Raw genomic sequence first — 144,179 nt, 5'->3', positions numbered from 1 at the left:
CACCGCTAGAAGCCCAAATATTTTTTCAGAGCTAGATGCAGAAAATTTTTTTATTCAATTTGCAACCTGATGGAGGTCAGTATAGATGGACTAATAGACCAAGTCCCACACACTGCTAGAAGCCCAAATATCTTTTCAGAGCTAGATGCAGAAAAAAATTATTTTTAATTTGCAACCTGATGGAGGTCAGTATAGATGGACTAATAGACCAAGTCCCACACACCGCTAGAAGCCCAAATATTTTTTCAGAGCTAGATGCAGAAAAAAATTATTTTTAATTTGCAACCTGATGGAGGTCAGTATAGATGGACTAATAGACCAAGTCCCACACACCGCTAGAAGCCCAAATATTTTTTCAGAGCTAGATGCAGAAAAAAATTATATTCAATTTGCAACCTGCTGGAGGTCAGTATAGAAGGACTAATAGAACAAGTCCCACACACTGCTAGAAGCCCAAATATTTTTTCAGAGCTAAATGAAGAAAAAAATTATTTTTAATTTGCAACCTGATGGAGGTCAGTATAGATGGACTAATAGACCAAGTCCCACACACTGCTAGAAGCCCAAATATTTTTTCAGAGCTAGATGCAGAAAAAAATTATTTTTAATTTGCAACCTGATGGAGGTCAGTATAGATGGACTAATAGACCAAGTCCCACACACTGCTAGAAGCCCAAATATTTTTTCAGAGCTAGATGCAGAAAAAAATTATTTTTAATTTGCAACCTGATGGAGGTCAGTATAGATGGACTAATAGACCAAGTCCCACACACCGCTAGAAGCCCAAATATTTTTTCAGAGCTAGATGCAGAAAAAAATTATATTCAATTTGCAACCTGCTGGACGTCAGTATAGAAGGACTAATAGAACAAGTCCCACACACTGCTAGAAGCCCAAATATTTTTTCAGAGCTAAATGAAGAAAAAAATTATTTTTAATTTGCAACCTGATGGAGGTCAGTATAGATGGACTAATAGACCAAGTCCCACACACTGCTAGAAGCCCAAATATTTTTTCAGAGCTAGATGCAGAAAAAAATTATTTTTAATTTGCAACCTGATGGAGGTCAGTATAGATGGACTAATAGACCAAGTCCCACACACCGCTAGAAGCCCAAATATTTTTTCAGAGCTAGATGCAGAAAATTTTTTTATTCAATTTGCAACCTGATGGAGGTCAGTATAGATGGACTAATAGACCAAGTCCCACACACTGCTAGAAGCCCAAATATTTTTTCAGAGCTAGATGCAGAAAAAAATTATTTTTAATTTGCAACCTGATGGAGGTCAGTATAGATGGACTAATAGACCAAGTCCCACACACTGCTAGAAGCCCAAATATTTTTTCAGAGCTAGATGCAGAAAAAAATTATTTTTAATTTGCAACCTGATGGAGGTCAGTATAGATGGACTAATAGAACAAGTCCCACACGCTGCTAGAAGCCCAAATATTTTTTCAGAGATAAATGAAGAAAAAAATTATTTTTAGTTTGCAACCTGATGGAGGTCAGTATAGATGGACTAATAGACCAAGTCCCACACACTGCTAGAAGCCCAAATATTTTTTCAGAGCTAGATGCAGAAAAAAATTATTTTTAATTTGCAACCTGATGGAGGTCAGTATAGATGGACTAATAGACCAAGTCCCACACACCGCTAGAAGCCCAAATATTTTTTCAGAGCTAGATGCAGAAAAAAATTATATTCAATTTGCAACCTGCTGGAGGTCAGTATAGAAGGACTAATAGAACAAGTCCCACACACTGCTAGAAGCCCAAATATTTTTTCAGAGCTAAATGAAGAAAAAAATTATTTTTAATTTGCAACCTGATGGAGGTCAGTATAGATGGACTAATAGACCAAGTCCCACACACTGCTAGAAGCCCAAATATTTTTTCAGAGCTAGATGCAGAAAAAAATTATATTCAGTTTGCAACCTGATGGAGGTCAGTATAGATGGACTAATAGAATGATGCTATGCCCAAAAGATTTTACTTCACTAGGTGCAGTAAAAAAATTGGTATTCTATACACAGGTGGTATATCTTGCAACACAGATAGGCTACTCCACTGACTAACACACTCTGCAATAGGCCAAAAAGGATTAGCTTTGCTAGATTCAGCCAAATGCTGTGAAAAAAACTTGCACAGCACTGGCACAGACCTGCCTGGCAAAAACTGATAGGAACTGATGTAACCTAGTCCTGAAAAGGACTCCAATTACAATTAGTCTTTACTCCCACAATCTATCTATTTAAGAGCACAGACCTGCCTGATAAAAGTCGTAGGAAATGCTGTAACCTAGTCCTTAAAAGGACTGCAATCACAACTATTCCCTACTCCCAAGCTATCTGTATATTTGTGCGAAAATTGGCTTGAAATTAACAAGGTATAGCGCACACAGCAACAGCGGTGCCGTCTAACACGCAGCTGCAGCAGTGAGAAAATGGTGGCGACGGGGAAAATGGCTTGGTCTTATAGGGCAAGGACATGTGACATACACTGCCAATCACACATGCCCTTGCTTGTGTGAAAAAAAGCACTTCGCTCCGTGTGTGCGCTGCTGATAGGCTGACAGATTGCACCTCCCCACTGCAAATGCGGGAAAGAGAAAAAAAAATGGAGATCTTCATTGTTCCTGCAGAGATCCATCCCCTGCCCCTCCCCCCGCCCCGCTGTACACTCAAACTGCGTATTAACATTAATTTTCATCATTACTGAGAAAAAATCCAGTTATGATTTTGGTGCACGAACAGTTATCGAACATAACCTCGAACAGCCGAATTTTTCTCAAATTGTTCGTGTTCGCCGACCGGCTCGAACACCGCCCAAAACAGCTCGAATTTGAGATTGGCGAACAGTTCGAGTAGAACAACGCTCATCTCTAGTCACTAGTGGGGTACCACAGGGGTCTGTACTAGGCCCAATGTTATTTAATATCTTTATTAACGACATAGTCAACGGGATAAATAGTAAAATATCAATATTTGCAGATGACACAAAGTTATGTAAAACAATTAATACAAAAGAGGACAGTGCAGACCTACAGAGGGATTTGGATAAGCTGGGTAGGTGGAGCATTAAATGGCAAATGAGTTTTAACGAGGAGAAATGTAAGGTCATACATATGGGAAGGAAAAATGGAAGTCACCAGTACTCACTGAATGGGAAATCATTGGGGAATTCAGAGATGGAGAAGGACTTGGGCATCTTGATTGATAGCAAACTAAATTGGAGTGCCCAAAGTCAGGCCGCTGCTGTAAGGGCAAACAGGGTAATGGGATGTATCAGAAGAGGTATAGCTGCAAAGGATGAGAACATTGTTCTTCCACTGTACAAAGCACTGGTCAGACCACACTTGGAATACTGTGCTCTGTTATGGGCCCCAATATATAGAAAGGATATAAATGAGCTTGAAAAGGTACAAAGGAGGGCAACAAAATTAATAAAGGGAATGGAGGGACTGCAATACCCAGAGAGGTTGGCAAAACTAGGACTATTCAGCCTGGAAAAGAGAAGGTTGAGGGGGGACATAATAAATGTGTACAAATATGTTAGGGGACAGTATAGAGATCTTGCCCGGGATTTGTTCAAAAGGAGAGATATTACGGTAACAAGAGGGCATTCACTAAGACTGGAAGAGAAAAGGTTTCAGCACCAGCATAGGAAGGGGTTCTTTACGGTAAGAGCAGTGAGAATATGGAATTCACTGAGTGAGGAGACGGTAATGTCGGATTCACTACACCAGTTCAAGCGGGGACTGGATGCATTTCTAGATACCAGGCAGATTTCAGCATATACTTAAAAATAAAATAAAATAGTAGGTTGATACAGGGATTTATTCTGACTGCTGGTTTCAGAGTCGGGAGGGAATTTTTCCTCAGGTGAAGATTGGCCAAATCATTTGGGGTTTTTAACCTCCTCTGGATCAACTTTAGCAATTACAGAACTAACAGGTCGAACTTGATGGACGCAAGTCTTTATTCGGCTTTACAAACTATGTTACTATGTTACTATGTTACCAGCAGATACTGTGTTTCTGTTACGGTTTGAGTGCTGAACACTCAACGGTCCCACAGTTGGCAAGTTGGAACTGTGAGATTCACTACGTGCACCACTGGTGTTTTGTGGAAAAGCACATGTAAGATTCTGCAACAGTCTCTGCTGATACTCCTGCATGCGTGCATCCCTTTCTATGGCAGGAATAATTTCTGCAAATTTACTTTTGTACCGGGGATCTAACAGTGTGGCAACCCAGTAGTCAGGATTATTTCTAATTCTCACAATTTGAGGGTCATGTTGCAGGTAGTGCAGCAAGAAGGCACTCATGTGTCTTGCGCATCCAGGAGCACCAAGTCCCTGTTGTGTTGGTGGCGAGGTAACAATCATGCTTCCTTCCTCTGTCCTCCCCCCCCAACCTCGCACAACAGAAATGTGATCAAGGTCTCCCTCATCTGATGAGTCTTCCATAAGTTCGTCCTCCACTTCTTCCTGGGCTCCTGCACCTTCCTCACTAGTTTGGCTGCTACCATGCGCCCTGGTAAAACCATGTCCTCCACCCTCACATGCCTGCCGCCTTGGTGCTGCCGACCGTCTGGACCTTGCAGATGTTAGCCCTTCCGCATACAACTCCTCCTCCTCTACTTCCTCCACCTCCTCTGGTGCCAACACCTGACTTCGAGTTCTGTTTAACATGTGCTTCAGCATGTAAATCACCGAAATAGTCATGCTGATAATGGCATCGACAGCACTAAACATCTTCGTCGCCATTTCAAAACTGTGCAGAAGGGTGCATAGGTCCCTGATCTGAGACCACTCCTCCACCGTGATTTGCCCCACCTCTGGATCTCGTTGGCCCAGGCTATACGTCAGAACTAGTGTTGAGCGAACATGCTCGACACTGCTCCGTACTCGCCCGAGCATCACGCTACTCGGGATGTTCGGCGAGCACCGAGCATTTCCGGGTTACTCGGGCGGGAGCTCGGGTCTCCGCCCTGCATGTTTGGTGCTCTTTACAGAGCCAATGAACATGCAGGGATTGTCAGCCAGTCACTGTAATGCCGCAGTCATGTTGTTTGTAGGCATTACAGTGATTGGCTGGCCGCACAGCGTCACCTCCCAGATGATCAGCCCGTCATGATTGGTGTGTGTGGGTGTCTGTGCGTGTGTCTGCGCGATGTCTGCGGGTGTGTGCGGTGTCTGTGCGATGTGTGCAGTGTCTGTGCGTGTGTCTGCGCGATGTCTGCGGGTGTGTGCGGTGTCTGTGCGATGTCTGCGATGTCTGCGGGTGTGCGCGGTGTCTGTGCGATGTCTGCGAGTGTGTGCGGTGTCTGTGCGATGTCTGCGGGTGTGTGCGGTGTCTGTGCGATGTCTGCGGGTGTGTGTGTGCAGGCAGACATAGGCCGATGTGACACTACTACTCCCATCGGCCTATGTCTGTCCCCGGTCCACTCGTGCCAGCAGGATCAGCTTGATGGGAGCAGTAGTTCCCATCAGCCTGATCCTGCTATTTAAATTGCCCTACTGTGTCCCCAATAAATTTTAAATACATGTCATTGGTGGCCAGTGGTTGCCTACAATAAATTAGTTTATACATTACCTGTCCCCGCCGATCGCCACCTAAAATAAAGTAAAAAATAAAAAACTACACCTATACTCACCTAGACACCTAATTCCCTGAAGCCATCGATCTCCTGTAATAAAATATAAAATAATAAACCACAACCATATCCTTACCCCTCCGTAGTAGTCCACGAGTGTCCCACGAAGATCTCCAGTTTAGAGCAGCCACATAGAATGTGACCACTCTGAACCGCTGCCGCCGCTAGAATGATGGGGCCGTAAAGCAGCCCCGTCATTGCATAAGCGGGTTCGCCGGAGTTCAGGCAGCGCTCCTCCGGTTAGCTCCTTTACGGCCCTGCTGTATCGTGAGAAATTCCCACGGTACAGCAGTGCCGTAAAGGAGGTCTCCGGAGCTGCGCTGCCTGAATGCACTCCGGTGACCTCAGTCAGTGGCTCCCGCTGCCGGGAGCGGACGTGTTCCCGGCAGCGTGAGCTTACAGCAGCCATGCACAGCTGTCACCATCTCCAGATGTGACAGCTGTGCATGGGAGATCAGCGCAGGAACGTGGACAGGTAACTATTTTTTTTTAGTAAACTAAGAATTAAATAAAATTGTGTGTTTTATTTCAAATAAATTATTTTTTTTCTGGGTGTAGTGTGTTTTTTCTTTTTAACACTTTGTAGGTTAGTAATGGGGGTGTCTTATAGACGCCCATCATTACTAACCTGGGCTTCATGGCAGCTGGCGCTGACATGAACCCCAACCCTATTACCCCCTGTCACCGCACCAGGGCAGCGTGGAAGAGCGAGGCTAAGCGCCAGAATTGGCGCATCCTATGGATGCGCCATTTCTGGGGCGGTTGACGGCTGGTGTTTCTAGCCTGGGAGGGGGCCAAAATTCATGGCACCCTTCCTGGGCTATTAATATCAGCCCCCAGCTGTCTGCCTAGCCTTTGCTAGCTATTAAATAGGGGCTACCCCACATCATTTTTTGGGGGGGGTCCCCCATTTTAATAGCTAGTAAAGGCTAGGTATTCAGCTGGGGGCTGATATTAGTAGTCTGGGAAGCTCTGTGGGTATTACCCACTTCCCAGGCTTCAAACATCTGCCCCAGCCGTCTGCTTAACCTCCGCTAGAGCCTAAAATTATGGGGGATCCCACGCCAATTTTTTTTTAAATAACTCCTTTATTTTAACACTAAATAACATTTGAGGAGTTAATAAAGAAGCAGTCCCTAAATTATTATTTATTTTTTAATTAATTTTTCCCAAAAATTTTGACGTGGGCTTTGCCATATTTTTGTATGCCAGCCAGGTACAGCATCCAGCTTCTATGAACGCGCCATTTTCCGGGGTGGCTGCGGATTGCAATTTGCACCTGGGGGGGGGGCAGAAAGCTTGGGCCTCCCTGCGCTGCAGATTCCATCCCCCAGCTGCCTAGTTGTACCTGGCTGGACACACAAATAGGGAGAAGCCCCACGTATTTTTTTTTTAATTATTTCATTAAATTCATGAAATAATAAAGAAAAAAAGGGCTTACCTATATTGTTGTGTCCGGCCAGGTACAAATAGGCAGCTGGTAGTTGGGCGCAGCCCGTTCCTGCCTGCTGTACCTGGCTGGACACAAATATAGTGCGAAGCCCCACGTCAATTTTTTTTTAATTATTTCAGGAAATTCATGAAATAATTAAAAAAAAATTGATGTGGGGCTTCGCCCTATATTTGTGTCCAGCCAGGTACAGCAGGCAGGAACGGGCTGCGCCCAACCACCAGCTGCCTATTTGTACCTGGCCGGACAAAACAATATAGGGAAGCCCTTTTTTTAAAAAATTATTACATGAAATAATTAAAAAAAAATTGACGTGGAGCTTCGCACTATATTTGTGTCCAGCCAGGTACAGCAGGCAGGAACGGGCTGCCCCCAACCACCAGCTGCCTATTTGTACCTGGTTGGACACAACAATATAGGGAAGCCCTTTTTTTCTTAATTATTTCATGAATTTCCTGAAATAATTTAAAAAAAAAATACGTGGGGCTTCGCCCTATTTTTGTGTCCAGCCAGGTACAACTAGGCAGCTGGGGGCTGGAATCCGCAGCGCAGGGAGGCCCAAGCTTTCTGGGCCCCACCCGCTGCAAATTGCAGTCCGCAGCCACCCCGGAAAATGGCGCGTTCATAGAAGCGCCATCTTCTGGCGCTGTACCCAACTCATCCAGGGCCCTGGTGCGGTGGCTCACTGGGTAATAAAGGGGTTAAGGCCAGCTTGGCATTATCAGCTGGCCCTAAGCCCGAAATTCATGGGGTCACGCCAATATTAGACATGACCACCATGAATTTCTAGTAAAGTATTTAAAAAAAACACAACACCCAGAAAAAAGTCCTTTAATTGAAATAAACACACAATTCTTTATTGTTCTAAATTAAACCATACTTACCATCACGCCCATTCCAGCTGAAGCCAACGATCTCCTGCAATAAAAGAAAAATAATAAAGCAACCTCATCCTTACCTTTCCATGGTTCCCACGACAGCTTCAGCTCTGCTACATCGAGATTACAGGCTGGACCGCAGCAGAACGCTGCCATCCAGCCTGTCATCCCGCAGACACTGAGAAGCGCAGGCATGCTTGCGCTCCTCAGTGTCTCTCTGTGACGGCATCCAGACGAGCCGAGGTCATGTCCAATGAACTCGGCTCACCTCATGCACGTCACTGACAGCGTTGGAAACTTCTCCTGCACTCAGCGCTTCAGCGTGAGAATTTTCCCACGCTGTCAGTGACGTGAATGAGGTGAGGTCATGTCCAATGAACTCAGCTCACCTCATGCACGTCACTGACAGCGTGGGAAAATTCTCACGCTGAAGCGCTGAGTGCAGGAGAATTCTCCCACACTGTCAGTGACGTGCATGAGGTGAGCTGAGTTCATTGGACATGAACTCGGCTCATCTGGATGCCGTCACAGAGAGACACTGAGGAGCGCAAGCATGCCTGCGCTTCTCAGTGTCTGCGGGATGACAGGCTGGATGGCAGCGTTCTGCTGCGGTCCAGCCTGTCATCTCGATGTAGCAGAGCTGAAGCTGTCCTGGGAACCATGGAAAGGTAAGGATGAGGTTGGTTTATTATTTTTCTTTTATTGCAGGAGATCGCTGGCTTCAGCTGGAATGGGCGTGATGGTAAGTAGAGTTTAATTTAGAACAATAAAGAATTGTGTGTTTATTTCAATTAAAGGACTTTATTCTGGGTGTTTGTGTTTTTTTTTTTAACTTTGACTATGGGGTTAGTAATGGGGGTGTCTTATAGACGCCTCTCCATTACTAACCTGGGCTTGATGTCAGCTGGCATTATAAGCTGACATCAACCCCAACCCTATTACCCCACTGCCACCGCTACAGGGCAGTGGGAAGAGCGAGGCTAAGTGCCAGAATTGGCGCATCCTATGGATGCGCCATTTCTGGGGCGGCTGACGGCTGGTGTTTCTAGCCTGGGAGGGGGGCAATATTCATGGCAACCTTCCTGGGCTATTAATATCAGCCCCCAGCTGTCTGCCTAGCCTTTGCTAGCTATTAAATTAGGGGGGACCCCACGTCATTTTTTTGAGGGGGTCCCCCATTTTAATAGCTAGTAAGGGCTAGGTATTCAGCTGGGGGCTGATATTAGTAGCCTGGGAAGCTCCGTGGGTATTACCCCCTTCCCAGGCTTCAAACATCTGCCTCAGCCATCTGCTTAACCTCCGCTAGAGACTAAAATTATGGGGAACCCCACGCCAATTTTTTTTTTTAATAAATCCTTTATTTTAACACTAAATGACAAGTACAGTAATCAACACTGTCACTGTACTTCATATATATGTGACTGACATGTTTCTATCTATCTAATCTATGTGTGATTCTCTATTCCTTCTATTCTAAATTGTCGGGTACAGATGCTGAATTGCCGGCCGGCTTTTTTAAAGAGACGGTGCATGAAAACACTATTATATTTTTAAATAAATCCTTTACACTAAATGACAAGTTCAGTAAGCAACACTGTCACTGTACTTCATATATATGTGACTGACATGTTTCTATCTATCTAATCTATGTGTGAAGCTCTATTGTGTCTGTTATAAATTGTCGGGTACCGCAGCTGAATTGCCGGCCGGCTTTTTTAAAGAGACAGTGCATGAAAACACAATTATTTTTTTAAATAAATCTTTTACACTAAATGACAAGTACAGTAAGCAACACTGTCACTGTACTTCATATATATGTGACTTACATGTTTCTATCTATCTAATCTATGTGTGAAGCTCTATTCTTACTGTTGTAAATTGTCGGGTACCGTTGTATGCCGCTGCTGAATTGCCGGCTTTTCGCGTAATACATTCTACATTATTCTTAGTTGTTTTACTTCATGTAGAATTAACCTACAAGGAAAGAAAGGGTTTATTTTCATTCCGATATTTGTGTCCCATTGACTTGCATTGGTTTCCGGTATCGGAATCGGCGATATCCGATACTTTTTGGGTATCGGTCCGATCCAATCCGATACAATATTTCCTGATATCGGAAGGTATCGCTCAACACTATCCTTAACATATTTCACAGGAAAGCACTTTCACTTTCGTTTTTGAGCGTTATATTTTGAGCCTGTAAAAGTGGCTTAATACCTCTGACCATGTTGTTGACAGCAGTGACCTGGGGGTCAGAAATGCTTCATGGGGCGATCCCCATGCTGTCCCCATGTCATTTGAGCACTGTCACTATCGTTTTGGGCACTTGTTAGGCTTTTAAAAGACTGCCGGGGGAGCCGCTGCAAAAATGCTCGAGTCTCCCATAGATTAAGATTGGGCTCGTTGCTCCGGTCGAGCACCCGAGTATCACGGCGAGCTCGGCCCGAGCTTCGAGCACCCGAGCATTTTAGTGCTCGCTCAACACTAGTCAGAACGTATTGCACCAGGGCTTGTCGGTGCTGCCACAGTCGCTGCAACATGCGCAGAGTTGAATTCCACCGGGTAGGCACATCACATTTTAGCCGGTGAAGTGGCAGGCCCATCGACTTCTGTAGAGATGTAAGTCGCTGAGCTGCGGAATGCGAACGGCGGAAGTGAGCACACAGCGACCGTGCCCTCTGCAGAAGGCCATCTAGTCTGGGATAGTGGGCTAAAAATTGCTGGACAACCAGGTTCAACACGTGAGCCATACAATGCACGTGTGTGACATTGCCCCGGCGAAGGGCCGCACCCAGGTTTGCAGCATTGTCGCACACGGCCTTCCCTGGTTTCAGGTCCAGTGGAGACAACCATTCATGAAACTGGTTCTCCAGAGCTGACCACAACTCCTCAGCTGTGTGACTCACATTTCCCAGACATTTCAAAGTAAAAACCGCCTGATGACGTTGAGCCCTGCTGCCAGCATAAAAAGGAGGTGTGCAGGATCCCTTCTGTGCAGTTAGAAAGCTTGTGGCATGACCAGACAGGCTTTGGGTGCAGGTGGAGGACTGAGAAGAGGTTGAGGAGGCAGAAGCAGTGGAGGAACTTTGAGATAAAGAGGATTGACGCACAACTCGTGGAGACAGCAAGACTTGGACAGCAGCCCCTTGTCCTGCAGTCACCATAGTTACCCAGTGCCCAGTCAGCGACATGTAACGCCCCTGTCCATGCCTACTCGTCCAAGTGTCTGTGGTGAAATGCACCCTGTCACACACAGAGTTTCTCAAAGAAACGGTGATGTTGTGTGCGACATGCTGGTGGAGCGCAGGCACACCTTTCTTTGAGAAGTAGTGCCAACTGGGCATCTGGTACTGGGGCACTGCGACGAACATAAGGTCTCAAAAATCCTCTGGGTCCACCAGGCGGAAAGGAAGCATTTGTGTAGCCAAGAGCTTGCAGTTGGTGAAATTCAACCTCTTAGCTTTCTCATGGCTAGAAGGAAATGGTCTTTTACTTGTCCACATCTGAGGGACCGAGGGCTGGCTGTTGTGCTTAGACGGGGTTGAGAAGGGTGTCCCCGGCAAGCTGCCGGTCTGTGAGGAAGATGCAGGCGGACATGTTAGGTTGCCTTGATCCAAAGGTGGTGCTATCGATGTCGGACAGCGCTGAACACCAGCTGGTGCTACCACATCCAAAGGAAATGATGACCTGCCAATCACGCTGGCTGTTGCGGGTAAAGAGGTGGCAGGTCTGCGTCCCAAAACAGGTGTGACTGCTGTCCCCCTAGTCACAGAGGATGAAGAGGCTGCGGATGCACAAGATGTGGCAGACGGTGGTTGGCCCGGCCGGCTAGGCCACATTGTAGCACAGTGAGCTTCCCACTGCAACTTATGCTTCATGTCCATGTGCCGGTTCATGCATGAAGTACTCAAACTATGTATTTTTTGGCCTCTACTTAGCTTTTTCTGACAAATGTTACAGATAACACGAGTTGGGTCATCTTTATCGATCTGAAAAAATGCCCAGGCTATGCAAGGCTTAGCACCCATGCGACCTGAAGAGCCACCACGACTTGTGGTCAGAGGCAGAGTTGTGTTTGAGGATGCAGTTGTTGACGTGCTTCCAGTACTACGTCTCTGTCCAGGAAGGTGCAACCTGACATCGTCGTCACTAGCATCCTCCTCCACCTCCTCTGCTGACCTCATCGACTGGCTGACTGTGGGTTGACAGTAAGTGGGATCTCCAACCTCATCATCATCACCCTGTGGGTTATCACTCCCGTCGTCCTCAGAGCCAACCTGTTACTGCCCTGACAAAAGACTAAAGTTGTCACTCCAATCAGGTATTTGAGTCTCATCATCGTCTTCCTCATTGTCTCCACCAACAGGAGTTACAGTTTGGGAACGAGGGTCTACATTATGGTCAGAACCTTCAGCGTCTGGTCCTGGATCTGACTCATAAAGATTCTGGGCATCAGTGCAGATCATTTCCTTGTCTGGATTCACAGAAGCTCTGGAGCCGACCTCTGATTCCCAGGCTATAGTATGAGTAAACAGCTCTGCCGACTCAACCATCTGTTCTACCCCATACTCAGACGGGCAGCTGGAGACTTGGGAGCTGTGAGGAAGCTGTTATGCACACGCCCGGACTGACTGGCGTGTGCGGGAGTAGTGGTTCCACTGGACCGTGCCGGAGAGTGAATGCCTGGAGGGGCGTAACTAGGTATTCACCCGATCCGACCATGGTCGCACGACGGCATACAACGCCAGTGCACCAAGGAGGAACCGAGCAGAGGGACCAGGTGCTACTCCAGGACAGACCCCGGACACGGCTGTTGACCCACACAGGGGAATACAGGAACAGGCTGGTTAGGCTGGCGCACAGACTGGTGGGTATAGGCAGGCACGACTGGCATGCAGGCAGGCGGGTATGCAGGCAGGGGGGTACAGACAAGCACAGCTAGAGTGCAGACAGGGAGGCACTAGCAGGTAGGAACACAGGCGGGATAGGACCCAGTACACACTGGGACTCAGGAACAATACAGGCAGAGGGGTACAGGCAAGCACAGCTAGAGTGCAGACAGGGAGGCACTAGCAGGTAGGAACACTGGCGGGATAGGACCCAGTACACACTGGGACTCAGGAACAGAACCACAGATGTGGCGGACAAACACAGCAGAGTGAGGCCGCCCAGAGAGGTGAGCGAAACCAGGGCAGGACAAGACCGCATGGAGCGGTGAGCAAGAGTAGAGCAGGACAAGGCCGCCAGGAGCGGTGAGCAAAGGGTCAGAGCTGAGCGAGACTGCCGGAGCAGTGAGCAAGAGTAAAGCAGGACGAGACCGCCTGGAGCGGTGAGCAAGAGAGGAGCAAGACTGCCGGAGCAGTAAGCAAAAGGATAAGAGCGGAGCGAGACTGCCGGAGCAGTGAGCAAAAGGGTAAGAGCGGATCAAGGCTGCCGGAGCAGCGAGCAAAGGAGTCAGAGCAGGCTAGAACTGCCGGAGCGGTGAGCAAAGGAGTCAGAGAAGGCTAGAACCGCCGGAGCGGTGAGCAGAGGAGTCAGAGCAGGCTAGAACCGCCGGAGCGGTGAGCAAAGGAGTCAGAGCAGGCTAGAACCGCCGGAGCGGTGAGCAAAGGAGCCAGAGCAGGCTAGAACCGCCGGAGCGGTGAGCAAAGGAGCCGGAGCAGGGAGGACAGGGCTCTGTTCACACGGAACAGACAGGAAGAGAAAGACAGAGCCAGATACCCACAGGGTACTTGCAGTGAAGTAGCGAGTGAACCACAAACTCACAAACGGGAGTACAGAGACAACAAGCAGGAGTAGGTACGAGTTCAGACTCTGCAGAAAAAGGAAGGGAACGGACATAGAGGCAAAACAGGTAAAGGATAGGAGAGAGTTCAGACTGGAACTGAGTGTACGGAGGAGACCGACACTGCAGAGGGATACAGGAGCGGGTCTGGGAATACGACCCCCAGAGAGGCGGGACGAACAGGCAAGGAGCGTGTTCAGACAGGACAGACAAGATACAGGAGCGGGTCTAGATAATCGGCCCCTAGAAGGCGGGAGGAACAGGCTAGGAGCGTGTTCAGACAGGACAGACAAGATACAGGAACGGATCTAGGTAATCGACCCCTAGAAGGCGGGAGGAACAGGTTAAGAGCGTGTTCAGACAGGACAGACAAGATACAGGAACGGATCTAGGTAATCGGCCCATAGAAGGCGGGAGGAACAGGCTAGGAGCGTGTTCAGACAGGCCTGGAAATACAGCCTCCAGGATAGGCAGACAAGAGAACACAGACAGGACTCAGTTCAGACACGGGAACTGATACCGCAAGGCAGGAGACATAGACAGGACTCAGTTCAGACACGGGAACTGATACCGCAAGGCAGGAGACATAGACAGGACTCAGTTCAGACACGGGAACTGATACCGCAAAGCAGGAGACAAAGAACGGGACCTGGCACCTTCAGAGTGCAAGCACACACTGAATGAAACACTATGCTCAGGCAGGGATAGATGGGAGCAGCTGAGCTATATACCAGGTGACAGACAGCAATAGGCTGAGGACGCACAAGGGGTGTGACCCACAGCAGGTACAAAAAGCAGGAAGTGATCGGGCGCCGCCCTTAAGCAGCAGAAACAGACACAAACAGACAGCATGGAGGGAAGCCAGAGAGACATTCTGGACTGGAGATCAAGTGCGCGCTCTTGCACAGTGGGAGATGGACCACCATGCAAGGACGCCGTCAGGTATGTTACAGAAGCAAGTGCGATTGGGGTGACACCTCTGAGGACTGGAGTATTTGTGATGTTGAAGTTGAGGTGCAGGAGAGCCCACTTAAAGGAGCACTTGATATCCGTTGAAGCACCTGCTGTTTTTGTGCCTCATCTAGAATTTGTAGCGATTGGCGCGGCCGTAAGAAAGGGATCTTATCACATTGTCAGCTAAAAGAAGTAGACATTTTAGTTTGGCTGGAAGACGGTCTTTCTTCTGCAGATGTTACTGTTGCTTTAACACCTACTCCACGGACACAACCTTTTTTCCCCTTCCCAACACGCCTATTCCCCTTTCCACCAGCAGCAGGCCTTTTTCCACTCATTTTGGTGGTTAACTAATTCACAACTCTGGAGTTGTTTGCACAAAAAAACAATGGATGGGAACCGAGCAGAGCTGAGAGGCCAAACTGTGGTATTAGGCCAAAAGTATTGGCTGCGTTAGATGCAGAAAAAAATTATATTGAATTTGCAACCTGATGGAGGTCAGTATAGATGGACTAATAGACCAAGTCCCACACACTGCTAGAAGCCCAAATATTTTTTCAGAGCTAGATGCAGAAAAAAATTATATTGAATTTGCAACCTGATGGAGGTCAGTATAGATGGACTAATAGACCAAGTCCCACACACTGCTAGAAGCTGAAATATTTTTTCAGAGCAAGATGCAGAAAAAAAATATTTTTAATTTGCACCCTGGTGGAGGTTAGTATAGATGGACTAATAGAATGATGCTATGCCCAAAAGGTTTTACTTCACTAGGTGCAGTAAAAAAAATTGTATTCTATACACAAGTGGTGTAGCTTGCAACACAGATAGGCTACTCCACTGACTAACACACTCTGCAATAGGCCAAAAAGGATTTGCTTTGCTAGATTTGCCCAAATGCTGTGAAAAAAACTGGCACAGCACTGGCACAGATCTGCCTGGCAAAAAGTGATAGGAACTGATGTAACCTAGCCCTGAAAATGACTGCAATTACAATTAGTCTTTAATCCCAACCTATCTATTTAAGAGCACAGACCTGCCTGATAAAAGTTGTATGAAATGATGTAACCTAGTCCTTAAAAGGACTGCAATCACAACTTTCCCTACTCCCAAGCTATCTGTAGATTTGTGCGAAAATTGGCTTGAAATTAACAAAGTATAGCGCACACAGCAACAGCGGTGCCGTCTAACAAGCAGCTGCAGCAGTGAGAAAATGGTGGCGACTGGGAAAATGGCTGGGTCTTATAGGGCAAGGACATGTGACATACACTGCCAATGACACATGCCCTTGCTTGTGTGAAAAAAAGCACTTCGCTCCGTGTGTGCGCTGTTGATAGGCTGACAGATTGCACCTCCCCACTGTAAATGCGGGAAAGAGAAAAAAAAATGGAGATCTTCATTATTCCTGCAGAGATCCATCCCCTACCCTTCCCCCACCCCGCTGTACACTCAAACTGCGTATTAACATTAATTTTCAGCATTACTGAAAAAAAATCCAGTTATGATTTTGGTGCACGAACAGTTATCGAACATAACCTCGAACAGCCGAATTTTTTTCAAATCGTTCGTGTTCGCCGAACGGCTCGAACACCGCCCAAAGCAGCTCGAATTTGAGATTGGCGAACAGTTCGAGTCGAACACCGCTCATCTCTATTCGCGAACAACTTAAATAAATATAGGTTAATAGCTGCCTTCTCTGAATCTACTATATACCATTCATATGGACACCTCTATCTGCAGTTTTTAAAGGATCAGGCCAAATAATTGAATCTGTCTGACCCGTCTCTCCCCCAACATCTCCTCTCAGAGGACCCCGTCTGTTGGGAACACCCCATATACAATAGTTGTTGAATAATCCTGCTATGATTAGGGGATTTGGCAAGCTTTCAACCCCCTACGATATCCACAGTAATTGTGGCTCCATGCCACGAATTTGACGGCTGTATAAGGCATAGAGTAATTGCAGTGGTGCTAATAGGTTAACATCTTAGATGGCACTGTCAACAGTAAGAATGGCATTGAGCAGGTTAGGAATAGGGGAAGTTCTTTTTTTATGGTAAGTATACAGTACACTGCAATACAATAGTATTACAGGCTATTGTATGGGCGATTAAGCATTTGCAGGTTCAAGTCCCCTAGGGGGACTAATAAAAATTATAACATAAATTAAAAAAAAAAATGCTAAAAAAAAGCAACAAATCTAAAAGTTTAAATTATATCCTTTTTCCCATGAAACAAATAGTGAAATTTGCAAAAAAATAACATATTTGATACTAATTCGTCCAAACTGATAAAATATAAAATTATTTAACTCATACCGTAAACACTAAAATGGCAGAGTTGCTGTTTTTTGGTCATGTCACCTTCCAAAAAATATATTGAAAATGTTAAAAAGAGATCAAAAAGTCTTATAGATCACAAATTGGTACAAATAAAAGTTATGCAACAATTTAAGACTTAATACAACTTTTTTCACCCAAAAAAATGAAAGTTATGGCATTTAGAATATGGAGACAAACAGCAACTTTTTTTGCGAGTTTTTTTTTTAATTTAAGTTACTAGAACCTCACTGTCTCATAGAACTAAGCTACTAGGTAACATATACTGTAAATTGAACTTTGTAAAAACAAAGCCCAAAATATAACAGCAGGGTGGCTGTTTTATTTTTCCAATTTCAATCCGCTTGGAATTTGTTCCACATTTTTCAGTATATTTAATGGTAAAGTGTATAGTGTACTTCAAAACTGCAGCTCATCCTTAAAAAAAGAAAAAAAAACATCAGCTATGTTGATGGAAATATAAAAAATATATGGCTCTTGGAAGAAGGGTGGGAAAAAATAAACGGGAAGAGGGAGAGGGAAAAAATATCAGCTCACCCGTTAGTAATCACCCGGACTACCATGCTCTGTGGATTAGTACTCCGTGTGTTGTCCTTGTGACATGGCTGCTTTTATATGTTTCTAATAAAAGCTATATTTTAATGAAGATCCGCTGGATACCTGGTGCTCTCTCTTTTTCCTTGCTCTATATTCCAAGGGAAAAAATAAAAGAACAAAGATGAAAAATTGTCCCATACTAAAAGTATTATTATGTAGGGAGGCTTCATGCAGAGACCAATGTTGTTAAATAAGTCTACTCTTATGTAGTAACATGTAATGTGAATCTTAGATTGAATCCCCCCTTTTAAGAAAATACTACAATCTGATCTACAAGTAAAAGACGTCTTATGGCTGGAGAGGTGAGAACTTCCCTTTCTACACATATCAATAAATGTAGAATGGAGATTTCCCTCTAACACATGTCAGAAGTCCAGTGTAAAGTCATAAAGTGTTTGAGTTTGGATCTTTAAGTGATTTTCAACCTTGGAGCAGTCCAGACCTTTTAGGGAGATTGCAACCCAGTATGAATACTTTTCCTTTAACAAGCTCTGAAATATTAGATTCATTCCTTCACAGAATGTGAATCCGGAGAAGTCATGGAGAATACTGTATTACTCCTCACGCATGTTATATCCCATAGCTGATCAGGTGCGAAACTCTATTCTTCTTATCTTCATCTCAGCGTCTCTTCTTACTGTGTTCAGTGTATATATGTAGTTCATTGAATAGAAAGTTAATCCTAAAAATCCTAATTCTAAGAATTCTTATATTGTGGGAAATACCTGAAATGTTATAGGAAGCCATTGTTTCCGCGTTCAGATGGAGTTTAACAGTACATGTTAAAATGGTATTCCAGCCATAAACATTTGTCATGTATCCACTTATAACTATTAAATCAGTGGGGTCCGACTAACTTAAAGCTTACAGCTCGGAGAAGGAGGGATGGGGATCATTTTTAGTCCCAGTCATCAGATTTATCAATGAGGCATTTTTTATCTACCCAGTAGATAGATGCTTAAATCTTCTGGCTACTATACCCCTTTAATGCTAATTTCACACCACCATATATAAAAAGTAATTTAATTTTCAAACACGATGACTTTGCACCTGTATTGTCATCCATATGGCATTCATTTAGCAATCGAAAAATTTCAGTAAGAAGTAGGCTGTTCACAAGGCTCCCGTCCAACAGATAAGGAAAGCTGTTGTGGCCATTGGACCTGGGTTTTACAAACTTATTCATTCATCCCTAGTTCCAATGTAAACTCCAGCTACCATAACTAACACCACGAGGACTGTTGGCAATCATCATCAGAAGAGGGAAAAAGTTAGAATCAGTTGGTTTCTACTAGACAAAGCAGGGGATGACATGACAAAAATAATTTAGCATCTTGTTTTTACTGTACATAGCAAATAATGAAAAGCATATTAGTACTAGATACATCGTAAGTAGTGTTGAACATTCCGATACTGAAATATCGGGTATCGGCCGATATTCGCGGTATCGGAATTCCGATATTAATTCCGATACTTTTGCAATATCGTATACCGGAATCGGAAGTTCCCATAATGCAATGAGCCAGTTTCATTTTATTCAGCCAATGAGGATCCTAAGAAGTGTGGGCACATCCTGTTAGGCATGTAGGCATGTTAACTAATGGCATGGCTGTGATTGGCTGCTGAAATGATGTCATGACGCACTATAAAAGCCGCCGCCATTTTGAGCTCACTCTGCTGTGAATTCAGTTAGGGATAGGACGCTGTTATTCTGAGGGACAGTTTTAGCTACCTATTTGGTCTATTCTGCTTTACCCAAGCTACTTTATAAATCGCTGTGCCTTGCAGCGCTAGTGCACAGTTCTCTGTGCTGTTCACTGCTTCATCCACGTCTGGTTGTAGTGCGCTCAGTGTGTGTCACTGCCTCATACATTGTCCTTTTTTGCTAATTCATAATTTTTCCTGATATCTCCTATTAGTGTGGTTGTTCCATCTGTATTCAGCTAAATTGGATCCAAACACACTATATAGGAGTAGATAGAGAATTTTTTTTTTGTCTTGCAGCGCTAGTGCACAGTGCTCTGCAGTTCACGCCTGTCTGCAAGGTCTCTGTGTGTGAGTGCAGCTCACGCCGTAGTGTGTGCTTCAGCCACGTCTGGTTGGGGTTCAGTAACGTCAGCTGTTCCCCTGCTGTGCGGATGGCAATTTCTCCTGCTCTGTCCACATTCACACTACTACAGATTTTAAAGTTGCTCCAATTACACCTCTGGCTCCTCTGTTTTCAGTAATATCCCTGAGCTCCAACACCGCCAGTTGGAGCTCAGAAGTGCTGTCTGCACAGTCAACACTGGCTGCCGTGTTATTGGGGATCAGTAACGTCAGCTGTTCCCCTGCTGTGCGGACGGCAATTTCTCCTGCTCTGTCCACATTCACACTACTACAGATTTTAAAGTTGCTCCAATTACACCTCTGGCTCCTCTGTTTTCAGTATTATCCCTGAGCTCCAACACCGCCAGTTGGTGCTCAGAAGTGCTGTCTGCACAGTCAACACTTGCTGCCGTGTTATTGGGGTTCAGTAACGTCAGCTGATCCCCAGCTGTGTGTCCGGCAAATTCTCCTGCTTTGTCCACATCCACTGTACTACTGATTTAAAACTTTCTCCAATTACACCTCTGGCTCCTCTGTTTTCAGTATTTACCCTGGGCTCCAATACTGCTAGTTGCTGCTCAGAAGTGCCGTCTGCACAGTCAACGCTTGCTCCAGTGTTATTGGGGTTCAGTAACGTCAGCTGATCCCCAGCTGTGTGTCCGGCAAATTCTCCTGCTTTGTCCACATCCACTGTACTACTGATTTAAAACTTGCTCCAATTACACCTCTGGCTCCTCTGTTTTCAGTATTTACCCTGGGCTCCAATACCGCTAGTTGCTGCTCAGAAGTGCTGTCTGCACAGTCAATTCTTGCTCCAGTGTTATTGGGGTTCAGTAACGTCAGCTGATCCCCAGCTGTGTGTCCGGCAAATTCTCCTGCTTTGTCCACATCCACTGTACTACTGATTTAAAACTTGCTCCAATTACACCTCTGGCTCCTCTGTTTTTAGTATTATCCCTTGGCTCCAATACCGCTAGTTGCTGCTCAGAAGTGCCGTCTGCACAGTCAACGCTTGCTCCAGTGTTATTGGGGTTCAGTAACGTCAGCTGATCCCCAGCTGTGTGTCCGGCAAATTCTCCTGCTTTGTCCACATCCACTGTACTACTGATTTAAAACTTGCTCCAATTACACCTCTGGCTCCTCTGTTTTTAGTATTATTCCTGGGATCCAATACCGCTAGTTGCTGCTCAGAAGTGCCGTTTGCACAGTCAACGCTTGCTCCAGTGTTATTGGGGTTCAGTAACGTCAGCTGATTCCCAGCTGTGTGTCCGGCAAATTCTCCTGCTTTGTCCACATCCACTGTACTACTGATTTAAAACTTGCTCCAATTACACCTCTGGCTCCTCTGTTTTTAGTATTATCCCTGGGATCCAATACCGCTAGTTGCTGCTCAGAAGTGCCGTCTGCACAGTCAACGCTTGCTCCTGTGTTATTGGGGTTCAGTAACGTCAGCTGATCCCCAGCTGTGTGTCCGGCAAATTCTCCTGCTTTGTCCACATCCATTGTACTACTGATTTAAAACTTGCTCCAATTACACCTCTGGCTCCTCTGTTTTTAGTATTTACCCTGGGCTCCAATACCGCTATTGCTGCTCAGAAGTGCCGTCTGCACAGTCAACGCTTGCTCCAGTGTTATTGGGGTTCAGTAATGTCAGCTGATCCCCAGCTGTGTGTCCGGCAAATTTTCCTGCTTTGTCCACATCCACTGTACTACTGATTTAAAACTTGCTCCAATTACACCTCTGGCTCCTCTGTTTTTAGTATTTACCCTGGGCTCCAATACCGCTAGTTGCTGCTCAGAAGTGCCATCTGCACAGTCAACGCTTGCTCCAGTGTTATTTGGGTTCAGTAACGTCAGCTGTTCCCCTGCTGTGTGTCCGGCAAATTCTCCTGCTCTGTCCACATTCACACTACTACAGATTTTAAAGTAGCTCCAATTACGCCTCTGGCTCCACTCTGTTTTTAGTATTTACCCTGGGTTCCAGCACCGCCAGCTGTTTCCCAGCAGTGTCTTTGGCACGGGTACTCCCTCCTGCCCAGCCTGGTTCCAGCACGTCAGCTGTTTCCGGGTAGTGTCAATGTCACTTTGCCTCCAATGCATTGTCCTGTCGTGTTGCGGTCAGGTTAGCTGACTCTATGGTGTCTGCAGTTTAGGTGACTCCTATGTGGGCTGCGGGATCTGGCAATGAAGGCTGGTTCCATAGTGCCAATAGGACAAGCACCCCCTGTAGGACTGTGGGCTTTGGTAACTGCGGCCGGCTCACGGCCTTGCAACCTTTTTTTACATGGGTACCTTCTGCTACCCATCCGGTTTCCAGTACCGTCAGCTGGTCCTCGGTAGTTCCATTTGCTCTTGTACCTTCTACTACCCATCCGGGTTCCAGTACCTTCAGCTGGTTCTCGGCAGTGCCTTTGGCTTAGGTGCCTCCTTCTCAGTATCCAAGTTCCACCAACGTCTGCTGGTCCTTGGTAGTGCTTTCTGGCACAGGTACCTCCTGCTTAGTAACCGAGTTCCAGTACCGTCAGCTGGTCCTCGGTAGTTCCATTGGCTCTTGTACCTTCTGCTACCCATCCGGGTTCCAGTACCGTCAGCTGGTCATCGGTAGTTCCATTTGCTCTTGTACCTTCTACTACCCATCCGGGTTCCAGTACCGTGAGCTGGTTCTCGGCAGTGCCTTTGGCTTAGGTGCCTCCTTCTCAGTATCCAAGTTCCACCAATGTCTGCTGGTCCTTGGTAGTGCTTTCTGGCACAGGTACCTCCTGCTTAGTAACTGAGTTCCAGTACCGTAAGCTGTTCCTCGGTAGTTCCATTGGCTCTTGTACCTTCTGCTACCCATCCGGGTTCCAGTACCGTCAGCTGGTTCTCGACAGTGCCTTTGGCTTAGGTGCCTCCTCCTCGGTATCCAAGTTCCACAAACATCTGCTGGTCCTTGGTAGTACTTTCTGGCACAGGTACCTCCTGCTTAGTAACCGAGTTCCAGTACCGTCAGCTGGTCCTCCGCAGTTCCATTGGCTCTTGTACCTTCTGCTACCCATCCGGGTTCCAGTACCATCAGCTGGTGCTCGGCAGCTCCTCAGCCTTCTTGTACCTTCTGCTACATTTCCAAGTTCAAGCTTTTTGAAATGGTTCTTGGTAATCACTCAGGATCTCCCTGACGAGGACCCTGAAGACGAGGACCCTGAAGACCAACCTGAAGAAGACGAGGACCCCGAAGATGACGACCCTGAAGACGAGGACCCTGAAGACCACCCCGAAGAAGACGAGGACCCTGAAGACGACAACCCTGAAAACGACGACCCTGAAGACCACCCCGAAGAAGACGAGGACCCCGAAGACGACGACCCTGAACACGAGGACGCTGAAGACCACCCCGAAGAAGACGAGGACCCCGAAGACAACGACCCTGAAGACAAGGACCCTGAAGACCACCCCGAAGAAGATGAGGACCCCGAAGACAACGACCCTGAAGACGACGACCCTGAAGACCACCCCGAAGAAGACCAAGAAGATGACCCTGAAGAAGTTGACGAAGAGGACAAAGAACAAGAAAACAACCACCAAGATACAGAAGAACAAGAGACAGAAAACCAAGAAGCTGAAGTACAAGAAGCTGCAGAACAAAAAGCAGAAGAAAATTAAGCATAAGACTAAAAATCAGAGCAAAAGATATTATCTAAATTATAAGCAGAAGATGACTAAGCAGTGTATGGGGGTGAGTCCGTTCCTCCTCGTGGTGCCCCTGGAAAAGACCTGCTGCTGCAGGCCAAACTGAACGCGGACAAATCCTGTTGTAAATCTTTTGTGACGGGCAGAACAAAAGGTGTAATGTTCAAACTTTTATAGATAACAACTACAGAAATGCCTGTCACAAATAAGAATATGATGAAGTAGAAGAATATGAAGAAGATGAAGAAGTAGAATATGAAGAAGAATAATAGTTGAATATGAAGAATGTAAAAAAAAAGAATAATACGAAGAAGGTGAAGAAGAAGAAGATGAAGAAGGTGAAGAAGAAGTTGATGAAAAAGATGCTGATGCTGAGGATGATGAAGGAGAAGGTGTGGGAGAAGTAAAAAAGAAGGTGAAGAGCATGGAAGTAGTGAAACATAAATATCTGACAAAATATAAAAAGCTTAACATAGTCAATATTTCCGTGACTCCGAACGTCTTCAAAAAAATATTAATTCCTGCTATTCCATTTGATTGGGCTAAACGTCTATGCCTTTATTGTCTCCCCCACCTCCCCCAATACATTCTACATTATTCTTAGTTGTTTTCCTTCATGTAGAATTAACCTACAAGGAAAGAAAGGGTTTATTTTTATTCCGATATTTCTGTCCCATTGACTTGCATTTGTTTCTGGTATCGGAATCGGCGATATCCGATACTTTTTGGGTATCGGTCTGATCCAATCCGATCCGATATTTCCCGATATCGGAAGGTATCGCTCAACACTAATCGTAAGACTCAGCCACCATGGGGGTCCTCCAGTGTTCAGGTCCTGGTGCAATAATGCGCCTCCCGGCTCCAGTAGAAAATAACTCCAATTGAAGTTGGTTCGGAGCCAATTATATTTCCAACTAAGGTCTTTTTGTGAGGGTAATTCACAAATAACTTCAATGAAATTACCAATGTGCATAATATATAAAGCACCCAAGAAAAGATGAACATGTCTGTATAGATGGAAACTAAGCCCTCTGAATTGTTTTCTCCAAAGAATGTCAGTACAACAGTCACTGGATGTCAAGGGTTCCTAAGAAGAAAAATAAATTAATAATTCAGAAACTAATTAATATTAAAAATAGTTAATAACTCAGAAATAAATTAGAAACTCAATTTGGTGTGAAATGTAAATGACATTATATAAAGCAGATATTCTTAGCTTCTTAGTCATCATTTATAATTTATATTAAAGTTTTGTAATATAGGAGGATTCAGGGTCCTAATAGTGTGACTGAGACCAGGCCTATGTGGGAGGGTGGCCCGCTGACGCCAGAGCCTATTTCACCTTGATGTGCTTCAAGGAAGCACATTCAACTGAAATGTATTGCAGCGCAGAGACCCCCCTCTGACCATGCTTGGCAACCTTACTTGCCTTCGGAAGACAGCCTTTCCATGGTAGCTTTCTACTGGGTCCCCTATTGTAAAACCAGTTAGGAGTCATTGGATATTGGAATTTCTCTAGAATCTTCCAGATGGAGTGGCTTGTGCCAAGTCTGTCCAAGGCAGCCTTTTGAGCCAGTGGCCTCACAAGGACATTACATTTGAATCTACTAATCCTGTTTCACAGTTGTCAGAAGTTGAATTATCTAGGGAACAATCTACTTGAATGTTTACCAAAGAGAACTCTGTTGATGAAGTTTCACATCATGATGATTCTTGTTATTTCAGAAGAAAGTTGGGAATTTTAAGGAAAATTTTCGAGCTAGATTTTGAATTTTTTTTTTTGTCAGGCAAAGGTATAAAAAAAAATTCAATTTTTAACACAGTGAGTTTATTGCTGAAAATGGCTAATGTGCTCAAAATTAGAGAACTTTGCCTTTTACAAATTTCGCTTTGCTATTAGCTGTACTTCTGAGAGCGTTTAGGGGCGTTAAAAAAAAGTCCAGTCATGCAAAACAAAATTTTATTATTACCATAAGAAAGCTTGGAGATTGAAGAGTTATTGGATAGCACTGCGTGCAAAAAAGAAAATATCTGTACACAAGCAACGTAACACAGCAGCAATGCAGAAAAGAAATACAATAAGGAATACATGAATTCTAAGAAATCTGTTGGAATTCAGTACTGAGAATTCACAATACATAAATCCACATATACAAAATTAAACAATTGAAGGCTGAAATAATCGAATCTAATAATACAAGAAATGTGTTCATGACGTGGACAAACTTTACATTAAAGAAGCACTCCTCCTCCTCCCATCAAAGTTTTTAACCTCTTAATATATTGCAATCATTATACTATACAGCACTGTGTACTTTCAATTTTGCCTTTCTACCCTGATAATTATTTTCTTTTCCATTAGTTCTATGACATCACATGAATAAAACTGACTAGCTGAATCCTTCTAAGCCCTATGTAGAAACAGGAGGTCAGGTTTCCCTTTATGAGTCATAAGTCACTGCAAAAGTCCCTGGAAGGAGGAGGAGGGAGCAGCTCAGTCAGAAGCTGAAAAGGAAAATGATTCATGCAGGGAACAGAGACTTCCTGTTTCTACATAGAGCAGAGAAAAGAGAAGAATTAGCTGGGTAGAAAGGCAAAAGGAGCAATTGTAAGTACACAGTGCTATATAATATGGTGACTGCAATATATTAAGAGGATAAAAACTTTGATGGGAGTTATTCTTTAAAGAAGTAATTCAATAAGCCCTTATAAAAGTTTCTCTACCCATTGTTTAAATTGAAGCTTTCATCAGAAAATGATCAATTGTTTAGTTCTTTTTTTGTGTTACATGTATTTTTAAAGAAATATTGGCAATGTTTTTTTTTCATATCATGGTCTCTATTAAAAAAGAAAATTTCTAATTTTTACACTGGCCACTGGGGTTTTTATAGACTTAAACTTCCTGTCCTTTCCTGAAGAGTTTTCAGCAGGCTGCTTATCATTAGAGGGAGGATTACAATGGCAGGTAACACCTCTACACTCAGCTGAAAACTCAAGATCCACCATTCATTCTAGGTGATGTCACAGCTGACCTTGCTCCCCCACCCTTTAAAATGACCTTTGCACATGCTCATTAGATGCTTCAATATAAAAGATCAGGTTAGAGCCTGTTCACTGCTGCTAATGTACAAGTGGATTTCTTGAAACAACAAGAAGTTAGAGTCTAAAAAGTCCCAGTGGCCATTGTTAACATTACAAGACTTCTAATAGTTATTTTTAATACAGATTGCAATATGGACAAAAAAAAATTGACAAAAAAAAAATATATAGTGAAATATAAAAAAATGCATTTAATACTAAAACCTATGATGTTTTCTGATGATAACTGTTCTTGAAATTAGCAGTATCAAGTGCATGTGAGATATCTGATATTTGAAGCTGCATGGCCACCATACACAACTTCCATAACTTTTTCTTCTTGCTGGAGCCTCTCCTGCTTTTCTCTTACAAAAAAACCCCATGCTGATGCATTTTTTCAAAAGGCAAATCTTCTTTCTACAACTTTTGGATTTTTACTGAAATTGGATTTAAGATTCTTTAAACAAAGAAATACTAAAATACTGAAGGGTTTAAAGATTTGTACACATTATTTTTATTTTAACAAATGTGTTGGGGATGTGATTGCATGACACCTTTTAATATAGAAGTATTACAGGTTACATTGTTACATAGTCATTACCTTTGGAAAAAAGCAAATTTATATCAAATTCTCCTCCTGCACTTGGTATTACAGCCGTCCTCACAGACTCCAAAGTTCTCCTGTTCTCAAAATGGACGTTGACAGAGGAGCATGTCACCAGAACTGTCCATCAGATTTTTATTAATATTCCTTCACCAAAACTTTTATATGGTGTATAGTAATTGCCTTGTTAGTTGAGGTGCATTAAAAAGTTTACTATGGGAACAGCAACTTTTCGTTACAAAATATCATTGTAAGATGTCTTATGGAAATGCCATATAGTAGCAAATGAAATCCCAAAATCTCAATGGTGTAAAGATACAGGGACTCCATAAGTCTCCATAAAAGCATGGTGCAAACTGTCCTATATAACTATAATATTAATTTAAAGTACATTTGTTTTATGCTTAAACATACAGTTTCAAGTACTTCCATAAGCAAAAGATAATTCTTTGCGATTATGACATTTCACACCTGTCTCTCCCGATACTAAAAGAGTACAAAAATCTCAGCATGGGTTCTTCCCATAAATTAGCATTTATATTAAAAAAATAATCCCTAAATCATCATTATTTTCAATTTGACATGGTTCAAAATAGAATAGTGAGTTGACCGTGCATTCGTATTACATATGTTCTTAAGGGTGTCACGTGGCTCAGCTAGCAGGCTTGTGGCAAGATTTGGTCTGTCACGCTGAACATGTTGTCCTACACGTGGATGGCATGTTATAGAGCAGGAGAATTAGCATTTCATAATCTGGGAATCAATTGAGTGTAACCAGAAAATTATTGGATTGAATCCCCTGTGTGGAACAAGGATTCCAATAGGAGTCTAGTCTAACATACAATTATAATGGAAGCTGTTGAAAATCTACCCATAAAGTAAACATATGAAGAATCTAATAATAACCATAATATTAAACCATTTATCCTTTATTAAAATTATTAGTAGAGGGGTTGCAAAAACACTAAACAGTAGGAAAGTGGTTTTTCATTGGCTAAGGCTTGAGCCGAAAGGCGTTTTTGTTTATACACTTATAAATTCTGTTGTATTTCTTTCGGAATTACATCTTTTTTATCATAAACAGGGAGTAGATCTGAGATGTCAAAGGTATTCTCTTGCCAGGGTTAATCATTCACTATTCTCAGGTTCTGTTTGAAAGGGTACCAGAGGATGAACGCACCAGCATCAAGCACTCTACCTTGTCATATACATGTGTTTATTTGTGTTGTTCCCAATGACAGCTTAACGGGTGAGCATATATGCCTATTCCATACATTAAAATATATAACACTTGGATAGTGCCTTTTGTTTGTTTTTTCTATTTCCTCCTTTCAGTGGTCACTTCAAGAAATATTTAACAAGTTATTACATAAATTGGGATCAATAGACTTAGGTAAAATATGTTTAAATGTGTTAATGAGTTGCTCAATGAGAGAAAAAAGAGGTTGTTTTTTAATGGAACACATTGTTTGGGTCACGGTTGGCACTGGGATACCACAGGGGTCTGTATTGGGCCCTCATCTTTTTAATAACCACAGGGGTCAGTATTGGGTACTCATCTTTTGAATGCATTTAGGTAAGACCTTGTTGTAGAAATACATCATTACACTGCTCAAAAAATAAAGGGAGCACTTAAACAACAGTATATAACTCCAAGTAAATCAAACTTCTGTGAAATCAAACTGTCCACTTAGGAAGCAACACTGATTGACAACCAATTTCACATGCTGTTGTGCAAATGGAATAGACAATAGATGGAAATTATTGGCAATTATCAAGACACCCTCAATAAAGGAGTGGTTCTGCAGGTGGGGACCACAGACCACATCTCAGTACCAATGCTTTCTGGCTGATGTTTTGGTCACTTTTGAATGTTGGTTGTGCTTTCACACTCGTGGTAGCATGAGACGGACTCTACAACCCACAGAATTTGCTCAGGTAGTGCAGCTCATGTAGGTTGGCACATCAATGCGAGGTGTGGCAAGAAGGTTTGCTGTGTCTGTCAGCGTAGTGTCCAGAGGCTGGAGGCGCTACCAGGAGACAGGCCAGTACACCAGGAGACATGGAGGTGGCCGTAGGAGGGCAACAACCCAGCAGCAGGACCGCTACCTCCACCTTTGTACAAGGAGGAACAGGAGGAGCACTGCCAGAGCCCTGCAAAATGACCTCCAGCAGGCCACAAATGTGCATGTGTCTGCACAAACAGTTAAAAACCAACTCCTTGAGGGTGGTATGAGGGCCCGACAGCCACAGATGGGGGTTTTGCTCACAGCCCAACACCGTGCAGGACGCTTGGCATTTGCCACAGAACACCAGGATTGGCAAAGTCGCCACTGGCGCCCTGTGCTCTTCACAGATGAAAGCAGGTTCACACTGAGCACATGTGACAGACGTGACAGAGTCTGGAGACGCAGTGGAGAGCGATCTGATGCCTGCAACATCCTTCAGCATGACCGGTTTGGCAGTGGTTCAGTAATGGTGTGGGGTGGCATTTCTTTGGAGGGCCGCACAGCCCTCCATGTGCTCGCCAGAGGTAGCCTGACTGCCATTAGGTATCGAGATGAGGTCCTCAGATCCCTTGCGAGATCATATGCTGGTGCGGTTGGCCCTGGGTTCCTCCTAATGCAGGACAATGCCAGACCTCATGTGGCTGGAGTGTGTCAGCAGTTCCTGCAAGATGAAGGCATTGAAGCAATGGACTGGTCAGCCCGTTCCCCAGACCTGAATCCGATTGAGCACATCTGGGACATCATGTCTCGCTCCATCCACCAACGTCACGTTGCACCACAGACTGTCCAGGAGTTGGCGGATGCTTTAGTCCAGGTCTGGGAGGAGTTCCCACAGGAGACCATCCACAACCTCATCAGGGGCATGCCCAGGCATTGTAGGGAGGTCATACAGGCATGTGGAGGCCACACACAATACTGAGACTCATTTTGACTTGTTTTAAGGACATTACATCAAAGTTGGATCAGCCTGTAGTGTGTTTTTCCACTTTAATTTTGGGGGTGACTCCAAATCCAGGCCTCCATTGGTTAATAAATTTGATTTCCATTGATGATTTGTGTGATTTTGTTGTCAGCACATTCAACTTTGTACAGAACAAAGTATTCAATGAGAATATTTCATTCATTCCGATCTAGGATGTGTTATTTGAGTGTTCCCTTTATTTTTTTTGAGCAGTGTATATTAGTACTTCTTTATTTGCAGATGATGCTAAGCTGCATATGTTAATCAAAGCAAAGGAGGATATTTTAATATTGCAGGAATTCAGGAAAGCTTGACGATTGGGCTAAAAAATGGCAATTGAAGTTTAATGTAGCTAAATATAATGTTTTGCATTAAGAATGAGGAAACAAAATGTACAATTATGTACTAAATGGTGAAACACCAGGGTAGAACTGTCAGTGAAAAAGAGGGGTGTATTGCAAGCAGATGCTAAGGCAAAAAATCATGGGATACATTAAGAGAGGTAGAAATGCTCTTGACGAGAACATAGTTTTGCCTCTATACAAATTACTAATCAGCCCACATTTAGAATACTGTGAACAATTTTAAGGGTCCAGGGTACAAAAAAGACATACAGCCTCTAAACACTACGGTGGTTACAGATGAAAGCGACCAATATTAAGTATTCAATCGAGTAACAGTAGCAAGACAGACATATATACTAATATTTGTAACATCAATCTGCAATTAATAAGTATAACAATTCCTCTATTGCTACACATGTAAAAAAAACTGAAGTACATTTTTTGATTAAAAAGTGTAAAATCCATCCACCAGCATCAAAGTGACCTCATTGGATTGACCTTAACTCTGTTGACTCACTTCTCTATATTCCTAACCAGGCCTAAAGTGAACAGATGGAGATATAGAATCCAGGTTAGCTGTACTTAAATCCTGTCTGGGAGAGATAGGTGGATCAGGGCACATGGCTCAGGGACCATACAGGAAAATGCTATACAACAGCGCTCTGTAACAATTGATGTAAATATTTAAAAAATCAGGGTGACTTGGTACTTCACCTTTTTTTTACATGTGCAGCAATCATGGAGACAGTGAGAGATAAGTATAATTTTAAAAAGTCTGCATTTATTATGCTGTGAGTAATCAAGAGATTCCAGAACATAAAAGGGCACATTTGATTTCCGTCTAATAAATTTGATGCAAATTGAAATTCCGAGCCAAGTTTAAGCGAATCTGCCAAATATTCATTTTGGAACATTTGCGCATCATTTGTAAAAACATACATAGAATTCAAAGGGTCCATACAATATATTTTAAAACAGAGAAGACCACATTGTAAATGGTGACCTGAAAATAAAAGAAAAAAAATGAACAAAATTACAAAGGAACAAAAAATGGAAGGGGTTAAACAAAAACATTAACTCATGCACTTCCGATTCACTTTGATCAAGTTGTCTTTATTCTTCCCCCTTGTCTATTTTAACTCTCAACATCAGTAGACACAAATGTATGTCATTATTTATTTCGGACTCATTTTCATTAGAGAATTGTAACATTGTATTGACACATTCAAATAATATCTTGATGACTAGTCATGTAAAAACATCGTAGTTACGAAAGACTTTTGACCTGTAAAAATTGTTCAAGTACTTCCTAATGAATGCCCCACATTGTTATTTATTTGTGATTTTGTTTATGAACCTATATCACAAGTAACATCTGATACATCCACATGTACCAGAATTGGATTAAAAAAATAATAATAATTTAATATAATCAAATAAACAATCAAAAATAAAGACATTCAGTCTTAAACATTTTCTTACCTGCAGAAATGCGTGTTGCTAATTTTCATTACTTATCGCTACTTCAATGCCAAAGTTAATAGTTCTTATATGGACTATGAATAGACATATATTTTACAACATTTCTTTAGCTTTGGGTCATTAGATATTAGTGATAACCTTTTGAAATTTGGATTCTCCAATTTCAGGAAATTAATAAAAAATCAACATAAATATAACATTTACCAAAACACATACCAATATTGAATGATTGTCCACATTGGAATAAAAATGTTTCATTACATAAATTAATGAATCCTTCCTTCTATTTTTTTATATATATGTTCTTTATTTAAGAATGTTGTGACGAGAAACAAACATATATAATAACAATTGTATACATATATATAAAAAAAAACAGTTGCATACATGTAATAAAAGGAAAAACAACATTCGTTTTATAAGTGAGTAACATTAACTTGGAGAATTAGGGGAACGAGGTGGGAGTAGGGAGGGTATTAAACAGAGGGAGAAGAAGGGTAAAGGATGGGTAGGAGAGGGAGAGTCCTGCTGAGGATTGGCAGATAATTCACATTTAAGAAATATGCTCACATAACAGGTAAAAAATATATATAGTATAAACATAATTTGTTGCTCAATTCTATGTTTTATAGTATGATCTTATTTTGGTACTTGAGCCATTGATGCCATAGTTCCAGGAGCTTATTATATTTTTTAAGATAAATCAGGCGAGTTTTTTCAAATGAGTATATGGTGTTTGTTTCGTTAACCCATTTAGAGATTGGAAGGGGAGTCAGGGTCCAACCAGTGTCTTGCGATAAGACTCAGAACTGGTAATTCTCAAAGAAACAATTAGATTCCATATACCAGATATCTCGAGCAGGCTAGTAGATAATCCAACACAAAATCTTCTTATAAAAACAAACGAAAATAAAAAAAATAATGTCCAAAATATATAAAACTCTATGTGACTCAGGGGAAATTCTCCAATTTATCAACAAATGGGAGAAAGAACTAAATATAACCCTTAGCCCAGAGGAAGCTACAAAAATACTAAAGGACATACACATCATTTCTCCACCAAGAGCTTAGCTACAAAATCATATCATGATGGTATAAAACACCAGATATTCTTAATAAAATAGACAACTCTCACTCATCCAACTGCTGGAGATGTAACTCGAGACTTGGAATAGCTTCTCATATTTGGTACAATTGTATTAAGATCACACCCTTCTAGGAAAAACTTCATAAACACATTGGGAAAGTACTCAATACCTCATTCCCCCTAACTCCCTCACTTATTCTACTCAACCTCCATTCTCAGCATTAACTTATCAATCACTACATTATTATAACTCACCTTCTAAACGCAGCCAGGTCTTATCTCAAGACACTGGTTGGACCCTTCCTTCTATTTTGGTTCTTGTTTTCTCTGTTTTTTTCTCTACCTCCATTTCCTTTTTTTTCAATCTGTTTTTCTATGTACCTTAGCTGTGTAAATATAGTAGAGAGACTGACGATGACTTTTTAACTCTGTACCTTGGTTTGTTGTGTATTTTTTCTGATCTTGTCCATATGTAACTAGTACACTGTACAGTTTTTGGAAGTAATCCGTAATGTGTCAATTTTATGCATTGACTTTGTGGGTAATAAGTAACAGTATGTATGACATTTCAACTCTTTTTTGGCCTTTTTATAAGATAAACCAGATCCAAGTATTCTAATCCTAATTTATGTAGAAAAGGTGACCATATGCATGAGATAGCCGTTGCCCGAATGCTCATTTGGCTGATAGTTATCTCCCTGAAGCCCCAATGCAAATATATAGTTTAGCTTTTGTCATATTGAAAAAAAAGGAAAATAGTGAAAGAAGAATACATTGTACCATAACTGTAGAAAAAGAGACATAGATCTAACTTCTAAATATTAATGATTTACTGCAGCTAAGCAAAATTTTCAAAACTAAAATTGAGGTTCTCAGTTCTCAGATCTATTGATTACAATGAACTTTTGATTGTGGGTCCTTCAGGAAGCCAAGCCTGGTGCTGGTGGCCTGGGGCTGGGGGCCTGGTGGCTGGCGGTGGGGGCCTGGTGCCTGGTGGGCTGGGTGCCTGATGCTGGTGGTCTGAGCTGGGGGCCTGGTGGCCTGGTGGCTGATGCTGGGGTCCTGGCACTGGTGGGCAGGGGGCCTGGCACTGGTGGGCTGGGGTCCTGGCACTGGTGGGCAGGGGGCATGGCACTGGTAGGCAGGGGCCCTGGAGCTGGTGGTCTGGGGGCCTGGTTGCCTGGTGGCTGGCGCTGGGGGCCTTGTGGCTGGCGCTGGTGGCTTGGGGCCTGGGTGCCTGGAGCTGGTGGCCTGAGGTTAGGTGCCTGGTGGCTGCCTCTGGGGGCTTGGGGCCTGGATGCCTGGTGCTGGTGGCCAGGGGGCCTGGTGACTGGCACTGGTTGGCTAGGGGCCTGGTGGCTGGTGCTGGAGGCCTGGTACCGGGGCCTGGTACCGGGGCCGGTGTCTTGCTGAGTGGCATGGCAGAGCGGCGTGAACAGCTTCCGATGCTTGCGGCCATCTTTCAGAAGCTGTGATCTACAGGAAAATGGCCACTGGCATGGCAGAGCATATGCGCTGGTTCTGGTGGCCATTTTCCTGTAGATCACAGCTTCAGAAAGATGGCTGCACGCACTGGAAACTGCTCATGTTGCTTACAGCATGACACCGGCCCCTCAATCTGGCAAGGCCCCAGCCCCCGGGCAGATACCGGCCCGCCTCACCTCCTCTTTTGCTGCTGCCACCTGCTGCCACGATCCCACTTCACCACCACCGGTAAGATACTTTTAAACCATAAGACGCAGCCCCCATTTTCCTCCCAAATTTGGGGGGAAAAAAGTGCGTCTTATGGTCCGAAAAAAAAAGGTAGGTCAGCAGTGGAAATGCAGAAGAACAGGAACATATACTAAATAAATAGCCACCATGAAAGGTCCTGTTTCAGGTAAACTGCTATTTCTTTAGCCCAATCAGCCACTTCTTTCTATTTATTATGACCAATATGCATAATTTGCTTCCTTGGCTACCAGCTACGATATGATTCCACATGTTTAATCAGTGATCTTCACTTTAGTTTGTGGCTGTATGGGCATTATATGAGTATGTATCTATACCTAACAGGTTACCTTTCTATACCCTATTTTACATGTTGTTTTTATGATTACTATTTATGTAGTGTGTGCCTATTCTTCTGCATTTCCATTGCAGACCTACTTGTCCAAGTATTCCAATCCTAATTTATGTAGAAAAGGTGACCATACGCATGAGATAGCCGTTGCCCGAATGCTCATTTGGCTGATGGCTATCTCCCTAAAGCCCCAATATAAATGTACAGTTTAGCTGGTGTCATATTGAAAAAAAAGGAAAAATAGTGAAAGAAGAATACATTGTAACATAACTGTAGAAAAAAAAGACATAGATCTAACTTCCAAATATTAATGATATACAGCAGCTAAGCAAAATTTTCAAAACTAAAATTGAGGTTCTCAGATCTATTGATTAAAATGAACTTTTGATTGTGTGATAACTAGTGTTGAGCGATACCTTCCGATATCAGGAAATATCGTATCGGATTGGATCGGGCCGATACCCAAAAAGTATCGGATATCGCCGATTCCGATACCGGAAACCAATGCAAGTCAATGGGACACAAATATCGGAATGAAAATAAACCCTTTCTTTCCTTGTAGGTTAATTCTACATGAAGTAAAACAACTAAGAATAATGTAGAATGACATGAAAAGCCGGCAATTCATCAGCGGCATTCACCGGTACCCGACAATTTACAACAGAAAGAATAGAGCTTCACACATAGATTAGATAGATAGAAACATGTCAGTCACATATATATGAAGTACAGTGGCAGTGTTGCTTACTGTACTTGTCATTTAGTGTAAAGGATTTATTAAAAAAAATATTAGTGTTTTCGTGCACCGTCTCTTTAAAAAAGCCGGCCGGCAATTCAGCATCTGTACCCGACAATTTATAACAGACAGAATAGAGCTTCACACATAGATTAGATAGATAGAAACATGTCAGTCACATATATAAGAAGTACAGTGACAGTGTTGCTTACAGAACTTGTCATTTAGTGTAAAGGATTTATTTAAAAAAATAATAGTGTTTTCATGCACCGTCTCTTTAAGAAAGCCGGCCGGCAATTCAGCATCTGTACCCGACAATTTAGAATAGAAGGAATAGAGAATCACACATAGATTAGATAGATAGAAACATGTCAGCCACATATATAAGAAGTACAGTGACAGTGTTGCTTACTGTACTTGTCATTTAGTGTAAAGGATTTATTAAAAAAAATATTAGTGTTTTCGTGCACCGTCTCTTTAAAAAAGCCGGCCGGCAATTCAGCATCTGTACCCGACAATTTATAACAGACAGAATAGAGCTTCACACATAGATTAGATAGATAGAAACATGTCAGTCACATATATAAGAAGTACAGTGACAGTGTTGCTTACAGAACTTGTCATTTAGTGTAAAGGATTTATTTAAAAAAGTAATAGTGTTTTCATGCACCGTCTCTTTAAGAAAGCCGGCCGGCAATTCAGCATCTGTACCCGACAATTTAGAATAGAAGGAATAGAGAATCACACATAGATTAGATAGATAGAAACATGTCAGTCACATATATATGAAGTACAGTGATAGTGTTGATTACTGTACTTGTCATTTAGTGTTAAAATAAAGGATTTATTTAAAAAAAAATTGGCGTGGGGTTCCCCTTAATTTTAGGCTCTAGCGGAGGTTAAGCAGACAGCTGGGGCAAATGTTTGAAGCCTGGGAAGGGGGTAATACCCACGGAGCTTCCCAGGCTACTAATATCAGCCCCCAGCTGAATACCTAGCCTTTACTAGCTATTAAAATGGGGGACCCCCCCAAAAAAATGACGTGGGGTCCCCCCTAATTTAATAGCTAGCACAGGCTAGGCAGACAGCTGGGGGCTGATATTAATAGCCCAGGAAGGGTGCCATGAATATTGGCCCCCTCCCAGGCTAGAAACACCAGCCGTCAGCCGCCCCAGAAATGGCGCATCCATAGGATGCGCCAATTCTGGCACTTAGCCTCGCTCTTCCACGCTGCCCTGGTGCGGTGGCAGGGGGTAATAGGGTTGGGGTTGATGTCAGCTTATAATGCCAGCTGACATCAAGCCCAGGTTAGTAATGGAGAGGCGTCTATAAGACACCCCCATTACTAACCCCATAGTCAAAGTTAAAAGAAAACACAAACACCCAGAATAAAGTCCTTTAATTGAAATAAAGACACAATTCTTTATTGTTCTAAATTAAACCATACTTACCATCACGCCCATTCCAGCTGAAGCCAACGATCTCCTGCAATAAAAGAAAAATAATAAAGCAACCTCATCCTTACCTTTCGATGGTTCCCAGGACAGCTCCAGCTCTGCTACATCGAGATGACAGGCTGGACCGCAGCAGAAAGCTGCCATCCAGCCTGTCATCCCGCAGACACTGAGAAGCGCAGGCATGCTTGCGCTCCTCAGTGTCTCTCTGTGATGTCATCCAGATGAGCCGAGTTCATGTCCAATGAACTCAGCTCACCTCATGCACGTCACTGACAGCGTGGGAAAATTCTCCTGCACTCAGCGCTTCAGCGTGAGAATTCTCCCACGCTGTCAGTGACATACATGAGGTGAGGTCATGTCCAATGAACTCAGCTCACCTCATGCACGTCACTGACAGCGTGGGAAAATTCTCACGCTGAAGTGCTGAGTGCAGGAGAATTTTCCCACGCTGTCAGTGACGTACATGAAGTGAGCGGAGTTCATTGGACATGACCTCGGCTCATCTGGATGCCGTCACAGCCAGACACTGAGGAGTGGAAGTATGCCTGCGCTTCTCAGTGTCTGCGGGATGACAGGATGGATGGCAGCGTTCTGCTGCGGTCCAGCCTGTCATCTCGATGTAGCAGAGCTGAAGCTGTCCTGGGAACCATGGAAAGGTAAGGATGAGGTTGCTTTATTATTTTACTTTTATTGCAGGAGATCGTTGGCTTCAGCTGGAATGGGCGTGGTGGTAAGTATGGTTTAATTTAGAACAATAAAGAATTGTGTGTTTATTTCAATTAAAGGACTTTTTTCTGGGTGTTGTGTTTTTTTAAATACTTTACTAGAAATTCATGGTGGTCATGTCTAATATTGGCGTGACCCCATGAATTTTGGGCTTAGGGCCAGCTGATAATGCCAAGCTGGCCTTAACCCCTTTATTACCCAGTGAGCCACCGCACCAGGGCCCTGGATGAGTTGGGTACAGCGCCAGAAGATGGCGCTTCTATGAACGCGCCATTTTCTGGGGCGGCTGCGGACTGCAATTTGCAGCGGGGGTGGCCCAGAAAGCTTGGGTCTCCCTGCGCTGCGGATTCCAGCCCCCAGCTGCCTAGTTGTATCTGGCTGGGCACAAAAATAGGGCGAAGCCCCACGCATTTTTTTTTAAAATTATTTCATGAAATTCATGGAATAATTAAGAAAAAAAGGGCTTCCCTATATTGTTGTGTCCAACCAGGTACAAATAGGCAGCTGGTGGTTGGGGGCAGCCTGTTCCTGCCTGCTGTACCTGGCTGGACACAAATATAGGGCGAAGCCCCACGTCAATTTTTTTTAAAATAAGTCCTTTATTTTAACACTAAATGACATTTGAGGAGTTAATAAAGATGCAGTCCCTAAATTATTATTTATTTTTTAATTAATTTTTCCCAAAACTTTTGACGTGGGCTTCGCCATATTTTTGTATGCCAGCCAGGTACAGCATCCAGCTTCTATGAACGCGCCATTTTCCGGGGTGGCTGCGCACTGCAATTTTCAGCGGGGGGAGGGGGGGGGCAGAAAGCTTGGGCCTCCCTGCGCTGCAGATTCCATCCCCCAGCTGCCTAGTTGTACCTGGCTGGACACAAAAATAGGGAGAAGCTTCACGTATTTTTTTTTTTTAATTATTTCATGAAATTCATGAAATAATTAAGAAAAAAAGGGCTTCCCTATATTGTTGTGTCCAACCAGGTACAAATAGGCAGCTGGTGGTTGGGGGCAGCCCGTTCCTGCCTGCTGTACCTGGCTGGACACAAATATAGTGCGAAGCCCCATGTCAATTTTTTTTAAATCATTTCAGGAAATTCATGAAATAATTTAAAAAAATTGATGTGGGGCTTCGCCCTATATTTGTGTCCAGTCAGGTACAGCAGGCAGGAACGGGCTGCCCCCAACCACCAGCTGCCTATTTGTACCTAGCCGGACACAACAATATAGGGAAGCCCTTTTTTTCTGAATTATTCCATGAATTTCATGAATTTAAAAAAAAAAAAACGTGGAGCTTCGCCCTATTTTTGTGTCCAGCCAGGTACAACTAGGCAGCTGGGGGCTGGAATCTGCAGCGCAGGGAGGCCCAAGCTTTCTGGGCCCCACCCGCTGCAAATTGCAGTCCGCAGCCGCCCCGGAAAATGGCGCGTTCATAGAAGCGCCATCTTCTGGCGCTGTACCCAACTCATCCAGGGCCCTGATGCGGTGGCTCACTGGGTAATAAAGGGGTTAAGGCCAGCTTGGCATTATCAGCTGGCCCTAAGCCCGAAATTCATGGGGTCACGCCAATATTAGACATGACCACCATGAATTTCTAGTAAAGTATTTAAAAAAAACACAAACACCCAGAAAAAAGTCCTTTAATTGAAATAAACACACAATTCTTTATTGTTCTAAATTAAACCATACTTACCATCACGCCCATTCCAGCTGAAGCCAACGATCTCCTGCAATAAAAGAAAAATAATAAAGCAACCTCATCCTTACCTTTCCATGGCTCCCACGACGGCTCCAGCTCTGCTACATCGAGATGACAGGCTGGACCGCAGCAGAACGCTGCCATCCAGCCTGTCATCCCGCAGACACTGAGAAGCGCAGGCATACTTCCACTCCTCAGTGTCTGGCTGTGACGGCATCCAGATGAGCCGACAATGAACTCGGCTCACCTCATGTACGTCACTGACAGCGTGGGAGAATTCTCCTGCACTCAGCGCTTCAGCGTGAGAATTTTCCCACGCTGTCAGTGACGTGCATGAGGTGAGGTCATGTCCCATGAACTCGGCGCACCTCATGCACGTCACTGACAGCGTGGGAGAATTCTCACGCTGAAGCGCTGAGTGCAGGAGAATTTTCCCACGCTGTCAGTGACGTGCATGAGGTGAGCTGAGTTCATTGGACATGACCTCGGCTCATCTGGATGACGTCACAGAAAGACACTGAGGAGCGCAAGCATGCCTGCGCTTCTCAGTGTCCGCGGGATGACAGGCTGGATGGCAGCGTTCTGCTGCGGTCCAGCCTGTCATCTCGATGTAGCAGAGCTGAAGCTGTCCTGGGAACCATGGAAAGGTAAGGATGAGGTTGCTTTATTATTTTACTTTTATTGCAGGAGATCGTTGGCTTCAGCTGGAATGGGTGTGGCGGTAAGTATGGTTTAATTTAGAACAATAAAGAATTGTGTCTTTATTTCAATTAAAGGACTTTTTTCTGGGTGTTTGTGTTTTTTTTAAATACTTTACTAGAAATTCATGGCGGTCATGTCTAATATTGGCGTGACCCCATGAATTTCGGGCTTAGGGCCAGCTGATAATGCCAAGCTGGCCTTAACCCCTTTATTACCCAGTGAGCCACCGCACCAGGGCCCTGGATGAGTTGGGTACAGCGCCAGAAGATGGCGCTTCTATGAACGCGCCATTTTCCGGGGCGGCTGCGGACTGCAATTTGCAGCGGGTGGGACCCAGAAAGCTTGGGTCTCCCTGCGCTGCAGATTCCAGCCCCCAGCTGCCTAGTTGTACCTGGCTGGACACAAAAATAGGGCGAAGCGCCACACATTTTTTTTTTTAATTATTTCATGAAATTCATGGAATAATTAAGAAAAAAGGGCTTCCCTATATTGTTGTGTCCGGCTAGGTACAAATAGGCAGCTGGTGGTTGGGGGCAGCCCGTTCCTGCCTGCTGTACCTGGCTGGACACAATTATAGGGCGAAGCCCCACATAATTTTTTTTTAATTATTTCATGAATTTCCTGAAATAATTAAAAAAAAATTGACGTGGGGCTTCACACTATATTTGTGTCCAGCCAGGTACAGCAGGCAGGAACGGGTTGCCCCCAACCACCAGCTGCCTATTTGTACCTAGCCGGACACAACAATATAGGGAAGCCCTTTTTTTCTTAATTATTCCATGAATTTCATGAAATAATTAAAAAAAAAAAAACGTGGAGCTTCTCCCTATTTTTGTGTCCAGCCAGGTACAACTAGGCAGCTGGGGGATGGAATCTGCAGCGCAGGGAGGCCCAAGCTTTTTGCCCTCCCCCCCCCCGCTGAAAATTGCAGTCCGCGGCCGCCCCGGAAAATGGCGCGTTCATAGAAGCTGGATGCTGTACCTGGCTGGCATACAAAAATATGGCGAAGCCCACGTCAAAAGTTTTGGGAAAAATTTATTAAAAAATAAATAATAATTTAGGGACTGCATCTTTATTAAGTCCTCAAATGTCATTTAGTGTTAAAATAAAGGATTTATTTAAAAAAAAAATGGCGTGGGATCCCCCATAATTTTAGTCTCTAGCGGAGGTTAAGCAGACGGCTGGGGCAGATGTTTGAAGCCTGGGAAGGGGGTAAAACCCACGGAGCTTCCCAGGCTACTAATATCAGCCCCCAGCTGAATACCTAGCCTTTACTAGCTATTAAAATGGGGGACCCCCCAAAAAAAAATGACGTGGGGTCCCCTCTATTTTAATAGCTAGCAAAGGCTAGGCAGACAGCTGGGGGCTGATATTAATAGCTCAGGAAGGGTGCCATGAATATTGGCCCCCTCCCAGGCTAGAAACACCAGCCGTCAGCCGCCCCAGAAATGGCGCATCCATAGGATGCGCCAATTCTGGCACTTAGCCTCGCTCTTCCACGCTGCCCTGGTGCGGTGGCAGGGGGTAATAGTGGTGGGGTTCATGTCAGCGCCAGCTGCCATGAAGCCCAGGTTAGTAATGATGGCCGTCTATATGACACCCCCATTACTAACCTACAAAGTGTTAAAAAGAAAAAACACACTACACCCAGAAAAAAATAATTTATTTGAAATAAAACACCATTTTATTTAATTCTTAGTTTACTAAAAAAAAAATAGTTACCTGTCCACGTTCCTGCGCTGATCTCCCATGCACAGCTGTCACATCTGGAGATGGTGACAGCTGTGCATGGCTGCTGTAAGCTCACGCTGCCGGGAACACGTCCGCTCCCGGCAGCGGGAGCCACTGACTGAGGTCACCGGAGTGCATTCAGGCAGCGCAGCTCCGGAGACCTCCTTTACGGCAGTGCTGTACCGTGGGAATTTCTCACGATACAGCAGTGCCGTAAAGGAGCTAACCGGAGCAGCGCTGCCTGAACTCCGGTGAACCCTTACGGCCCCGTCATTCTAGCGGCGGCAGCGGTTCAGAGCGGTCACATTCTATGTGGCTGCTCTGAACTGGAGATCTTCGTGGGACACTCGTGGACTACTACGGAGGGGTAAGGATAAGGTTGTGGTTTATTATTTTATATTTTATTACAGGAGATCGATGGCTTCGGGGAATTAGGTGTCTTGGTGAGTATAGGTGTAGTTTTTTATTTTTTACTTTATTTTAGGTGGCGATCGGCGGGGACAGGTAATGTATGAACTAATTTCTTTTAGGTAACCACTGGCCACCAATGACATGTATCTAACATTTATTGGGGACACAGTAGGGCAATTTAAATAGCAGGATCAGGCTGATGGGAACTACTGCTCCCATCGAGCTGATCCTGCTGGCAGGAGTGGACGGGGGACAGACATAGGCCGATGGGAGTAGTAGTGTCACATCGGCCTATGTCTGCCCGCACACACACCCGCACACACACACCCCGCACACACACCCGCACACACACCCCGCACACACACCCCGCACACACACCCCGCACACACACCCCGCACACACACACACCCCGCACACACTAATCATGACGGGTCCGGGAGGTGAGGCTGACCTGTGCGGCCGTGGGAAAGTTGATGTGAGTTCATGCAGTCAAGCATGAACTCACATGAACCCTCTGAGGGCACCGCGGCTACTTCAAATGAACAGCTGATCGGCATCACCTGATACCTCAGCTGTTCATTTGAAATAACCGGCGGGAAAGCGCAGCACAGAACGGGAAAGCCGGCGGTGAAGTCTTTTCACTGCCGGCTTCCCCGCCCGGGTCCTTCGCTCCTTGGTGCTGCGCTCCCCGCCCGGTCCTAATTTACGATCGGGATGGGAGGTGGCGAGGGGAGCGGAGGATCGGGGTGGGAGGCTGCGGGGAAGCAGTATGGGGCTGCGTGATTGTTTAAAAGCCGGCGGCTTTTTACCGCGCGCCGGCTTTTAAACAATCAGGAGAATTCTCCCACGCTGGGATGGCATTCTGATGACAAGCTGGATCGCAGCTGAGCGCTGCCATCCAGCTTGTCATCCTTCAGAGACACTGGAGAGCGCAGGCATTATGGGAACTTCCGATTCCGGTATTCGATATTATAAAAGTATCGGAATTAAGTATCGGAATTCCGATACAGTGAATATCGGCCGATACCCGATATTTCAGTATCGGAATGCTCAACACTAGTGATAACCCCATTAAGCTTCTTTTCACATTTTCAAATTTTACTTTAAAATTAAAAATCACCTACAGTTTGACCTTTATCAAGCTTGTTTTTACAAGCTACACAAGTAACTCTGTAACTACAGTATGTACAGTGTATATGGATTTCAAAGAATGACAACAGAATGAATAAACCATTGAAATAAATACCAAATGATACGTAACTAGTCAGGAATGCTGATTTGTTCTACTACTGCCGTAACATCCAGTGTCAATGAGCAAAGAAAGTGGTGACACAATGTATTCTTCATTCCATAACTATAAAACCAAACAGGGGAATCTGATGTAAGGTCATTTGTAGTGTTGAGCGAGCACTAAAATGATCGGGTGCTCGAAGCTCGGGCCGAGCTCACCGTGATACTCGGGTGCTCGACCCAAGCAACGAGCCCAATGTTAGTCTATGGGAGACCCGAGCATTTTTGCAGCGGCACCCCCGACAGTCTGTAGAAAGCCTAAAAAGTGCCCAAAATGATAGTGACAGTGCGATCACCCCATGAAGCATTTCTGACCCCCAGGTCACTGCTGTCAACAACGTGGTCAGAGGTATTAAGCCACTTTTACGGGCTCACAATAAAAAGTTCAAAAACAAAACTGAAACTGCTTTCCTGTGAAATATGTTAAGGAACATACTTTCCAGGGTAAAGACTTATGTATAAGGTAAAATAAATAACCAAAAACAAAAATACTCCTCCACACCTTGGGCTATGTTCACAAGTAGCATTTTTTATGCGTTTTTGCACTTTTGTATTGCTTTCAACCATGACAAATGCATTCACCGGGAAATGTCATTTTAATATTTTACAACCTTATCTGGCCATGTGCTGTGTGACACATGCATACAGTGCTGAAAAGACATGGGAACAGCATGGGGAAGACCCCTGGAAGCATCTCTGACACCCAGGTCACTGCCTAAAAGTGTGCCCATCATAAGTGATCCTTGCCGCATCAGAAGATGCAGACTTGCAACTATCCCCGTGCAAGTCCTTGTCCCAGGGCACTGTTCAATTGTACCTCCCCCATTCCTTGCAATGCAAGCGCAAGTATGCAGCCTGCCACCCACCCACACCCAGGCTGCAATACCATACTGCTTGCTTGCTTGCACTTGAAATTGGGCCTTTTAGGCATGTGGAGGCGGAATCTGGCAACAAGTCATGGCTGCGTCGGCGGCCTGGTATACATACTCAGTCCCCAGCCGCCCGGCGGGCGGGTGTCCACACTTGGTCCCCAGCCGCCAGGGGGCGGCCGGGTGTCCATACTCGGTCCCCAGGCGCCCCGCGGCCGGGTGCCCACACACGGTCCCCAGCCGCCTGGGGGCGGCCGGGTGTCCATAAACGGTCCCCAGCCGCCCCTATTTGAAGGACAGCCTAACCACAAACACATGGACAAGTGAATGTGGCCAGGGATGGTCCATCTCACTGATGCCTTCACACAGGTTAATATTGTGGAAGCCAGGACACAGTTGGACAATGGGATGCATCACGTCCTCCAGACATAGAGGATTGCGGGTCCTGGGTCAATCTGGCTTCAACACAAAGTTCAGAAGGTAGACAGCAGCAGTGGTCGGCCTCCTACACAATGAGTAAATTATTCATGATCATGAGGCCATCCATCTGCTTAGCTTTCTGTTCCTAGGAATGCAAGCACATGTACGTAGTAGCGGCTAGGCCTGAGGTGGTCAGCGTTTTGGCGCATATCCTACCTCCTCCGAGGATTGCTGGATGTTTTCCTGCTACTATCCCAGTTCTGTGACTCCCGTTAAAACAAAGCATCAGGTGATGAATGATGGATGAGGTGGTGGCAAAGGAGAAAGAGCAGGAGGAACAGGGACAATTCACATCAATATCAGGCCTTGGTAGAGTGGTGGAGGTCGCAGTGGAATAAAAAGACAATATCAATGCCCCATGGAAGAGACGTGGAGGTCACAGTAGCTTAATAAGACGGTGTTAATGCCCCTTGGAAGAGTGGTGGATGTCGCAGTGGAAAAAAAGGAAAATATCACTGACCCGTGGAAGAGACGTGGAGGTCACAGAAGCTTAACAAGACGGTTTTAATGCCCCTTGGAAAATTGGTGGAAGACGCAGTGGAATAAAAAGACAATATCAATGCCCCTTGGAAGAATGGTGGAGGTCGCAGTAGCTTAACAAAATGGTTTTAATGACCCTTGGAAGAGTGGTGGAGGTCGCAGTGGAATAAAAAGACAATATCAATGCCCTGTGGAAGAGACGTGGAGGTCACAGTAGCTTAACAAGATGGTTTTAATGCCCCTTGGAAGAGTGGTGGAGGTCGCAGTGGAATAAAAAGACAATATCAATGCCCCGTGGAAGAGACTTGGAGGTCAGAGTAGCTTAACAAGACGGTTTTAATGCCACTTGGAAGAGTGGTGGAGGTCGCAGTGGAATAAAATGACAATATCAGTGCCCCATGGAAGAGACTTGGAAGTCACAATAGCTTAACAAGATGGTTTTAATGCCCCTTGGTAGAGTGGTGGAGGTCGCAGTGGAATAAAAAGACAATATCAATGCCCCGTGATAGAGACATGGAGGTCACAGTAGCTTAACAAGACGGTTTTAATGCCCCTTGGAAGAGTGGTGGAGGTAGCAGTGGAATAAAAAGACAATATCAATGCCCCTTGGAAGAGTGGTGGAGGTCGCAGTAGCTTAACAATACGGTTTTAATGCACCTTGGAAGAGTGGTGAAAGTCGCAGTGGAATAAAAAGACATTATCAATGCCCCGTAAAAGAGAAGTGGAGGTCACAGTAGCTTAACAAGAGGGTTTTAATGCCCCTTGGAAGAGTGGTGGAGGTCGCAGTGGAATAAAAAGACAATATCAATGACCCTTGGAAGAGTGGTGGTGGTTGCAGTACCTTAATAAGATGGTTTTAATGCCCCTTGGAAGAGAATTGGAGGTCACATTAGCTTAACAAGATGGTTTTATTGCCCCTTGGAAGAGTGGTGGAGGTCGCAGTGGAATAAAAAGACAATATCAATGCCCCGTGGAAGAGATGTGGAGGTCACAGTAGCTTAACAAGACGGTGTTCATGCCCCTTGGAAGAGTAGTGGAGGTCGCAGTGGAAAAAGACAATATCACTGACCCGTGGAAGAGACGTGGAGGTCACAGTAGCCTAACAAGACGGTTTTAATGCCCCTTGGAAAAGTGGTGGAAGTCGCAGTGGAATAAAAAGACAATATCAATGCCCCTTGGAAGAATGGTGGAGGTCGCAGTAGCTTAACAAGATGGTTTTAATGCCCCTTGGAAGAGTGGTGGAGGTCGGAGTGGAATAAAAAGACAATATCAAAGCCCCGTGGAAGAAATGTGGAGGTCACAGTAGCTTAACAAAATGGTTTTAATGGCCCTTGGAAGAGTGGTGAAGGTCGCAGTGGAATAAAAAGACAATATCAAAGCCCCTTGGAAGAGTGGTGGAGGTCGCAGTAGCATAACAAGACAGTTTTAATGCCCCGTGGAAAAGACGTGGAGGTCACAGTAGCTTATTAAGACGGTTTTAATGCCCCTTGGAAGATACATGGAGGTCACAGTAGCTAAACAAGACGTTTTTAAAGCCCCTTGGAAGAGACGTGGAGGTCACAGTAGAATAAAAAGACAATATCAATGCCCCTTGGAAGAGTGGTGGAGGTCGCAGAAGCATAACAAGACGGATTTAATGCCCCTTGGAAGAGATGTGGAGGTCACAAAAGCTTAACAAGACGGTTCTAATGTCCCATGGAAGAGTGGTGAAGGTTGCAGTGGAATAAACAGCCAATATCAATGCACCGTGGAAGAGACATGGAGGTCACAGTAGCTAAACAAGACGTTTTTAAAGCCCCATGGAAGAGTGGTGGAGGTCGCAGTGGAATAAAAAGACAATATCTATACCCCGTGGAAGAGACGTGGAGGTCACAGTAGCTTAACAAGACGGATTTAATGCCCCTTGGAAGTTTGGTGGAGGTCGCAGTAGCTTAACAAGATGGTTTTACTGCCCCTTGGAAGAGTGGTGGAGGTCGCAGTGGAATAAAAAGACAATATCAATGCACCGTGGAAGAGACTTGGAGGTCACAGTAGCTTAACAAGATAGTTTTAATGCCCCTTGGAAGAGTGTTGGAGGTCGCAGTGGAATAAAAAGACAATTTCAATGCCCCGTGGAAGAGACGTGGAGTTCACAGTAGCTTAAAAAGACGGTTTTAATGTCCCTTGGAAGAGTGGTGGAGGTCGCAGTGGAAAAAAATGACAATATCAATGTCCCGTCGAAGAGACGTGGAGGTCACAGTAGCTTAACAAGGTGGGTTTTAATGCACCTTGGAAGAGTGCTGGAGGTCGCAGTGGAATAAAAAGACAATATCAATGCCCCTTGGAAGAGTGGTGGAGGTCGCAGTAGCATAAAAAGACAGTTTTAATGCCCCTTGGAAGAGAAGTGGAGGTCAAAGCAGCTTAACAAGATGGTTTTAATGCCCCTTGGAAGAGACGTGGAGGTCACAGTAGCTTAACAAGACGGTTTTAATGCCCATTGGAAGAGACGTGGAGGTCACAGTGGAATAAAAAGACAATATCAATACCCCTTGGAAGAGTGGAGGAGTTCGCAGAAGCTTCACAAGATGGTTTTAATGCCCCTTGGAAGAGATGTGGAGGTCACAGTAGCTTATCAAGACGTTTTTAATGCCCCTTGGAAGAGTGGTGGAGGTCGCAGTGGAATAAAAAAACAATATCAATGCCCCGTGGAAGAGACGTGGAGGTCACAGTAGCTTAACAAGACGGTTTTAATACCCCTTGGAAGTTTTGTGGAGGATGCAGTAACTTAACAAGACGGTTTTACTGCCCCTAGGAAGAGTGTTGGAGGTCGCAGTGGAATAAAAAGACAATATCAATGTCCCCTGGAAGAGACTTGGAGGTCAGAGTAGCTTAACAAGACGGTTTTAATGCCCCTTGGAAGAGTGGTGGAGGTTGCAGTGGAATAAAAAGACAATTTCAATGCCCCATGGAAGAGACGTGGAGTTCACAGTAGCTTAACAAGACAGTTTTAATGCCCCTTGGAAAAGACGTGGAGGTCATGGTAGCTAAACAAGACGTTTTTAAAGCCCCTTGGAAGAGACGTGGAGGTCACAGTAGAATAAAAAGACAATATCAATGCTCCTTGGACGAGTGGTGGAGGTCGCAGAAGCATAACAAGACGGATTTAATGCTCCTTGAAAGAGATGTGGAGGTCACAAAAGCTTAACAAGACGGTTTTATTGCCCCTTGGAAGAGACGTGGAGGTCACGGTAGCTAAACAAGACGTTTTTAAAGCCCCTTGGAAGAGACGTGGAGGTCACAGTAGAATAAAAAGACAATATCAATGCCCCTTGGAAGAGTGATGGAGGTCGCAGAAGCATAACAAGACGGATTTAATGCCCCTTGGAAGAGATGTGGAGGTCACAAAAGCTTAACAAGACGGTTTTAATGTCCCTTTGGAGAGTGGTGGAGGTTGCAGTGGAATAAAAAGACAATATCAATGCACCGTGGAAGAGACATGGAGGTCACAGTAGCTAAACAAGACGTTTTTAAAGCCCCATGGAAGAGTGGTGGAGGTCGCAGTGGAATAAAAAGACAATATCAATGCCCTGTGGAAGAGACGTGGAGGTCACAGTAGCTTAACAAGATGGTTTTAATGCCCCTTGGAAGTTTGGTGGAGGTCGTAGTAGCTTAACAAGATGGATTTACTGCCCCTTGGAAGAGTGGTGGAGGTCACAGTGGAATAAAAAGACAATATCAATGCCCCGTTGAAGAGACTTGGAGATCACAGTAGCTTAACAAGACGGTTTTAATGCCACTTGGAAGAGTGGTGGAGGTCGCAGTGGAATAAAATGACAATATCAGAGCCCCATGGAAGAGACGTGGAAGTCACAGTAGCTTAACAAGATGGTTTTAATGCCCCTTGGTAGAGTGGTGGAGGTCGCAGTGGAATAAAAAGACAATATCAATGCCCCGTGATAGACACATGGAGGTCACAGTAGCTTAACAAGACGGTTTTAATGCCCCTTGGAAGAGTGGTGGAGGTCGCAGTAGCTTAGCAATACGGTTTTAATGCCCCTTGGAAGAGTGGTGAAAGTCGCAGTGGAATAAAAAGACATTATCAATGCCCCGTAAAAGAGAAGTGGAGGTCACAGTAGCTTAACAAGAGGGTTTTAATGCCCCTTGGAAGAGTGGTGGAGGTCGCAGTGGAATAAAAAGACAATATCAATGGCCCTTGGAAGAGTGGTGGAGGTCACAGTAGCTTAACAATATGGTTTTAATGCCCCTTGGTAGAGACGTGGAGGTCACAGTAGCTTAACAAGATGGTTTTAATGCCCCTTGGAAGAGACGTGGAGGTTACAGAGGAATAAAAAGACAATATCAATGCCCTTTGGAAGAGTGGTGGAGGTCACAGAAGCTTAACAAGATGGTTTTAATGCCCCTTGGAAGAGATGTGGAGGTCACAGTAGCTTATCAAGACGTTTTTAATGCCCCTTGGAAGAGTGGTGGAGGTCGCAGTGGAATAAAAAGACAATATCAATGCCCCGTGGAAGAGACGTGGAGGTCACAGTAGCTTAACAAGACTGTTTTAATGCCCCTTGGAAGTTTTGTGGAGGATGCAGTAACTTAACAAGACGGTTTTACTGCCCCTTGGAAGAGTGTTGGAGGTCGCAGTGGAATAAAAAGACAATATCAATGCCCCGTGGAAGAGACTTGGAGGTCAGAGTAGCTTAACAAGACGGTTTTAATGCCCCTTGGAAGAGTGGTGGAGGTTGCAGTGGAATAAAAATACAATTTCAATGCCCCGTGGAAGAGACGTGGAGTTCACAGTAGCTTAACAAGACAGTTTTAATGCCCCTTGGAAGAGTGGTGGAGGTCGCAGTGGAATAAAAAGAAAATATTAATGCCCCATGGAAGAGACGTGGAGGTCACAGTAGCTTAACAAGATGGTTTTAATGCCCATTGGAAGAGTGGTGGAGGTCGCAGTGGAATAAAAAGAGAATATCAATGCCCCTTGGAGGAGTGGTGGAGGTCGCAGTAGCATAACAAGACAGTTTTAATGCCCCTTGGAAGAGATGTGGAGGTCACAGTAGCTTAACAAAATGGTTTTAATGCCCCTTGGTATAGACGTGGAGGTCACAGTAGCTTAACAAGACGGTTTTAATGCCCCTTGGAAGAGACGTGGAGGTTACAGTGGAATAAAAAGACAATATCAATGCCCTTTGGAAGAGTGGTGGAGGTCACAGAAGCTTAACAAGAAGGTTTTAATGCCCCTTGGAAGAGATGTGGAGGTCACAGTAGCTTAGCAAGACGTTTTTAATGCCCCTTGGAAGAGTTGTGGGGGTCGCTGTGGAATAAAAAGACAATATAAATGCCCCGTGGAAGAGACGTGGATGTCACAGTAGCTTAACAAGACGGTTTTAATGCCCCTTGGAAGTTTGGTGGAGGCTGCAGTAGCTTAACAAGACGGTTTTACTGCCCCTTGGAAGAGTGGTGGAGGTCGCAGTGGAATAAAAAGACAACATCAATGCCCCGTGGAAGAGACTAGGAGGTCACAGTAGCTTAACAAGACAGTTTAAATGCCCCTTGGAAAAGTGGTGGAGGTCACAGTGGAATAAAAAGACAATATCAATGCCCCGTGGAAGAGACGTGGAGGTCACAGTAGCTTAACAAGACGGTTTTAATGCCTCTTGGAAGAGTGGTGGAGGCCGCAGTGGAATAAAAAAACAATATTAATGCCCCGTGGAAGAGACGTGGAGGTCGCAGTTGCTTAACAAGACTGTGTTAATGCCCCTTGGAAGAGTGGTGGAGGTCGCAGTGGAATAAAAAGACAATATCAATGACCCGCGGAAGAGACATGGAGGTCACAGTAGCTTAACAGGACGGTTTTAATGCCCCTTGGAAAAATTCTGGAAGTCGCAGTGGAAAAAAAAGACAATATCAATGCCCATTGGAAGAATGGTGGAGGTCGCAGTAGCTTAAAAAGATGGTTTTAATGCCCCTTGGAAGAGTGGTGGAGGTCGGAGTGGAATAAAAAGACAATATCATTGCCCCGTGGAAGAGACGTGGAGGTCACAGTAGTTTAACAAGACATTTTTACTGCCCCTTGGAAGAGTGGTGGAGGTCAGAGTGGAATAAAAAGACAATATCAATGCCCCGTGGAAGAGACTTGGAGGTCACAGTAGCTTAACAAGATGGTTTTAATGCCCCTTGGAAGAGTGGTGGAGGTCGCAGTGGAATAAAAAGACAATATCAATGACCCTTGGTACAGTGGTGGTGGTTGCAGTAGCTTAACAAGACAGTTTTAATGCCCCTTGGAAGAGACGTGGAGGTCACAGTAGCTTAACAAGAAGGTTTTAATACCCCTTGGAAGAGTGGTGGAGGTCGCAGTGGAATAAAAAGACAATATCACTGACCAGTGGAAGAGACGTGGAGGTCACAGTAGCTTAACAAGACGGTTTTAATGCCCCTTGGAAAAGTGGAGGAAGTCACAGTGGAATAAAAAGACAATACCAATGCCCCTTGGAAGAATGGTGGAGGTCGCAGTAGCTTAACAAGACGGTTTTAATGCCCCTTGGAAGAGTGGTGGAGGTCGCAGTGGAATAAAAAGACAATATCAATGCCCCTTGGAAGAGTGGTGGAGGTCGCAGAAGCTTACCAAGACGGATTTAATGCCCCTTGGAAGAGATGTGGAGGTCACAAAAGCTTAACAAGATGGTTTTAACGCCCCTTGGAAGAGTGGTGGAGGTTGCAGTGGAATAAAAAGACAATACCAATGCACAGTGGAAGAGACATGGAGGTCACAGTAGCTAAACAAGACGTTTTTAATGCCCCTTGGAAGATTGGTGGAGGTCACAGTAGCTTAACAAGACTGTTTTACTGCCCCTTGGAAAAGTGGTGGAGGTCGCAGTGGAATAAAAAGACAATTTCAATGCCCCGTGGAAGAGACGTGGAGTTCACAGTAGCTTAATAAGACGGTTTTAATATCCCTTGGAAGAGTGGTCGAGGTCGCAGTGGAAAAAAAAGACAATATCAATGCAACGTCGAAGAGACGTGGAGGTCACAGTAGCTTAACAAGATGGGTTTTAATGCCCCTTGGAAGAGTGGTGGAGGTCGCAGTGGAATAAAAAGATAATATCAATGCCCCTTGGAAGAGTGGTGGAGGTCGCAGTAGCATAAAAAGACAGTTTTACTGCCCCTTGGAAGAGACATGGAGGTCACAGCAGCTTAACAAGATGGTTTTAATGTCCCTTGGAAGAGACGTAGAGGTCACAGTAGCTTAACAAGATGGTTTTAATGCCCCTTGGAAGAGACGTGGAAGTCACAGTGGAATAAAAAGACAATATCAATGCCCCTTGGAAGAGATGTGGAGGTCACAGTAGCTTATCAAGACGTTTTTAATGCCCCTTGGAAGAGTGGTGGAGGTCGCAGTGGAATAAAAAGACAATATCAATGCCCCGTGGAAGAGACTTGGAGGTCAGAGTAGATTAACAAGACGGTTTTAATGCCACTTGGAAGAGTGGTGGAGGTCGCAGTGGAATAAAATGACAATATCAGTGCCCCATGGAAGAGACTTGGAAGTCACAATAGCTTAACAAGATGGTTTTAATGCCCCTTGGTAGAGTGGTGGAGGTCGCAGTGGAATAAAAAGACAATATCAATGCCCCGTGATAGAGACATGGAGGTCACAGTAGCTTAACAAGACGGTTTTAATGCCCCTTGGAAGAGTGGTGGAGGTAGCAGTGGAATAAAAAGACAATATCAATGCCCCTTGGAAGAGTGGTGGAGGTCGCAGTAGCTTAACAATACGGTTTTAATGCACCTTGGAAGAGTGGTGAAAGTCGCAGTGGAATAAAAAGACATTATCAATGCCCCGTAAAAGAGAAGTGGAGGTCACAGTAGCTTAACAAGAGGGTTTTAATGCCCCTTGGAAGAGTGGTGGAGGTCGCAGTGGAATAAAAAGACAATATCAATGACCCTTGGAAGAGTGGTGGTGGTTGCAGTACCTTAATAAGATGGTTTTAATGCCCCTTGGAAGAGAATTGGAGGTCACATTAGCTTAACAAGATGGTTTTATTGCCCCTTGGAAGAGTGGCTGAGGTCGCAGTGGAATAAAAAGACAATATCAATGCCCCGTGGAAGAGATGTGGAGGTCACAGTAGCTTAACAAGACGGTGTTCATGCCCCTTGGAAGAGTAGTGGAGGTCGCAGTGGAAAAAGACAATATCACTGACCCGTGGAAGAGACGTGGAGGTCACAGTAGCCTAACAAGACGGTTTTAATGCCCCTTGGAAAAGTGGTGGAAGTCGCAGTGGAATAAAAAGACAATATCAATGCCCCTTGGAAGAATGGTGGAGGTCGCAGTAGCTTAACAAGATGGTTTTAATGCCCCTTGGAAGAGTGGTGGAGGTCGGAGTGGAATAAAAAGACAATATCAAAGCCCCGTGGAAGAAATGTGGAGGTCACAGTAGCTTAACAAAATGGTTTTAATGGCCCTTGGAAGAGTGGTGAAGGTCGCAGTGGAATAAAAAGACAATATCAATGCCCCTTGGAAGAGTGGTGGAGGTCGCAGTAGCATAACAAGACAGTTTTAATGCCCCGTGGAAAAGACGTGGAGGTCACAGTAGCTTATTAAGACGGTTTTAATGCCCCTTGGAAGATACATGGAGGTCACAGTAGCTAAACAAGACGTTTTTAAAGCCCCTTGGAAGAGACGTGGAGGTCACAGTAGAATAAAAAGACAATATCAATGCCCCTTGGAAGAGTGGTGGAGGTCGCAGAAGCATAACAAGACGGATTTAATGCCCCTTGGAAGAGATGTGGAGGTCACAAAAGCTTAACAAGACGGTTCTAATGTCCCATGGAAGAGTGGTGAAGGTTGCAGTGGAATAAACAGCCAATATCAATGCACCGTGGAAGAGACATGGAGGTCACAGTAGCTAAACAAGACGTTTTTAAAGCCCCATGGAAGAGTGGTGGAGGTCGCAGTGGAATAAAAAGACAATATCTATGCCCCGTGGAAGAGACGTGGAGGTCACAGTAGCTTAACAAGACGGATTTAATGCCCCTTGGAAGTTTGGTGGAGGTCGCAGTAGCTTAACAAGATGGTTTTACTGCCCCTTGGAAGAGTGGTGGAGGTCGCAGTGGAATAAAAAGACAATATCAATGCACCGTGGAAGAGACTTGGAGGTCACAGTAGCTTAACAAGATAGTTTTAATGCCCCTTGGAAGAGTGTTGGAGGTCGCAGTGGAATAAAAAGACAATTTCAATGCCCCGTGGAAGAGACGTGGAGTTCACAGTAGCTTAAAAAGACGGTTTTAATGTCCCTTGGAAGAGTGGTGGAGGTCGCAGTGGAAAAAAATGACAATATCAATGTCCCGTCGAAGAGACGTGGAGGTCACAGTAGCTTAACAAGGTGGGTTTTAATGCACCTTGGAAGAGTGCTGGAGGTCGCAGTGGAATAAAAAGACAATATCAATGCCCCTTGGAAGAGTGGTGGAGGTCGCAGTAGCATAAAAAGACAGTTTTAATGCCCCTTGGAAGAGAAGTGGAGGTCAAAGCAGCTTAACAAGATGGTTTTAATGCCCCTTGGAAGAGACGTGGAGGTCACAGTAGCTTAACAAGACGGTTTTAATGCCCATTGGAAGAGACGTGGAGGTCACAGTGGAATAAAAAGACAATATCAATACCCCTTGGAAGAGTGGAGGAGTTCGCAGAAGCTTCACAAGCTGGTTTTAATGCCCCTTGGAAGAGATGTGGAGGTCACAGTAGCTTATCAAGACGTTTTTAATGCCCCTTGGAAGAGTGGTGGAGGTCGCAGTGGAATAAAAAAACAATATCAATGCCCCGTGGAAGAGACGTGGAGGTCACAGTAGCTTAACAAGACGGTTTTAATACCTCTTGGAAGTTTTGTGGAGGATGCAGTAACTTAACAAGACGGTTTTACTGCCCCTAGGAAGAGTGTTGGAGGTCGCAGTGGAATAAAAAGACAATATCAATGTCCCCTGGAAGAGACTTGGAGGTCAGAGTAGCTTAACAAGACGGTTTTAATGCCCCTTGGAAGAGTGGTGGAGGTTGCAGTGGAATAAAAAGACAATTTCAATGCCCCATGGAAGAGACGTGGAGTTCACAGTAGCTTAACAAGACAGTTTTAATGCCCCTTGGAAAAGACGTGGAGGTCATGGTAGCTAAACAAGACGGTTTTAAAGCCCCTTGGAAGAGACGTGGAGGTCACAGTAGAATAAAAAGACAATATCAATGCCCCTTGGAAGAGTGGTGGAGGTCGCAGAAGCATAACAAGACGGATTTAATGCTCCTTGAAAGAGATGTGGAGGTCACAAAAGCTTAACAAGACGGTTTTATTGCCCCTTGGAAGAGACGTGGAGGTCACGGTAGCTAAACAAGACGTTTTTAAAGCCCCTTGGAAGAGACGTGGAGGTCACAGTAGAATAAAAAGACAATATCAATGCCCCTTGGAAGAGTGATGGAGGTCGCAGAAGCATAACAAGACGGATTTAATGCCCCTTGGAAGAGATGTGGAGGTCACAAAAGCTTAACAAGACGGTTTTAATGTCCCTTGGGAGAGTGGTGGAGGTTGCAGTGGAATAAAAAGACAATATCAATGCACCGTGGAAGAGACATGGAGGTCACAGTAGCTAAACAAGACCTTTTTAAAGCCCCATGGAAGAGTGGTGGAGGTCGCAGTGGAATAAAAAGACAATATCAATGCCCTGTGGAAGAGACGTGGAGGTCACAGTAGCTTAACAAGATGGTTTTAATGCCCCTTGGAAGTTTGGTGGAGGTCGTAGTAGCTTAACAAGATGGATTTACTGCCCCTTGGAAGAGTGGTGGAGGTCACAGTGGAATAAAAAGACAATATCAATGCCCCGTTGAAGAGACTTGGAGATCACAGTAGCTTAACAAGACGGTTTTAATGCCACTTGGAAGAGTGGTGGAGGTCGCAGTGGAATAAAATGACAATATCAGAGCCCCATGGAAGAGACGTGGAAGTCACAGTAGCTTAACAAGATGGTTTTAATGCCCCTTGGTAGAGTGGTGGAGGTCGCAGTGGAATAAAAAGACAATATCAATGCCCCGTGATAGACACATGGAGGTCACAGTAGCTTAACAAGACGGTTTTAATGCCCCTTGGAAGAGTGGTGGAGGTCGCAGTAGCTTAGCAATACGGTTTTAATGCCCCTTGGAAGAGTGGTGAAAGTCGCAGTGGAATAAAAAGACATTATCAATGCCCCGTAAAAGAGAAGTGGAGGTCACAGTAGCTTAACAAGAGGGTTTTAATGCCCCTTGGAAGAGTGGTGGAGGTCGCAGTGGAATAAAAAGACAATATCAATGGCCCTTGGAAGAGTGGTGGAGGTCACAGTAGCTTAACAATATGGTTTTAATGCCCCTTGGTAGAGACGTGGAGGTCACAGTAGCTTAACAAGATGGTTTTAATGCCCCTTGGAAGAGACGTGGAGGTTACAGAGGAATAAAAAGACAATATCAATGCCCTTTGGAAGAGTGGTGGAGGTCACAGAAGCTTAACAAGATGGTTTTAATGCCCCTTGGAAGAGATGTGGAGGTCACAGTAGCTTATCAAGACGTTTTTAATGCCCCTTGGAAGAGTGGTGGAGGTCGCAGTGGAATAAAAAGACAATATCAATGCCCCGTGGAAGAGACGTGGAGGTCACAGTAGCTTAACAAGACTGTTTTAATGCCCCTTGGAAGTTTTGTGGAGGATGCAGTAACTTAACAAGACGGTTTTACTGCCCCTTGGAAGAGTGTTGGAGGTCGCAGTGGAATAAAAAGACAATATCAATGCCCCGTGGAAGAGACTTGGAGGTCAGAGTAGCTTAACAAGACGGTTTTAATGCCCCTTGGAAGAGTGGTGGAGGTTGCAGTGGAATAAAAATACAATTTCAATGCCCCGTGGAAGAGACGTGGAGTTCACAGTAGCTTAACAAGACAGTTTTAATGCCCCTTGGAAGAGTGGTGGAGGTCGCAGTGGAATAAAAAGACAATATTAATGCCCCATGGAAGAGACGTGGAGGTCACAGTAGCTTAACAAGATGGTTTTAATGCCCATTGGAAGAGTGGTGGAGGTCGCAGTGGAATAAAAAGAGAATATCAATGCCCCTTGGAGGAGTGGTGGAGGTCGCAGTAGCATAACAAGACAGTTTTAATGCCCCTTGGAAGAGATGTGGAGGTCACAGTAGCTTAACAAAATGGTTTTAATGCCCCTTGGTATAGACGTGGAGGTCACAGTAGCTTAACAAGACGGTTTTAATGCCCCTTGGAAGAGACGTGGAGGTTACAGTGGAATAAAAAGACAATATCAATGCCCTTTGGAAGAGTGGTGGAGGTCACAGAAGCTTAACAAGAAGGTTTTAATGCCCCTTGGAAGAGACGTGGAGGTCACAGTAGCTTAACAAGACGTTTTTAATGCCCATTGGAAGAGTTGTGGGGGTCGCTGTGGAATAAAAAGACAATATAAATGCACCGTGGAAGAGACGTGGATGTCACAGTAGCTTAACAAGACGGTTTTAATGCCCCTTGGAAGTTTGGTGGAGGCTGCAGTAGCTTAACAAGACGGTTTTACTGCCCCTTGGAAGAGTGGTGGAGGTCGCAGTGGAATAAAAAGACAACATCAATGCCCCGTGGAAGAGACTTGGAGGTCACAGTAGCTTAACAAGACAGTTTTAATGCCCCTTGGAAAAGTGGTGGAGGTCACAGTGGAATAAAAAGACAATATCAATGCCCCGTGGAAGAGACGTGGAGGTCACAGTAGCTTAACAAGACGGTTTTAATGCCTCTTGGAAGAGTGGTGGAGGTCGCAGTGGAATAAAAAAACAATATTAATGCCCCGTGGAAGAGACGTGGAGGTCGCAGTTGCTTAACAAGACGGTGTTAATGCCCCTTGGAAGAGTGGTGGAGGTCGCAGTGGAATAAAAAGACAATATCAATGACCCGCGGAAGAGACATGGAGGTCACAGTAGCTTAACAGGACGGTTTTAATGCCCCTTGGAAAAATTCTGGAAGTCGCAGTGGAAAAAAAAGACAATATCAATGCCCATTGGAAGAATGGTGGAGGTCGCAGTAGCTTAAAAAGATAGTTTTAATGCCCCTTGGAAGAGTGGTGGAGGTCGGAGTGGAATAAAAAGACAATATCATTGCCCCGTGGAAGAGACGTGGAGGTCACAGTAGTTTAACAAGACATTTTTACTGCCCCTTGGAAGAGTGGTGGAGGTCAGAGTGGAATAAAAAGACAATATCAATGCCCCGTGGAAGAGACTTGGAGGTCACAGTAGCTTAACAAGATGGTTTTAATGCCCCTTGGAAGAGTGGTGGAGGTCGCAGTGGAATAAAAAGACAATATCAATGACCCTTGGTACAGTGGTGGTGGTTGCAGTAGCTTAACAAGACAGTTTTAATGCCCCTTGGAAGAGACGTGGAGGTCACAGTAGCTTAACAAGAAGGTTTTAATACCCCTTGGAAGAGTGGTGGAGGTCGCAGTGGAATAAAAAGACAATATCACTGACCAGTGGAAGAGACGTGGAGGTCACAGTAGCTTAACAAGACGGTTTTAATGCCCCTTGGAAAAGTGGAGGAAGTCACAGTGGAATAAAAAGACAATACCAATGCCCCTTGGAAGAATGGTGGAGGTCGCAGTAGCTTAACAAGACGGTTTTAATGCCCCTTGGAAGAGTGGTGGAGGTCGCAGTGGAATAAAAAGACAATATCAATGCCCCTTGGAAGAGTGGTGGAGGTCGCAGAAGCTTACCAAGACGGATTTAATGCCCCTTGGAAGAGATGTGGAGGTCACAAAAGCTTAACAAGATGGTTTTAACGCCCCTTGGAAGAGTGGTGGAGGTTGCAGTGGAATAAAAAGACAATATCAATGCACAGTGGAAGAGACATGGAGGTCACAGTAGCTAAACAAGACGTTTTTAATGCCCCTTGGAAGATTGGTGGAGGTCACAGTAGCTTAACAAGACGGTTTTACTGCCCCTTGGAAAAGTGGTGGAGGTCGCAGTGGAATGAAAAAGACAATTTCAATGCCCCGTGGAAGAGACGTGGAGTTCACAGTAGCTTAATAAGACGGTTTTAATATCCCTTGGAAGAGTGGTCGAGGTCGCAGTGGAAAAAAAAGACAATATCAATGCCCCGTCGAAGAGACGTGGAGGTCACAGTAGCTTAACAAGATGGGTTTTAATGCCCCTTGGAAGAGTGGTGGAAGTCGCAGTGGAATAAAAAGATAATATCAATGCCCCTTGGAAGAGTGGTGGAGGTCGCAGTAGCATAAAAAGACAGTTTTACTGCCCCTTGGAAGAGACATGGAGGTCACAGCAGCTTAACAAGATGGTTTTAATGCCCCTTGGAAGAGACGTGGAGGTCACAGTAGCTTAACAAGATGGTTTTAATGCCCCTTGGAAGAGACGTGGAAGTCACAGTGGAATAAAAAGACAATATCAATGCCCCTTGGAAGAGATGTGGAGGTCACAGTAGCTTATCAAGACGTTTTTAATGCCCCTTGGAAGAGTGGTGGAGGTCGCAGTGGAATAAAAAGACAATATCAATGCCCCGTGGAAGAGACGTGGAGGTCACAGTAGCTTAACAAGACGGTTTTAATGCCCCTTGGAAGTTTTGTGGAGGTTGCAGTAGCTTAACAAGACGGTTTTACTGCCCCTTGGAAGAGTGTTGGAGGTCACAGTGGAATAAAAAGACAATATCAATGCTCCGTGGAAGAGACATGGAGGTCAGAGTAGCTTAACAAGACGGTTTTAATGCCCCTTGGAAGAGTGGTGGAGGTCGCAGTGGAATAAAAAGACAATATTAATGCCCCATGGAAGAGACGTGGAGGTCACAGTAGCTTAACAAGATGGTTTTAATGCCCACTGGAAGAGTGGTGGAGGTCGCAGTGGAATAAAAAGAGAATATCAATGCCCCTTGGAGGAGTGGTGGAGGTCGCAGTAGCATAACAAGACAGTTTTAATGCCCCTTGGAAGAGACGTGCAGGTCACAGTAGCTTAACAAAATGGTTTTAATGCCCCTTGGAAGAGACGTGCAGGTTACAGTGGAATAAAAAGACAATATCAATGCCCCTTGGAAGAGTGGTGGAGGTCAAAGAAGATTAACTAGATGGTTTTAATGCCCCTTGGTAGAGATGTGGAGGTCACAATAGCTTAACAAGACGGTTTTAATGCCCCTTGGAAGAGTGGTGGGCGTCGCAGTGGAATAAAAAACAATATCAATGCACCGTGGAAGAGATGTGGAGGTCACAGTATATAACCAGACGTTTTTAATGCCCCTTGGAAGAGTGGTGGAGTCCGCAGTAGAATAAAAAGACAATATCAATGCCCCGTGGAAGAGAGGTGGATGTCACAGTAGCTTAACAAGACAGTTTTAATGCCCCTTGGAAGTTTGGTGGAGGTTGCAGTAGCTTAACAAGACGGTTTTACCGCCCCTTGGAAGAGTGGTGGAGGTCGCAGTCGAATAAAAAGACAATATCAATGCCCCGTGGAAGAGACTTGGAGGTCACAGTAGCTTAACAAGACGGTTTTAATGCCCCTTGGAAAAGTGGTGGAAGTCGCAGTGGAATAAAAAGACAATATCAATGCTCCTTGGAAGAATGGTGGAGGTCGCAGTATCTTAGCAAGACGGTTTTAATGCCCCTTGGAAGAGTGGTGGAGGTCACAGTGGAATAAAAAGACAATATCAATGCCCCGTGGAAGAGACTTGGAGGTCACAGTAGCTTAACAAGACAGTTTTAATGCCCCTTGGAAGAGTGGTGGAGGTCGCAGTGGAATTAAAAGACAATATCAATGCCCCATGGAAGAGACGTGGAGGTCACAGTAGCTTAACAAGACGGTTTTAATGCCACTTGGAAGAGTGATGGAGGTTGCAGTGGAATAAAAAGACAATATCAATGCCCCATGGAAGAGACGTGGAGGTCACAGTAGCTTAACAAGACGGTTTTAATGCCCCTTGGAAGAGTTTTGGAGGTCGCAGTGGAATAAAAAGACAATATCAATGCGCCTTGGAAGAGTGGTGGAGGTCGCAGTAGCTTAACAAGACGGTTTTAAAGCCCCTTGGAAGAGTGGTGGAGGTCGCAGTGGAATAAAAAGACAATATCAATGACCAGTGGAAGAGACGTGGAGGTCACAGTAGCTTAACAAGACGGTTTTAATGCCCATTGGAAAAGTGGAGGAAGTCGCAGTGGAATAAAAAGACAATATCAATGCCCCTTGGAAGAATGGTGGAGGTCGCAGTAGCTTAACAAGACGGTTTTAATGCCCCTTGGAAGAGTGGTGGAGGTCGCAGTGGAATAAAAAGACAATATCAATGCCCCGCGGAAGAGACTTGGAGGTCACAGTAGATTAAGAACACGGTTTTAATGCCCCTTGGAAGAGTGGTGGATGTCGCAGTGGAATAAAAAGACAATATCACTGACCCATGGAACAGACATGGAGGTCACAGTAGCTTAATAAGACAGTTTTAATGCCCCTTGGAAAAGTGGTGGATGTTGCAGTGGAATAAAAAGACAATATCAATGCCCCTTGGAAGAATGGTGGAGGTCGCAGTAGCTTAACAAGACGGTTTTAATGCCCCTTGGAAGTTTTGTGGAGGTCACAGTAGCTTAACAAGACGGTTTTAATGCCCCTTGGAAAATTGATGGAAGTCGCAGTGGAATAAAAAGACAATATCAATGCCCCTTGGAAGAATGGTGGAGATCGCAGTAGCTTAACAAGATGGTTTTAATGCCCCTTGGAAGAGTGGTGGAGGTCGCAGTGGAATAAAAAGACAATACCATTGCCCCGTGGAAGAGACGTGGAGGTCACAGTAGCTTAACAATACGGTTTTACTGCCCCTTGGAAGAGTGCTGGAGGTCGCAGTGGAATAAAATGACAATATCAGTGCCCCATGGAAGAGACTTGGAAGTCACAGTAGCTTAACAAGATGGTTTTAATGCCCCTTGGAAGAATGGTGGAGGTTGCAGTTTAATAAAAAGACAATGTCACTGCCCCGTGATAGAGACATGGAGGTCACAGTAGCTTAACAAGACGGTTTTAATGCCCCTTGGAAGAGTGGTGGAGGTAGCAGTGGAATAAAAAGACAATATCAATGCCCCTTGGAAGAGTGGTGGAGGTTGCATTATCTTAAAAAGACGGTTTTAATGCCCCTTGGAAGAGTGGTGGAAGTCGCAGTGGAATAAAAAGACAATATCAATGCCCCGTATAAGAGAAGTGAAGGTCACAGTAGCTTAACAAGAGGGTTTTAATGCCCCTTGGAAGAGTGGTGGAGGTCGCAGTGGAATAAAAAGACAATATCAATGACCCTTGGAAGAGTGGTGGTGGTTGCAGTAGCTTAACAAGACAGTTTTAATGCCTCTTGGAAGAGACGTGGAGGTCACAGTAGCTTAACAAGATGGTTTTAATGCCCCTTGGAAGAGTTGTGGAGGTCGCAGTGGAATAAAAAGACAATATCACTGACCCGTGGAAGAGACGTGGAGGTCACAGTAGCTTAACAAGACGGTTTTAATGCCCCTTGGAACAGTGGAGGAAGTCACAGTGGAATAAAAAGACAATATCATTGCCCCTTGGAAGAATGGTGGAGGTCGCAGTAGCTTAACAAGACGGTTTTAATGCCCCTTGGAAGAGTGGTGGAGGTCGCTGTGGAATTAAAAGACAATATCAATGCCCCGTGGTAGAGACGTGGAGGTCACAGTAGCTTAACAAGATGGTTTTAATGCCCCTTGGAAGAGTGGTCGAGGTCGCAGTGGAATAAAAAGACAATATCAATGCCCCGTGGAAGAGATGTGGAGGTCACAGTAGCTTAACAAGACGGTGTTAATGCCCCTTGGAAGAGTAGTGGAGGTCGCAGTGGAATAAAAAGACAATATCACTGACCCGTGGAAGAGACGTGGAGGACACAGTAGCCTAACAAGACGGTTTTAAAGCCCCTTAGAAGAGTGGTGGAGGTCGCAGTGGAATAAAAAGACAATATCAATGCCCCGTATAAGAGAAGTGGAGTTCACAGTAGCTTAACAAGAGGGTTTTAATGCCCCTTGGAAGAGTGAAGGAGGTCGCAGTGGAATAAAAAGACAATATCAATGCCCCGTGGTAGAGACATAGAGGTCACAGTAACTTAACAAGACAGTTTTAATGCCCCTTGGAAGAGTGGTGGAGGTCGCAGTGGAATAATATCAATGCACCTTGGAAGAGTGGTGGAGGTCGCAATAGCTTAAAAAGAGGGTTTTAATGCCCCTTGGAAAAGTGGTGGAGGTCGCAGTGGAATAAAAAGACAATATCAATGACAAGTGGAAGAGACGTGGAGGTCACAGTAGCTTAACAAGAAGGTTTTAATGCCCCTTGGAAAAGTGGAGGAAGTCGCAGTGGAATAAAAAGACAATATCAATGCCCCTTGGAAGAATGGTGGAGGTCGCATTAGCTTAACAAGACGGTTTTAATGCCCCTTGGAAGAGTGGTGGAGATCGCAGTGGAATAAAAAGACAATATCAATGCCCCGTGGAAGAGACTTGGAGGTCACAGTAGATTAAGAAGACGGTTTTAATGCCCCTTGGAAGAGTGGTGGAGGTCGCAGTGGAATAAAAAGACAATATCAATGCCCCGTGGAAGAGACGTGGAGGTCACAGTAGCTTAATAAGACGGTGTTCATGCCCCTTGGAAGAGTGGTGGATGTCGCAGTGGAATAAAAAGACAATATCACTGACCCGTGGAAGAGACATTGAGGTCACAGTAGCTTAACAAGATGGTTTTAATGCCCCTTGGAAAAGTGGTGGAAGACCCAGTGGAATAAAAAGACAATATCAATGCCCCATGGAAGAATGGTGAAGGTCGCAGTAGCTTAACAAGATGGTTTTAATGCCCCTTGGAAGTTTTGTGGAGGTCACAGTAGCTTAACAAGACGGTTTTAATGCCCCTTGGAAAAATGATGGAAGTCTCAGTGGAATAAAAAGACAATATCAATGCCCCTTGGAAGAATGGTGGAGATCGCAGTAGCTTAACAAGATGGTTTTAATGCCCCTTGGAAGAGTGGTGGAGGTCGCAGTGGAATAAAAAGACAATACCATTGCCCCGTGGAAGAGACGTGGAGGTCACAGTAGCTTAACAATACGGTTTTACTGCCCCTTGGAAGAGTGCTGGAGGTCGCAGTGGAATAAAATGACAATATCAGTGACCCGTGGAAGAGACATGGAGGTCACAGTAGCTTAACAAGACGGTTTTAATGCCCCTTGGAAAAGTGGTGGAAGACGCAGTGGAATAAAAAGACAAAATCAATGCCCCTTGGAAGAATGGTGGAGGTCGCAGTGGAATAAAAAGACAATGTCAATGCCCCGTGGAAGAGTGGTGGAGGTCGCAGTAGCTTAACAAGACGGTTTTAATGCCCCTTGGAAGAGTGGTGGAGGTAGCAGTGGAATAAAAAGACAATATCAATGCCCCTTGGAAGAGTGGTGGAGGTCGCAGTAGCTTAACAAGATGGTTTTAATGCCCCTTGGAAGAGTGGTGGAAGTCGCAGTGGAATAAAAAGACAATATCAATGCCCCGTATAAGAGAAGTGGAGGTCACAGTAGCTTAACAAGAGGGTTTTAATGCCCCTTGGAAGAGTGGTGGAGGTCGCAGTGGAATAAAAAGACAATATCAATGACCCTTGGAAGAGTGGTGGTGGTTGCAGTAGCTTAACAAGACGGTTTTAATGCCTCTTGGAAAAGATGTGGAGGTCACAGTAGCTTATCAAGACGTTTTTAATGCCCCTTGGAAGAGTGGTGGAGGTCGCAGTGGAATAAAAAGACAATATCAATGCCCCGTGGAAGAGACGTGGAGGTCACAGTAGCTTAACAAGACGGTTTTAATGCCCCTTGGAAGTTTTGTGGAGGATGCAGTAACTTAACAAGACGGTTTTACTGCCCCTTGGAAGAGTGTTGGAGGTCGCAGTGGAATAAAAAGACAATATCAATGCCCCGTGGAAGAGACTTGGAGGTCACAGTAGATTAAGAAGACGGTTTTAATGCCCCTTGGAAGAGTGGTGGATGTCGCAGTGGAATAAAAAGACAATATCAATGCCCCGTGGAAGAGACGTGGAGGTCACAGTAGCTTAATAAGACGGTGTTCATGCCCCTTGGAAGAGTGGTGGATGTCGCAGTGGAATAAAAAGACAATATCACTGACCCGTGGAAGAGACATTGAGGTCACAGTAGCTTAACAAGATGGTTTTAATGCCCCTTGGAAAAGTGGTGGAAGACGCAGTGGAATAAAAAGACAATATCAATGCCCCTTGGAAGAATGGTGGAGGTCGCAGTAGCTTAACAAGACGGTTTTAATGCCCCTTGGAAGTTTTGTGGAGGTCACAGTAGCTTATCAAGACGTTTTTAATGCCCCTTGGAAGAGTGGTGGAAGTCGCAGTGGAATAAAAAGACAATATCAATGCCCCGTGGAAGAGACGTGGAGGTCACAGTAGCTTAACAAGACGGTTTTAATGCCCCTTGGAAGTTTTGTGGAGGATGCAGTAACTTAACAAGATGGTTTTATTGCCCCTTGGAAGAGTGTTGGAGGTCGCAGTGGAATAAAAAGACAATATCAATGCCCCGTGGAAGAGACTTGGAGGTCAGAGTAGCTTAACAAGACGGTTTTAATGCCCCTTGGAAGAGTGGTGGAGGTTGCAGTGGAATAAAAAGACAATTTCAGTGCCCCGTGGAAGAGACGTGGAGTTCACAGTAGCTTAACAAGACGGTTTTAATACCCCTTGGAAGAGTGGTGGTGGTCGCGGTGGAATAAAAAGACAATATTAATGCCCCATGGAAGAGACGTGGAGGTCACAGTAGCTTAACAAGACGGTTTTAATGCCCCTTGGAAGTTTTGTGGAGGATGCAGTAACTTAACAAGACGGTTTTACTGCCCCTTGGAAGAGTGTTGGAGGTCGCAGTGGAATAAAAAGACAATATCAATGCCCCGTGGAAGAGACTTGGAGGTCAGAGTAGCTTAACAAGACGGTTTTACTGCCCCTTGGAAGAGTGCTGGAGGTCGCAGTGGAATAAAATGACAATATCAGTGACCCGTGGAAGAGACATGGAGGTCACAGTAGCTTAACAAGACGGTTTTAATGCCCCTTGGAAAAGTGGTGGAAGACGCAGTGGAATAAAAAGACAATATCAATGCCCCTTGGAAGAATGGTGGAGGTCGCAGTGGAATAAAAAGACAATGTCAATGCCCCGTGGAAGAGTGGTGGAGGTCGCAGTAGCTTAACAAGACGGTTTTAATGCCCCTTGGAAGAGTGGTGGAGGTAGCAGTGGAATAAAAAGACAATATCAATGCCCCTTGGAAGAGTGGTGGAGGTCGCAGTAGCTTAACAAGACGGTTTTAATGCCCCTTGGAAGAGTGGTGGAAGTCGCAGTGGAATAAAAAGACAATATCAATGCCCCGTATAAGAGAAGTAGAGGTCACAGTAGCTTAACAAGAGGTTTTTAATGCCCCTTGGAAGAGTGGTGGAGGTCGCAGTGGAATAAAAAGACAATATCAATGACCCTTGGAAGAGTGGTGGTGGTTGCAGTAGCTTAACAAGACGGTTTTAATGCCTCTTGGAAGAGATGTGGAGGTCACAGTAGCTTATCAAGACGTTTTTAATGCCCCTTGGAAGAGTGGTGGAGGTCGCAGTGGAATAAAAAGACAATATCAATGCCCCGTGGAAGAGACTTGGAGGTCAGAGTAGCTTAACAAGACGGTTTTAATGCCCCTTGGAAGAGTGGTGGAGGTTGCAGTGGAATAAAAATACAATTTCAATGCCCCGTGGAAGAGACGTGGAGTTCACAGTAGCTTAACAAGACGGTTTTAATGCCCCTTGGAAGAGTGGTGGAGGTTGCAGTGGAATAAAAAGACAATATTAATGCCCCATGGAAGAGACGTGGAGGTCACAGTAGCTTAACAAGATGGTTTTAATGCCCCTTGGAAGAGTGGTGGAGGTCGCAGTGGAATAAAAAGAGAATATCAATGCCCCTTGGAGGAGTGGTGGAGGTCGCAGTAGCATAACAAGATAGTTTTAATGCCCCTTGGAAGAGATGTGGAGGTCACAGTAGCTTAACAAAATGGTTTAAATGCCCCTTGGTAGAGACGTGGAGGTCACAGTAGCTTAACAAGACGGTTTTAATTCCCCTTGGAAGAGACGTGGAGGTTACAGTGGAATAAAAAGACAATATCAATGCCCTTTGGAAGAGTGGTGGAGGTCACAGAAGCATAACAAGAAGGTTTTAATGCCCCTTGGAAGAGATGTGGAGGTCACAGTAGCTTAACAAGACGTTTTTAATGCCCCTTGGAAGAGTGGTGGGGGTCGCTGTGGAATAAAAAGACAATATAAATGCCCCGTGGAAGAGACGTGGATGTCACAGTAGCTTAACAAGACGGTTTTAATGCCCCTTGGAAGTTTGGTGGAGGTTGCAGTAGCTTAACAAGACGGTTTTACTGCCCCTTGGAAGAGTGGTGGAGGTCGCAGTCGAATAAAAAGACAACATCAATGCCCCATGGAAGAGACTAGGAGGTCACAGTATCTTAACAAGACAGTTTTAATGCCCCTTGGAAAAGTGGTGGAGGTCACAGTGGAATAAAAAGACAATATCAATGCCCCGTGGAAGAGACGTGGAGGTCACAGTCGCTTAACAACACGGTTTTAATGCCTCTTTGAAGAGTGGTGGAGGTCGCAGTGGAATAAAAAAACAATATCAATGCCCCGTGGAAGAGACGTGGAAGTCGCAGTTGCTTAACAAGACGGTTTTAATGCCCATTGGAAGAGTGGTGGAGGTCGCAGTGGAATAAAAAGACAATATCAATGACCCGCGGAAGAGACGTGGAGGTCACAGTAGCTTAACAAGACGGTTTTAATGCCCCTTGGAAAAATTCTGGAAGTTGCAGTGGAAAAAAAAGACAATATCAATGCCCATTGGAAGAATGGTGGAGGTCGCAGTAGCTTAAAAAGATGGTTTTAATGCCCCTTGGAAGAGTGGTGGAGGTCGGAGTGGAATAAAAAGACAATATCATTGCCCCGTGGAAGAGACGTGGAGGTCACAGTAGCTTAACAAGACATTTTTACTGCCCCTTGGAAGAGTGGTGGAGGTCAGAGTGGAATAAAAAGACAATATCAATGCCCCGTGGAAGAGACTTGGAGGTCACAGTAGCTTAACAAGACGGTTTTAATGCCCCTTGGAAGAGTGTTGGAGGTCGCAGTGGAATAAAAAGACAATATCAATGACCCTTGGTAGAGTGGTGGTGGTTGCAGTAGCTTAACAAGACAGTTTTAATGCCCCTTTGAAGAGACGTGGAGGTTACAGTAGCTTAACAAGAAGGTTTTAATGCCCCTTGGAAGAGTGGTGGAGGTCGCAGTGGAATAAAAAGACAATATCACTGACCAGTGGAAGAGACGTGGAGGTCACAGTAGCTTAACAAGACGGTTTTAATGCCCCTTGGAAAAGTGGAGGAAGTCACAGTGGAATAAAAAGACAATACCAATGCCCCTTGGAAGAATGGTGGAGGTCGCAGTAGCTTAACAAGACGGTTTTAATGCCCCTTGGAAGAGTGGTGGAGGTCGCAGTGGAATAAAAAGACAATATCAATGCCCCTTGGAAGAGTGGTGGAGGTCGCAGAAGATTACCAAGACGGATTTAATGCCCCTTGGAAGAGATGTGGAGGTCACAAAAGCTTAACAAGATGGTTTTAACGCCCCTTGGAAGAGTGGTGGAGGTTACAGTGGAATAAAAAGACAATATCAATGCACAGTGGAAGAGACATGGAGGTCACAGTAGCTAAACAAGACGTTTTTAATGCCCCTTGGAAGTTTGGTGGAGGTCGCAGTAGCTTAACAAGACGGTTTTACTGCCCCTTGGAATAGTGGTGGAGGTCGCAGTGGAACAAAAAGACAATTTCAATGCCCCATGGAAGAGACGTGGAGTTCACAGTAGCTAAATAAGACGGTTTTAATGTCCCTTGGAAGAGTGGTCGAGGTAGCAGTGGAAAAAAAAGACAATATCAATGCCCCGTCGTAGAGACGTGGAGGTCACAGTAGCTTATCAAGACGGGTTTTAATGCCCCTTGGAAGAGTGGTGGAGGTCGCAGTGGAATAAAAAGATAATATCAATGCCCATTGGAAGAGTGGTGGAGGTCGCAGTAGCATAAAAAGACAGCTTTAATGCCCCTTGGAAGAGACGTGGAGGTCACAGCAGCTTAACAAGATGGTTTTAATGCCCCTTGGAAGAGACGTGGAGGTCAAAGTAGCTTAACAAGATGGTTTTAATGCCCCTTGGAAGAGACGTGGAGGTCACAGTGGAATAAAAAGACAATATCAATGCCCCTTGGAAGAGATGTGGAGGTCACAAAAGCTTAACAAGATGGTTTTAACGCCCCTTGGAAGAGTGGTGGAGGTTACAGTGGAATAAAAAGACAATATCAATGCACAGTGGAAGAGACATGGAGGTCACAGTAGCTAAACAAGACGGTTTTAATGCCCCTTGGAAGTTTTGTGGAGGTTGCAGTAGCTTAACAAGACGGTTTAACTGCCCCTTGGAAGAGTGTTGGAGGTCGCAGTGGAATAAAAAGACAATATCAATGCCCCGTGGAAGAGACTTGGAGGTCAGAGTAGCTTAACAAGACGGTTTTAATGCCCCTTGGAAGAGTGGTGGAGGTCGCAGTGGAATAAAAAGACAATATTAATGCCCCATGGAAGAGACGTGGAGGTCACAGTAGCTTAACAAGATGGTTTTAATGCCCCTTGGAAGAGTGGTGGAGGTCGCAGTGGAATAAAAAGAGAATATCAATGCCCCTTGGAGGAGTGGTGGAGGTCGCAGTAGCATAACAAGACAGTTTTAATGCCCCTTGGAAGAGACGTGGAGGTCACAGTAGCTTAACAAGATGGTTTTAATGCCCCTTGGAAGAGACGTGCAGGTTGCAGTGGAATAAAAAGACAATATCAATGCCCCTTGGAAGAGTGGTGGAGGTCACAGAAGATTAACTAGACGGTTTTAATGCCCCTTGGGAGAGATGTGGAGGTCACAATAGCTTAACAAGACGGTTTTAATGCCCCTTGGAAGAGTGGTGGGGGTCGTAGTGGAATAAAAAGACAATATCAATGCACCGTGGAAGAGATGTGGAGGTCACAGTATATAACCAGACGTTTTTAATGCCCCTTGGAAGAGTGGTGGAGGCCGCAGTAGAATAAAAAGACAATATCAATGCCCCGTGGAAGAGAGGTCGATGTCACAGTAGCTTAACAAGACGGTTTTAATGCCCCTGGGAAGTTTGGTGGAGGTTGCAGTAGCTTAACAAGACGGTTTTACCGCCCCTTGGAAGAGTGGTGGAGGTCGCAGTCGAATAAAAAGACAATTTCAATGCCCCGTGGAAGAGACTTGGAGGTCACAGTAGCTTAACAAGACGGTTTAATGCCCCTTGGAAAAGTGGTGGAAGTCGCAGTGGAATAAAAAGACAATATCAATGCTCCTTGGAAGAATGGTGGAGGTCGCTGTATCTTAGCAAGACGGTTTTAATGCCCCTTGGAAGAGTGGTGGAGGTCACAGTGGAATAAAAAGACAATATCAATGCCCCGTGGAAGAGACTTGGAGGTCACAGTAGCTTAACAAGACAGTTTCAATGCCCCTTGGAAGAGTGGTGGAGGTCGCAGTGGAATTAAAAGACAATATCAATGCCCTGTGATAGAGACATGGAGGTCACAGTAGCTTAACAAGACAGTTTTAATGACCCTTGGAAGAGTGGTGGAGGTCGCAGTGGAATAAAAAGACAATATCAATGCGCCTTGGAAGAGTGGTGGAGGTCGCAGTAGCTTAACAAGACGGTTCTAAGCCCCTTGGAAGAGTGGTGGAGGTCGCAGTGGAATAAAAAGACAATATCAATGCCCCGTATAAGAGAAGTTGAGTTCACAGTAGCTTAACAAGATGGTTTTAATGCCCCTTGGAAGAGTGGTGGAGGTCGCAGTGGAATAAAAAGACAATAACAATGACCAGTGGAAGAGACGTGGAGGTCACAGTAGCTTAACAAGACGGTTTTAATGCCCATTGGAAAACTGGAGGAAGTCGCAGTGGAATAAAAAGACAATATCAATGCCCCTTGGAAGAATGGTGGAGGTCGCAGTAGCTTAACAATATGGTTTTAATGCCCCTTGGAAGAGTGGTGGAGGTCGCTGTGGAATAAAAAGACAATATCAATGCCCCGTGGAAGAGACTTGGAGGTCACAGTAGATTAAGAACACTGTTTTAATGCCCCTTGGAAGAGTGGTGGATGTCGCAATGGAATAAAAAGACAATATCACTGACCCGTGGAAGAGACATGGAGGTCACAGTAGCTTAATAAGACAGTTTTAATGCCCCTTGGAAAAGTGGTGGATGTTGCAGTGGAATAAAAAGACAATATCAATACCCCTTGGAAGAATGGTGGAGGTTGCATTAGCTTAACAAGACGGTTTTAATGCCCCTTGGAAGAGTGGTGGAAGTCGCAGTGGAATAAAAAGACAATATCAATGCCCCGTATAAGAGAAGTTGAGGTCACAGTAGCTTAACAAGAGGCTTTTAATGCCCCTTGGAAGAGTGGTGGAGGTCGCAGTGGAATAAAAAGACAATATCAATGACCCATGGAAGAGTGGTGGTGGTTGCAGTAGCTTAGCAAGACAGTTTTAATGCCCCTTGGAAGAGACGTGGAGGTCACAGTAGCTTAACAAGATGGTTTTAATGCCCCTTGGAAGAGTTGTGAAGGTCGCAGTGGAATAAAAAGACAATATCGCTGACCCGTGGAAGAGACGTGGAGGTCACAGTAGCTTAACAAGACGGTTTTAATGCCCCTTGGAAAAGTGGAGGAAGTCACAGTGGAATAAAAAGACAATATCATTGGCCCTTGGAAGAATGGTGGAGGTCGCAGTAGCTTAATAAGACGGTTCTAATGCCCCATGGAAGAGTGGTGGAGGTCGCAGTGGAATAAAAAGACAATATCAATGCCCCGTGGAAGAGACGTGGAGGTCACAGTAGCTTAACAAGACGGTGTTAATGCCCCTTGGAAGAGTAGTGGAGGTCGCAGTGGAATAAAAAGACAATATCACTGACCCGTGGAAGAGACGTGGAGGACACAGTAGCCTAACAAGACGGTTTTAAAGCCCCTTGGAAGAGTGGTGGAGGTCGCAGTGGAATAAAAAGACAATATCAATGCCCCGTATAAGAGAAGTGGAGTTCACAGTAGCTTAACAAGAGGGTTTTAATGCCCCTTGGAAGAGTGATGGAGGTCGCAGTGGAATAAAAAGACAATATCAATGCCCCATGGTAGAGACATAGAGGTCACAGTAGCTTAACAAGACAGTTTTAATGCCCCTTGGAAGAGTGGTGGAGGTCGCAGTGGAATAAAAAGACAATATCAATGCACCTTGGAAGAGTGGTGGAGGTCGCAATAGCTTAACAAGAGGGTTTTAATGCCCCTTGGAAGAGTGGTGGAGGTCGCAGTGGAATAAAAAGACAATATCAATGACCAGTGGAATAGACGTGGAGGTCACAGTAGCTTAGCAAGAAGGTTTTAATGTCCCTTGGAAAAGTGGAGGAAGTCGCAGTGGAATAAAAAGACAATATCAATGCCCCTTGGAAGAATGGTGGAGGTCGCAGTAGCTTAACAAGACGGTTTTAATGCCCCTTGGAAGAGTGGTGGAGATCGCAGTGGAATAAAAAGACAATATCAATGCCCCGTGGAAGAGACTTGGAGGTCACAGTAGATTAAGAAGACGGTTTTAATGCCCCTTGGAAGAGTGGTGGAGGTCGCAGTGGAATAAAAAGACAATATCAATGCCCCGTGGAAGAGATGTGGAGGTCACAGTAGCTTAATAAGACGGAGTTAATGCCCCTTGGAAGAGTGGTGGATGTCGCAGTGGAATAAAAAGACAATATCACTGACCCGTGGAAGAGATATCGAGGTAACAGTAGCTTAACAAGACGGTTTTAATGCCCCTTGGAAAAGTGGTGGAAGACGCAGTGGAATAAAAAGACAATATCAATGCCCCTTGGAAGAATGGTGGAGGTCGCAGTAGCTTAACAAGACGGTTTTAATGCCCCTTGGAAGTTTTGTGGAGGTCACAGTAGCTTAACAAGACGGTTTTAATGCCCCTTTGAAAAATGATGGAAGTCTCAGTGGAATAAAAAGACAATATCAATGCCCCTTGGAAGAATGGTGGAGGTCGCAGTAGCTTAACAAGACGGTTTTAATGCCCCTTGGAAGAGTGGTGGAGATCGCAGTGGAATAAAAAGACAATATCAATGCCACGTGGAAGAGACTTGGAGGTCACAGTAGATTAAGAAGACGGTTTTAATGCCCCTTGGAAGAGTGGTGGAGGTCGCAGTGGAATAAAAAGACAATACCATTGCCCCGTGGAAGAGACGTGGAGGTCACAGTAGCTTAACAATACGGTTTTACTGCCCCTTGGAAGAGTGCTGGAGGTCTCAGTGGAATAAAATGACAATATCAGTGACCCGTAGAAGAGACATGGAGGTCACAGTAGCTTAACAAGACGGTTTTAATGCCCCTTGGAAAAGTGGTGGAAGACGCAGTGGAATAAAAAGACAATATCAATGCCCCTTGGAAGAATGGTGGAGGTCGCAGTGGAATAAAAAGACAATGTCAATGCCCCGTGATAGAGACATGGAGGTCACAGTAGCTTAACAAGACGGTTTTAATGCCCCTTGGAAGAGTGGTGGAGGTAGCAGTGGAATAAAAAGACAATATCAATGCCCCTTGGAAGAGTGGTGGAGGTCGCAGTATCTTAACAAGACGGTTTTAATGCCCCTTGGAAGAGTGGTGGAAGTCGCAGTGGAATAAAAAGACAATATCAATGCCCCGTATAAGAGAAGTGGAGGTCACAGTGGCTTAACAAGAGGGTTTTAATGCCCCTTGGAAGAGTGGTGGAGGTCGCAGTGGAATAAAAAGACAATATCAATGACCCTTGGAAGAGTGGTGTTGGTTGCAGTAGCTTAACAACACAGTTTTAATGCCCCTTGGAAGAGACGTGGAGGTCACAGTAACTTAACAAGATGGTTTTAATGCCCCTTGGAAGAGTTGTGGAGGTCGCAGTGGAATAAAAAGACAATATCACTGACCCGTGGAAGAGACGTGGAGGTCACAGTAGCTTAACAAGACGGATTTAATGCCCCTTGGAAAAGTGGAGGAAGTCACAGTGGAATAAAAAGACAATATCATTGCACCTTGGAAGAATGGTGGAGGTCGCAGTAGCTTAACAAGAAAGTTCTAATGCCCCTTGGAAGAGTGGTGGAGGTCGCAGTGGAATAAAAAGACAATATCAATGCCCCGTGGAAGAGATGTGGAGGTCACAGTAGCTTAACAAGATGGTTTTAATGCCCCTTGGAAGAGTGGTGGAGGTCGCAGTGGAATAAAAAGACAATATCAATGCCCCATGGAAGAGATGTGGAGGTCACAGTAGCTTAACAAGACAGTGTTAATGCCCCTTGGAAGAGTAGTGGAGGTCGCAGTGGAATAAAAAGACAATATCAATGCCCCATGGAAGAGATGTGGAGGTCACAGCAGCTTAACAAGATGGTTTTAATGCCCCTTGGAAGAGACGTGGAGGACACGGTAGCTTAACAAAACGGTTTTAATGCCCCTTGGAAGAGACGTGGAGGTCACAGTGGAATAAAAAGACAATATCAATGCCCCTTGGAAGAGTGGTGGAGTTCGCAGTAGCTTAACAAGATGGTTTTAATGCCCCTTGGAAGAGTGGTGGAGGTCGCAGTGGAATAAAAAAACAATATCAATGCCCCGTGGAAGAGATGTGGAGGTCACAGTAGCTTAACAAGATGGTTTTAATGGCCCTTGGAAGAGTGGTGAAGGTCGCAGTGGAATAAAAAGACAATATCAATGCCCCTTGAAAGAGTCGTGGAGGTCGCAGTAGCATAACAAGATAGTTTTCATGCCCCTTGGAAAAGACATGGAGGTCACAGTAGCTTATTAAGACGGTTTTAATGCCCCTTGGAAGAGACGTGGAGGTAACAGTAGCTAAACAAGACGTTTTTAATGCCCCTTGGAAGAGACGTGGAGGTCACAGTAGAATAAAAAGACAATATCAATGCCCTTTGGAAGAGTGGTGGAGGTCGCAGAAGCTTAACAAGACGGATTTAATGCCCCTTGGAAGAGATGTGGAGGTCGCAAAAGCTTAACAAGATGGTTTTAATTCCCCTTGGAAGAGTGGTGGAGGTTGCAGTGGAATAAAAAGACAATATCAATGGACCGTGGAAGAGACATGGAGGTCACAGTAGCTAAACAAGACGTTTTTAATGCCCCATGGAAGAGTGGTGGAGGTCACAGTGGAATAAAAAGACAATATCAATGCCCCGTGGAAGAGACGTGGAGGTCACAGTAGCTTAACAAGACGGTTTTAATGCCCCTTGGAAGTTTGGTGGAGGTCGCAGTAGCTTATCAAGACGGTTTTACTGCCCCTTGGAAGAGTGGTGGAGGTCGCAGTGGAATAAAAAGACAATTTCAATGCCCCGTGGAAGAGACGTGGAGTTCACAGTAGTTTAAAAAGACAGTTTTAATGTCCCTTGGAAGAGTGGTGGAGGTCGCAGTGGAAAAAAAAGACAATATCAATGCCCCGTCGAAGAGACGTGGAGGTCACAGTAGCTTAACAAGATGGGTTTTAATGCCCCTTGGAAGAGTGGTGGAGGTCGCAGTGGAATAAAAAGACAATATCAATGACCCTTGGAAGAGTGTTGGAGGTCGCAGTAGCATAAAAAGACAGTTTTAATGCCCCTTGGAAGAGACGTGGAGGTCACAGCAGCTTAACAAGATGGTTTTAATGCCCCTTGGAAGAGACTTGGAGGTCACGGTAGCTTAACAAGACGGTTTTAATGCCCCTTGGAAGAGACGTGGAGGTCACAGTGGAATAAAAAGACAATATCAATGCCCCTTGGAAGAGTGGTGGAGTTCGCAGAATCTTAACAAGATGGTTTTAATGCCCCTTGGAAGAGATGTGGAGGTCACAATAGCTTAACAAGACAGTTTTAATGCCCCTTGGAAGAGTGGTGGAGGTCGCAGTGGAATAAAAAGACAATATCAATGCACCGTGGAAGAGATGTGGAGGTCACAGTAGCTTATCAAGACGTTTTTAATGCCCCTTGGAAGAGTGGTGGAGGTTGAAGTAGAATAAAAAGACAATATCAATGCCCCATGGAAGAGACGTGGAGGTCACAGTAGCTTAATAAGACGGTTTTAATGTCCCTTGGAAGTTTTGTGGAGGTTGCAGTAGCTTAACAAGACGGTGTTACTGCCCCTTGGAAGAGTGTTGGAGGTCGCAGTGGAATAAAAAGACAATATCAATGCCCCGTGGAAGAGACTTGGAGGTCAGAGTAGCTTAACAAGACGGTTTTAATGCCCCTTGGAAGAGTGGTGGAGGTCGCAGTGGAATAAAAAGACAATTTAAATGCCCCGTGGAAGAGACGAGGAGTTCACAGTAGCTTAACAAGATGGTTTTAATGACCCTTGGAAAAGTGGTGGAGGTCGCAGTGGAATAAAAAGACAATATTAATGCCCCATGGAAGAGACGTGAAGGTCACAGTAGCTTAACAAGATGGTTTTAATGCCCCTTGGAAGAGTGGTGGAGGTCGCAGTGGAATAAAAAGAGAATATCAATGCCTCTTGGAGGAGTGGTGGAGGTTGCAGTAGCATAACAAGACAGTTTCAATGCCCCTTGGAAGAGACGTGGAGGTCACAGTAGCTTAACAAAATGGTTTTAATATCCCTTGGTAGAGACGTGGAGGTCACAGTATCTTAACAAGATGGTTTTAATGCCCCTTGGAAGAGACGTGGAGGTTACAGTGGAATAAAAAGACAATATCAATGCCCCTTGGAAGAGTGGTGGAGGTCGCAGTGGAATAAAAAGACAATATCAATGCACCGTGGAAGAGATGTGGAGGTCACAGTAGCTTAACAAGACGTTTTTAATGCCCCTTGGAAGAGTGGTGGAGGCCGCAGTAGAATAAAAAGACAATATAAATGCCCCGTGGAAGAGACGTGGAGGTCACAGTAGCTCAACAAGACGGTTTTAATGCCCCTTGGAAGAGTGGTTGAGGTCGCAGTGGAATATAAAGACAATATCAATGCCCCTTGGAAGAGTGGTGGAGGTCGCAGTAGCTTAAAAATACGGTTTTAATGCCCCTTGGAAGAGTGGTGGAGGTCGCAGTGGAATAAAAGGACAATATCAATGCCCCTTGGAAGAGTGGTGGAGGTCGCAGTAGCTTAACAAGATGGTTTTAATGCCCCTTGGAAGAGACGTGGAGGTCACAGTAGCTTAACAAGACGGTTTTAATGCCCCTTGGAAGAGACGTGAAGGTCACAGTAGCTTATCAAGATGGTTTTAATGCCCCTTGGAAGAGTGGTGGAGGTCGCAGTGGAATAAAAAGACAATATCAATGCACCGTGGATGAGACATGGAGGTCACAGTAGCTTAACAAGACGGTTTAAATGCCCCTTGGAAGAGTGGTGGAGATAGCAGTGGAATAAAAAGACAATAACAATGTCCCGTGGAAGAGACGTGGAGGTCACAATAGCTTAACAAGATGATTTTAATGCCCCTTACAAGAGCCATGCCATACAGCATATTAAAAACATTATTTCCATTATTGGGGAGTGGAGTGGGTCTCCCATATTCTTTGCCTATTACTTCCAAACAAAAGCTGCCAAAAATTAGGACTGAGGAACTTGCAATGCTGGCAACACGGACGACGATCACCCTAGTGGTATAGTGGTGGTGGAGGCTGAGGATAAGGAGAAGAGCAAAAAACAGCGGAATGAGGAATCGTATACCCATGTGTGGGTGTGAAGCAGTGCATGGGAATACACCTCCCGAAACAACACAGTGGATTTGACTTTATGTTACTCTGCTGTCATTTGGTGGTGATGACAAGTCTGGCCCAATCCAGCCCTTGTTCATTTTGATAAGGGTCAGCTTGTCAGCATTGTCAGTTGACAGGCGAGTGCACTTATCAGTTATAATTCCCCCAGCGGCACTAAAAACACGCTCCAATAACACGCTAGCGGCAGGGCAGGCCAGGACCTCCAAGGCCGACAGAGCGAGTTCATTCCAAGTGTCCAGCTTGGATACCTAATAATTAAAAGGCACAGAGGAATCATGGAGGACGCTGGTACGGTCGGCAAGGTACTCCCTCACCATCTTTTGAAACTTTCCACTCCTTGTGAGAGTACCCCGCGCCTCAGGGCCTGTAAGCTGGGCGGGTCTCAGAAAACTGTCCCAGAACGTTGACAGTGTTCCCCTGCTTCTGCTGGATTGGAGTTGTGTCTCTCTCGCCTGTATGCCTTGGTTGGTCAACGAACTGTGACCACTGCCGCTAGCGTGTTCAGATAGGAATTTTTTTAACAGTTCTGCAGCAAGGGCCTTCTGGTACTGCCCCATTTTTGTAGACCTCTCCACCTCAGGAATAAGAGTGTGAAAGTTCTCCTTGTAGCGGGGGTCTAAAAGTGTCACCAACCAGTAATGACTGTCACCCAACATTTTGACAACTCGAGGGTCACGGTTAAGGCAGCGTCACATAAAGTCAGCCATGCGTGCCAGACTTGTAACGGGCAAGACTTCAGTGTGCTCACCAAGATGACGACTGACCATCCTCTCCTCCTCCTCCTCCCACGTGTCCTCAGGCCACCCACGCTGAACCGATGGTTTGACTGTTGTACAGGTACTACGGTCTACAGCGCATTATACCAGCTCCTGTTCTTCCTCCTCCTCCTCCTCTCCCTCATTGTCCCCCAATGCACGTTTGGATGAGATGAGGCTGGGCTGTGTGTAATCGCCCGCTATGGCTTTTTGAGCCATCTCATCATACTCTGGCTGCAATGCCTCCTCTTTAATTCTCTGCAGAGAGCATTGCAAAAGACAGACAAGTGGGATGCTGACGCTAATGACGGCATCATCGCCACTCACCATCTTGGTGGACTCCTCAAAGTTTGTCAGGATGGTACATATGTCAGACATCCAGGTCCACTCCTGAGGTCTTATGTGTGGAGTCTGACCTGAATATCAACGGTCTTGTTGCAGCTGGTACTCCACAACTGCTCTCTTCTGCTCATAATTCCTTGGCAACATGTTGAGGGTAGAGTTCCAATGTGTGGGGACATCACACACCAGTCGGTGTGCCGGAAGCTGCTAACACTACTGCAAGGGCGGCGGAAGCTGTAGGCGACTTCCGAAAATGAGCTGACAGGCAGCGTACTTTGACGAGCAGATCTGGCAACTCGGGGTACGATTTAAGTAACCACTGAACCACGAGGTTAAGCACATGAGCAAGGCATGGTACGTGTGTGATCTCGCCTCGCCTCAGATCTGCCACCAGGTTACGGCCATTGTCACACACGACCATGCCTGGATGTAGGTTCAACGGTCTCAGCCACAGATCTGCCTGCTCTTTCACAGCTGTCCACAACTTACAAGCAGTGTGAGGTTTATCACCTAAGCTTATGAGTTTCAGCACAGCCTGTTGCCGCTTGGCTGAGGCAGTACTGCAGTGATTCCAGCTTGTAACTGATGTGGTGATATCTGAGATGGAGGCTGAACATGAGGAGGAGGAGGAGGATGATGTGCAAGAGCTGTACACTGTGGGGGAAACTCTGACTGACATAGGGCCCGCAATCCTCGGTGTGGGGAGGATGTGTTCCGTCCCAAGGTCCGACTGGGTCCCGGTTTCCACTATGTTAACCCAGTGTGTGGTCAGGGAGATGTACTGTCCCTGGCCACAAGCACTTGTCCACATGTCCGTTATCAGGTGGACTCTCCCAGTAACTGCGTTGTTGAGGGCACGGAAAATGTTTTGGGACACGTGCTTGTGTAGTGCGGGGATGGCACACCGGGCAAAATAGTGTCGGCTGGGGACCGAGTACCGAGGGACGGCTACCGCCATAAGGTTGCGGAAGGATTCCGTCTCCACCAGGACTGTGGCCTGTGGGGCGTTAGATGCGAATTTGCACTTTCGTTCAAAGCTCTGAGATATAGACAACTGAACGCTGCGGTGGGACGTGAACGTTGACGTTGATGCTGTTTCTTGAGAAACTGACATAACAAGTGAAGACTGAGAGGCGAGGGCATCTTTGCATGCAGTATGGACAGGGGATAGCCTTGCACGCACAACAGGGGGTTCTCTTACACGCATAACAGCGGAAGAAGCAGTGGTGACACCCGCTAACACTGGTCGTGGACCCTGGGGTTCGCCCCACAAAGTCGGGTGCTTTGCTGCCATGTGCCTGATCATGCTTGTGGTGGTCATGCTGGTAGTTTTGTCACTCTTGCTGATGCTGGCCTGGCAGGTGGTACTAATGGCTTTTTTGGGGTTATCAGCAGAGTCTTTAAAAAAATTCCAGACTGTGGAAGACCTACCGGTTGTACTGGCAACGTCCCTCGTGTTGGTGGTACTGGGAACGGTTGCCCGCCTTCTGTGTGCGGCCACCACACTGCTTCTTCCTGCCTGTTGGGGTACTCTGCCTCCCTCCCACTGTGTGCTGCTGGTCTCACTCTGCGTGTCCTCCTGCCACGTTGGGTCAGTTACTAGATCATCCACCACCTCCTCCTCTTCCACTTCCGCACCAGGGTCCTCCTCCTCACTTCGTGGCAATTGTATCTCGTCATCATCCACCTCTTGTGACAAATTGCCAGCGTCGCCTTCCTGTGGCTGTTTCTGTTCAAATATTTGGAAATGGACCAGTGAACAGCTCTTCAGAGTGTCCAACTGTGTGATCAGTTGCTGTCTGACGACACTCGGCATGGTGGGAGGAAGGAGCATCAGGGTTGGGAGGAGTATGCAGTCGAGACTCACGGCTACTAACAGTTGACCGTGTGGAAGACAGACCAGAGGTGTTGGTGCCCAGGTGACTGGAAGTATTATCTGCTATCCAATTAATAACCTGTTCACACTGATCAGTTCACAATAGTGGTGCTGTTGTGTGCTTCCCTAGTAATTCGGTCAAGAACTGGGAGCAAGAAGATGTGGCTGTTGGTTGTGGCACATTTTCATCTTGGCCACGGCCCCATCCTCTGCACGCACCATCACCAGAACGTCCAGTTCCACGTCAATTGCCAAGCGCCTTGCCCATTGTAAATTAAGCAAAATAGCTTACACTCGCACTATCAATGGCAAAAGGGTAATAAAAAGGAGGTTTGAACCGTGGAAGAGGAAAACCACAGTTCTAGTTCTCTGGCCTACACCCGACTCTTTTAAACAGATATATTTGTGTCTGAACAGTCAGAGAGACACTGAAAATGTTTTTTTTTATGCAAAAAAAAAGTGGATAATACAGAGATTTGAACCGTGGAACTGCAAAACCACAGTTATAATTTCCTGGTGTATACCAGACTTGTTAAAAAAGATATATTGGTGTCTGAACAGTCAGCGACACACTCACACAGTTTTTTTTATGGAAAAAAGGCAAGCAGGTTGGTAACACCCAGAATTTGAACCGTGGAAGAGGAAAAACACAGTTCAAGTTCTCTGGTCTACACCAGACTCTTTTAAACAGATATATTTGTGTCTGAACACTCACAGACACACTCAATTTTTTTTTTTGGGGGGGAAGGAAATACTAAAAGGTTAATAAGATGGGTATATGTACAGCCTGACTGAGGAAAAAACAAAACAGGATTTAGATGAAAAAAAAAGTGTTTTTCCTTGCCCCTAAGACCTGGGGCTAAGTCTAGAAATTTGAGCAGCGGTAGCACACAGGACTGTAATGCAGTGTTTGTTGGTATAACCACTGCGTCTCCTATACACCCTGCCTGCCTGCCTGCCTGATATCTGGGATGGATATTAGTCCTGAGAAGGACTGTTTGCTTGATTTGGCAGGCTTTATAGATCCTACACTAACTATTTTTCTGTATAAATCTCTCCCTAGCTCAGCAGCACTGACCCTACACTGTCTGATCCGGAGCGACTGTGTCCAAGATGGCGGCACCCGGTTTTAAATACTTGAGGTGACGCTGTGCAGTCAACCAATCACTGTAATGCCCACAAACAACATGGCTGCGGCATTACAGTGACTGGCTGTCAATCCCTGCATGTTCATTGGCTCTGTAAAGAGCGTCAAACGTGCAGGGCGGACACCCGAGCTCCCGCTCGAGTAACCCGGAAATGCTCGGTGCTCGCGGAACATCCCGAGTAGTGAGATGCTCGGGCGAGTACCGAGCAGTGTTGAGCATGCTCGCTCAACACTAGTCATTTGCTGATGTACACAAATAAATTTAGTGCAAAAAATGTTTATTTAAACCACAAGTACCGTATTTTTCGAACTATAAGACGCACCGGACCATAAGACGCACCCCAAATTTTGGGGTTGAAAATAGCAAAAACATATATTTTTTATAAGATGGGGGTTCATCTTATAGTCTGAATAGGTATCTTTCCTGGGGGTAACAGGAGGCAGGATCCTGCAGGAAGCAAAGCCTGGTGCTAGTGGCCTGGGGCTGGGGGCCTGGTGCCTGGTAGGCTGGGTGCCTGGCGCTGGTGATCTGGGGCTGGGACCTTGTGGCTGGCGCTGTTGGCTTGGGGCCTGGGTGCCTGGTGCTGGTGGCCTGAGGCTAGGTGCCTGGTGGCTGGCGCTGGGGGCTTGGGGCCTGGGTGCCTGGCACTGGTGGCCTGGGGGCCTGGTGACTGGCACTGGGGGCCTGCACTGGTAGGCAGGGGGCCTGGAACTGGTGGGCTGGGGGCCTGGAGGCCTGGTGCTGGTGGCCTGAGGCTGGGGGCCTGGTGGCTGGCACTGGAGGCCTGGTGCTGGGGCCTGGTACTGGGGCTGGTGTCTTGCTGTGAGTGGCATGGCAGAGCGGGGTGAGCAGCTTTCGGTGCGTGCGTTCATCTTTCGGAAGCTGTAATCTACAGGAAAATGGCCGCTGGCGTGGCAAAACATATGCTCTGGTGGCCATTTTCCTGTAGATCACAGCTTCAGAAAGATGGCCGCACGCACCAGAAGCCGCTCATGTTGCTCACAGCGTGACACCGGCCCCTGTACCTGGCAAGGCCCCAGCCAGCAGGCACACAATGGCCCGCCTCACCTCCTCTTCTGCTGCCGCCTGTTGCCACGATCCCACTCCACCACCACTGGTAAGTTACTTTTAAACCATAAGACTCACCACCCCCCATTTTGCTCCCAAATTTGGGGGGGGGGAAAGTGCGTCTTATGGTCCGAAAAATAAGGTAGGTCAGCAGTGGAAATGCAGAAGAACAGGCACACACACTAAATAAATAGCCACCATGAAAGGTCCTGTTTCAGGTAAACTGCTATTTCTTTAGCCCAATCAGCCACGTCTTTCTATTTATTATGACCAATATGCATAATTTGCTTCCTTGGCTACCAGCTACGATATGATTCCACATGTTTAATCAGTGATCTTCACTTTAGTTTGTGGCTGTATGGGCATTATATGAGTATGTATCTATACCAAACAGGTTACCTTTCTACACCCTTTTTTACATATTGTTTTTATGATTACTATTTATGTAGTGTGTGCCTATTCTTCTGCATTTCCACTGCAGACCTACTGTTGGTTTCAATAAAGATTGTTGCACTAATTTTATTTGTCTACATCAGCAATTGACCTTACCAAACCCTGTTTGATTTTATAGTTATGGAATGAAGAATACATTGTGTCACCACTTTTTTTGCTCAAAGTCACTGGATGTTACAGCAGTAGTGGAACAATTCAGCATTCCTGACTAGTTACGTATCATTTGGTATTTATTTCAATAGTTTATTCATTCTGTTGTCATTCTTTGAAATCCACAAAGACTGTACATACTGTAGTCAGAGTTACTTGTGTAACTTGTAAAAACAAGCTCAATAAAGTTCATGTATGTAGGAGATTTTTAGGTTTAAAATTACATTTGAAAACATGAAAAGAAGCTTAAGTGGTTTCCTAGGACAACAAAATTGATGGCTTCTTTTTAGGACAGGCCATTAATATCAGATTAGAATAGCTCCTACATGACCCTACCATTGATCAGCCAACTGAAAGGGCTGTGGCGCTCCAATGGGTGCTGTATCCACTTCTTTGTTTACCAGGCACAGCTCCATTCTCTTGGTAATAATAAAATAATAATTTTTATTATATAGCACCAATATAATCCACAGCACTTTACAATTAAGCGGTGACATGTAGAAATTATAAAGATATTACAAAGTAGCACATAGTTCCACAGTTACAGGAGGAGTGAGGGTCCTGCTCGCAACCTTACAGTTTATAAGGAAATGGGGGGACACAATAGGAAAAACGTGCTTGTCCTGTATGGTCCGGCCATCATTATAATAAATAAAGGTTATGATATAAAGCTGCATGATCCAGTCATCCAGTATCTTATTACAGTTACAAATTGCTATTCGGTGCATGGAGGATGTTGACACAATGAATGAGGGACCAGATTCTCAGTAAAATTTAGAACAGAGAACAGTTAGATTAGTGAAGTGAGGTGATAGGCCTGTCTAAAGAGATGTGTTTTCAAAGCACGCTTAAAATGTAGGGGCTAGATATTAATTGGATTGTCCGGGATAGTGCATTCAAGAAAACTTGTGTAGCACGAGAGAAGTCTTTGAGTTGGAAGTGGGAGGTTTGGATTATGGAGGATGTTAGTCTTAGATCAGTTGCACAACTGGAAAGCATGGGTAGGTTGATAGGCAGATGAGGGAGGAGATATAGGGTGGTGCAGAACTGTGCAGAGGTTTGTGGGTGAGAGAGATAAGTTGGCATTGTATTCTGTATTGAATGGGCAACCAGTGTAATGACTGGCACAGGGTGGAGGCATCAGTGTAGTGGTTGGGCAGAAATACAACTCTAGCTGCCGCATTTAGTACAGATCAGAGAGGAGAAAGTGTGGTAAGCGGAAGACCGATCAGTAGAGAGCTGCATTCATCCAGTCAAGAATGAATAAGAGCGACATTAAGTTGTAAGTAATTAGTTGTTGTGCTTTGTATTACAGCTCAGTGTGGTAATCCGCAACATCTTTATGTTCATTTCGGAAGCAGTTCCAGAAATCGAACCCCTATTTATCTAATATTTATGGTTTATTCTAGCGATAGGTCATCAATATTGTAGGCCTAAGAATAAAAAAGTTCCAATGTTCTAAATGGATCAATCCATGGAGGATCGATTCCCAGTCAAATTCTCTGAAATTAGCAGGTACCTTGAGAATTTAAACACTTTAAAAACGTAAAATAAAACAAAATGTCCAGAGTCATTTCACACACTGCTGAAGCATCAGTGAGCAAAGTAACGATGCTTTGCGCTGCTGCTCAAGCTTTCCGATAGTGCCCTGCAGCTATGACAACGTATAGTCTATCGCAACCAATCAGTGGGATTATCACACCTTATGTAAAAGACAAGGCAGGGAATACAGCTGTCATTTAAAGGTAATATTAAATTAGTGGACATTAGAGCTCAGCAATTGGAACAGGGAGACAATCTCTAAAAGGTTTGCCAAATTCTCTCTGTCTCTCTTGCTTTGAAGTTATGTGAAGCAAATCGAATGTTCATTGTCATACTGAGTACACCATTTTGCTGAATTTTTACAAGGTGAAACCCAAAGAAAAATGCAAGAAAATTTTGCAAAATTCAAATTGCCTTCAACAGATTCACTCAACTCTATTACTACAGCTCCGTCACTATTACTATGCATGGTAATGTGAAATTTAGTTCAAACTAATAGTTGAGTTAAACCATAATGAAAAACACAGTGCAATGCAAATCAAATAATGGATCCATGCCGATAGTAGCTTATATTCTAATGCGATTATAGGATAAGGCATCAATTCCTAACCCTATTACCATGAGGGAACATTTGAAAAATATTTGCACTCCCAGGCAACACCCATTCAAAATCATAATTCAAAGGAGCTTAGTGTAGAAGCGGATAAGGCTTTTCATGCTTTTATGTTTTGGCGGAGATTTGCTGTCTCTCACTACATCACCAGGCTGGAATTATTTTGTCTTCTCCATTTTAACATCGTGAGGATTTTTTTTTAAAGGAGCCCCATAATGTCATGAAAGCTTTGTTGGAAATCACTAGTATAGAGACAAGGGGTCCGATTCATCAAAGCTTTCAAGACATAATTCTGGAATAAAACCTTTGAAAAGTTGCAGAATTTAGGCAAAAGTTGAAGTTGTCAATTTTAGTGTTTACACGTCATTTTCTCCCAGTTGTGACAACATGGTTAGAGTAGGGGTGGGACAGGGATGTGGCAAGGGTGGGAGGCCACAGCTCCTCTAATTAATGAGAAACTCTTGGTACCATGGACATCATGGCGGGATGGACAGTGGACCCCTTTTCTAGAGACAGATATGGGTTCTGTTAGAACCCTCCTGTTAGTTTTTTCTATCTTGTGTTTTGCAGTCACGTGACCATCTGCCTATATATTCCAGCTCCGCCCTTCTGGCTTTGCTGGACTTCAGTGTTGTTTGACTGTTTTGCTAGCCTGGTGCTTCGGTGCCTATCTCTGTCAGTTTGCTTGGTCCTCTGGGACCTCTAGTACTTTTTGTCAGTTTGTCTTTTGTGTTCTACAACAATTTCTGTTTAGGAGGTGTCACATTTTTGTCCCAGTCCTTAGTACTTTTAGGGACCCCTCCCTTATTTCTATAGGTCTTCGTTCAGACTAGCCGAGGACAAAGGCGGGTCTGTTCACAAGGAACAGGCAGCCCGCTACATCATAGGGATTCAGCTTAGTCTTACTGTAGGGACAGCTTTCCCCTATCTTTCCTTAGTTCTTGTTGCAGATCATAACAGGTTCCATCATTTTGACTTACATCGACCATACATTTCTGGCATTTCTTATAGATATATAAGAATACCCTTTAGAGCCCTTGTGCACAGAGCAAGAGGTTTTAAGGTGACACACAAAATTCCTTGAATGACTATCGTATGATGCTCCATTGAATGCTATATGTTGGAAATATTCTTTCCTAGAAGCATTACTAAAGAATCCTTTGTATGATGGGATCAGATGGAACATGAACTTAAATTGTTTTCTGACAGATTCATACAGAAACAGTCCTAAAAAGTTTTACTTCTAATGACATTGGAGGATTATGGAAGTACAATAAGGCCCCATGACATAATATGTAGTCATCTTTCTCCAATTTGACTCAGCAACTTTCCTATAAACATAAATGAACTGTCCCTACTGAAACCTTGGTGTTTTTTTTAGATTTTCAGTATGAGCTGGCTTATATCTCTTTAACCTTTGAGGTACAGAACAAATGTACTTTGGATAGAATCCAAAAAAGGTGTATAGGTGTTACACGATCCCCTGAGCAGCATTGTGTAACACCATAGATGGTACATTGAAACTTCTATGTCAGTGTCAAACTGCTCTTACTTATTGAAGGAAGGGGGAAACCCCAACTCATCTCTTCTTCTACAAGCAAGACACAGAAGAATCTTACCAAGTCCTCACCACGGCTGAAAATCAACACTAAAAATGTTTCCTAACATGGTGACAGGTCAGGACATTTTATATGCATTAATGTAATGTAGAATTGGTTTAATTAACTATTACCATGTATAGTGCAAGGATTTACACCCAGATCTTTTAACCAGATGTCAACGTAATGAAATGTTACACCTACCTTTGGAGATTTTCCAATGAGTATCCGAGAAGCTTTATATCTCGCAATTTAGAAATTTAAAGACATTGATTTTACACTTGGACAATTTAATATAGATAGAATAGATAGATAGATAGATAGATAGATAGATAGATAGATAGATAGATAGATAGATAGATAGATCCATTTTACATTTTACCTAATTTAAATTACCAACTTTAGAGAATTTGGAAAATGTAAACCTTAAAGAAAATAATTAGACTACATTAATACATAAGTACACCATGTCCTACAGTATGTAATTATTATAATTCTGACAGTAACTGTTAAAAATAACCTATCGGTTTCTTCACAAATGACAGATATCATTAGTTTGCCTATATTTTGTCATATTGCAAACACAAAGTTAACATTAATTAAATTAGTATCTTTTTCTATGGTCCGATGCTCATGGATGGGTGCTGTGGGGATGGTGGTGGGAGGAAAGTTTTTAGGTTCAGTTTTAATACTTTCCATTGTTATATTTTTTCTTTTTTTTCTTCCTGTGCAATTTTTAATTGTGCGAGATGGGAATACTTCCCAAAGAGAATTTTTTTAAATATACTGTATTACTGCCATTTGGAGTTCTAGAGTAAGGCGTCACTCATACAAGTACGTTTTTTACTTAATTTATATTCATATCTTCAATGCTAAGGTTATATGTGAATTAGAATGAGTAATTAATATTACCAAAGAGGTGATGTTTCTAATACGGTTTATTATGTATTTTAGGGGAAGTGCCAAAGCAAAATTGGTGTGAATCGATTCCATTGGTTAGGACAATGATCTCCATCTTCTGGAAGAGAGTCGTGAGAACTGCTTCTTACCTGATGGCATCTACAGCTTTGATTTTAATTATATGGCTGGCATGATATCATTGTGGTGGCATAATGAACATGTGACATCGTTCACAGCCAACTAATCAAAAGAAGAGCCTCGGATGCGGTTAGGTAAGAGGCAGTTCTGAAAGCTTCTGTCCAGGGTCCGGCGAATCTATTCACACCAACCTTAATATTGATCTGTCATATATCATTACTATTTATAATATATCTCTAAAATGTAAGAATCTAAATTATAGATAGAGGACAGTCACTCAGATGGACCGCCCACTGGACTCCTAAGCCTAAGAGGAGGTATTTAGATGAATAACTTAGAATCTATGCTAAATCTTTTCCTAAAAACTTATGCATCGATTGGCTTAGCTCCTCCAACCCAATAACATGCTGATCACAAAGGGTATTTTCTATACATTGGACTCCATAAAACTTAAGTTTCTAACTTTAATGTCTTTTATTAGGTTGGGAAAAGACTGAATTTCGCTCTATGACAATAGCACTCTTCGTTCTCTGTTTTTCCTTTCTGATATTACTTAAGAAGAAAAAGAGCAAACTTCCACCAGGCCCTAAACCTTTGCCTCTTCTGGGCAACCTCCATCAGCTAGATACAAAAAATTTGGTCAAGTCTCTGAAAGAGGTACAGTATTTAGATTAGTAAATCTGCTCAACTAAAGCACTATTAGAAATCTTAGGGCCCGAATCATTATTGCGTTTGCACCTTTTTATTTGTATAATTGTTGCTTTTTGCCTGTTTTTAATTTGCGCCTTATTCTTCTTTCAGTTGCACCTATTTAAAAGTCTTTTTCATACATGTTCACCGGTTTTGTTTTATGTTTGTTTTTTTTGTTCACAATTGTAAACGGGGATTCGGGTTTCCAGATGTTTTCGGCTGATTCATCAATTGCAAAATTTTAAAATGTCACAAAAAATTTGCACACATGTAATCCGGTTCTCCGGCATGAGTGATTTTATGTACACCTGAATATTTTGTGCAAATTTTGCAACATTTTAGTGGAGAATGCAACTTTTTGTTATATAAAATTTCAAAAAAGTTTAAAGACAAAAATACACATTTTACACAAAAATCCTATACAATTTTAAAGAATTTGGTGTGAAAAGCATCAATGAGTACCAAATGACAAACAAAAGAAAAGTGACTTAAAGAAAGTGATTAATTGGGCCCTTAAATATTTTTTTTATATGTAGTCCAAAATCAAAGTGAATCTACCCCACCCTTCCAATTAATGCCCCCAGCTTACCCTAAGCCTCCTACTTCAGTGTGGGGTTTATATAAATCCCGCCCCCTTTTTGACCAGAAGTTCAGAGAAATCTGGGATTGTTGACAACTATGTATTTTTCTATAGTACAATCTCTCTCTTGTAAGATCAGCTATATGTACTACATAGTTCTTCCTTTGATTTATTTTTGGACAAGAAGTAGCTGTCTGACATCTTGAAAGTGGGTAGTTTTTCTATGACCCACTGTTTTCTCTTCCTTTCTGATTATTGCTCACCAAAACTCAAATCAGCACAATTAATTGTCTGTAATATTTTGATATTTTTTCTCATAATTATTATATTTATGCACTTATATTTATAGCTGAACAACAAATATGGTCCAGTCTTCACCATCTACCTAGGACCAAGGCCCAATGTTATCCTCTATGGATACAAGGCAGTTCGTGAAGCTCTGGTGGAACAGTCTGAAGATTTTAGTGGCAGAGGAGAGTTCCCCGCATTTTATAGATTCACTCAAGGGAATGGTAAGTATCTTAGTACCAGAGACTTGAATAATGAGCTGTTATTCATTTAAGATAGGATCATGTGCTTTAATATTAATATGAGAGAATGGTTTTGGATAAACTGAAGTTTTACTCATAAATAGAGGTGAGCAAATCAATTCAAAGAACTCTGGTCCGGCTGCCAGGTCAGAATTTCATGGCCGCTGGAGGGGAGCACTGCAAAACGCCTTGTACCTGCTTACATTCGCAGATTCTCTTTTAATTAACCATCCTGGTGTGAATACATCATGACACACACATACCATTGTGGTAGGTCAGCTTTTCTCATGAGGAGGCCTTCTTCCCAGAGGCAATGGAATACTGACCTGGCCATTGATTCAGGCAAGAGTAAATTTATTCTCTCATCTCTACCCATAATTTAAAGAGATTGTGCACTTTGAACAATCTTTATGTGTCAGAAGGGTCACCTAATGATATAGCGACCCCAGGGTGGTATTCTGTTGGAACCCCCAGCAAATAGCTGTAAGTCCAAAAATAACCCAGAAGTAATGGGATAGTCCTCCCACCCTGGCCCTGAGTCTAAAGGGTTTCCATTGTGCCACAACTCACACTGTCTACTACCATGCCACAACCAAGGCCTTCAGGGCAACTAGACCTCATAGTAGCTAGTTTTTTAGCCTGCAATAACAGGGATCATCTTTGGCCCCCAATAGGATCCAACTACTACTTCACCTGGGATTGATTCCCACTAAGACACACCAAACACTGGTCTTTTTAACTTGCTACAGTATCTGTACAGCCAAAGCAGTCTTCCCAAAGCTGTCCATTCTAGGTTGATGGTTGTGGTGGCCCACCTCCTTTATGACCATACTAGTTGCCATTCTGCTAACTCCCCCTTACAAATGCTCTAGGCATTGCTTGCCAAAAGCAGTGGTACTGTTTTACTCTCAAAGGCTCCCTTACTCTTGGCAGGGGACTTTTCTCTTCACTCAGGCATATATTATGATACCACCTGACCTTTGATTGACCACTTTTATAGCTGCAGCCTTCCATCTACACTACTTCAAAGCAGATAGAGAAGCTTGACCCCACTGGTGACCATGTCCAGGCCTATCTCTTGACCAGATTCTCAGCATGCAGATTGTCCACACATCCCAAAATTGCCTCCAAAATTCCCCCTCTTATAGGCTTATAGGATCATAGGCTTATATGCAGAATGCCTCAGCATCAACAAGCTCCTGTCATGGGTGTGTCAGAAGTGACAGACAGTCGCCCTGCAGTGGGTTGCAGGAGATCTCTACATTTGGCATTACAGGCATCTTCTTAGAGACTATCTCTAGGTCTCAGCGGCTACTTTCCTCTGGCTAATTAACACCCTGGCCTGTGTGTATAAATACCTGCTGTGTTCCAGAGGGAGGTGCCGGTGATGTTCATTACTGGGGGAGCGGTCTGGGGTTGAGCCAGTGCTGGGGGAGGTGGAGGAACCCATCCATTTAGGGAGTGACTCTACAACATACATCTCCAAGGAGATTCGCAGGAGAAAAAGAGTATGTTTTTTGTGGGAAAAATAGAATTTTTTTTGCCATCTGTCATTCAATTCCTAAACAAAAGGAGACTCGATTAACTCTTGGCAGTCTGGAGTTGGATAAACAAGGGGTTCATTTGTTACCAACCTGCAGTTCTTGCTTTGTCCTGTCAGCAGAGGTGGTGCTAGATAGCAAAACCAAGAAAATGTCTGTGTTTGTTGACAGTGGAGCCAGAGTCAGCATGGTTGGTGCTGAGTTTGTGAAGACTCATGGTCTCGCTTGCTGTGCTTTAGCTGAACCTATTTCCATCTTTGCCATTGACTCGGCGCCACTTGCACAGAAAGCATTTACTTAGATTGTACCTAATATAAAACTGAGGGTGGGGTCAGTTCATTGGTAAATAATCCCTTGCTATGTCTTGCACAATCTTCCCACACCTATTGCTTTGGGAATCCTTGGCTTGTTAAACATAATCCGTTGGTGGATTGGCAAACCGAGGAGATTGTTGAATGGGAAAATTACTGCCATGAGAACTGTTTCTCTCTTCCCTTTGTGTTGCACTAAGTCTTTCCCACACCTTGCATGACAGCTCCAATCTTCGCTAGCTCCCTGGACCTTGCTTGTCCTCTCTATCTCTCCTGTCACTCAGAAGACCTTTGTTACTTTTCCAATCACATCACTCAACATGTAATGGCACCCATGTACACCACAACCTGCCAACCATCTGGTCTGCAATAAAGCATTGCATGGCGATACATCACATACTGTATATACATGGCATAACCAATAAACATCTAAGTAGTCTTTTTAAAGAAACAGCCAGTAGTAACAGATATATGGACAGTCTATAGGATGAAAATGGGGGTCACACAATTCACTCTCCTTGTACAGTCAGAGAATTCCCGTAATACTTGATTTTCTGCTCCGATGTATGTTTTGTAATGGTATTATAGATTCCAGGAGACAGAAACAAGAGTTTGTTAGCTTGGGTACATCAACACCTTGCATGGTGACTGTTGGCTAAGCTCCCAGTCAAAACTACATCACATAATAATAATTAATCCTGATCTAAGCTTTTTATTTTGTGGCTGAGCTGTGACCTGCAGCTTTGCAATACTAGACTAGTGCTTGTGACTTAGTCATTACCAATAGATATTCATGATGTTGTGTTCTTACCATTGTTCAGACATGAACACTTCACGGCCCTCCAACAAAATGTGCCCCATTCTCTGTGGATAAAAATGATCTGCACAGTAAATATTGTGAAAACAGCTTAGATTGGTAACTGAATCCATTACATTATGTAATGTGTAAAACTCTTGGCCCAAACATTGTCTACTGGCTTACATGATCTGGCACAAATATCTGGAATTAAAATGGTATCTGCAAATCTCTGTAGAAATGTGAGTGCATTGTAAATTATGTAAAAGCGAAGTTACTTTGTAAACACATGACATCACATTTTGTAATGATTCTGAGTGACAGTTTGTGTTACAGTCCAGTGTTGCATTCACTATTCTGAAGGCTCCAGAGCTGATATCTCCCAGTGTTATTTACTGGCTCAATGGTCACACACAACTTGGTGATTTGTAGTACGGAAAGTTAAGTGAGATCTTTATAAGGCACCGGGTAGTAGGTACTGGTATAGGATGATTTCTAGTAAAGAAAGTGTCATCTTAACCAGGCACCAGCAGTAGGTACTGGTGTAGGAAAAATAACTGTGCCACTGAGCTCAGTCAGTAACATAGTTTTTAAGGTTGAAGGAAGACTAAGTCCATCTAGTTCAACCCATAGCCTAACATGTTGATCCAGAGGAAGGCAAAAAAAAACATGTGGCAAACACTAAGCTCCACATTGGGGAAAAAAATTCCTTCCTGACTCCATACGACAATCAGACTAGTTCCCTGGATCAACACCCTATCAAGGAATCTAGTATATATAACCTGTAATATTATACTTTTCAAGAAAGGCATCCATGCCCATCTTAAATTTTAGTAGTGAATCACTCATTACAACATCATGCGGCAGAGAGAGTTCCATAGTCTCACTGCTCTTACAGTAAAGAATCCCCGTCTGTGATTATGATTAAACCTTCTTTCCTCCAGACGCAGAAGATGCCCCCTTGTCCCTGTCTCAGGCCTCAGGGTAAAAAGACCAGTAGAAAGGTCTTTGTACTGTACCCTCATATACTTGTACATAGTAATAAGGTCACCTCTAAGCCTTCGTTTTTCCACAGAAAATAACCCCAAGTGTAATAACCTGTCTTGGTATTGCAGACCCCCCAGTCCTCTAATAACCTTGGTTGCTTTTCTCTGCACCCTCTCTAGTTCAGCTATGTTTTTCTTATACACAGGAGACAAGAACTGTACACAGTATTCTAAGTGTGGTCGCACTAGTGACTTGTATTGAGGTAAAACTATGTTATCCTCATGAGCATCTATGCCTCTTTTAATGCATCCCATTATTTTATTTGCCTTTGCGGCAGCTGCCTGACACTGGCCACCAAACGTGAGCTTGTCGTCCACCAATACACCAAGGTCTTTTTCAATGACAGTTTTGCCCAGTGTTTTACAATTAAGCATATAATTATACATTTTATTTCCTCTGCCCAAGTGCATTACTTTACATTTATCCCCATTAAAGCTCATTTGCCATGTATTAGCCCAAGCTTCTAGTTTACATAGATCCTCCTGTAACATAAAATTGCCCTCCTCTGTATTGATTACCCTGCAGAGTTTAGTGTCATCTGCAAATAATAAAATACTACTCTGTATACCCCCTACAAGATCGATAATAAGTATGTTAAAAAGAAGCGGGCCCAATACTGACCCCTGTGGTACCCCACTGTTAACTGAGACCCAGTCTGAGTGTGTTCCATTAATAACCACCCTTTGTTTCCTATCACTGAGCCAGTTTTTAACCCGCTTACATATATTTTCCCCTATCCTCATTGTTCTCATTTTATGTATCAACCTTTTGTGTGGAACCGTATCAAAAGCTTTTGAAAAGTCCATATACACAACATCCACTGCATTTCCTTGGTTCAGTCCAGAACTTACATCTTCATAAAAGCTGATCAGATTAGTTTGACAGGAACGGTCCCTCGTAAACCCATGTTGATATTGGGTCATGAGGTTATTCTTCTTCAAATACTCTAGTATAGCATATCTTAGGAAGCCCTCCAGGATTTTACCCACAGTAGAGGTTAAGCTTTCTGGCCTATAATTTCCAAGTTGAGTTTTTGTCCCCTTTTTGAATATTGGCACCACATTTGCTATACGCCAGTCCAGTGGTACAGACCCTGTTATTATGGAATCTTTAAAGATTAAAAATAATGGTCTATCTATGACGTTACTTAATTCCTGCAGTACTCGCGGGTGTATCCCATCCGGGCCCGGGGATTTGTCAACTTTAGTGATTTTTAGACACCGCCGTACTTCCTGCTGGGTTAAGCAAGTGACATTTAATGGAGAATTTTTGTTATCACTGATCATGTTTTCTGTCATGTGTTTTTCTTGTGTAAATACTGTTGAAAAAAAATCATTTAGCTTATTGGCTTTTTCTTCATCCTCATCCACCATTTCACCCAGACTATTTTTAAGGGGGCCAACACTATCATTTTTTTAGTTTCTTACTATTTATGTAGTTAAAGAATATTTTGGGATTATTTTTACTTTCTCAGGCAATTATTCTCTCTGCCTCAATCTTTGCTGCCTTGATTTGGTTTTTACAGAATTTATTTAATTTTCTATATTTATTTAATGCCTCATCACTACCTACTTGCTTTAGTTCTCTAAATGCTTTCTTTTTGTCACTTATTGCGCCCCTTACAGCTCTATTTAGCCATAGTGGTTTCCTCCTATTTTTAGCATGTTTATTCCCATAGGGTATATATTGTGCACAGGTCCTATTCAGGATGCTAATAAATGTCTCCCATTTGCTTTGTGTAGTTTTATGTCTCAGGATATCGTCCCAGTTTATTGCACTAAGATCATCTCTCAACCATTGGAAATTTGCCTTCCTGAAGTTTAGTGTCCTTGTAACCCCTCTACTACACATCTTATTATAGGATACATGAAAGCTTATTATTTTGTGATCACTATTACCTAAGTGACCCCCAACTCGTATATTTGATATGCGGTCTGGCCTGTTTTGTAATATTAGGTCTAACAGTGCCCTCCTTCTTGTTGGGTCCCGAACCAGTTGTGAAAGGTAATTGTCACTCATAGTTGTCAAAAACCTATTACCTTTGCTTGAACTACAGGTTTCTGTTCCCCAGTGTATTTCAGGGTAGTTAAAGTCCCCCATAATAATGACTTCTCCTTGAGTCGCTGCTTCATCTATTTGCTTTATGAGGATATTCTCCGCTGCTTCCATTATTTTAGGAGACTTATTACAAACCCCTATCAGTAATTTATTATTTTTTCCCCCTCCCCTTATCTCCACCCACAGGGACTCTACATTTTCATTAGATTCACATATATTCTCACGCAAGATGGGTTTTAAGGATGATTTTACATATAAACACACCCCCCCCCTCGCTTGTTTGTACGGTCATTTCTGAACAGACTATAGCCCTGTAAATTAACTGCCCAGTCATGGCTCCCATCCAGCCATGTCTCAGATATCCCCACCATGTCATAATTATTTTCCAACAAAATTAATTCTAATTCCTCCATTTTGTTGGTGAGGCTTCTGGCATTAGTGTACATGCATTTTATGTATCTCTCTGTACCTCTATTCCTTCCTACTATATTGACTGTTCTAACCCCCCCCCCCCCCAATTTCTTTATTTGTGCCCAGGTCACTATCTGCACTATCTTCCCCACCTATAAAATTAATACCCTACCCACAGTGTTGAGGCTAATTTTTATTTTTACTTATTCATTCTTTTCTTCCTCTTTTTCCAAGATCATTAACTTTTTTATATTTCTCTCCGTATGACGGCTTGTTTTTTTTTGTTGTGGGACAAGTTGCAAATTGAATTACACCACTCATTTTATTATAAAAATTACAATTGAGGTGAAATGGTGAAAAAAAAAGTAATACCGCCATAGTTTTTTGGGGATTGGTTTTTACAGCATTAATTGTGCAGTAAAAATTAAATAGCAACATGATTCAAAGTTTTGTTTTTATTTTTTATGATTAACTATTTTTTTAGTCCCCTTCAGGGGACTTGAATCTTCTATCTGACCACATCCCATGCCATCCCTCTCATCTATAATACAACTATATTGTAGTATGTAGCTATAATCACAGTCTCTTATAAAACCCAGCTCATGGTCTCATATAAAGCACAGCACATGGTGTCTCCTATGAAGCCCTGCCCATGGAGTCTTCTATTAAGCCCAGCTCATGGAGTCTCCAATGAAGCCCAGCCCATGGAGTCTCCTATTAAGCCCAGCCCATGGAGTCTCCAATGAAGCCCAGCCCATGGAGACTCCTATAAAGCCCAGCCCCAAAAGTACCAACATGGCAACCACAGGGGCTTTGAACAGCCCACCATGGCAACAAATCTACACCCAACAATCGCACAACAGGGATGGGTTATGGGTGGTATTCTTATCCATTTACTGTTATTATCTAGCCACTTACAGGGCTAAAAACCGCTAATCAATGGGGGTCCTGATGTTGTTGATCTATCATTACCATAAGCTTGGACAAACCCTTTAAGATTTACATGGTATGGTTGCAAACAAAATTAGACTTCTACAAAATCAGCATGTCACGCCAGGTATAAGTGCAACACAGAGGGAAAAGGGAGAGGGAGCCCAGACACTAGGGAAAGGGGGAAGTGGAGACCTCCTAGTCTGGTCTAGCGTCACCCTGTTTCAACTAACGTCCCTATATAGCATCCTCAGCTATCGCCGATCGTGTGCCTTTCCCTACTTTCCCTGGCGTAAGGCTACTGCTAGGGATGGAAGGAGATGAGCACTTGTCAACCTCCACTAAAACTCTAAAGACAACAAGGGTTGACAAAACAGGGTTAAATGGCTTAGCTTTAGATGAACTCCAAATGTGCACACGGCCTAAAGCTCCAGAGAGGACGAAGTACTGCTTCTGCTAAGCTTCACAAGTAGAAATGAATATAAACGGCGACGCCCTCTCATACACCAGACACCAGGTATATATACACCCAGGCAAGAGAGCTAATTAGCAAGAGAGAGGAAGATGCTCGGTCCAAAAGACAGCCTCCTATCTAAGCAGATGTCTGCAATGCCAAACATGGAGATCTCCTGCAACCCACTGCAGGGCGACTGTCTGTCACTTTTGACACACCCATGACACAGCATGATTATAGTATCACAGGTGGATCCAATATGGCAGCAGTCCACTTTGCTTGTTAGGTGTCAGCGGACTGCATTTTAACCTCCTTACATACTGATCAGTGAATGTCTGACCATTGATTAAAAAAATATTTGAGCCTCAAAGGCAGAAAAGTGCAGTGCACTGGGACCATTAGATAAGGGGCTCAATGTCACCTGAAAAATGACCCAAGCTAATAAATTTCATGCATTACAATTACTGATGGATTATTGAAAACATGGGAGAGATGCTCTACTGGAAACCAAGCAGTCCACATACTCTTCTTGCATAAGATTCCTGTCTGTATGTACCTGATATCATCATTCCTTGCACTGGGCTGGTACGGTAATTTCATTTATCTAAATTCACTTGAATTGAGCTGTACCTTAAGTTTCAAAAGGTCCAATGAATCACAGATGAGTCAAGCAACTTTATTCTCGAGAAATCCTTTTCCATTGATATTTTAGTTTTTTTTTTTCTATAGGATCTTTCTGACTATATTAACATAGTCATTAAATGCTCTTTCAAACAAGTGTTAATCGTAGATCTGTAGACCCAAACTAAAAGCATCAAAAGCCTTACCATGGTTTGAGTTCAGGCTATTACACCCAGATCCATAATGTGGATGCAAATATTATAGTCATCTTAATAAGTCCTTAATGTTACGAGTTCAACTTTTACTGTGTATGCATATTTTCTCCTAACTTAAGGATAGCATTTTCCAATGGTGAGAAGTGGAAGCTACTCAGGCGTTTTGCATTGGTCACCCTTCGAAATTTTGGAATGGGAAAGAGGAGTATAGAAGAAAGAATTCAAGAGGAAGCGCAATTCATGTTGGAAGAGTTTAGGAACACAAAGCGTAAGGACCAGGAAATCCTGAAATGTTGCATGTTCTTTTAAAAATTTTCTGTACTGACTCTTTCTAAAAAGTCTTTTTTCCTTTGCAGAAGAAAATACTGAAAAGATTTACTACAATTGATTTCCAAGTTGATTTCTTTATTAAAACTGATCTTTATTAACTTTGTTTACTCTGCAGAAAAAACCTTTGATCCAACTTTCTTCTTGAGCCGAGCCGTTTCCAATGTCATCTGCTCAATCATCTTCGGTAATCGGTTGGAATATGAAGACAAGAGGTTCCTGTCACTTGTTCAACTCATCAACGACAATTTTCAAGTCTTAAGCTCTGGTTGGGGAATGGTAAGAGGAACAAAATTTAATTTTGTGTTTTACTTCACTTTATCTTTGTACCTACTATGGAGGCTGAAACCACGACTACTATGGGGTCCTTGTGAGGATACAGATGGTAAGAGAGGCAGTGCTTAGTTTGGTGTGCTACTGTCATTATGGCTATGGTACATTTGGGTTAGTTGGGTTTTCTTTTATGCAAATGTCCCTTAAAATTCAAACACTTTTTTGAGACAATTTTAGGAAAAATATCTTTGAACTGCACTCTGCTTTATTAGTAATTATATATAGCTCATGTTCATCACAAAATCTTAATATAAGAGGTATGTAACCCATTTAAATTAAAGGGAGTGAAACCTTGACAGCCTAGGGAGAGGTCATCAATAGCAGATTTGTGAGTATCCAACACCAAGTACCTCCACCGATATGCTTTTTCAAACAATTTTATTAAGTTTTTAATTAACATACATTTGGATAGGAAAGGGAAAAGGGTTATTTGGGGAGGATGCGACAACATAGGTTCTTACTTTGTTTTATTGGGGAAGTCCAACTGGAGGGTAGTCTGAGGGAATGAAGGATAGGTAAATATAAATACATATATATAACCTTAAGCGTAATGTTTTCATACATATAATAATTGTTAAACCATTTTGTGATTTAGTTTACTAATCATATTTATAATTAGAGAGGAATAATACCGTATTTTTTCGGACTATAAGACGCACCGGACCATAAGACGCACCTAGGTTTTAGAGGAGGAAAAAAAAAATTTAAGCCAAAAATGTGTTCATGATGCACTTTTAAGGGGGAGGGGGTCTTCTGCTGACACTGGTATAGCGGTAATGTCCCCCAATTCTGACAATATCCCCCATCCTGGTATATATGCCCCCCCTTCCTTTTATACGTGGTCCCCATCCCCATCCTGGTGTGCATGTAACCCCTCCATCCTGGTATGCATGGCTCCCTCATCCTTATCCTGGTATGCATGGCACCCCTCATCCCTATCCTGGTTTGCATGGCACCCCTCATCCTTATCCTGGTATGCATGGCTCCCTCATCCCTGTCCTGGTATGCATGGCACCCCTCATCCCTATCCTGGTATGGATGGCACCCCTCATCCCTGTCCTGGTATGCATGGCCCCTCATCCCTATCCTGGTATGCATGGTACCCCTAGTCCCTATCATGGTATGCATGGCACAGCAATCCCCATCCTGGTATGCATGGCACCCCTCATCCCTGTCCTGGTATGCATGGCACCGCTCATCCCTGTCCTGGTATGCATGGCACCCCTCATCCCTGTCCTGGTATGCATGGCACCCCTTATCCCAGTCCTGGTATGCATGGCACCCCTAATCCCCATCCTGGTATGCATGGCACCCCTAATCCCCATTCTGGTATGCATGGCACCCCTAATCCCTATCCTGGTATGCATGGCACCCCTAATCCCTATCTTGGTATGCATGGCACCCCTAATCCCTATCCTGGTATGTATGGCACCCCTAATCCCTATCCTGGTATGCATGGCACCCCTCATCCTTACACTAGTATGTATGGCCCCCTCATCCTTAGCCTAGTATACATGGTCCCCCTAATCCCCATCATTCTGCACATAAAAAAAATAAAAACTCCTACTCACCTTTCTTCTCTCCTCCAGGACTGCGTCCTGTCTTCCTGCACTGATCTCTCCATGTGAGCCGCGCATGACGTCACTGCCATGCGCGGCTCACAAGGAGAGATCAGCTGCCGGAAGTCACTGCTCCCCACGTCGGGACTGTGTGCGCAGGGAGCAGTGACTTCACTCTCCTTCATAGCCGGCACAAAGTGTAGCCGCGCTGCTGCCCATGGGCATGGGGAGCAGTGAATTTTAATTTTCTTTAGCAGCGGGGACAGTGTAGGCTGCAGCAGGCGGCTGCTGCCTCCTGTGCCCCACTCCTCCACCGATACTGCTACCCCAACACCCCACATATACATACACCCCCCCAACATTCGGACTATAAGAAGCACCCCCCATTTTCCTCCAAAATTTTGGAGGAAAAAAGTGCGTCTTATAGTCCAAAAAATACGGTAAATAGTCAGTATTAGGAAGAGTAGCAAATCCAAGGTTTCCATCTTTTGTAATATGATTCGTAATAATTATTCGCTATTGCATGACTTCTTTCATAAGAATTGTGTAAAGTAATTTTGTTAGTAAGTTCACTAATTGTAGGTACATTTCTTTCCATAGTGCCGCTATAGCATTTTTGGTTACTAAGAAAATCTAATATATATAATCGTCTTATCCCGCCTGTCTCTCTGTCTGTCTGTATGTCTGCCCTTCTGTCCAGGAAATCCCGCGTCGCTGATTGGTCCGGCCGCGGTCAATCAGTGACGTGGGATTTCAGAAAAAGATGGCAGCCGTTAGCGGCTCATCTGCTGCACGGATGTCAGCTGCGATTCAGGCAGGAGATGACCGGCGCTAGTGGTGTTTAAATTTGGCGCCAATATCGCTGATTGGTCGTGGCCGGCGGCCGCGACCAATCAGCAAACCGTGTTAGTGAGGACAGGAGAGCGTGTTTATATTTGGCACCAAAATCGCTGATTGGTCGAGGCCACCGGCCGCGACCAATCAGCGATATTGGTGCCAAATTTAAACACCGCGCTGCTGATTGCGCCCGGTCAGCCGCAAACATATTCTAGAATACCCGATGCGTTAGAATCGGGCCACCATCTAGTATGGATTATAATTGGCTCATAATTTGGGTTGATATTTTCTAGATCAAGGGAAAGCAGAGCCATTTGAGACGTTGTAGCCAATTTTAGTTGTGTGATTTTGTTAATCAAAATTTTTACATCGTTCCAAAGGGGAAGTAATCTAGGGCATCCCCAAAACATATGGATTAAATCCCCTTTTGAACCGCAGTCTCTCCAACAGGAAGCGGATTGATCCAGAAAAGCCTTAGCTAATTTTACTGAAGTGAAATACCATCTCGATACTATTTTAAAAAAAGATTCATGTAATGAGGCACAAATGTTAGATGAATACATAGATTTAAATGAAGATTGCCATTGTTCTGAAGTAAAAGTAATATTTAATCTTTTTCCTAATTGTTTATGAAAGATGTTTTCTTGAATTCTGAGTCTTTATTTAGGAGACCACAAATATTCTTTGATTTCAAATATAGGTTATTATTGGGGTTACAGATCATAGAACTAATAGGCTCAGTAACTAACGATTTTTTTTGAGAAGAAAGTGTAATAATTTTTTTATTGCGTCAAGGGAGATAAGGTCCTCGTTGGTAAAGTTATTTTGATCTTTTAATTGTTGGTTTGAGAAAAAATCATTACCATTGTGAAGATCTTTAAATTTAGTTATGTTTTTTGATCTCCATGTATCAGGAAGTTTCTCGTTTGACATTAGTTCGAGGAACTTTAATGATACATGTTTTAATTGGTCATACCTACATCTCCCTTTACTTTGTTGTTCTGCAAGAAATTTCCATGCCTGGATAGTAGCTGACAAAATGGCGGGTGTGGGGGAGTCTAAAGGAAGGAGACAGTAGATGGTTTAGAATTAGCTCTTTTAATGGAATGCTTTTAAGTACTGCTCAATTTCTACCCATGCTGGAAGATTTTCCGTTTTGATCCAATTTACAGATTGTCTAATTAAATTTGTGTTATAATAATTAATAATGCTAGGGAGAGCTAATCCTCCGTTAAGTTTACTCTTAACTAATGTTTTACTTGCTACCCTGGCTTTCTTTTGGTTCCATATAAAACTGTTCGGAATAGTTTGAAGTTTTCTCAAGGTATTAATAGGAATAACCAATGGAATGGCCCTAAAGATATATAGTATTTTTGGTAAAGAGAATAATTTAAAAGTAATAATTCTGCCCACCCAAGATAACTCGTATTTGGAAAAATTGTTTAGTTCACTTTTAGTGTTGTGCGAGTATGTTCTGTCCGAGTACGCTCCGGCCAAGCTCCGAGTGTTTATAGCTGCTTGGTGATATGGTTAAATCGCTCCCGTGTGCATGATTTGCAACTGTTTGGCAGCTTTATTACTTGTGAGGAATGTGTAAGAAATAGACATTCCTCCCATGTAATAAAACTGTCAAACAGTCGCAAATCATGCACACGGGAGTGATTCAAGCATATCACCGAGCAGCTATAAATACTCGGTGCTCGGCCCGAGTGTACTCGGCGAAAGGATTAACAGAACATACTCGCTCAACACTATTCACTTTGTATAGATTTCGTAATAGTTTTTAGATTGAGACTTATTGTGTTATATCGGTATCTGGTTAAGTGTATTCTCAAATATGAGATAGCTTCTGCTTCCCATTCAAAGGAAGAAAAGCTCTTCATATCGTTTTTCGTAGAATCCTCAATAAAAAAGTCCAAAATTGTTGATTTAGTAGCGTTAATTTTATAGTAGGATAGTTTTGAAAATTTTTCAATAATTAAGAGATAAAAGATATGGCATAAAGTGTCAAAGTTGTTCTTATAAATTGAGAATTAAATCCAAATTTAAGAAGTGTTGCATTAAGGAAGTCCCAGTTGATTCTGTTGAAGGCTTTTTCGGCATCTAACGTTAATCAAATTGATGGAGTCATAGTCTGTTTTATGATATTGATTAAATTAAAGATTTTTCTGGCGCCATCAGTCATTTGTCGTCCTTCGATAAATCCAAGTTGGTCCTTATGGATAATTTTTGGTAGAATTTTCTTCAGTCTATTTGCAATGATTTTTGAAAAGATTTTGACATCCTGTATAATCCTGTATTAATAAGAGTTAAGGGCCTATAATTTTTGACTTGTTCTTAGTCTCCTTTGGGCTTGGAGATTAATGTTATAGTGGCCTATAACATTTCTGGGGGAAATTCTCCTTTTCTTGAGACCTTATTAAGAACTTCTGTCAAATGTGGGACTAATAAAGGGCTAAAAAGTAGGTAATATTTGTTAGAATAACCATCAGGGCCAGGTGATTTTTTGGTTTTCAGTTTTTTAATAACTTCTATAACTTCGCCTTCAGTTATTGGAGAATTAAGATGCTTTAATTGTTGTTCAGAGATTGAGGTAGATTAATTTGGGAAATAAAATCCTCCGTTTTTCCCTTAGTAGGTTGCGAAGTGTTTCTATCAAATTTCAAGTTATATAGATTGGTGTAGTATTCCGCAAAAGCATTAGCGATATCTTTAGGGTGGGTCACTAATAATCCCCTGTGATAAATCCCATTAATTATTTTTTTTATTCTTATTGCTTTAAGTTTTTGGGCCATTAATTTGGTTGACTTGTTAAAAGATGAATAATAGTTAGATTTCATTATTCTAGCAAATTTGTCATATTTGTTATATAAAGCTGACCTTAATTCAGTTCTAATTTTGAGGATTTCTGAATGTAGTTTTGGTGAGGGGCTAAGTAAATTCTGTTGTAAGGTTTCCTTAGCTTTGAGTTCTGATTGTAATTTAGAAACTTTTTCTTTATTGATCTTGTTGTTTTTATAGGAGATGTGAGTCAACAAACCCCTAATTACCGCCTTGTGGGCGTTCCGTATGATAAATGGGCATATATTATCAATTTTATTTTCTTTGAAATAATTACTAATGGTTTGTTCTATTTCTTTTTTGTACAATGGAGATTGCAAGAGGGAAGAATTGCATTTCCATAAGAAATTTGAATAGTTGGGCCTTCCTAAAGATATTTCACATAATATTGGTAAATGGTCTGAGAAGGTTTTTGCATTTATTGCTACTTTTTTAAATCTCGAGATTGAAGGTGAGTCCGTTAGAATTAAGTCTACACTACAGAAAGTTTTGTAGACCTCAGAATAAAATGAGTACTCCAATGAAGTTGCGTTCAAACATCTAAATACGTCTAAGTATTCTTGTTTATGTAACCATTTTTTAAGAGTGGGAAAGGAACCTCTGTTGGGAGCAGTGGAATCTAGAGTACCATCTGGTACAAGATTAAAATCTCCTAATAATAACAGAGTTCCTTTTTTTATATCTTGATTTTGGTTGCTAGATTATCAGGGAAATGCATATGCGCTTTATTTGGCGTAGAAACATTGGCAATAGTCGTTAAATGATTGTTAATTAAGCAAACTAAGATAAGGTACTTTCCTTCAGAGTCTGAGTATTCAGATAATAGTTCAATCGAGCTGGTATTTTAATGATGGTTATGACTCCTGCTTTTTTTTTTGCATTCAATGATTTGAAGATAAATGGGTAATCTTTATGTTCAAACTTTGGGTGATCTTCCCTAGTTAGTTTAGTTTCTTGGAGACATATAATATCGGCTTTACTGTTTTTAATTTCTTTCCATGTTACAAATCTTTTCTTTGGACTATTTAATCCTCTCACATTTAAAGTCAGAAATTTAGTATCCATTAAAACAAATTAGAAACCTTTAGTAATATCTAATATCAAAACAGTTCAATATTGGAAGAACCCAGTCCTTCAGTGGGTATTCTTCCTCACGGGAAAAGTTTGTGATCTAGCTCCGGAATCTCATCTACATATTTTTAGAAGATTCCTGTTTGTACATGAGAGTTTGTTACCTTTTTCTTCAGGTAACAATTTAAGACCGAAAGGAATTTGGAAAAATTATATCTTTATTGTTCAGTCCTTCGGCCTTGAATATCCCCGATGGATCTACCTCCTTGTCCAGGTGTGAGAAAAATTCCATCCCTTCCTGTGGCGATAGGATTGAAATAATTCTACCTCTGTAGTTGACTAGTATTTTAGTGGGGAAACCCATCTATATAGTATTCCTTTTTTACGGAGGATAGATGTAAATTCGATAAAGGATTGTCCTGCTTGTAGAGTTTCTTTAGATAGATCGGCGTAACTTTTAAGGTGATCGTATGGTTCAGGAAATTGTTTTTTCTCTTTCATATACTCCAATAGTTTTTCTTTTGTGGAGTAGAAATGGAAGCGGAGAGTTGTATCTCTGGGGATTTCAGTGGGAATTGAATTGGGGCGTGGCAAACAATGTATTCTGGCTATCATTAGTTTGAGTTCTGGAATCGATGGGAGTACTTTTTGCAAAATGTTTTTGATGTGATGGGGAAGTTTATTTTGTGAAATTTTCTCTGATGTACCCCTTATTTTAACGTTATTACGTCGGTTCCGATCTTCAAGATCTGCTAATTTGGTCCGTAAGTATTGGATTTCTTTTTGGCTATCCTGTTGTTGTTCATTTAAACCATCACTCTTTTTTTCCAGGACATCAATTCTTGTGTCACCATTGTCGAGTCTATGGTTAATCAATTCTAAGTTAGCTTGTAAAAGTTTGGTTTGTTTGTCAAAGACTGATTCGAAGTTGTCATTCAATGCATATACTAGATCTTTTACATACTGTTCAGAAGCATTTTTCCATGAAGCTTCTACTTGATCAATTTTTGTATATGTTTTTGGTCTGATTACTGGGGTGTCATTAGAAGTAGTGTCTTTGTCTAGTCTAGGTCTACTTTTTTCAGGGCTTTGCGATAGGGAAGCATCATAAAATTCGTCCTCCGATTCAGATATTGTGTCTTTTTTTTTGTTTTTTTTTAACTAATTCCTCTTTGTTTCTTTTAGATTTTTTATTAGAATTAGTGGGAATAGAAATTTCCATTTTAGTTGGTTGGTCATTAATTATATTGTCTAATTCTTTCAACATTTTAGTATTTGTGTCCTCTCCATTACCTGGGTTGTATGATGCTCCTTCTGCCCCTTTAATATAACTAGATATAGCGGACTCTATTTCAGGTGAGTGTCTAGAAGAGCTTGTGAGAGATGAGGATTTTTGGGACTGTTTCATTCTTTGTGGGCGAACCTTATTAGGGCTGACTGTAGAGTTACTTTCTTGTGTAACTTTTGTTTTATTAGTAAGATTATTTTTATCCATTGCGAACTAGTTAAGTCTAATTGAGAGTATATCATTTTATCTATCGGCAGACAAAAATTAGTATCATTCAATATAAGTATTTAGGTTAAGTATGAGAAATATAATAGAATAATACAACACTCAATGTAGCTGTACTCATAAGGGTACATAAAACGTAGTAAGTAACGTATGTCAATTAAGTTTCAACAATGCTCTTTGGCTTATAAGACTATATAACCAGTTTAGGTTAATATGAATATAATGTTGTTGTTATATAAGACGAGTGAACATATAACCTTTGAGTAATTATAAAACAATTAAATCAGCTTATCGTGCTTAAATTTACTCGACAAATATAAGAGTCGTTAATATAGTTGCTTTAACAAAACAAAGGATTATTAAAGCTTTTGCCCCCGTCTTTGAGGTGAAAACTGGTGAAGCACCAGGTAGCAATGCAGTAGTTGAAGCATTAAAGGTGCCGGCTCCTGGGCTCCGTTATTTAACTTCGGTTATCAGCAGGGGAAGAGATACTGTATTATTCTGCAGATCCAACAATAGCTTATGCTTGTTTCCTTACTTGAATACTTTTAGGAATCCAAGTGATGGTCAGAAAATCCCAAATAATGGTTAAACTCAAAGTGATTTTTATGTAATAGATTCACCAAAGGTTTTATTCCATTTTTATTATACTAAGATAGTGCCACACAACCCACTGAATATGATCCCGCAAACAGAGGGATCATAACTCCACAGATTCTCAGGTGACCCCTGCAAATATAAGCAGATAGGGGTTTTGATGACACTGGCTTCAGTGCTTCGGTGTTTTCACCTCAGTTGCCAGCAGGAGAGCTAATGCGCTTTTTTTTAATGCAGATCCACTGCTAATTCCTGCCCAAGACCTTGTTGCAGCGCTTCCAAGGTATGGTGGAGGTCCACAAAAAATCTGGGTGAGGGTCAGGGTATTATGACTGTCAAGGTCCCCTTAGATTACTCTCCGCACTCCTCTGAGTATTCCAGGAGCGCAAGTTTCCCTGCGTACGCCCGCTAGCAGTGACAACAGAGATCCGCGCTCCCCTGATTCCTCCTCAAAAATCATACTGCTGCTTCACCTTAGAAGGGTCAGGTGATGTCTATAATGACACTGGTGGCAATGTAAGTGATGTCTGCTTTGCTGTCACTCACCTCTATTAGTGCGTTGTGCTGCTCCACGGACCGCCAGCGATTTCACAGACCCGCCGGTAAATCCTGTCTGTGTCCTTGCTGCAGCGCTTCCAAGAGACTGAGGAAGGTTCTCAAAAGATCCAGGTGAGGGTTAGGGTTAGGGTCAGGGTATTATGACTGTCAGGGTCCCCTTAGATTATTCTCTGCGCTCCTCTAACTGAACCGCAAGTCTCCCTGCATGTGCCACAAACAGGGGTAACAGAGATCCGTGATCCCCTGATTCCTCCTCAGAGATCCCACTGCTGCTTCACCTGAAAATGATCAGGTGATGTCTATAGGGATACAGGTGGCACTGTAAGTAGTGTCTGCCTTGCTGTCACTCACTTCTGTTGGAGCGCTGTCCTGCTCCACGGACCACCGGCAGTTCCACAGAGCCGCTGGTAAATCCTATCTGTATCCTTGTTGCAGAGCTTCCAAGAGGCTGATGGAGGTTCACAAAAGATCCAGGTGAGGGTCAGGGTCGGGGTGTAATGACTGTCAGGGACCCCTTAAACTACCCTCTGCGCTGTCTGACTGTTTCAGGACCGCAAGTCTCCCTGTATGCGCCCACATAGAGAGAACAGAGATCCACGATCCCCAGATTTTTCACTACTGCTACACCTGAGGAGGGTCAGGTGAGGTCTATAGGGACACAGGTGACAGTGTGTATAGTATTCGCTGTATTTCCTCTCTCCTCAATTGATGCACTGTGCTGCTCCCCGGACCACCGGCAATCCACTCTGCTATCTTTATTGCGATGTCTCCAGGTATCTGGAGGAGGTCCAAAAGGGTCCAAGGTCAGGGTCAGGATGAGGGTCTTTTAGATGTCACTGTCGCCGTTGGATTCTCTTCACTCCTAAATGGTTGGTAGTGGTCCGTGCCTCTTTTACTGCAGTTGCTGACAGAAGATGGACCCGCCAGGGTTTTCTGTGGATAGACTGGCTTCTAAGGTGTCTATCTTTTCAGAATAATCCTCTGGATGTTATATGGTGCCCTCCACCGATATGCTGATATTTGGTGCCATCGTCTCCTAAAATACCCAGTAAAGGCAACAAGAATTCCATATCTCCATAGATTGTGTATTGAGCATTCTTGGGTGCTTCAGCCCTTGATAACTTGAGTACTTGAGAACGACCACTACAAAGAATAAAGAGCTATCTTGACTCCATTCACTGTGTCCTTCCAGTGGCAACAAAACCGATCTGATATTGATGACCTGTCCTAAGAATATAGAATATCACTGTCCCGGACAATTCCTTTAATTTTACCCGTGTTCCCATCTATGCCTAAAAATTTTACTGAACATCACAGCTAAAGATTTAACCATTATAGATCCATCTATTCCAAGTTGCATAAATCAGAGCCACATAGAGAAATCATGGGTTTACGGGGTACTGTGGCACCCCAGGAGTCAGGTTGCCACATTGACATTGCCTACCTCACAGCGGGTGATGCCATGCCTAGAAGCAAGGAGGGGTCCCCTTATTAAGTGACACCAGCATCCAACACTTTTCACAGCTCCAGACTAGAAGGGGGAGCTCCTCCCCTTTAAATTGGAGCCTGGAGGTGGGGTTTTGAAAAGTCAGTTGGAGTGAGAAAAGGGAGTTGGAGACAGGAGAGCGACGAGGGACAACCTGGGGAAGGGAGCTGTGACCAAGCTCGCTCCAGAGGAAAGCGCAAGAAACAGGACACCAGAGTCCGTGGTTGTTCAGGTACTAAAGTCCTGACAGCTAAATCCGGAGGGCAGGAGACTGCAGGTCTCCTGGCCCCACCAAACGCCCGGTGGCTCAGCAGCATACTAGGACCCGGCGCCGCCACGAAGGAGCGACACCTGAAAAGCGCTCGAGCCTTCTGCGATATGGGCGAGGAATAAACAATTGCTCAGGAATGAGGGCCGCAGCATAGCTTTAAGCAGCAGGGCCAGAGAGGATAACGCAGAGGGAAGGCCTACAACTCCACCTGGTGAGGTGGATCTCCAAATTGCTTCTAGGCCGCTCAGATCTCCATCACCAGCTATTACCAGTGCCCCGGTCTTCACCGTCAAACCTCAAGTAAAGGTAGAGGAAACCGCCATTCTTGTGTTGTCTGATCATTATGCGCCCTCAACCCTGCACTACACTGTCACTGCCGACAACATCTACCTTTTCAAATCACCATATACTGCCCTAGAGCTTAGCTCTGCCTGTGGAAACCTGAACCAACTCTGCCACGTCACCATCAGCCCCAGAGGATCTGCACCGCAGCGGCGGCCCCACATCGACGCATACCACAGGTGGCGTCACAAACTTTATCCCCAAACACTTTTTTCCCCAATTTACTGTCCTTTATTTGACCGCTCTGGGCCACGGACCAGGTCACTGCCACCGTGACTACCCCAATACAGGACCGGCCTGGCTACCGAGTACCCCACGGCTCCAGGGGGGCGAGTCAGTAGTACTAGAAGACTGGCCAACCTGGAAGATTATAGTAAAGAAAGAGGACATTAGCTATAACCTCCTTGGTTTTATTGTTTAGCGGCTCCCCAAGCCCATGTAGATGGAGTCAATTAATAATATGACGAGTCTGAAATTTCTGTATTCTAGGAGGATTTTTATGGCCCACAAAATTGTGGATTAGCATTAAATGTGATGAGTTGACCTACTACTTGAAGAGGATTATCTGGTCTGATTAAGACAACCCATTTCCACATGCCACACAGGTCATATATGAGTGTCATAGTAGGAGAGTCTTGAGCCTAATGGGAGATCTTCTAGGTAAGAGTGGCTGTGGCAGGTTAGGTACACTCATGTATATAGCATCCATGCATTTACATAGTGCCAAAATATTTTGCAGCATGTTAAAGTTCAAAAGATACAGTACATGTACACACATTACTGAGTAACAAACAAAATATTAGTATTATTAATATCAGTAACAAAATATTCAACAATCTCAAACAAGAGGAGTGAGCCCCTGCTCCCAAGAGCTTACAATCTATGAGAAACTAGGGGTGACACAAGATGTAAATGCAAGAGGTTCTTATATTAAATAAGATACAGTAGAAAATGTATATCTGCATGACATAATCATGAGCCAGTATTTGTGTATTTGTAGACCATGTAAAGGGGTGGTCTCTCTCAGAATACAGTGGGCTGATGACAAAGAACATGACTAGGCAATTTGTTAAGAAACTAATTTTTACTAACAACAAAAACAGTGTTACCCCGGAAACGTAAGAAAGAAACACAGATAAATATCACACATACCTAGCTCAGATCAGCTAGGACCCCTGCGCTACACAACCGATAGGCCCAGTATGTTCTATCAGATAGACTATAATTTGCCTGACCTGAGGTTATGCCTAATGCAGTAACCGGGAGTTTCCCAGAGCAAGGTTGTATTTAGATGAGTGCAAGAGGCAGCCCCTGCAGTGGTGCAGCGCAGAGATTTACAAACTTAATAGCTCTCTAAAATTACAATTCAGTTATGCTCTCTATACACAAGCTCTCCCACTGAGGGGAGTATCTAGCTAATATTCACACAGCCCTATTAGCAAACAATGTCTCTAACTGACAATTTATGTTTGGCGCCAAACTCTCTCTATAGACTGCGTGCATACGCCCATATTGATCCCTGTGGTGGGGCCTGAGCACAGGACTTACCGGCCGTTAACTGATCATGGAAAAGGCTGCCTGATCGATTGAACGGCCATTTAGCTGGGAGACCGTGGAGGGGATTCTGGGCTTGCCACCTGAAGAGTAGTTTTAGCCTGACAGGCTAGCAGAAGACCATTCACGTCACAGTTGATGCTTTTGGGGGGGAATCCAAGTCTGCATCCAAACATAGTCATCCCCCCAATGTGTTTCTTCTTCTCTGAAAAGAATTACAGGAACAGTCTGTCTGTGACAGGAACCCTCTCACGTCTGTCTCTATTCACTGTCTTTACAACTGCACTCTAAGATGGCAGCCTTCAATCCTCCGAAATCCGTCAGTTTTCAACTGTCTCTTGAGGCGGTTCAAACTGGTTATTTTCCTGTGTGCCAAAAGACACACAGGTGACAGTAGAATGAATGTGCAAGCAGCTGCCATCTAATGGCCAAAACCCAAATAACATCTCTCATGTTTATACATGTTATACATTTCTACTAAACACCAATAACATCTTTTATGTTTATACATGTAATATATATCTGATAAAACAGCTTTAGATGGGAGTGGAGTGGGAGTCTTCAACCACCCCCTCACATATTCACAGTTATGAAGTGGATTTGAGTGCATGGAGTTTTGGGGAAAATAGATCAAATGCAAGACCAAGTTCTAATGAAAAATGTTGAGATTGCGAATCAGGGAAGAATTAGATTAGTGAATGTGATTTGTCTGCCTAAAACGATATGATTTTTGGGCAAGTTTAAAACTGTTGACATTGGGAATTAACGGGATTGTATGAGGAATTGCATTCCAGATTACTTGTGCAGCTCGAGAGAAGTCTTGGAGTTTGGTGTAGGAGTTTAAAATTATGGAGAATTTTAATCTTAGATTATTGGAAGCACAGAAGAGAGCAGGGATAGGGTAGCAGATGAAAATGTACTTTGTGGGAAATATTAGATTAAATTACATTCTGTAGTGAATGGGGAACCAGTGCGGAGACAGGCACAGGTTAGGGACATTGCTATAAGGCTAAGTGCCCACGATGCTGAAATGCTTTGGATTTTTCCTGAGCGTTTCTGCATCTCCCTGGCAGAAAAAACGCATGTGCTCGCGGTGGTGTAAAAGGACCTTTCATGACGTAATTTAGTCATGTGACAGGTCATGCGACCGCCATCGTCAGCGGTCACGTGACCTGTCACATGACTAAATGAGGTCATGGACGGTCCTTTTACACCATCGCGAGCCGCCGGGAAGCCAGGATGCACCGGAGAGAAGACCGGGGGCCATCAGAAGGTAAGTATAACGTTTATTTTTTATTTTAAATTCTTTTTTTTTTACAGGTACTATGTTACTCGGGTCTGTAGGAGAGTCTCCTCTTCTCCAGACCCGGGTACTATCTGCACATTGAATCGCAGAATATCCACATGTGCACATGTAGTCATGCGGATATTAGGTGATTTAATGCAAGTGAAAACTTTGCGATTATGCAAAATTAATGATAGTGCTGCGGATTTTTCCGCAATGATAATCCGCAGCGGAAATTTCCACAGCATGTGCACACCACATGCGGATTATCATTGGGGAACATGGCAGGCCTTCCACCAAGCGTTTTTTAAGCGTTTCCGCGGCGGAATTGCCGCTGCGGAAACGCTTAAAAAAAACGCATCGTGGGCACACAGCCTAAGAGTTGAACTTACACAAGGTATACTACATTTTCAAGTAGTGAGCTCTGGATGGTCTTATAAAGTCAAACCCCGATGATTCAACAGATAATTCACTTTCATTATTACCATGGTATAAGCATCATATATATATATATATATATATATGTATATATATACTTTTATTTATATATATATATATATATATATATATATATATTAGCTGTCTGAAAATATTAACCATTACTTTTATCCTGAACAGTTTTATAACATGTTCCCTGGCATCATGAATTATCTACCAGGACCTCACCATCGCATTTTCAAAAATTTAGAAAAACTTAAAGAGTTTGTGCTGGAGAATGTGATAGATCATCAGAAAACATTTCAGCCAGATTGTCCACGTGACTTCATAGACTGTTTCCTTATCAAAATGCAAAAGGTAAGTAAATAAATCAGATGCTCAAGAAATAGTTATCAATGAGAGACTCTGTGCTTTTTCACCTCTGTCTTTTTTTAATAATGTCTTCTGTATATAAAGCCTTTCGGTAAACCTAAGATAGGGTCATTGTATAGATGGCACTTCAACCTAAATTATTTAACCTACACCAACATAGAAGCATAAGCCATCACAGTATTTTTCTATTAATCTTCATTACATCAATTTAATTAAAATAGGTTAAAAAGGGAAAAACCAAGCAGAATAAACATCAATAATGGGTAATACCAATTCATCCCACAAGAGGGAGCTCAGACTCCCTACAAAAACGATGATAAATTTCAGTACAACAAATTTAAATTACTACCATAAAGGTTAGTATATCAAGGTATTTTTCAGAACCCAGGCATCCAAGCTCAAGTAGAGATATGGGTAAAGTGCATATATTTTTCCATCAACAGAGTGTATAATTGTAGGATCAAACAGAGCCCAATTTGTACATGTGTACTGAAGAAGGCAACGATATACAATGCCTATGTGGGTAATAAATCTTGCTATCTATAATATGAGGTTATACCTAGGTATGCATCTTAATAACCCACACTATAAAGTGCCTAGTACAGTTCAAAAAAATATATATGTATACATCTAGTAGCATGCAAAGTATATAGAAAATCCTCAACAGCAAGTGCCACATTATAAGGTGCCTAGAATAGTGCAAGGAGATATCTACTGTCATGCAAAGCAGCAAAGCATACCACATAAACAACAAACATAGAGAGCAGAGTGCTGGAGATGAACGGTACTAACATGAAGAGCAGAGTGCTAGAGATGACAGGTACGACCTGTTGCGGTGTCACTGGCCCCGATGCGCGTTTCGCGGTTACGTTCTTCCAGACCTATTCCCCTGGAAGAAGTTAACCGCAAAATGTATGCACTTTACCCATATCTCTACTTGAGCTTGGATGCCTTGGTTCTGAAAAATACCTTGATACGCTAATCTTTATGGTAGTAATTTAGATTTGTTGTACCGACATTTATCATAGTTTTTGTATATAGTCTGAGCTCCCCCTTGTGTGATGAATTGGTATTACCAGTTATTGGTGATTATTCTGTTTGGTTTTTCCCTTTTTCATCTATTTTAATTAAATTGATGTAATAAAGATTGATAGAAAAATACTGCGATGGCTTATGCTTCTATGTTGGTGTAGGTTAAATATAAATTATTTCGGCTGGTTTTAAGAGAAAGAAAATCCTACGAGCACCTTCAGCATGAAGACCCTTGTGATGACTACCCTAAATCTGTTTTTTGGAGGAACAGAAACTGTTAGCACTACTTTAAGATATGGGATCCTTATTCTGATGAAATACCCAGAAATCACAGGTAAGAAGTATCCTCAGCTGCATTATAAGTTTTCTATTGTCCAAAAACTTAATGGTAAACTCTGTTGTCCGAACCAGACTAAAACACACCCACCCATCCACTTGCATAGTTGTCTGCACATGCACATGACCCTTTTCACTAAAGTCTGTGGAGACCTGCTTAGGCAAGCCAACTACTCAGCTAGACATCAAATTAAATAGCCACTTGTCATATAACTAGTAGTGTTGAGCGAGCACTAAAATGCTCGGGTGCTCGAAGCTCGGGCCGAGCTCACTGTGATACTCGGGTGCTCGACCCGAGCAATGAGCCCAATGTTAGTCTATGGGAGACCCGAACATTTTTGCGGCGGCTCCCCCGGCAGTCTGTAGAAAGCCTAAAAGGTGCCCAAAACGATAGTGACAGTGCTCAAATGACATGTGGACAGCCTGGGGATCGCCCCTGGAATCATTTCTGACCCCCAGGTCACTGCTGTCAACAACGTGGTCAGAGGTATTAAGCCACTTTTACTGGCTCACAATAAAACGTTCAAAAACGAAAGTGTAAGTGCTTTCCTGTGAAATATGTTAACCCCTTAACGACCATGGGTCTTTCTGTTTTTGTGTTTTCCTTTTTTGCTCCCCTTCTTCCCAGAGCCAGAACTTTTTTAATTTTCGTTCAATATGGCCATGTGAGGGCTTATTTTTTGCGGGACGAGTTGTACTTTTAAACACCATCACTGGTTTTACCATATCATGTGCTGGAAAATGGGAAAAAAATTCCAAGTGCAGTGAAACTGCAAAAAAAATGCAATTCCACAGTTGTTTTTTGGGTCCTTTTTTTACTCCGTTCACAGATTGCTAAAACTGACCTGCCATCATTATTTTCCAGGTCGTTACGAGTTCATAGACACCAAACATGTATAGGTTCTTTTTTATTTAAGTGGTGAAAAAAAATCCAAAGCTTGCTAAAAAAAACAAAAAAAAATGACGCCATTTTCCGAGACCCTTAGCTTCTCCATTTTTCGGGATCTGGGGCCAGGTGAGGGCTTATTTTTTGCGTGCCGGGCTGAGGTTTTTATTTATACTATTTTGGGGTAGATCCGATGTTTTGATCGCCCGTTATTGCATTTTATTGCAAAGTTGTAGCGACCAAAAAAACGTAATTCTGGCGTTTAAAATTTTTTTCTCGTTACGCCGTTTACTGATTGTATTAATTCTTCTTTTATATTGATAGATCGGGCGATTTTGAATGCGGCGATACCAAATATGTGTATGTGTTTTTTTTTTTATATATATATATTTTATTTTGAATGGGGCGAAAGGGGGGTGACTTAAACTTTTATATATTTTTTATTTTTTTTATTCTTTTAAAAACTTTTTTTTTACACTTACTGCATGCTTCAATAGTCTCCAGAGGAGACTATAAGCAGCAGTTGTCTGATAGCTTCTACTGCATACAAGCGATGAGCAGATCGCTTGTATGCAGGAGAAATGCTCACTTGCTATGAGCGCTGACCACTAGGTGGCGCTCATAGCAATTGAGACATGACAACCACAGGCGTCTGCTCCAGACCCTGAGTTGTCATGCCCACCCATTGGTGACCCGCGATCACGTGACGGGGTCACTGATGGGCGGGGCTTAGGACTCCCGGAAGCGCAAGTTAAATGCCACTGTCAGAGATTTAACATGTTAACAGCCGCGGGTGGATTGCGATTCCAATAATTAGATGACATGTGCTCGCTTCAGTGCGGGCTCACCGCCGGAGCCCCCGCTGAACCGGCCTTCTCGACCTGGTGCGTACTATTACTGACCAGGTCGGAAACGGGTTAAGGAACATCCTTTCCAGGGTAAAGACTTGTGTATAAGGTAAAATAAATAACCAAAAACAAAAATACTCCTCCACACCTTGGGCTATGTTCACAAGTAGCATTTTTTATGCGTTTTTGCACGTTTGTATTGCTTTCAACCGTGACAAATGCATTCACCGGGAAATGTCATTTTAACATTTTACAACCTTATCTGGCCATGCATCTCTGACACCCAGGTCACTGCCTAAAAGTGTGCCCATCAGAAGTGATCCTTGCCGCATCAGAAGATGCAGACTTGCAACTATCCCCGTGCAAGTCCTTGTCCCAGGGCAGTGTTCAATTATACCTCCCCCATAACTTGCAATACAAGCGCAAGTATGCAGCCTGCCACCCACCCACCCCCAGGCTGCAATACCATACTGCTAGCTTGCTTGCACTTGAAATTGGGCCTTTTAGGCATGTGGAGGTGGAATCTGGCCACCACGTCATGGCTGCGTCGGTAGCCTGGGATTCATACTCAGTCCCCAGCCGCCCGGCGGACGGGTGTCCACGCTTGGTCCCCAGCCGCCCCGCGGCCGGGTGCCCACACACAGTCCCCAGCCACGTGGGGGTGGCCGGGTGTCCATAAACGGTCCTCAGCCGCCCCTATTTGTCCCGGTGCGCCTTATACACAAGCGCGCATACCAAAACATTACCTGTGCCCTCCCCATTGCATTTAGTGGGAAGGACAGCCTAACCACAAACACGTGGACAAGTGAATGTGGCCAGGAATGGTCCATCTCACTGACGCCTTCACACTGGGTTAATATTGTGGAAGCCGGGACACAGTTGGACACTGGGATGCAACACGTCCTCCAGACATAGAGGATTGCGGGTCCTGGGTCAATCAGGCTTCAACACAAAGTTCAGAAGGTAGACAGCAGCAGTGGTCGGCCTCCTACACAACGAGTAAATTATTCATGATCATGAGGCCATCCACCTCCTTATCTTTCTGTTCCTTGGAATGCAAGCGCATGTATGTAGTAGCAGCTAGGCCTGAGGTGGTCAGCGTTTTGGCGCATATTCTACCTCCTTCGAGGATTGCTGGATGTTTTCCTGCTACTATCCCAGTTCTATGACTCCCGTTAAAACAAAGCTTCAGGTGATAAATGATGGATGAGGTGGTGGCAAAGGAGAAAGAGCAGGAGGAACAGGGACCATTCACATCAATATCAGGCCAGTCAACCAGATATGTCTTGTAGGATATGTTTCTGTAACAAAAGGAGCGGTTCGTCTACACAGTTATAGGGCATACAGTGAGTGCAATGCCTACCAAAAATTTCGAGCCACTCCAATGCCCCTTGGAAATGACATGGAGGTGAGAGGGTGTTAACTAAACCTTTTTTTCGATTTATAGCAACTGGGTCTCCCGTGCACTGTTGGCCTAAGCAGTGAATGGAAGGCTTTCCAAAAATTATGAGGAACTGCAATGCCCCTTACAAGAGCCATGTGTGGCACCCCAGGGGTCTGGTCACCACAGTAATAGAGATATTACATCGGAGAGCAAGTGGGAGGTTTCCTGGTCAGGATCCCTTAAACATGCAACATCCTCCTGCCCCAGTCCTGGGAGGGGAGAATTCTGCCCTTATAAACTGGATCTGGGGCGGGGTTGAGTGAGTCAGAGAACAGTCAGAGTCAGAGTGAGAGCAAGGGAAAGTAACAGCAAGGAGCTCTGTAGGAGCTAGGAGCTAAAGACCAGGGGCTGGAAGCTGAGCAGAGCTCGCCCTGGCAGAAGACAATAGGAACCGGACACAGGAGTCCGAAGATGTGAGGACTTATATATCCAGCAGCAGAAACCAGCCGGCAGGGGATTTCAGGTCCTCTGGCCATAGAAGCCCGGAGGCTCAGTCACAAGCAAGGGACCAGCACCGCCGTCGTGGAGCGGAGGCTAACAGAAGGCCCCAAGTCACCAGCCATACGGGTGAGCACTACACGGTACACTCAGGGACGTGGGCTACTTCTACCCGCTTACAGCAAGGTAGCCAGGAAGAGTGCAGAAAGACGGGGAGGCCTACAACTCCACCTGGCCAGGGGAACTCCTGCTTGCTCACAGACTGACCAGGCCTCTTATGCTAGCCAGTACTCCCGGGAGGGTCTACCTTATAATCATCAGTAAAGACCCTGAACTGCACTGCAAAGACTCTGAGTCGTTCCTGCTGCGCTCATGCACCATCACCCCCATCATCCACACTCACTGCCCTGAGGCTATACTCCTCCAGAGGGGAGTTATCCCATTCTACGCTGCGCACACAACACCAGCCTCAGCGGTCTGCCTCGCAGCGGTGGTACTCCCTGACTGCAATCCACGGGTGGCGCAGTCGGACAATTAACCTCAAAACCTAAGAAAGACTGCCACTGGTTTGACCAGCCTGAGCCACGGGACCGGGTCACCGCCACGGAGACTACAGACCCCAGAGACCCGGCACCGGGTATCCCACACACGTGTACACACGGCCCAGGGGGGGCGTCACATGCAGTACAGCATATTACAAACATAAGTCCCATTATTGGGGAATGGGTGTCCCATAGTATTTGCTTATGCCTTGCAAGCAAAAGCTGCCAAAAATTAGGACGGAGCAACTTGCAATGCCCCTTACAAGAGCGATGCAGTACAGCATATTACAAACATAAGTCCCATTATTGGGGAGTGGGTCTCCCATAGTATTTCCTTATGCTTTCCCAGCAAAAGCTGCCAAAAATTAGGACGGAGCAACTTGCAATGCCCCTTACAAGAGCCATGCAGTACAGCATATTACAAACATAAGTCCCATTATTGGGGAGTGGGTGTCCCATAGTATTTGCTTATGCCTTGCAAGCAAAAGCTGCCAAAAACTAGGACGGAGCAACTTGCAATGCCCCTTACAAGAGCCATGCAGTACAGCATATTACAAACATAAGTCCTATTATTGGGGAGTGGGTCTCCCATAGTATTTGCTTATGCTTTCCCAGCAAAAGCTGCCAAAAATTAGGACGGAGCAACTTGCAATGCCCCTTACAAGAGCCATGCAGTAAAGCATATTACAAACATAAGTCCCATTATTGGGGAGTGGGTGTCCCATGGTATTTGCTTATGCTTTCCCAGCAAAAGCTGCCAAAAATTAGGACGGAGGAACTTGCAATGCTGGCACCCTGGTGGTATAGTGGTGGTAGAGCCTGAGGATAAGGAGAAGAAGATTAAACAGCCGAAACGAGGAAGCGTATACCCATGTGTGGGTGTGAGGCGGTGCATGTGAATACACCTCGCGAAATAACACAGTGGATTTGACTTTATGTTACTCTGCTGTCATTTGGTGGTGATGAGAAGTCTGGCCCAATCCAGCCCTTGTTCATTTTGATAAGGGTCAGCTTGTCAGCATTGTCAGTTGACAGGCGAGTGCGCTTATCAGTTATAATTCCCCCAGCGGCACTAAAAACACGCTCCGATAACACGCTAGCGGCAGGGCAGGCCAGGACATCCAAGGCGTACAGAGCGAGTTCATTCCAAGTGTCCAGCTTGGTTACCCAATAATTAAAAGGCACAGAGGAATCACGGAGGACACTGGTACGATCGGCAAGGTACTCCCTCACCATCTTTTGAAACTTTCCACTCCTTGTGAGAGTACCCCGCGCCTCAGGGCCTGTAAGCTGGGCGGGTGTCAGAAAACTGTCCCAGAACGTTGACAGTGTTCCCCTGCCTCTGCTGGATTGGAGTTGCATCTCTCTCGCCTGTATGCCTTGGTTGGGCAACGAACTGTGACCTCTGCCGCTAGCGTGTTCAGATGGGAATTTTTTTAAGAGTTCTGCAGCAAGGGCCTTCTGGTATTGCCCCATTTTTGTAGACCTCTCCACCTCAGGAATAAGAGAGTGAAAGTTCTCCTTGTAGCGGGGGTCTAAAAGTGTCACCAGCCAGTAATGACTGTCACCCAACATTTTGACAACGCGAGGGTCACGGTTAAGGCAGCGTAACATAAAGTCAGCCATGCGTGCCAGACTGGTAACGGGCAAGATTTCCGTGTCCTCACCAAGATGATGACTGACCATGCTCTCCTCCTCCTCCTCCTCTTCCTCCTCCCCCCTGTCCTCAGGCCACCCATGCTGAACCGACGGTATGACACTTGTACAGGTACTACCGTCTACAATGCATGATAGCAGCTCCTGTTCTTCCTCCTCCTCCTCCTCCTCCTCTCACTCATTGTCCCCCAATGCACGTTGGGATGAGATGAGGCTGGGCTGTGTGTAATCGCCCGCTACGGCTTCGTAATCCATCTCATCATACTCTGGCTGCAATGCCTCCTCTTTAATTCTCTGCAGAGAGCATTGCAAAAGACAGACACGTGGGATGCTGACACTAATGATGGCATCATCGCCACTCACCATCTTGGTGGCCTCCTCAAAGTTTGTCAGGATGGTACATATGTCAGACATTCAGGTCCACTCCTGAGGTCTTATGTGTGGAGTCTGACCTGAATATCGACGGCCTTGTTGCAGCTGGTACTCCACAACTGCTCTCTTCTGCTCACAAATCCTCTGCAACATGTGGAGGGTAGAGTTCCAACGTGTGGGAACATCACACACCAGTCGGTGTGCCGGAAGCTGCAAACGCTGCTGCAACACAGCAAGGGCGGCGGAAGCTGTAGCCGACTTGCAAAAATGAGCTGACAGGCGGCGTACTTTCACGAGCAGATCTGGCAACTTGGGGTACGATTTAAGAAACCGCTGAACCACGAGGTTAAGCACATGAGCCAGGCATGGTACGTATGTGATCTCACCTTGCCTCTGAGCCGCCACCAGGTTACGGCCAATGTCACACACGACCATGCCGGGAGGAAGGTTCAGCGGTCTCAGACACAGATCTGCCTGCTCTTTCACAGCTGTCCACAACTCACAAGCAGTTTGAGGTTAATCACCTAAGCTTATGAGTTTCAGCACAGCCTGTTGCCGCTTGGCGGAGGCAGTACTGCAATGCTTCCAGCTTGTAACTGATGTGGTGATATCTGAGATGGAGGCTGAACATGAGGAGGAGGATGCGCAGGAGCTGTACACTGTGGGGGCAACTCTGACTGACATAGGGCCCGCAATCCTCGGTGTGGGTAGGATGTGTTCCGTCCCAAGGTCCGACTAGGTCCCGGCTTCCACTATGTTTACCCAGTGTGCCGTCAGAGAGATGTACCGTCCCTGGCCAGAAGCACTTGTCCACGTGTCCGTTGTCAGGTGGACTCTCCCAGTAACTGCGTTGTTGAGGGCATGGCAGATGCTTTGGGACACGTGCTTGTGTAGTGCGGGGAAGGCACACCGGGCAAAATAGTGTCGGCTGGGGACCGAGTACCGAGGGACGGCCACCGCCATAAGATTGCGGAAGGATTCCGTCTCCACCAGCCTAAAAGGCAGCATTTCCAATGCAAGCAGTCGTGAAATGTGCGAAATTAGGACTGTGGCCTGTGGGGCGTTAGCTGTGAATTTCCGCTTTCGTTCAAAGGTCTGGGATATGGACAATTGAACGCTGCGGTGGGACGTGGACGTGGACGTTGATGCTGTTTCTTGAGAAACTGCCATAACAAGTGAAGACTGAGAGGAGGAGGCATCTTTACATGCAGTATGGACAGGGGATTGCCTTGCACACACAACAGGGGGTTCTATTGCACGCACAACAGTGGAAGAAGCAGTGGTGACACCCGCTGACACTGGTCGTGGACCCTGGGTTTCGCCCCACAAAGTCGGGTGCTTTGCTGCCATGTGCCTGATCATGCTGGTGGTGGTCAGGCTGGTAGTTTTGTCACCCCTGCTGATGCTGGCATGGCAGGAGGAACATATGGCCTTTTTGGGGTTATCAGCAGAGTCTTAAAAAAAATTCCAGACTCTGGAAGACCTACCGCTTGTACTGGCAACGTCCCTCGTGTTGGTGTTACGGGGAACGGTTGCCTGCCTTCTGTCTGCAGCCACCACACTGCTTCTTCCTGCCTGTTGGGGTACTCTGCCTCCCTCCCCCTGTGTGCTGCTGGCCTCACTCTGCATGTCCTCCTACCACGTTGGGTCAGTTACTAGATCATCCACCACCTCCTCCTCTTCCACTTGCGCACCATGATCCTCCTCCTCACTTCCTGGCAATTGTGTCTCGTCATCGTCCACCTCTTGTGACAGATTGCCAACGTCGACTACCTGTGGCCGTGGCTGTTCAAGTATTTGGGCATCGCAACATGGGATCTCCTCTTCCACCACTTCAAGCGTATCAGGCGAGGGGCCCAAATATAGAAATGGACCAGTGAACAGCTCTTCAGAGTGTCCAAGTGTGGGATCACTTGCTGTCTGATGACACTCGGCATGGTGGGAGGAAGGAGCATCAGGGTGAGGAGGAGTATGCGGTTGAGACTCACGGCTACTAAGAGTTGACCGTGTGGAAGACAGACCGGAGGTCGTGGTGCCCAGGTAACTGGAAGTATTGTCTGCTATCCAATTAATAACCTGTTCACACTGATCAGTTCTCAATACTGGTGTTGTTCTGTGCTTCCCTAGTAATTCGGTCAAGAAGTGGGAGCGAGAAGATGTGGCTGTTGGTTGTGGCACATTTTCACCTTGGCCACGGCCCCGTCCTCTGCACGAACCATCACCAGAACGTCCACTTCCACGTCCCTTGCCACGCGCCTTGCCCATTGTAAATGAAGTAAAATAGCTTACACTTGCACTATCAATGGAAAAAGGGTAATAAAGAGTAGATTAGAATCGTGGAAGAGGAAAACCACAGTTATTGTTTACTGGGGTATACCACACTTTTTTAAATAGAGATATTTGCGGCTGAACAGTGAGCGACACACTCAAACTGCTTTTTTTTTTTAGATACCAAAGGCCCAAAACTGGATAGTACAGCGATTTGACCCGTGGAACTGCGAAACCACACTGGGATGTCGGGCCTACACAAGACTATTTTCAACAGATATATTTTTGTGTCACAACAGTCAGGAGGCACTACTGTTTTTCTTTACGGAAAAAACTACCAAAACCTGAATAATAGAGATTTTTTACCGTGGGATGGCAAAACCACAGTTATTGTTTACTGGGGTATACCACACTTTTTTAAATAGAGATATTTGCGGCTGAACAGTGAGCGACACACTCAAACTGCTTTTTTTTTAGATACCAAAGGCCCAAAACTGGATAGTACAGCGATTTGACCTGTGGAACTGCGAAACCACACTGGGATGTCGGGCCTACACAAGACTATTTTCAACCGATATATTTTTGTGTCACAACAGTCAGGAGACACTACTGTTTTTCTTTACAGAAAAAACTACCAAAACCTGAATAATAGAGATTTTTTACCGTGGGATGGCAAAACCACAGTTATTGTTTCCTGGGGTATACCACACTTTTTTAAATAGAGATATTTGCGGCTGAACAGTGAGCGACACACTCAAACTGTTTTTTTTAGATACAAATGGCCCAAAAGTGGATAATACAGAGGTTTGAACCGTGAAACTGCAAAGCCACACTTGTATTTCTCGGGCCTACACCAGACTATTTTCAACAGATATATTTGTGTCTGAACAATCAGGAGACACTATTTATTTTTTACGGCAAAAAATGCCAAAAGCAGGATAATAGAGATGTTTTACCGTGGAACAGCAAAACCACAGTTATAATTTACTGATGTATACCAGACTTTTTTGAATATATATATATTTGCGGCTGAACAGTGAGCGACACACTCAAACTGTTTTTTTTAGATACAAATGGCCGAAAAGTGGATAATACAGAGGTTTGAACCGTGGAACTGCAAAACCACACTTGTATTTCTCGGGCCTACACCAGACTATTTTCAACAGATATATTTGTGTCTGAACAATCAGGAGACACTATTTATTTTTTACGGCAAAAAATGCCAAAAGCAGGATAATAGAGATTTTTTACTGTGGAACAGCAAAACCACAGTTATAATTTACTGGTGTATACCAGGCTTTTTAAAATATATATATATTTGCGGCTGAACAGTGAGCGACACACTCAAACTGTTTTTTTTAGATACAAATGGCCCAAAAGTGGATAATACAGAGGTTTGTAACGTGGAACTGCAAAACCACACTTCTATTTCTCTGGCCTACACCAGACTATTTTCAACAGATATATTTGTGTCTGAAAAATCAGAGGCACACTTTTTTTTATTTTTTTTGGGGGGGGGGGCACCAAAAGGTTAATAAGATGGGTATTTGTACATTGTGAAGGAGGAAAAAAAAAAGAGGATTTAGATAAAAAAAAAGGATTTTTCCTGGCCCCCGGGACCTGGAGCTAATTCCAGCAATTTCAGCAACAGGAGCAGCACACAGGACTGTAATGCAGCGTTTGCTGGTATAACCACTGCGTCTCCTATACAGCCTGCCTGCCTGATATACCTGGGATGGATATTAGTCCTGAGAAGGACTGTTTGTTTGATCTGACAGCCTTTCCAGACCCTACACTAACTATTTTGCAGGATATATCTCTCCCTAAATCAGTAGCGCTGTCCCTACACTGTCTGATCCGGAACGACTGTGTCCAAGATGGCGGCGCCCGGTTTTAAATACTCGAGGTGACGCTGTGCGGCCAGCCAATCACTGTAATGCCCACAAACAACATGGCTGCGGCATTACAGTGACTGGCTGGCAATCCCTGCATGATCATTGGCTCTGTAAAGAGCGCCAAACATGCAGGGCGGAGACCCGAGCTCCCGCCTGAGTAACCCGGAAATGCTCGGTGCTCGCCGAACATCCCGAGTAGCGTGATGCTCGGGCGAGTACCGAGCAGTGTCGAGCATGTTCGCTCAACACTAATAACTAGGAATTGCCAGGTATCCAGCAAAAATCCAACAGTGGAGACATAACATGGAGCTTGATGGGCCACAATTAGTGTTGAGCGATACCTTCCGATATCAGGAAATATCGTATCGGATTGGATCGGGCCGATACCCAAAAAGTATCGGATATCGCTGATTCCGATACCGGAAACCAATGCAAGTCAATGGGACACAAATATCGGAATGAAAATAAACCCTTTCTTTCCTTGTAGGTTAATTCTACATGAAGGAAAACAACGAAGAATAATGTAGAATGACATGAAAAGCCGGCAATTCATCAGCGGCATTCACCGGTACCCGACAATTTACAACAGAAAGAATAGAGCTTCACACATAGATTAGATAGATAGAAACATGTCAGTCACATATATATGAAGTACAGTGACAGTGTTGCTTACTGTACTTGTCATTTAGTGTAAAGGATTTATTAAAAAAAATATTAGTGTTTTCGTGCACCGTCTCTTTAAAAAAGCCGGCCGGCAATTCAGCAGCGGTACCCGACAATTTATAACAGACAGAATAGAGCTTCACACATAGATTAGATAGATAGAAACATGTCAGCCACATATATAAGAAGTACAGTGATAGTGTTGCTTACTGTACTTGTCATTTAGTGTAAAGGATTTATTTAAAAAAATAATAGTGTTTTCATGCACCGTCTCTTTAAGAAAGCCGGCCGGCAATTCAGCATCTGTACCCGACAATTTAGAATAGAAAGAATAGAGAATCACACATAGATTAGATAGATAGAAACATGTTAGTCACATATATAGGAAGTACAGTGACAGTGTTGCTTACTGTACTTGTCATTTAGTGTAAAGGATTTATTTAAAAAAATAATAGTGTTTTCATGCACCGTCTCTTTAAGAAAGCCGGCCGGCAATTCAGCATCTGTACCCGACAATTTAGAATAGAAAGAATAGAGAATCACACATAGATTAGATAGATAGAAACATGTCAGTCACATATATATGAAGTACAGTGACAGTGTTGATTACTGTACTTGTCATTTAGTGTTAAAATAAAGGATTTATTTAAAAAAAAATTGGCGTGGGGTTCCCCTTAATTTTAGGCTCTAGCGGAGGTTAAGCAGACAGCTGGGGCAAATGTTTGAAGCCTGGGAAGGGGGTAATACCCACGGAGCTTCCCAGGCTACTAATATCAGCCCCCAGCTGAATACCTAGCCTTTACTAGCTATTAAAATGGGGGAACCCCCCCCAAAAAAAAAACGTGGGGTCCCCCCTAATTTAATAGCTAGCACAGGCTAGGCAGACAGCTGGGGGCTGATATTAATAGCCCAGGAAGGGTGCCATGAATATTGGCCCCCTCCCAGGCTAGAAACACCAGCCGTCAGCCGCCCCAGAAATGGCGCATCCATAGGATGCGCCAATTCTGGCACTTAGCCTCGCTCTTCCACGCTGCCCTGGTGCGGTGGCAGGGGGTAATAGGGTTGGGGTTGATGTCAGCTTATAATGCCAGCTGACATCAAGCCCAGGTTAGTAATGGAGAGGCGTCTATAAGACACCCCCATTACTAACCCCATAGTCAAAGTTAAAAGAAAACACAAACACCCAGAATAAAGTCCTTTAATTGAAATAAAGACACAATTCTTTATTGTTCTAAATTAAACCATACTTACCATCACGCCCATTCCAGCTGAAGCCAACGATCTCCTGCAATAAAAGTAAAATAATAAAGCAACCTCATCCTTACCTTTCCATGGCTCCCACGACAGCTTCAGCTCTGCTACATCGAGATGACAGGCTGGACCGCAGCAGAACGCTGCCATCCAGCCTGTCATCCCGCAGACACTGAGAAGCGCAGGCATGCTTGCGCTCCTCAGTGTCTCTCTGTGACGTCATCCAGATGAGCCGAGTTCATGTCCAATGAACTCAGCTCACCTCATGCACGTCACTGACAGCGTGGGAAAATTCTCCTGCACTCAGCGCTTCAGCGTGAGAATTCTCCCACGCTGTCAGTGACATACATGAGGTGAGGTCATGTCCAATGAACTCAGCTCACCTCATGCACGTCACTGACAGCGTGGGAAAATTCTCACGCTGAAGTGCTGAGTGCAGGAGAATTTTCCCACGCTGTCAGTGACGTACATGAGGTGAGCTGAGTTCATTGGACATGACCTCGGCTCATCTGGATGCCGTCACAGCCAGACACTGAGGAGTGGAAGTATGCCTGCGCTTCTCAGTGTCTGCGGGATGACAGGATGGATGGCAGCGTTCTGCTGCGGTCCAGCCTGTCATCTCGATGTAGCAGAGCTGAAGCTGTCGTGGGAGCCATGGAAAGGTAAGGATGATGTTGCTTTATTATTTTACTTTTATTGCAGGAGATCGTTGGCTTCAGCTGGAATGGGCGTGATGGTAAGTATGGTTTAATTTAGAACAATAAAGAATTGTGTGTTTATTTCAATTAAAGGACTTTTTTCTGGGTGTTGTGTTTTTTTAAATACTTTACTAGAAATTCATGGTGGTCATGTCTAATATTGGCGTGACCCCATGAATTTCGGGCTTAGGGCCAGCTGATAATGCCAAGCTGGCCTTAACCCCTTTATTACCCAGTGAGCCACCGCACCAGGGCCCTGGATGAGTTGGGTACAGCGCCAGAAGATGGCGCTTCTATGAACGCGCCATTTTCTGGGGCGGCTGCGGACTGGAATTTGCAGCGGGGGTGGCCCAGAAAGCTTGGGTCTCCCTGCGCTGCGGATTCCAGCCCCCAGCTGCCTAGTTGTATCTGGCTGGGCACAAAAATAGGGCGAAGCCCCACGCATTTTTTTTTTAAATTATTTCATGAAATTCATGGAATAATTAAGAAAAAAAGGGCTTCCCTATATTGTTGTGTCCAACCAGGTACAAATAGGCAGCTGGTGGTTGGGGGTAGCCCATTCCTGCCTGCTGTACCTGGCTGGACACAAATATAGTGCGAAGCCCCACGTCAATTTTTTTTTAATTATTTCATGAAATAATTTTTTTAAAAAAGGGCTTCCCTATATTGTTGTGTCTGGCCAGGTACAAATAGGCAGCTGGTGGTTGGGGGCAGCCTGTTCCTGCCTGCTGTACCTGGCTGGACACAAATATAGGGCGAAGCCCCACGTCAATTTTTTTTTAAAATAAATCCTTTATTTTAACACTAAATGACATTTGAGGAGTTAATAAAGATGCAGTCCCTAAATTATTATTTATTTTTTAATTAATTTTTCCCAAAACTTTTGACGTGGGCTTCGCCATATTTTTGTATGCCAGCCAGGTACAGCATCCAGCTTCTATGAACGCGCCATTTTCCGGGGTGGCTGCGGACTGCAATTTTCAGCGGGGGGGGGCAGAAAGCTTGGGCCTCCCTGCGCTGCAGATTCCATCCCCCAGCTGCCTAGTTGTACCTGGCTGGACACAAAAATAGGGAGAAGCTTCACGTATTTTTTTTTTTTAATTATTTCATGAAATTCATGAAATAATTAAGAAAAAAAGGGCTTCCCTATATTGTTGTGTCCAACCAGGTACAAATAGGCAGCTGGTGGTTGGGGGCAGCCCGTTCCTGCCTGCTGTACCTGGCTGGACACAAATATAGTGCGAAGCCCCACGTCAATTTTTTTTAAATCATTTCAGGAAATTCATGAAATAATTAAAAAAAATTGATGTGGGGCTTCGCCCTATATTTGTGTCCAGTCAGGTACAGCAGGCAGGAACGGGCTGCCACCAACCACCAGCTGCCTATTTGTACCTGGCCGGACACAACAATATAGGGAAGGCCTTTTTTTCTTAATTATTCCATGAATTTCATGAATTTAAAAAAAAAAAACGTGGAGCTTCGCCCTATTTTTGTGTCCAGCCAGGTACAACTAGGCAGCTGGGGGCTGGAATCTGCAGCGCAGGGAGGCCCAAGCTTTCTGGGCCCCACCCGCTGCAAATTGCAGTCCGCAGCCGCCCCGGAAAATGGCGCGTTCATAGAAGCGCCATCTTCTGGCGCTGTACCCAACTCATCCAGGGCCCTGGTGCGGTGGCTCACTGGGTAATAAAGGGGTTAAGGCCAGCTTGGCATTATCAGCTGGCCCTAAGCCCGAAATTCATGGGGTCACGCCAATATTAGACATGACCACCATGAATTTCTAGTAAAGTATTTAAAAGAAAAACACAAACACCCAGAAAAAAGTCCTTTAATTGAAATAAACACACAATTCTTTATTGTTCTAAATTAAACCATACTTACCATCACGCCCATTCCAGCTGAAGCCAACGATCTCCTGCAATAAAAGAAAAATAATAAAGCAACCTCATCCTTACCTTTCCGTGGCTCCCACGACGGCTCCAGCTCTGCTACATCGAGATGACAGGCTGGACCGCAGCAGAACGCTGCCATCCAGCCTGTCATCCCGCAGACACTGAGAAGCGCAGGCATACTTCCACTCCTCAGTGTCTGGCTGTGACGGCATCCAGATGAGCCGACAATGAACTCGGCTCACCTCATGTACGTCACTGACAGCGTGGGAGAATTCTCCTGCACTCAGCGCTTCAGTGTGAGAATTTTCCCACGCTGTCAGTGACGTGCATGAGGTGAGGTCATGTCCAATGAACTCGGCGCACCTCATGCACGTCACTGACAGCGTGGGAAAATTCTCACGCTGAAGCGCTGAGTGCAGGAGAATTTTCCCACGCTGTCAGTGACGTGCATGAGGTGAGCTGAGTTCATTGGACATGACCTCGGCTCATCTGGATGCCGTCACAGCGAGACACTGAGGAGCGCAAGCATGCCTGCGCTTCTCAGTGTCTGCGGGATGACAGGCTGGATGGCAGCGTTCTGCTGCGGTCCAGCCTGTCATCTCGATGTAGCAGAGCTGAAGCTGTCCTGGGAACCATGGAAAGGTAAGGATGAGGTTGCTTTATTATTTTACTTTTATTGCAGGAGATCGTTGGCTTCAGCTGGAATGGGCGTGACTGTAAGTATGGTTTAATTTAGAACAATAAAGAATTGTGTCTTTATTTCAATTAAAGGACTTTTTCTGGGTGTTTGTGTTTTTTTTAAATACTTTACTAGAAATTCATGGTGGTCATGTCTAATATTGGCGTGACCCCATGAATTTCGGGCTTAGGGCCAGCTGATAATGCCAAGCTGGCCTTAACCCCTTTATTACCCAGTGAGCCACCGCACCAGGGCCCTGGATGAGTTGGGTACAGCGCCAGAAGATGGCGCTTCTATGAACGCGCCATTTTCCGGGGCGGCTGCGGACTGCAATTTGCAGCGGGTGGGGCCCAGAAAGCTTGGGCCTCCCTGCGCTGCGGATTCCAGCCCCCAGCTGCCTTGTTGTACCTGGCTGGACACAAAAATAGGGCGAAGCCCCACGTATTTTTTTTTTTAATTATTTCATGAAATTCATGGAATAATTAAGAAAAAAAGGGCTTCCCTATATTGTTGTGTCCGGCTAGGTACAAATAGGCAGCTGGTGGTTGGGGGCAGCCCGTTCCTGCCTGCTGTACCTGACTGGACACAAATATAGGGCGAAGCCCCACATAATTTTTTTTTAATTATTTCATGAATTTCCTGAAATAATTAAAAAAAAATTGACGTGGGGCTTTGCACTATATTTGGGTCCAGCCAGGTACAGCAGGCAGGAACGGGCTGCCCCCAACCACCAGCTGCCTATTTGTACCTGGTTGGACACAACAATATAGGGAAGCCCTTTTTTTCTTAATTATTCCATGAATTTCATGAAATAATAAAAAAAAAAAAAAACGTGGAGCTTCTCCCTATTTTTGTGTCCAGCCAGGTACAACTAGGCAGCTGGGGGATGGAATCTGCAGCGCAGGGAGGCCCAAGCTTTCTGCCCCCCGCTGAAAATTGCAGTCCGCAGCCGCCCCGGAAAATGGCGCGTTCATAGAAGCTGGATGCTGTACCTGGCTGGCATACAAAAATATGGCGAAGCCCACGTCAAAAGTTTTGGGAAAAATTAATTAAAAAATAAATAATAATTTAGGGACTGCATCTTTATTAACTCCTCAAATGTCATTTAGTGTTAAAATAATGGATTTATTTAAAAAAAAAATGGCGTGGGATCCCCCATAATTTTAGTCTCTAGCGGAGGTTAAGCAGACGGCTGGGGCAGATGTTTGAAGCCTGGGAAGGGGGTAAAACCCACGGAGCTTCCCAGGCTACTAATATCAGCCCCCAGCTGAATACCTAGCCTTTACTAGCTATTAAAATGGGGGACCCCCCCCAAAAAATGACGTGGGGTCCCCCCTATTTTAATAGCTAGCAAAGGCTAGGCAGACAGCTGGGGGCTGATATTAATAGCCCAGGAAGGGTGCCATGAATATTGGCCCCCTCCCAGGCTAGAAACACCAGTCGTCAGCCGCCCCAGAGATGGCGCATCCACTTAGCCTCGCTCTTCCACGCTGCCCTGGTGCGGTGGCAGGGGGTAATAGTGGTGGGGTTCATGTCAGCGCCAGCTGCCATGAAGCCCAGGTTAGTAATGATGGGCGTCTATAAGACACCCCCATTACTAACCTACAAAGTGTTAAAAAGAAAAAACACACTACACCCAGAAAAAAATAATTTATTTGAAATAAAACACACAATTTTATTTAATTCTTAGTTTACTAAAAATAATAGTTACCTGTCCACGTTCCTGCGCTGATCTCCCATGCACAGCTGTCACATCTGGAGATGGTGACAGCTGTGCATGGCTGCTGTAAGCTCACGCTGCCGGGAACACGTCCGCTCCCGGCAGCGGGAGCCACTGACTGAGGTCACCGGAGTGCATTCAGGCAGCGCAGCTCCGGAGACCTCCTTTACGGCACTGCTGTACCGTGGGAATTTCTCACGATACAGCAGGGCCGTAAAGGAGCTAACCGGAGCAGCGCTGCCTGAACTCCGGTGAACCCTTACGGCCCCGTCATTCTAGCGGCGGCAGCGGTTCAGAGCGGTCACATTCTATGTGGCTGCTCTGAACTGGAGATCTTCGTGGGACACTCGTGGACTGCTACGGAGGGGTAAGGATAAGGTTGTGGTTTATTATTTTATATTTTATTACAGGAGATCGATGGCTTCGGGGAATTAGGTGTCTTGGTGAGTATAGGTGTAGTTTTTTATTTTTTACTTTATTTTAGGTGGCGATCGGAGGGGACAGGTAATGTATGAACTAATTTATTGTAGGTAACCACTGGCCACCAATGACATGTATTTAACATTTATTGGGGACACAGTAGGGCAATTTAAATAGCAGGATCAGTCTGATGGGAACTACTGCTCCCATCGAGCTGATCCTGCTGGCAGGAGTGGACGGGGGACAGACATAGGCCGATGGGAGTAGTAGTGTCACATCGGCCTATGTCTGCCTGCACGCACACACCCGCACACACACCGCACACACCCGCACACATCGCACAGACACCGCGCACACCCGCACAAACATCGCGCACACACACCCCGCACACACACTAATCATGACGGGCTGATGGTCTGGGAGGTGAGGCTGACCTGTGCGGCCGTGGGAAAGTTCATGTGAGTTCATGCAGTCAAGCATGAACTCACATGAACCCTCTGAGGGCACCGCGGCTAATTCAAATGAACAGCTGATCGGCATCAGCTGATACCTCAGCTGTTCATTTGAAATAACCGGCGGGAAAGCGCAGCACAGAACGGGAAAGCCGGCGGTGAAGTCTTTTCACTGCCGGCTTCCCCGCCCGGGTCCTTCACTCCCCGCTCCTTGGAGCTGCGCTCCCCGCCCGGTCCTAACTTACGATCGGGATGGGAGGTGGCGAGGGGAGCGGAGGATCGGGGTGGGAGGCTGCGGGGAAGCAGTATGGGGCTGTGTGATTGTTTAAAAGCCGGCGGCTTTATAACGCCCGCCGGCTTGTAAACAATCAGGAGAATTCTCCCCCGCTGGGATGGCATTCTGATGACAGGCTGGATCGCGCTGCCATCCAACTTGTCATCCTTCACAGACACTGCAGAGCGCAGGCATTATGGGAACTTCCGATTCCGGTATCCGATATTGTAAAAGTATCGGAATTAAGTATCGGAATTCCGATACCGCGAATATCGGCCGATACCCGATATTACAGTATCGGAATGCTCAACACTAGCCACAATGTAAAATCTATAGCTGGGCCCTCCGCCATGTACCAAGTGTCATTTATAATCCTTGAATATTCTTATCTGACTCAAAGGCCTCCGCAGACGCCAAGACATGGAGACATCTGAATCCCCTTTAGCTACTCCCTTGACCAATCATCCACCATTTCATATTTAGACTAGTTAGTTCTAGTATCACTTTAGATATACTGATGCTTAGAATTCAAATGAATTATTTTGTATCCAACCAGAAAAAGTTCACCAAGAGATAGACAAAGTGATTGGAAGAAACCGTTGCCCAACAGTGGAGGACAGAAGTAAGATGCCATACACTGATGCTGTGATCCACGAGATACAACGTTTTACCAGTATAATTCCACTGAGTCTACCACATTGTGTCATACAAGATACCCAGTTCAGAGGTTATTATCTGCCTAAGGTAAGAAGTAAAGCCCATGTCACGGTTGAAGTGACGTTAGAGTCCTTCACATAACCATAACCACTGTCCATTTGTCAGAACTTGAAACTTCTGGGCCTCAATTCAAAATCTGTAACAGGGACATACATGCCCTACCATGAGCCATTTAGAATATTGATGTCTTCTTAAACGGCAGAGGACCTTTTGAGCCAAGGTCCAGGTGCAACTGCAACCCCAATAGCTAATCCAATGCCATATGGCTGATTTGAGCATACGGATATAAGTTGCAATTCTTGATTTTAGAAGGTATTGCGAATACATATAGGGTCATAAATCATATAGAAGTTAAGAAAAAACCTTTTCAACCATAAACAAATTTGAAGGGTAAGCAGGTGACATTGAATATTTGTTTAATAGGTGAAGGGTAGAAAGTAGTTAGATTAGTAGACAAGGCTCAAATAAATCCTACTCAGATGATGGGGCACATCAAACATTTGGCTTGGATTAATTTAGTAGACAAAGGAAAATGAACCTTTGCTTATCTACAGCAAAGTGACTAGTTCGGAGAACAGTGTGTTGGCCAATCCTGCAAGAATTGGTGTTTTCCAAAAATTGTATCTACAATATTATGAATGACTTAGTATGTCCCATTAAAAGAGTTGTCCAAACTTAGGATATTGATGATCTATTCTTGGATAGGTCATCAAGATCAGATATGTCAATCCAGCACCCCAACCGATCAGCTGGGGGCCAGATTCACTTCAATATGTACTGAGCTGCAGGTTTTGGCAATGGACACTACATAGTGTACGAAGATATGATTTTGTAAATTAACTATTCAGGTCAGTATTATGCATTTGCAGCATTTGTTAGCCAAAATTACTGGAGCATACGCAGAGAATAGAAAAATAGAGAAATGTGCAGTTGTGCAACTCTATTGTATTTTGGTTTGAGCTTGAAAATACTGCAAATAATACAAATAATATACAGTTAAATGAAAAAGTTTGGGCACCCCTATTAATCTTAAGCTTAATGTTTTATAAAAATTGGTGTTTTTGCAACAGCTATTTCAGTTTGATATATGTAATAACTGTTGGACACAGTAATGTTTCTGCCTTGCAATGAGGTTTATTGTACTAACAGAAAATGTGCAATCTGCATTCAAACAAAATTCGACAGGTGCATAAGTATGGGCACCCTTATCATTTTCTTGTTTTAAATACTCCTACCTACTTTTTACTGACGTACTAAAGCACTTTTTTGGGTTTTGTAACCTCATTGAGCTTTGAACTTCACAGCCAGGTGTATGCAATCATGAGAAAAGCTACTTAAAGTGGCCACTTGCAAGTTGTTCTCCTGTTTGAATCTCCTCTGAAGAGTGGCATCATGGGCTCATCAAAACAGCTGTCAAATGATCTGAAAACAAAGATTATTCAACATAGTTGTTCAGGGGAAGAATACAAAAAGCTGTCTCAGAGATTTAACCTGTCAGTTTCCACTGTGAGGAACATAGTAAGGAAATGGAAGAACACAGGGACAGTTCTTGTTAAGGCCAGAAGTGGCAGGCCAAGAAAAACATCAGAAAGGCAGAGAAGAAGAATGGTGAAATCAGTCAAGGACAATCCTCAGACCACCTCCAGAGAGCTGCAGCATCAACTTGCTGCAGATGGTGTCACTGTGCATCGGTCAACTATACAACGCACTTTGCACAAGGAGAAGCTGTATGGGAGAGTGATGCGAAAGAAGCCGTTTCTGCAAGCACGCCACAAACAGAGTCGGCTGAGGTATGCAAAAGCACATTTGGAGAAGCCAATTTATTTTTGGAAGAAGGTCCTGTGGACTGATGAAACCAAGATTGAGTTGTTTGGTCATACAAAAAGGCGTTATGCATGGCGGCAAAAAAACACAGCATTCCAAGAAAAACACTTGCTACCCACAGTAAAATTTGGTGGAGGTTCCATCATGCTTTGGGGCTGTGTGGCCAATGCCGGCACCGGGAATCTTGTTAAAGTTGAGGGACGCATGGATTCCACTCAGTATCAGCAGATTCTTGACAATAAAGTTCAAGAATCAGTGATAAAGTTGAAGTTACGCAGGGGATGGATCTTTCAGCAAGACAATGATCCAAAACACCGCTCCAAATCTACTCAGGCATTCATGCAGAGGAACAATTACAATGTTCTGAAATGGCCATCCCAGTCACCAGACCTGAATATCATTGAACATCTGTGGGATCAATTGAAGAGGGCTGTCCATGCTCGGCGACCATCAAACTTAACTGAACTGGAATTGTTTTGTAAAGAGGAATGGTCAAAAATACCTTCATCCAGGATCCAGGAAATCATTAAAAGCTACAGGAAGTGACTAGAGGCTGTTATTTTTGCAAAAGGAGGATCTACTAAATATTAATGTCACTTTTCTGGTGAGGTGCCCATACTTATGCACCTGTCAAATTTTGTTTGAATGCAGATTGCACATTTTCTGTTAGTACAATAAACCTCATTTCAAGGCAGAAACATTACTGTGTCCAACAGTTATTACATATATCAAACTGAAATAGCTGTTGCAAAAACACCAATTTTTATAAAACATTAAGCTTAAGATTAATAGGGGTGCCCAAACTTTTTCATATAAATGTACAATACTCACCTTGATAACAAATAGGAAAAAAGTCATAAGTGTCTCATTCTAGCCCAGAGTCTTGTTAGACTTAACCTTTAATAGGGTTTAGTATACATTGTATTTTGTTGTTGATATAGACAGTATGGAGGAATGGTAGCAAAGAGCGGAAATCTTGAGAGGATCATTAAAAAATAATGCAATGTATGAAACATAATAATGAATATTATATATGACTGTCTTACAGGGCACAAATGTGATCCCAGTCCTCACCTCAGTCCACAATGATCCTGAGAAGTTCAAGGAACCTGAAATGTTCAACCCAGAAAACTTCTTGGATGAAAATAATCGGTTCAAGAATAATGAGGCTTTTATGCCTTTCTCTACAGGTACATAATAATGACATTAAATGAGCATGTATATTTACTAACTCATAGATGCAATGAAATAAAAATCCAAAGGTAAAATTTAGGAAAATGTAATGAACTCTTTTTTTAATACGCATCGACCAGGTTTCTTTTATCTACATGATGCATGAGTCATCTGCGTCAAACATTGTAATATTATATTCTGTACTGTCCCCCGTAGACTTTCAAAATGGTGTCTAATTGTATCAAGTACAACTCTTTATGAAACCAGCATTTAAAGGGAACCATAAGGTTTCTCCATTCAACACCAGTGCTATCTTCTTTCTATATCTTAAATTCGATGTAAAAAAAAAATGTTCCTTGCCCCTCCATAGCATTTGCCTCCCTAAGTACTAGCTCACACGGTGTATTATGCTGCCGAGTGCTCTCTAATATTTTATCGGATAGCACTCGGCCCAATGTTTTACTAAGGATTTGCGAGGTTTTTTTTCTCATGCCAATTCAGCATGAGAAAACAATTGCAGCTGAGAGTGGCTCTGATATTCGGATCGCACACAACCATACAAGTCTATCGGATTCACTCTGTGCGCAGTCCAACATCTGTGGGCAGAGACAATGGAGAAGATGGAGAAATTAAGTTCTCCATCTTCTCCCACCTGTGATGCTATCCTCACATGCGAGAATCGGATCACACTTGGCTCAATATCCAACAGAGTTTGAACAGAGTGTCTTTAACATAATCAGCCCGATTCTCTCGCAAGGGAGAAACAACGACCATGTGACCCTGGCAAAATGAGAAGACTGGCGCATGTGCAATTCACTCTGCTTGTTCAGGGCAATAGAATCAATTACCTCCTATGTATCTCCTGGTCTTCTAATTTATGGCCCTGATCGTAGATTTGCATTATGGTGTGGATGACGATGAAGAAGAAATCCATTTCAATAAAAACACAGAAGGATGGCTTCAGCAGGCTGTACTTCTGGTTCTGAGCATGCTCTTCAGTGAAGGCTGCTAGTCTCCTACCTAAAATATTAATAGCGCCCAGCGCTTTAGGAATATTGATCAACCATGGGCAGCATGGTGGCTAAGTGGTTACCTCTTCAGCCTTGCAGCGCTGGAGTACTGGGTTCAAATCCCACCAAGGACAACATCTGCAAGAAGTTTGGATGTTCTCCCCGTGTTTGCGTGGGTTTCCTCCGGGTTCTCCGGTTTCCTCCCACACTCCAAAGACATACTAGAGTCTTTGTGACTTTGTGACTAGATTGTGAACCCCGATGGGGACAGCGACAATGTCTGTAAAAGCACTGTCGAATTCATGGAAATATGGTATATAAGTGAGTAAAATAAATAAATAAACCATAATAATAAAACCACCAGCAGGTGAGGTAATTAACATTAACTCATGACAATGGCACCGGTTATTTAGAGGGATATACTGTATACTGTATCAAGTTCCTCAGGTTGATGTGTTGGAAGCACAAAAAATGGGCAAACGTAAGAGTATGAGAATTATGGCAAGGGTCAAATTGTGATGGCATCTTGAAAATGGCAGGTCTTGTGGCGGGTGTTCCAGTATGCAGTGGTCCAGGAAAGGACAATCAGTGTATCGGCAAGAGGACCATGGGAGCCCAAGACTCATTGATGTGTGTAATCATGAAAAAGTTTAGCCAATCTGATCCGATCCCATGGAAAAGTCACTGTAGAAAACATTACTGAAAAAGTTCCCTCCTACTATGATAAAAAGTTTTCAGCTCACATAGCACATTGGGGGTTTTTGCATATGGGACTAAATAGACAAAGAATGGTTACAGTGCCCATACTGACCCCTGCCAATACACAAAGCTCCTATAATGCATCAGAGATGAGCAATGGAGCAGAAGAAGCTTCATCTGAGAAATCACAGTTGGAGCTACCAATGATATATCCTCTTTTCTGGGCTGCCATTCATTACAATGTTGGGAATAGTCTGGGAGAAAATGTCCAAAAAAAGCCTACATGTAATATGCAAAGAAAACTCTTCCTTTACTATTATGTTAATGATCCTATGTGTTTTTATTCTTCAGGTAAACGTATCTGCTTGGGGGAAGGGTTGGCCCGCATGGAGATTTTCATATTTTTTACTACTTTTCTGCAAAATTTGACTTTCAAGCCCACGGTGCAACCTGAAGAGATTGACCTGACCCCATCAGTCAGCGGCGTTGGCAATGTGCCCCCTATTTACCAGCTCAGAGCAGTACCTCGCTAGGCTACTTAGTGAAGAGCAATTCACGTGTAATTCGTTGGTATAGAAAATGGATTTGGTGCCGACCAATAGAGAGCAGCATTGTCATTTATATTGGTGGATAAGAAGCAGCTCTCAAATGTATTATCAGAACAAAATGTAAAAAAAACTTTCACCATGGTAAAAAAAATATGCAGTAATATGTCAAAAATTTATTGAGATACGATGTACACTATTGAAAAACATTGATCTTTCGTTCGCAATGGAATACCATCCACCAGGAATAGTGATGCAGCTGTGGCAGATATCAATTGCTTTTAATTTAATTGGGGTCCTGAATTAAATAAGCAGGGGATGCCCAATAGTGCAGAACCCTTATCAAGGGGTTAAATTCTTACAAATATTAAGGATAGTTTTAAAGTGATAAAATAAGGCACACTCACTGGCTCTCATCCCTGTGGATCCAGCATTGGCCACTCCAGTAATCTGCACCAGGACATGAAGCAATGACATCATGTTCTTCAGTAACTTGACCACTAAAGGTAGTGATTGGCTGCAGCGGACAAGTGATTGGGATGTTTCATTAGAATAATATGACTGCTGCAGCCAATCACAAGTCTCCGATGTCAGGTGATTTAAGAATGAGAAGTCATTTGTTTCTTTGTGGTGTGACCAGCACTAGATCCAAGAAGGTTACAGCAGGTGAGTACAAGTCATTTTATTGTTCTAAAACCATTCCTGAAATTGTTACATTTTTGTAAAAGACCGAAAATCCCTTTAAACTACATTGAATTCATACAGAATTTTATAATTTTGCTCCACAGTTATGTGAAAAAACACTAGCCCATCAATGTGTTGTGCTTCAAATCAAGGGTAAATTGTGAATTTTGTCATCACTAAGCAATTTTGAGAAGTGCCTTCCAAAGCAGATATGGTTATCAGGCAGACATAATTTAAGTCACACATTTCTGAAGCAAATCCACTGCTTTTTTTCAGTTTTGCGAGCCAAAAGAACCAAAATTTACTGAATAAACTGATCCCAGTAATACTTGCTGGATGTAAGGTCTATGTGTGCAAGATGCTGCTCCTTGCACTAGCTTTCATGTATTAGCACAGCTTCATTTTGGTACTGATTTCGCCTTCTAAAACAATGATTTCCCTATTAATTTGCAGACTCTTATGCTGTCTGATGTGTGATGTCCCCCCTCCTTCTGCAGCATCTGTGTTCTTTCTTTTTTAGCTCATTGTACTGATGTTTCCCCGCTGATATAGCTAACACTGTGCTACTGTGAGAGGAGTGATGGGTAGAGCAGACACAGCAGTTGATATCAGTTCTGACCAACAGGATTCAGGAGCAACAAGCTCTTGCATCTGTGCTAGAAGCAGCAGTACAGCCAGCTATGTGAAGTTGCACAGACTCTACAGCAGAAAAACAGTTGGAAATGTTCAATAGTGACTATTATAAGGTGCAAAAAGACAAGTTTGAAGATAACTTCCCGTTCACAAATGGATTTTCTATCGCTAAGAAAATCATCTTTGAATCTTTATTTAAATGTGGATTCAACCTAGGGTTATTCGATTTACCCTAGTATATCAGTAATAGTTGAAGAGGCAGCAGCACATATAAGATGTCAATTAAACACATGGGGGGGGGAGGAAATTGGATGATTGATACAGTAGCTAGGAATCATTCCGCCCTTGTTTCACTTACTGCCTCATTTGCTTAAATATTCACTGTTATTTTTCTCTGTGATTGAATACCCATTGGCGGACAGAAAGATATGTAAGAACTTGGCTTTTACTATCTTACATAGAAATAATGTAAGGTGTAATAATTATGGTCACCCTAAAATTTGCAATTAGGAAGCAAATGAATAATAGTAAAAAATGTGCAAAGATGTAGATATCGCCTTCAAAGTGATTGTACAACTTATAGTTTTTTTTACTAATAAAAATGAGAAAATAATGGGGAGTGAGCTTGTGTTACCTGCATGAAGGTTTTACCTTCCATTGTAATCAATCATGTCTGTGATGATAATGAGATGACTGCTGAAAAGTAATCCCTACAGATCAAGAAGTATCAGCCTATTTTCATGCAGTAGTTAGGGGAAAAAATGCAAGATATCCAGCTTTTTATAAGACAGATAATGGCATTAAAAATGAAAAAAATAAATAAACATAACAAAAAATTCTTAAACAATATGCTTAACATAAAAAATGGGTCATTTTCTGATGAAAAGTTTTCCTTAAAGCGAAGTTTGTGTTACATGTATTTAAAAAAAATATGTTGGCAATGTTTGTTTTTTTTTCAGTTAACAATTTTTATTAAAAAAAAAAAATTAGTAATCCTGCAATTTTCACACCAGCGACTGGGACTTTTTTGAGATTCATGATTACAATGACAGTTAACAACTTTATACTAGGCTGATAACACAGGATCCATCAATCACAATAGGTAATGTCACTTTTGACCCTGCTCCTTCTGTCTTCACAATGACCTTAGCACAAGCTCATTTGACGGTTCAATACAAAAGATAGGCAGGATCAATTGCCATAGCCTTGTAAACGTGGTGTTTAATGGAACAATAGGAAGTTAAAGTCCAAAAAAAGTTCCAGTGGCCAGTGTGAAAGTTGCAGGATTTTTTGATTTAACACAGATTGTGACAAGTAAAAAGAAATTTCCCAAAAATTGTTATAAAAGAAAACTTATATCTAACAAAAAACCTGATTTATATAAAAAGTCATTTTCTGAAAACACATTCCCTTTAAGGAGACACTCATTTTCATAATTCCCCACTCTGGTTCCCTTATCTTTAAACCCTGCACGTAAACTAGAGTGATATTGTGAATTTTAGTGAAAGGATAGTCGGATCAACTATGCTAGGTTTTCTTGAATATACATAATCTTTGACAAAATCCCCCCAAAAGAAAATGTCTATCTGGGTAAGTGATCGTTGTGACCACGCAACCAGGCCTCGTCTAGCTATCCATTTATTGTGAGAAAGCATAATATGAATAGACACTGTACATACATATGGAAACCCTGTATTGTTCTCTTGTGGCTCCTCGGGGGTGGCACCCAATATTTCCAGCATTGACTGGCAGAAATTGACTCCTTTGTCACTAAAAAACATGTGCCCTCAGCTGCGCTAAGCATACATAAGGTGTAGTCAGGAGAAATAGCTGATGGTTTAGAGCAGGCTTCCCGCCATTGTAAGGGTCTTGGTGTATTGGCTGCAGGGTAACATCACGTCGACAGCGCATATCACCCAGTAACTGACCTCAGCCTTGGCATGTGTCGTCTACCTCAGCACAGCCAGTGATCTTGGTGATTAGTCCCAGCTTTATGTGCGCTGTCTTTGTAACGTTACCCCTGCAGCCAAAACACTTAGACCCAGAGTTGGACTGGCCCACCAGAGAACTGGAGAATCCTCCAGTGGGCCCTGGCTTCTTCTTCAGGAGAGTGTGTGGCACCCCAGGGGTCTGGTCTCCACAGTAATAGCAATGTTATGTCTGAGAGCAGGTGGGAGGTCTCTTGGTCAGGAATCCTATTCATGCCACACCTCCTGCCCGGTCCTGGGAGGGGAAGAACTTCCCCTATATAAAACTGGGGCTGAGGCAGGGTTAGAGAGAAGAAGAGTAGAGAAAAAGAGGAGCAGCTTAGGAAAGAAAGATCAGGAGCTCAGTGGGAGCAGTGCTAAAAGGAATCAGGGGCTGGCAGCTGAAGAGCTCGCCCTGATTGAAGAGTTACCACCGGACCCGGAGTCCGAGGCTGTGGGGATTAACCTTGACCCAGCAGCAGAAACCGACCGGCAGGGGATTTCAGGTCCTCTGGCCAAGAAACCCGAAGGCACGGTC

The 144,179-nt window shown here is 43.9% G+C and overlaps 1 protein-coding gene and 1 long non-coding RNA gene across 2 annotated transcripts; one reads left to right on the top strand and one right to left on the bottom strand.

Annotated features, from left to right (window-relative positions):
• Positions 1-87,914: 87,914 nt before the first annotated feature.
• On the top strand, positions 87,915-140,900 carry LOC141154947 (cytochrome P450 2F3-like). The gene is made up of 10 exons (XM_073641523.1): positions 87,915-88,098; positions 89,540-89,715; positions 90,678-90,844; positions 99,362-99,510; positions 99,688-99,848; positions 114,435-114,615; positions 115,852-115,992; positions 134,946-135,133; positions 137,979-138,120; positions 140,164-140,900. Exons 1-10 carry the CDS (start codon positions 88,077-88,079, stop codon positions 140,343-140,345), a joined length of 1,509 nt encoding a protein of 502 aa, XP_073497624.1. The 5' UTR covers positions 87,915-88,076; the 3' UTR covers positions 140,346-140,900.
• LOC141154948 (uncharacterized) lies at positions 99,665-109,921 on the bottom strand. Its single transcript, XR_012247499.1, has 3 exons — positions 108,867-109,921; positions 100,364-100,398; positions 99,665-99,834 (listed from the first exon to the last, which is right to left on the bottom strand). It is a non-coding gene; the product is annotated as an uncharacterized lncRNA (long non-coding RNA).
• Positions 140,901-144,179: the final 3,279 nt, after the last annotated feature.

The sequence above is a fragment of the Phyllobates terribilis genome, unplaced genomic scaffold (genome assembly GCF_046119375.1).
Source record: "Phyllobates terribilis strain yellow unplaced genomic scaffold, ASM4611937v1 Scaffold_7__3_contigs__length_470593459, whole genome shotgun sequence".
Taxonomy (NCBI): Eukaryota; Metazoa; Chordata; class Amphibia; order Anura; family Dendrobatidae; genus Phyllobates; species Phyllobates terribilis.
The sequence above is the reverse complement of the archived record's forward strand: the minus strand, read 5'-3'. Positions and strand labels throughout refer to the sequence as shown.

Coding starts and splice junctions, on each gene's coding strand:
- LOC141154947 (XM_073641523.1), top strand. CDS start 88,077: ATGTTTCCTAACATGGTGACAG. Junction 90,845..99,361: donor TTCACTCAAGGGAATGGTAA/GTATCTTAGTAC, acceptor TCCTAACTTAAG/GATAGCATTTTCCAATGGTG. Junction 114,616..115,851: donor TATCAAAATGCAAAAGGTAA/GTAAATAAATCA, acceptor GCTGGTTTTAAG/AGAAAGAAAATCCTACGAGC.